The 144,179-nt window shown below is 33.9% G+C and overlaps 2 protein-coding genes across 2 annotated transcripts in view; one reads left to right on the forward strand and one right to left on the reverse strand.

Annotated features, from left to right (window-relative positions):
• Positions 1-22,054: 22,054 nt before the first annotated feature.
• Positions 22,055-82,324, reverse strand: cv-c (RhoGTPase activating protein). The gene is made up of 8 exons (XM_073959054.1): positions 80,930-82,324; positions 52,171-52,242; positions 27,153-27,304; positions 25,447-27,076; positions 24,889-25,375; positions 24,545-24,817; positions 24,298-24,477; positions 22,055-22,392 (listed from the first exon to the last, which is right to left on the reverse strand). The coding sequence occupies exons 1-8, from the start codon at positions 81,057-81,059 to the stop codon at positions 22,278-22,280; spliced, it is 3,039 nt and encodes a 1,012-aa protein (XP_073815155.1). The 5' UTR covers positions 81,060-82,324; the 3' UTR covers positions 22,055-22,277.
• A 60,031-nt stretch (positions 82,325-142,355) lies between these two features.
• The window catches only part of natalisin, a 14,832-nt gene continuing 13,008 nt past the window's right edge, over positions 142,356-144,179 (forward strand). The window contains exon 1 of the mRNA XM_073959055.1: positions 142,356-143,511. Coding sequence (XP_073815156.1) covers positions 142,619-143,511 — 893 coding nt within the window. The 5' untranslated portion in view covers positions 142,356-142,618. The remainder of the gene's footprint in view (positions 143,512-144,179) is intronic.

Here is a 144,179-nt window from a genome sequence, read left to right on the forward strand (position 1 = left end):
ACTATTTACTTGCGAAGTTATCGAACAGGTCTATGATCAAGACATTGTTTTGTTTGTCATTAAATTAGGCTGTCTTAGATCGAATTCCCACTATACCAATTTCATGATTTTTCTCTACTATGGAAGTCGATCTAAAAACGCATAATTTTATGCATTTTTTCAATAAAATCTCTCTGGTGTGGACCGGGACTTAACAATGTTTCTAAAAACTATTTTCAAAGAAAAGTGCAAAAAATTTTATTCTATATCCTGATTTTTTTCTATACCAGGGCAACGACGTTAAAGGCTGATCTAAAGATAGTGCCAAAAATATTAGGTTTTCAATTTTATCAATATAGTCCAGTCAAAATAGACATGCGTATAAGGGGGAAATAGCAAAAATTCCCACAAAGCTGAATTTTGGTGGAGAGCTAGGGTTGGCCATTAGAAGCAACGTCCTAAAAGTCCCCATCGATCCCATGTGTGCAAAACAAGTTATTCGGGGTCAAAGGTCATTTTTTGAGGCATTATTCAGTTTTTTTAATTTTTCTCAAAAACGATAATACTTAGCAAAAGCCCGCTAAAGTAAGAGTTGTAGATTCAATAATTGTCTACAAGACTGGTCCTTATGATTCTTAAAAAAGACTTATCATTTTCGAGATATCTCGATCTAAAGGTCAAATAAAAAATTAGCCGCGTAAGTACATTATGAGGCGAAACGGTTAAAGTAACGACACTATGTGTTAGATACTTCCGTAAGCTTTCAAACAATATCCACTTTGCAGTAATCGGTTCAGTAGAACCGGGTCTAACCCGGTTTTTAAATTTGGCTTTTCGGGTCTAATAACCGGCGAACCGGATCCGCAACCGTTGAAAATTATACATTTCCGTAATCAGCGCAACAAACCCTACCTTCGGACAAAACTTGAAAAAAATCGGAGAGTTTTCGTTGGGGTCGTTCCCGTTGGGCTTTCGATTATACATGTGGGTTAAATGGGCTATTTTTGCATAAAATGACTCTAACATTGAATAACTCTACTAAACAGACTCCGATTTTGTTGGAATTTTTTTAGAAGATAGCTATAATTTCGCTCTTCAAGAAAATATATATATTTTTGGGGGACAGACCCGATTACTTCGCTTATTTTAGCCGGTTCGTCTGAATATGTGCATATTTCCCTTATAAGTGCATAAAAATCATGTGTTTTTTAGAACAGCTATATCTCAAGAATGGTTCCTTCTAAGAAAAAAATTGTTAGGGTCAAACTTGTAGATAATTTTTTTGTCTACAATATTTACTTTAGTCACTTTTTGATTAGATCAACCGTTTTCAAAAAATAAATCCGAAAACCTAAAAACCCCTAAATTTTGACCTTTGACCCCGAATAATTTTGTTTGCACACATGGGATCGATGGGGACTTTTAGGACGTTGCTTCTAATGGCAAACCCTAGCTCTCCACCAAAATTCAGCTTTGTGGGAATTTTTGCTATTTCAATGTCTATTTTGACCGGACTAATAATAAGACCTCTGCATTTTAGTCCAAACACAATACGAGTAACCATATACTTAAAAAATGTGTGTTCTGTGGCAATTAAAAAATACATATAACATGGATCCACGGCAACCCTATAAGCGAGAATAATAATAATAGCAACAATACATTTCGTGAAACAAATAAGTCAGCCAAAATCAATGTTTGGGACGTAATATGCTGTAATCTTTTAAAAAATTACGGCTAAACCTCCATTGTCTTGGAATTGGTCACGGAGTCCTAAATGACTTCTACGCGATAGAAAATATACACTTACATTTCAAAACATCAGAAGGTAAAAGCTTTTCATAGCTATGTAACACATTACAAACCATCGGCTTATTTACGTAATCAAAAATCTAGTTCAAGTTTCGCCTTTTTTTGTACATAAAACCTTAATGCACATAAGAAACAAGGTGAAATGGAGTTAGTTTTGAATATCTAAGCAGGAAAATCATCAAACCACAAAATTTAAGGCCTTTTTCAGTACTCCACCACAAAACGTAAAAATGAGTTATGAGATGCTGTTACCTTATGATTCTTTGGAATGTAAGATTTTATTCATTCTTAAACTCATTTAAGACTTGTAGACTAATTTCAAGAACATTTAGTGTGGTTTGACTGTCATTTATCACAAGTGTCCACTATGTTCCCTCCCACTCATTGAGTTTGGCTGTATTATTGGTTTCATTAAATCTATTATTCCTACATTATCGTGACTTTTACACATGTATTAAACTATATTCGAATACATATTTAAAAATAAGCAAAATTAGATATAACCAATTTTCTCCATTCTAGGATAGCTACCCATGTTATATGCATTTTTTAATTGCCACATGGCCAATTTTTTCAGTACATATGTATTTGTTTTTTGATTATTGAGTATGGGTTTCTAAAATACTGAAGTCTTATTGTTGGTAAAATTGAAAACAGAATATTTTTGACACTCACTGTATACGGGGCAAGCCTGGCTAATACAAGGACAAATTTACCAAAATTACGTTAGGAAGGAACATCATTCTTTCTGTCGGAATCAATGAAAAACTACTGAAAACAATAGGGAACCAATTATTCCACCATTCCAATTACTAAAATGACATAAAAATCTAACATTTTGGTAATTATTAATCGACTATTGTGGTGCATCATTTCAAATGTTATAATATGCCCATTTTTGGTTTTCCAGTAAAATTTTAGTATAAAGGTACTGTAAATGGAAAAAAGAACTACTAAATAGTTTGTCCATTTTGAATTTTTTGGAAGTAAAATCATAAGTCTTACACCCACTTTTATAAGTATTCTTATATTATAATTTGGATTTTTCGGACAGGTTTATATCTTTTGGGTTATCCTAAAGTTAAAAGTTACCTTAAATATGATAGAATGGTGTCCTAATACACTGTGTGTAATTTTTTGAGTCATGTTTTATTAACCATATTCTGACTCCACAGTGTGATCGAACACCAAAAATGAGAAGACACGTGTTTCGCCGTTTTCCCCTATCTCATCAACTTTCGCGGTTATAGACCTCCAAAGGTTTGAGGCTTTGGTACAAATCGTATTCGGGATTAAGTTAAAGCCTACTTCCGTAAAAGTATTTAACCGTAACTAGATGAGGCCGTAACATCGAAAACTCGATCTGACAAAATAAAATCCAAATACGGGGTTTGTCTGTTGGGTCGCTACTTTTATAAAATGATCAACAGAAATTGTTTATACATGATTACGTAAAAATGTTGCACAGTGTATTAAAAAATCATAGGATTTTATGAATCTTGTTCTATTTTACTACGACAACAATTTTTCTTTGATAATATCGAAATAAACAGTAAAACTTAGTAAATTCTTTCAGTACTAAACAGACATATTATTATTCATAGAACAGGGTTACAATATGGACCAAACAAGTATCAGGTGACATTAGAGGTAAACAATGCCCTACATTTATATAATTACTAGCATGTGCCCGCTATTTCGTTAGCGGAAGTGACACAATTATAATGAAAATCTCAACATTAAAACTATTTTTTTAATAGAAATTATGTTTGTTATTTCTGACCGATTCTGAATTTTATACCCTATTTTTGTCTTCAACAGCATCTCATATGTTCAACAAACCAAACATTATTGAAAGAATTTTTGTTTTAATTTGAAATTGAAAATCAAAATTTTTACCAATTCATCGTTTGTAATCTTTTTTTGTCTACTCGTAACTGGATTTTAAAGAAAGAAAATCTTTTGTGCGACACCTGTTATGTGAAAACAAAATTAGTAAAGAGACGTAAATCATTCGTAAATCGGAATGAAGTTTATATCATTATCACCAACTGCGACATCTGATGCAATGGAAAATAACAACCTTCATTGTCTTTCCAATATATATTGGTTTACGATAAAATATAAAAATATAAAATATATAAAAAATAAAATAAACTAAAAAAATTGAAATTGTTTGTGATATTTTACGGTATTAAGAAATTATTGCATTTAATTTGACAAATGTGTTGCCAACTAAGTACATAAGTAAGTAATAACAGTGAATAATAAGGATTTTTTTATTGTTATTTTTTGTGGTTCCAGGACGAATTTTGCAAAACCCGGCCTTATCTCGCACTTTTGCACCAACAGTGACCTACTGGTAAAATTTCAAGCTCCTTTAGCCGTTTTAGCTGGGCGTTGATGATGAGTCAGTCAGTCTGTCACTTATCACCAAACTCAAATATATAATGGATTGATTTTGGTTATTATAATACCCTCCACCATAGTGTGGAGGGTATATTAAGTTTGATTTTCTGTTTGTAACACATCGAACTAATAATTTGCGACAATGTAAAGTATATATGGGGATTTCTGAGTGAAATCGGACACTTTTTCAAGATGAGGTTTTTGATTTCGTTTATTTTTTCTGCGGTGATGCTGCTCATTAGCAAAACATTTTAGTATATTTTAAGATTTTTTTGGACTAACGGTTCCAGAGATACCGCGCCTTGAAAAAGTCAAATTCTGTAAAAACTACGTGCAAAGAAATACTCATAACTTCTTTAATATTGGTCCAATTTGAAAAAAACTTTTTTGTATGTTTCGTTGTTTTATCAGCTGTTAAATAAAAAAATGGAAAAAAATTTACACAGTGGGCTTGGATGCTATTTTCGCGATTTAATATTTAAAATCAATTTTTAAAGATGTTCGACCCCTTCGATTTTCTTTATTTTTTTTATTTTTTTTTTTTTTTTTGAATAAAACTACGTTCAATTACAAACATTTTAAGTCCTATGTGGTAATGGGATTCGGACGATTACTAATTTTTCTGAATTTTTTAAAATTTGTCAGTACAAAATTTCCTTTATACCTTTGTCCAAAATTTGTATTTCCTGTATTTTTGAAGCTAAGAGTACTTATTTATCATTATATATTATATATTTATCATAAAAAAATAGAAAAAAAATGCACAGTGGGCTTTAATGAAATTTTCGCTGATGCATTTTCAAAATCGAAAAATGACGCTGTTTTTAAGATGTCTGAGATAAATTCATAAATATAAAATCAAAACAAATGTTTAAAAATGAAACTTTTAATTTTTTTAATAAATTAATAAATTTTGCACAATGTTATAAAGGAAAAATTGAATTGAAAAATTTTAAAAAATTCAGAAAAAATAGTAATCGTCCGAATCCCATTACCACATATGACTTAAAATTTTTATAATTGAACGTAGTTTAATACAAAAAAATTTAAAGAAAATCGAAGGGGTTGAACGTCTTTAAAAATTGATTTTAAATATTAAATCGCGAAAATAGCATCCAAGCCCACTGTGCAATTTTTTAGCTATTTTTCATTTAACAGCTGATAAAACAACAAAACATAAAAAAAAGATTTTTACAAATTGGACCAATATTAAAGAAGTTATGAGTATTTCTTTGCATGTAGTTTTTACATAATTTGAATTTTTCAAGGCGCGATATCTCTGGAACCGATAGTCCAAAAAAATCTGAAAATATACTAAAATGTTTTGCTAATGAGCAGCATCACCGCAGCAAAAAATAAAGGAAATCAAAAACCTCATCTTGAAAAAGTGTACGATTTCACTCAGAAATCCCCATATATTCTTGATCAGGATAAAATTCAAAGACGATCTAGCCATGTCGGTATGTTGTAGAAAACGCTAAAGCTACGTTTTTGATCGAAATTTGACGCCAAGAAAATTCTACATAGCCCCCATATAACGGTACCACAAGATGTAGAGTATTTTGAGGCTTTTAGTCCTCATATAACGGTACATCCTCATATAACGGTACATCCCGATTTAAAGTATTTTGAGGTACATTTTCTGACCGAATTAGCTGAAACTTTACATTTTATGTTCCCAATGGCCAAACAACTTCTCTACTAAAAATTTCCAAGACTGGTCCACGTTTTGGTATAGCCCCCATATAACGTTACCTCCCGATTTAATGTATTTTGGGGATTTAAGCTAAATTTTTTGATCGGACTAGCTTTAGTTTGAAATTTCATGTTTCGGTGGTCACGAAACTTCTCCACCAAAAATCGTCAATCAAGGTCAATGTTTACATAGGTCTATGTTTTGGTATATATAGAAATATTTAGATAAATTTTTTACCTAATTTAGGCATTTGGTGTATCCGTGGTCGAAAAGTTTTTGCAACTAACAGGAAAATATTCCATTTTAGCATTTATGCTAACGAGGGTATATTCACATTCATACGGGCAAAATGAGCCACATCGAAATAATGGTTTTAGACCCCAAGTATGTTTGGACGAAAACCGTTTCAGACAATTTGGAGATGGTTTATCCATGTCCGTCCGTCTGGCTGGATAACTCTCGAACGGATCAAACGATTCGGTCCAAAGTTTGGCTTTCGTAATATTTTGTCCAAACTTAGTTTTTGTTCGAAGATGAATATCGGTCCACTCCTTCTGATACCTCCTCCACAAAAGTTCGAAAATGATCGGAAAACTTGTGCGTACGATAACTCTGAGGGAGAGTATCCGATGTGGTCCGTGCTTTGAGTATCGTAATATTTCTACGAGACATAGATCAGCCTTGAATAACTTTGATCTTTATTGTAATAACTTGCATTCGCTGCCGCCATTACGACGCACACTGGTCTGACATCCAATTTTTCTGGCCAAAACTATTTGTACGTCCTTTTTGTATTGATATTTTGTTTTATTAATAATTAAAACAATAATTAATATTAATTCAGAATTATTTTTACCCTGAATTTCCAAAAAAAACGTTAAAATATATTAAACAGGGTGACCCCATTGTATGGGGTCTAAACTAAAACTTCGACCTAAGTTTATAATTTTTGTTGCGAAGGGTTCATATCTTCTAAGAAATCAAAAGGCAAAATTACAGCTAAATCGGCTTAAAAATATGGCTAATTATCTTAAATTGGGGGTAACCTTATATGGGGGCTATACCCCAACGTGGACCTATATCGACAATTTTTGGTTGAAATCAAAATCAAATTCTGAATTTCGACCCATCTCAATTCTTAGCTATCTGTCTAAAGTATTTGAAAAAATTGTACACAAGCAAATGTTTGATTACCTCAACAATAACATGCTCTTATCTGATAGACAAACGGGCTTTCGTGCGGATAATAGTTGTGTTAGTGCATTGGTCGAAATCACAGAATCAATCAAGAGCGAGATAGATGATAATATGGTGAGTTTTCTTGTACTTTTAGACCATTCCAAGGCCTTTGATTCGGTTGATCATCTTAATTTGTGTATGAAGCTCAAACGTTTCTTCAATTTCAATCAAACAGCTATAAGATTACTTAAGTCATATCTGAGTAATAGGGTGCAATCTGTATACGTTGGTAATGATAAATCGGAGCCGTTGCCGTTACCAAAGGTGTTCCTCAAGGCTCAATATTAGGACCTCTCCTGTTTTCGCTGTACGCAAATGATCTTCCACATCAATTAGTCAATAGCAAAGCCATTATGTACGCTGATGACGTCCAACTTTATATAAGTTGTCCAGTTAATAAAATCAGTGATTGTGTTACTAAACTTAACGAAGACCTATCCAGAGTCTATAAGTGGGCTACGGCTAATCAAAACTAAATCAAAACTTTTAGTTATCCATAAAAACAAAAATTTTCGCGTAAGAAATGTTGATGTTTTCATAAATAATGAAAAGATCATCATTGTCCCAAATGCAAAAAATCTTGGTGTTATTTTTAACAATACATTGACTTGGTCAAATCACGTAAATATGCTTGCAGGTCAAACAAATGCTAAATTGCGTTCCTTGTGGGTCACACACTCTTTTACCCCATTTAAAATACGATTACTCCTTGCAAAAACTTTCCTGGTTCCAAGTCTCATTTACGGGTGCGAACTTTTTGCAGGTTGTGATTCATCTTGTCGACGTAAATTAAATATAACATTCAATAATATAATTCGATACGTATATGGGCTAAAAAGAATTGATCATGTGTCTCAATATGCAAAATCCCTCTATGGCTATAATTTCGACACTCTCCTTAATATCAGATCCTTAATTTTTCTCCAAAAAATTATAGTGAAAAAGAAACCCAAATATCTGTACGATAAATTAAAATTTAACAGATCTCTAAGAGGCAAACGTTTAGTTCCCGTCAGACAGCAAAGACACGTTTCCGAGCAACACTTTTTCGTTAATACCATACGTCTTTGGAATGCTCTACCAAATGAACTACAAACAATCAGCAATGCGTTCACATTTAAGAAAAAACTTGTTAAACATTACACTGCTCCATTAAATTAAACTTTTTCATTCTGTACCTCCTTAAAAATATTGTCTTATAAAAATTAATTTGTGTTTTTATGCCTTTTACATTCATACTATTGTTCTTATTATTTGTTAAGAAGGATATTTCATAACTTTTATAAACCTGCACTGTAATTATAAGATTTTTATCTTGTTATGTAGCCTTTCACTCAATAAAATAAATAAATAAATATACTCTGGACTTTCAAAATAAAAATAACAAGTTTTCAGGAAAATTGGTTCAAAATTGTGTTTCTTAGAATTAAATTTGTAGTAGCCAGTTCTCATTGTGCTTTTGTTAACATCGGACGTGTGACGGATGAATAGCAATCGCATGTGTTATTGTCGCCTAACAGTTTGGAATTCTAGTTACAAACAACAACACTATACAAACCAGTTTTTTGTTTTCTTCTTATGGCTCCCACTCGTTCGCGAGTATAAGAGAATCTCAGTGGTGTTAACGTTCTCTCATACTTGAACTATGAGTTCGAGTAAGAGAAAATTAAACGGTAAAGCTCCAAGCAGTACTGCGAAACATAACAAACCCAATGTCACTACTGTCAACTATTACAAACCTTTGCAAATTCAAAACGATGAGAATGATGAAATTGAAGATCAGCCAGCTGATAATATGGATGCCTCCATACCTAAAGCAACAAAAAATGTCATACCACCAATAACTATTATTAAATTGGATGGTGAACAAATTAAAGATTTCTGCAAAGAATTAAAAGTCATTAAATACTCGATTCGTAGAATTTCAATCGGGTATAAATTATTTTGTGATCTACAATATGATTACGAAATCATAATTAAATATTTGAAGGAGAAAGAAGTCGAATTTTTTACATACACCTCCAAATCTAACCGCCCATATAAGGTTGTTCTATCTGGACTGGACAAATTGGATCCATCAGCCTTAAAATTGACCTTAATCAAAAAGGGTTTGAAATGCATTGATATTAAGCCCGTATTCAGAAAGGATAAGTTCAATAATGATATTATACTTTATGTAGTATACATTAAAAAGGGCACAGTTACCATGAAAGAATTAAGAGAAAGTTATTCAAAAATTGACTTTGTTAATGTCAAGTGGCACTACCAAATTAAAACTAAAAAAATAACTCAGTGCTACAATTGCCAGATGTTTGGGCATGGCTCCAATAACTGCTGCATAAAAACATTTTGTTCAAATTGTGCCGGTCGTCACAAGACAGCCGACTGTACTGTTGATACCCCTAAATGCGCTAATTGTGGTGACGCGCATAAGTCCACCGATGCTTCTTGTCGCAGTAGACAAGCATATCTTAATCTGAGGAGTCGAAGTGCCAGAAACCCTACAAGAATTTCTCATCCATCATACTCAAATATTAGAAATCCTAATATAAGCTATGCTTCTACTATATCTCCTAATTCTACTGTCATTCCTAATAATGACAATAATGATTTGTTCACTTTTGATCAATTAAAAAATATAACTTTTGAATTAATGTCAAATTTAAAAAATTGTAAAACAAAAGCAGAGCAATTTGAAGTTGTAACTTCAATTGCTTTTAAATTTCTCTCTTAATTATGAGCGAAAGTATTAAAATATTAACTTGGAATGCGAGAGGATTCCGAAACAAACATTTAGAATTTTTTGATTTTTTGTTAAGACAAGATGTAGATGTGGCATTAATTAATGAAACATGGCTTAATGACGATATCGTTATTAAGCATGCTCATTTTTGTTGTTACTTCATAAATAGGCAAAACTCCCGTGGTGGAGGAGTGGCAGTTGTGATTAAAAAGGATATTAATCATGAATATATTCATGCCATAGATACTACCTTAATAGAAAATGTAGGTGTTAGAATCATATTTCCTAATAATAGATCGTTAACTTTATATAGTTGTTATTTCCCTGGAGGTTCAGCTGGACCTTCGGACATTAAAAAAGTACAATTTAAATCTGATTTATTAAAATTTTCCAGAATCAATGGTGACTATATTATTGGAGGTGACTTCAATAGTAGACACCAAAGTTGGGGTTGCGCAAGATTAAACTGTTGGGGTGGTATAGTTCATGATTTAATTACGGTAAACACATTCGCCATGATATTCCCTCCAGATCCAACATTTGTACCAACAAGTAGTACAACAAACCCTTCTACTCTAGATTTTTTTATAACGAATATTCCAGATAGGTTATCTTCAGCAGAAACACTTAACAGGCTGAATTCGGATCACCTTCCTGGCAAATAACTGCTAACTTGGCGTGCAGAAGACAACATTTACTAAAGTACGACTTTAAAAATGCAAATTGGAATATGTTTAGACGATTTATAAACAATAACATTGTATCACTTCTTAGAATGCCAATGTACAATAAAACTGATATAGATACTGTGATTGAAAATTTTTCTAATCTTTTAAATGACGGAGTGGCAGCTAGTGTTCCATTAAAAAATGTTAGTAATTTGTTTGTTAAAAGACTTCCCCAATCAGTACTAGCCTTGATTAGACTTAGAAACGTTGCTAGAAGGAAATGGATTAGACAAAGGCTTCCTCTATACAAATCTCAAATGACTTTCCTTAATAAGGTAATCTCTCAACAGGTTTCTGATATAAGAAACAAAAATTGGAATGATCTTTTAATTAGTTTACCTAAAGGTAATACGAAATTTTGGAATATTTCTAAAATTATTAAAAAGAATTATAAAACTATACCCGTCTTGAAATACAATGGAAGTACTTATGTTACAAATGCTGAGAAAGCAGATTTATTGGCTAACCATTTTCTTGCTAATCACAAGGTCTCTGAGCATTTAAGCGATGACAGCACAAAGGAATTGGTAAAAAATTCTATAGACACCATAAATAGTATCGAACTTCCTATAAATACTTATACAGTCAGTCTCAATCAAGTTCAACAAATTGTGAAAAGTCTTAAGACACGCAAAGCGTCTGGACTTGATGGAATATCGAATAGAACCCTAAAGGAACTACCTATTATGGCATTTAAACTACTTCAATCTATTTACAACCACTGCTTTAAATATTCGTACTTCCCAGTTATATGGAAGCAATCCAAGATAATACCTATACTAAAACCTGGAAAGCGTAACAGTAGTCCGGAGTCATACCGTCCAATAAGCTTGCTCAATACAATGAGCAAAATCTTGGAAAAAATCATCAAAGAGAAAATTGTTCAATTTATAGACGATCGTAATATTTTACCATCCCAACAATTCGGGTTTCGCTCCGAACACAACACCATTCAACCCCTTATCAGAATAAGAAACACTGTTAAACATAACTTTGATTTGGGGAAGTCAACAGCAATGGTTCTGCTTGACATTAAAGCTGCTTTTGACTCAGTCTGGCACGACGCCCTAATTCATAAACTGTTTCTACTTAACTTCGACTTATCAATCATTAAGATTATTAAAAGCTTTCTATCGGATAGAACCTTTAATGTTCACATCGGTAATGCAATTTCTGAACCTTACAGTATTAGCGCAGGATGTCCTCAAGGTTCCTGTCTTTCGCCTATACTCTATAATATCTTTACTCATGATTTTCCTATTGTAGTCGGCTGTAACTCGTCCATTTTTGCGGATGACACAGCCCTCCTATGTTCCGATCTTTTATCAGAAGATATTATAAACACACTAAACGCAGGTGTAGAAACAGTGGTACAATACTTCACCAGGTGGAAAGTTATGATTAATGCAGCAAAAACACAGGCTATTTTCTTCACAAGAAAACGAAAAGAATGTTTCATTCCTCAATCGAATATTATTGTAGCAAACTCTGAAGTACCCTGGGAAGATAAAGTTAAATACCTTGGGGTAATATTAGACAAGAAGTTGATATTCAAAGAACACATTGGTTACATTATTCATAAAGTCAACATAACCACAAAAATATTATATCCGTTAATAAGCAGAAAGTCTAAATTAAGTATAGATAATAAGGTATTGTTATTGAAAACAATCTTCCATGCCATTCTATTCTATGCAGCACCCATGTGGTACACAGCATCAAATTGCCATATTAAAAAACTTCAAGTTTGCCAAAATAAGCTTTTGAAATTACTTTATAATCTGCCATGGTACTACTCGACATCATCTCTACATCATATGTCTAAAATTTTATATGTTTCAGAAAAGTTAGATTTAATGTCACAAAATTTTTCAAACCGCTGTCGCATTTCAAGTTATCCACATATTAATGCTTTATGTAGCTAAAATTTTATTTTCTAACTATGTATATAATTTTTATTTTCTATAAAAAATTTTTTTTTTTTTTTGCTTCATGGGTTTTTCTATTTTCTCCCAAGTTATTATATCTCTTAAACCTTAATAAATGTACATAAACAAATGTAATGCTTAAGTTGAAAAATTGTAATTAATTGATCTCTTAAATATATAACTATTATATTATTGTAAATAAGTATGTTAATATTCCACAATAAAAATACACGAAAAAAAAAAAAAAAAAAAAATTGTAGTAGCCGAATATGAAATATTTCGGAATTTGATGTAGCCTGAAAAAATTGTGCATCATTTATCGCAACGAATCGCACCTTGAAATGATTTTTTTATTAAAGTATACACATCAAAGTATTTTTGATTTTTTTCTAACATCGACCACTAGCGATCAAAATTATTTCGGTCCAGAACAATTTTAACATTGAAACAAAATGTAAGAATTTAAGAGTGTTCCAGAAATATGTTGATAACTTTGTTCTTAGACCGAATTTTTCTTCTGTTCTTTTTGGAAAACGAATCTATTTACATTCGTCATTCTCCTCCACATTTGAGTTTCACCTTTACATTTTTACTTATTGCGGTTTTATAACCCACAAATTATCACAAAATACTGCGCACCCAACTCGATTAATAACACAGTAAAGAAATCTCTTTTTTGACTCCTTCTCGTCTAGCGGCAAATGCAAATTTGGGAAAAACAATCTTTGTTTTTGTTGTTTTGGAGCATTTACTTCCATATAGCGAAGAAAAAACTCAAAAGAAGAATGTCAAAAAATTGACTTTTGGCCAAAGAATTCACATTTGAGACCAATGTGCGACGGTACAACTTTTTTAGTGGCTGAATGAAGCGCACGATAACTCTCTAACGGATCTACCGATTCGGTCCAAAATTTGGCTTACGTAATATTTTTACAAGCATTTTTTAATTTCGAAAAGGGGCACTAAAAAATATTAAAAAAGTCACTAAAAAGCTACGCGCTATATCTGTTGAACGGAGCAACCGTCCAAACTTTGGATCTCCTAATGTTTTGTCCAAATGTAGTTTTACTTCAGAAATGGTCCATATCCACAAAAGTTCAACATTTCTGCTTAAGTACAGTTTAGGATTTCTACGAACATCTTTTGGAAATGTATAGCCGATATTACATTTGATATTGTCAATAAATGGAAGTTCCAATTCACACAGGCTGAAAGTATAAGTCTACCGACTGATATACTGATTTTTATACCCTACACCACTATGTGGGGAGGGTATTATAAGTTGGTTTTGGCCAAAAAGTTTGTAACGCATCGAAATAATGGTCGTAGACCCATACTTATATATATCAAAATGAATGTCTCGACGAGCTGAGTCGATCTGGCTATGTGTGTCCGTCCGTCAGTCCGTCCGTCCGTCCGTCTGTCCGTCTGTCCATCTAAACCTTGTAATCACGCTACAGGCCGCAATTTTGATCGGATCGTCACGAAATTTTGGATGTTGATGGGGGTTCCGGAGGGGAAGAAGCCTATTGATTTTGGTGATGGTCGGATAATATTTAGGGGTCGGAAAGGGCAAAAAACTTAGGTGGATAAAAACACAACGTTTTTTTCCAAAGCCAATATCTCAGCTTCTATATGGGGTATACCAAAAGCAAAACCTGACAATGAAAGCAGAAAATATCATCTTTCTAATGATGTAAAGTAGGTGCTCGTAGGTGATCAAACAACGAAGATATCGCAATAGTAGCAAATAAAACCCCAATTTTCATTTTTGCGATTTTAATTATATTGACAAATATCACAGCTTTGGTTGAAAATTTTCCAAAAGCAAAGCCTGACTGTGAAAGAAGAAGATCCCGTCTTTACAATGATGCAAACTAGGTCGGCGTAGGTAACCAAATAACGGAGATATCACAATAGTCGGTAATACATCCCATTTTTCTATTTTTTTGGAAATCACGCTACAGGTCGCAATATTGATCGGATCGTCTCGAAAATTTCAGGGTTAATGGGGATCTCACAGATGAAGAAGCATATTGATTTTGGTGATGGTCGGATAATATTTAGGGGTCGGAATGGGCAAACACTTATTTGGAGAAAAGTCAACATTTTATTTCAAAGCCAATATCTCTGTTTCTTTAAGAGGTATATCAAAAGCAAAACCTGGAAAGGAAAGTAGAAAATATCACCTTTACAACGGTGTAAATTAGGTTGTCATAGGTAGTCAAATAGCAGAGATATGGCAATAGTCGATAATGCATCCCATTTCCGATTTTTTTGTAATCACGCCACAGGTCGCAATTTTGATCGGATCGTCACGAAAGTTTAGGGGTTAATGGGGATCCCACAGAGGAAGAAGCCTAGTGATTTTAATGATGGTCGGATAATATTCAAGGGTCGGAATGGGCAAAAACTTATTTGGAGAAAAGGTCTACGTTTTATTTCAAAACCAATATCTCAGTTTCTTTAAGAGGTATATCAAAAGCAAAACCTGGAAAGGAAAGTAGAAAATATCACCTTTACAACGGTGTAAATTAGGTTGTCGTAGGTGGTCAAATCGCAAAGATATGGCAATAGCCGATAATGCATCCCATTTTCCGATTTTTTTGTAATCACGCTACAGGTCGCAATTTTGATCGGATGGTCATGAAATTTTGGGGGTTAATGGGGGTCCCAAAAAGAAAGAAGCCTATTGATTTTGATGATGGTCGGATAATATTCAGGGGTCGGAATGGGCAAACACTTATTTGGAGAAAGGTCAAAGTTTTATTTCGAAGCCAATATCTCTGTTTCTTTAAGAGGTATATCAAAAGCAAAATCTGGCAAGGCAAGTAAAAATATATCACCTTTACAACGATGTAAATTAGGTTGTCATAGGTAGTCAAATAGCAGAGATATGGCAATAGTCGATAATGCATCCCATTTCCGATTTTTTTTGTAATCACGCCACAGGTCGCAATTTTGATCGGATCGTCACGAAAGTTTAGGGGTCAATGGGGATCCCACATAGGAAGAAGCCTAGTGATTTTAATGATGGTCGGATAATATTCAAGGGTCGAAATGGGCAAAAACTTATTTGGAGAAAAGGTCTACGTTTTATTTCAAAACCAATATCTCAGTTTCTTTAAGAGGTTTATCAAAAGCAAAACCTGGCAAGGAAAGTAGAAAATATCACCTTTACAACGATGTAAAGTAGGTTGTCGTAGCTGCTCAAACAACAGAGATATCGGAATAGTCGGTAATGCATCCCATTTTCCGATTTGTTTGTAATCACGCTACAGGTCGCAATTTTAATCGGATCGTCACGAATTTTTTTGGGAGTTGATGCGGGTCCCACATAGGAAGAAGCCTATTGAAGGTGGTCAAACAAGGGAGATACCACAACAGTCGGTAATGCATCCAATTCTTCCATTTTTTTTCAATCAAGCTACAGGTCGTAATTTTGATCGGATGGTCACGAAATTTTGGTTGCTTATGGGGGTCCCAGAGACAGAGAGGCATATTATTTTTGGTGGTAGTCGGTTTATATTCCCTAACAGAAATGTTTACCAGTGAAAAGCTTATGTACAGGGGTAGTGGTGTAGGGTATCACATGGTCGGCCCCGTCCCGACTATAGCCTTTGCTCACTTGTTATACTTGTTTATTTGTTGTTCTACTTAGTAATTTTTTATTTATGAAGTATAATTGACCTATAGCAAAATGTTGAGCTTTATTACTCACATCTAAAGCTGGCAAACTATCGATAGTCTGACTATCGTTTTGATCCCTGTCGTAAAGCTTTGTCCATGTCTGACTCCAAAAGAACTATTTTTTAAACAATTCGCGACAAATGACCCATAAAATATGTTTTGGTGCCGACGTAAACTTTGTTTTCCGACAGCAATCAAAACGATAGTCGTACTATCGATAGTTTACCGGCTCAACTTTCATCCCCAAAGGGTCACAGTAATATAATTACTTCAAACAAATTGACTTCTATATTGTCCATGCAACTTTACATTCTTTAGTCGTAGTTTACAGTTATTAAAATATCTTCATTTCGATATTGCGACTGTTATTGCTTTAATGAAGTCTTAAAGTGTTTGATATTATAAGCGAGGATAGGGAAAAATTTAAGTACCTCCGTAAAATAAATGCGGATTCGTGAAATACACAGTTGTGATGGTGTAGGGTACGGTCCCGACTATAGCCTTTGCTTATTCGTTTTTAACATTTGTTGTTGCATTAATATGACCCAACCATGCAATCAGAGCGTATGATATGAATCTTAGCCTTCTACCCAAATTTATTCTTCCGTCATTGTTATGCAGATGTATGGACAGCATATAGACAAGACTACATCGACTGAAGATTACTTAGTATTTTCCCGAAGGCCTTCAATATGTGATTTCATGAATTTCACAAATGCTAAATGCCCTTCAACCCTCAAAATTCTATTCCACTCAATATTTAAGATTATATAATAAAACACACATGGGTGACGTAGGGGATGAATGATACCAAGCAACGGTCTTGACCGGCTTTAACATGGCAAAGCCCAGGATTTATCTTGGTCCCTCTTTCATCTCAAGTGGACACTGACCTCCCCGTGGTGTCACCTGGGGAACTGCTTTTAACACCCGTTAAAGGTAGTGAGCTAACATGTGCCGCGCGTCACCCATAAGAACGTTAAAAACTTGGGTTTGGGCGTCGGGTTAGTAACCCTCCCCTAGAAAAAACATCCTACTATGAAAAAACGAAAGAAAAGAAAAACAAACCCCTCTAAAGTTGACGAACCCCGCGAACGTTTTAAGGACCATGATCTGCGAATCTGCACCTGGAATGTTCGCACTCTTTATAGAGAAGGTGCAGTTTTCGCATTGGCAGACGTACTTGAAAAGTACAAGGCCGATATTACTGCCATACAGGAAATACGATGGATTGGGAAAGGCGTCACAACAACACCTAAAGGTGACGCACTGTATTATAGCTGCCATGACGTAAAGCATGAGTTTGGTTGCGGATTCGTAGTTAGTCGGAGACTAAAACATCTGGTATCCAGCTTCACCCCAGTGAATGAAAGACTTGCTGCAATTCGAATAAAAGCTAAATTCGTCAACATCAGCTTTATTTGCGCTCATCCTCCCACTGAAGAAAAGGACGAACAGACCAAAGATATATTTTACGAGCGCTTAGAAGAAACATATGACCGTTGCCCTGCCCATGACATTAAAATCATTCTAGGCGATTTTAATGCCAAAATTGGAAAGGAGAATATCTTTGGCCCAACAGTCGGGAAATTCAGTCTCCACAGTGAAACATCTGACAATGGTATGAGACTGATAGACTTTGCAGCTGCAAAAAACATGGTAGTTAGCAGTACCAGATTTAATCATCTCGATATTCATAAGGGCACCTGGCTGTCTCCAGATCAAAGAACAAGTAATCAAATTGATCATGTTGTAATAGATGGAAGACATTCATCCAGCGTTTTGGATGTACGATCGTTCCGAGGCGCAAACATTGATTCGGACCACTACCTTGTTGCAGCAAAGGTACGTACCCGTCTAAACGTTGCAAATAAAGCACGAACAGACACAACGCGGAAGTTGGACATCGATAGGCTGCAAACACAACAGATAGCCACAGCATATTCCACTCAACTAGCCCAATTGCTTAACGCGAGCACTCCTTGTCCCGATAACATAACAACACAATGGCAACATATTACCCACTCCATGCAAACAGCCGCAAAATCCATACTTGGATTCCAGAGACCTCCACAAAGGAATTCATGGTATGACCAGGAGTGTCGTGCTGCTACCGAAGAGAAAAATGCGGCATATAGAGCTACTTTACAATCAGTAGCAACGCGTAGCGCACGAGAGAGATATCGGGAGAAAAGGAGAGAAGAGAAACGTCTTTTCCGCAAGAAAAAGAGATAAATGGAAAAGCGGGAGTGTGAAAAAATCGAGATGTACAGGAGCCAGAATGAAGTCCGAAAATTCAACCAAAGAGTGAAACATCAAACAGATGGCTTTGGTACAGGCACATCCTCCTGTAGAGACCATCAAGGTAATCTGGTAACAGATACAGATAGCGTGCTCAGGATATGGAAGGAACATTTCTCCAATCTGCTGGTATCCAATAGTAGCGAAGACGATGATGCCACAGATCCAATCCCAGAAGATGGTATAGAATGTATACCGCCCGGCCAAGATGAGGTAAAAACAGCAATCAACCGGCTGAAGAATAATAAAGCAGCAGGAGCCGATGGCTTACCAGCCGAGCTGTTTAAAACCGGAGGCGACGCGCTGATAAGGTGTATGCATCAGCTAGTTAGCACCATCTGGCAGGAAGAACGCGTACCCGACGATTGGAACCTGAGCATCCTATGTCCCGTCCACAAGAAAGGAGATAAGACTGTATGCTCCAACTATAGGGGCATAAGTCTTCTCGCTATTGCCTATAAGATAGTGTCAGGGATATTGTGCGAACGACTAAAGCCAATGGTCAACGAAATAATTGGACCATACCAATGTGGCTTTAGACCTGGCAAGTCCACCATTGACCAGATATTTACCCTGCGGCAAATCCTAGAGAAGACCCAAGAGATGCAGATCGACACATTTCACCTTTTTGTCGATTATAAAGCAGCATTCGACAGTCCCCTCCGATCAAAGGTATTCCACGCAATGTCTGAATTTGGTATCACCGCAAAGCTCATCCGGCTTTGTAAGATGACTTTAACTGATACTAGGTCCTCAGTTAAAATTGGAAAGAACCTCTCCGAAGAATTTTGTACCAAAAGAGGTTTCAGACAAGGAGACAGCCTTTCGTGTGATCTCTTTAGCATCCTGCTAGAAAAGGTAATACGAGATGCAAATGTCAAAAGAAATGGCACAATTTACACCAATAGCCACATGTTACTTGCCTATGCTGATGACATAGACATCATGGGACGATCAGTAGAGGAAGTAACTGATACCTTTAGGAAGGTCGAAGCAGAATCTGCGAAAGTGGGTCTGGCGGTAAACGGCGAAAAGACCAAATTGATGGTGTCGACGCGCAAAGCGTCCATAGAGCTCGGACCAACTGTGGAAGTTGGTACCTACAATTTTGAGGTAGTTAAAGACTTCGTCTACCTCGGCACTCCCATAAACACAACAAACAACATCAGTTGTTGAATAAGAAGAAGAATTGTATTGGCCAACAGATGCTACTATGGTCTAAGTAAGCAATTTAAAAACAAAGCTACATCCCGTCAAACAAAAATAACACTATACAAAACGCTGATACTACCCGTGCTAATGTATGGCTCCGAAGCATGGGTACTTGCGCAAGCAGATAAGGCAGTGCTTGGTGTGTTTGAGAGGAAAATTCTTCGAAAGATCTACGGGCCGATTTGCGTTGACGGTGAATATCGACGTCGTATGAACCACGAGCTATATAAGCTATACAAAGACATGAATATAGTTAAACGTATCGAGATGCAACGATTGCGTTGGCTAGGCCATATCATGAGAATGAGTGATGATGAACCCGCTAAAAAGGCGTATGAATACATGCCACATGGCGGTGCACGCAGAATCGGCAGGCCTAAGCTTCGATGGAGCATACAAGTGGATGAAGAAATGAAAAGGCGCGGTATTCCAAAAAGTCAAGCGAAAAACAGAGAGGAATGGAGATCTTTTCTTAGTTCGGTCTATGGAACAAATGTTCTGTAATGGGCCAACTAAGTAAGTAAGTAATAATAAAACACATATTTTTGTATATATATTTTTTTGAATATATTTCTTTTTATTTTTGAAACATTGAATCTGTTTTGTTACTGAAACCAATACAAGCTCTTTTGTTGTTTATTACTTATCTTTTTGTCCATTGGAGTTACCCATATTCAATTATAATTATTATGTTTGGTTGTTTCAATATTAGTCTTAACAATTACCCAGGGAAAAAGGGAGGAGGGCGGGATACGGTTAGTATTATATTACATAGTTCAGTGTTAGTTGCTATTTATGTATAATAAGGGGGTCTGTGTGTATGTGTATTTTAATGATTATAGATTTGTTTGCTTTTTTAAACTTAAAAAAAATTTACAAACAAACAAAAAAATTTGACTAGTATTTAATTCCTTTACACAATTTTAGTTGTTGTTTTTCTTCTTCTTATTTTTCTGCTTTTGTTTTCTAATTACTAATTGCTTTACATTTTTTGTTTTTGCTTTCATGTTTCTTTTGGGGGGTCTTAGAATAATTTTGTTTAGAGAATATAAAGATAAATTATATATAAAAAAGAAATAATATGTATATGTTTACTTTTAAGCTTAATTATAAGGCTTTCTTTTTGTTTTGCATGTTAAACGTAGGTTTTTTTTTAATTTTACATAGAAAATAGAAATTAGATAAATTAAGTTTAAATTGTTTGTGATATTTCAGTTACTGAGTATTTTTTTTATTTTTTAAATATTTAATAATAGATGTTTTTAATCTTTTAAATATAATACAGAATTGTTGGTTATTGTTTTCTTTTTGGAAAAATATATAGTTAAGAATACAAATAATAAAGAAGTTAGATTAATGTAATGCACAGTTTTATACATTAAGAGAAAAGAAAGAAAAAATTATTTACAAAAAATATTAAAAAATAAAACAAAATTCATATTATCGTTAATAACATATGGACTGAAACGTGCCGCTAGTAAGATGTGTTTTTCCTATTTTGTTTACCTCAAATTAAAGAAAGATACACCTTTTAAAAGTCAACGTTTTATGGCGTTTTACTGCAGTGAAACAATGCAATGAATGTTCTGTTTAAAAAAATCAAATCCAGTTTGAAATATTTAAAATTCTAATTAAAGGAAGGTTGCACAAGTTAACTGACATTGTACAGATAGTTTTGCCAGTGTGATGCATGGAAATTTTATAGATAACCTATAAAAAATGTATCTAAATATCTGCTTCCTCCATAAAATAAAACATTCTAAGGCGACTATATCACTCCAAAACAATGGAATTTTGAAATTGGAATGATTTTGTTCTGTCACGTAAAATAGACCAGGAGATTTTCAGTCCATGTGTCATGTACGAAAGGACGACATTTCATTGTCATTATAGTAAAAAAGAATAATAATAATATTTGGAAGTTAATTTTTTGGAGGGCTTCCTATAGATTCCCATTTTTTCATGAATTCCTGGACCATCATTATAATTACTTGTTGTTAAGTTTGTTTTTTGTTTCTTTTGTATAACAGTTATTGTATAACATTTAAGGATATAACAATTTGTTTTTGGATGTGTACAATATTTGAACATTTTATAAATGCCTTTTTTGTTGTTGTTGTCAAAAATTATTCCATAAAATTTTGAGACAATTACACTTATATATAAGCTATCTTCCGTGTATACATAGTATGTATATAATAATATTAACTATATATATGTATATTTACTATATACCTATATATAAGTATTGTAATACATAATATAAACTTTTTTTGATAAATCCAAAATAAAATCAGTACTTTTGGTTTACTTCTTGTTTCTTTTTGTTGCACAATTATTCATATATTTATGTATTTTATGTGGAGGCGGGAAGGAGTATTGATTATATTCATTGCTATGATTATAATCTTATGTATTGTATGTTTTTTTCTTTTGTGATGTATACTCCATTGCTTTTTAGGGAGGAGATCCATAGCTGGGAAACCAGTTTGTTTTTTCATCTTATTTTACTATGTCACAGTGTTAATGCTTCTTCCACATTACACTTTACTTTCAGGACCTTCGGCGACATTTTTAAAGGCCAAACGTATTCTAGTTAAGAAATGCGATGCAATATGCCCATAACTTTTATTATACCACTCTGGAGTTTTACCCCTTGGAAGAAAAAGGAAAGAGAAATTAATTAATACAATTTTATTGAGGTTATAAAACAATTCCACTACTGAAGGTAGATTTGAAACAATAAAACATAAAATTACTTCATATCGAGCGGCACCGTTATATATGTGCTATTTAAAAATGTAGTCCTTTAATCAATACATATTTCTTATATTGGCTAGCCTCTGAGAATTGACACATCTCTTCTGTGAGAAAAGCCCTAGATGCCTGAGGAGACCAAGATGTTCTATGAGAAGACCGAATGATATTATATGAGAAGAGAAGATTAAAGAAAACAAAATAGCCCAACCGATCTTCTATGAGAAGTCCAAAAGATCTTCTATGATGACCAAACGCTCTTCCATGAGAAGTCCAAATAGTGTTCTATGAGAAGTCCAAATGGTATTCTATGTGAGAAGTCCAAAAGCCCTTCCTGGATATGACCAAACAGTCTTCCATGAGAAGTCCAAAAGGTCTTCTATGAGAAGACTAAATGGTCTTCTATGAGAAGTCCAAATGGTCCAAGTGACAATACCAACTAGTCTGCTATGAAAATGCCAAATGGTCTTCAATGAGAAGACCAAATGGTTATCTATGAGAAAAATGAGCAAATGGTCTTCTATAGGAAGACTAAATAGTCTTCTATGAGAAAAATGTGGTCTTCTATAAGAATACCAAATGGTATTCTATGAGAAGACCAAATGGTCTTCCATGAGAAAACAAATGAGCAATTGGTCTTCTATGAGAAAACAAATGAGCAAATGGACAAATGGTCTTCTATGAGAAGACCAAATGGTCTTCTATGAGAAGACTAAATGGTCTTCTATGAGAAGACTAAATGGTTTTCTGTGGGAAGTCCAAATGGTCTTCTATAAGAAGACCAAATTGTCTTTTATGAGAAGGACAAATGGTCTTTTATGAGATGGCGAAATGGTCTTCTATGAGAAGACCAAACATTCTTCTATGAAAAGACAAAAGGTCTCTATGAGAAGACCAAATGGTTTTCCATGAACCAAATGGCCTTCTACGAGAAGACAAAATTTTATTCTATGGCAAGACCAAATGGTCTTCTATGAGAAGACAGAGTGGTCTTCTATCAGACGACCAAATGGTCTTATATGAAAAGTCCTAATGTTCTTCTCTGTGCAGTCAAAATGATCTTCTATGGGAAGTCCAAATGGTTTTTTATGAGGAGACCAAATAGTCGACTATGTACCAATTAGATCCAACCTATTCAACTGCAGCCAACGGAAGGAGGTCCTTACAGCAATTTAGAGTGTTTGATCACCACGTTGGGAAATGGAAGCAGGGGAACACCAAATTCTCTTTTATTGCCAGGCGTTTTGATTTCCTTAAAAAATTTTGGCAATTCCCAATTCCATCTGGAACGATGTGTGGAAACAATAACGTTCTATATAACCCGTTAAAGTTACTTAAGCCAATTGACGTATCATATGTACTTCAAAGGGAATGTCTTATGGTATTCCATATGAACATCTAGAAGGTGAGAAAACTCTCTGGTCTTAATTGGAAAGACTTGTCTAAAGCCTTATATAAAATACCTCCTGAAAACCTATATGGTATTCTATGGAAGACTAATAGGGTTTTTTTGGTCATTTAATGTGTAAAAGCTATAATGGTCTTTTGTTAGAATAATTTAATGATATGTCAGTCGCTTCTGCGAAGACCTACAAGAACAACTTCTCCTCAGTTAGATTATGTCTTTCCAGTCTTTTATGGGAAACCGGGAAACCTTTCCATGCTTCTATGAAAAATAACTCATAATTTACATATAATTTTTTTTAGATGGCCTTCTTCTAATATAATTTCAGATTGGAGTTTTTAGATACTATCACACCTGCTTTTCTAATCTAGTTTACATTTAACCCAAATTCGACTTACTTTACATCAACTCTTGCCAAATGCATAACCCTTGAACGACCACTGCCACAGGGTTCAATTAAATATCTCGAGGCCAATACCACACCACGTACTGCATTGAACATTGGTTTGGCTTTTGCATGATCAATTGAGGTTTCAACAATCACACAAGCACCACGCGGTAAATCAGTACGCCAAGATCTGAAAAAGAATCAAAAACAAATATTAAAATTTCCCCCCGATTTTAGCACAAAAACAACAACTTCACCTTAATACACAAAAATCTGTACACTGTTGGCCATCAATAGCATATTGAAATATTTCCGTACAATCATCGAATTTCTTGATGGTTTGACTTTGTAACAAATTTGGATCCCATGAGGCACGTTGTCTTATTATATAATCCAAAACATCTTTGGGTGGTCCTTCAATTTCGGTAATGCAACGCCACAAACGCAGTGGATGGCCATCACCCACTTTCTTATAGGCAATTTCGACATTACTATCCGTTATGGATGTGGTGGTAATCCATCCTCTTGACCTTCAAAAGCGAAAAATTACAATAAAATCATTAGGAAACCTCCAACAATATCTCAAATTACTATAACTTACTTTTCTCTACCCTCCTTAATGGTGGCACTGGTACTTTCATATAAATAACCACGCCAATTGTGAAATTGCATACCCTCACCCAAGGCTTCTAGGGGCAGTGGTTTAGATTCTTCCATATAACCAAATTTACACTTGGCCAACTTCTCTTTGGGTGCTGTAAATATTTGTTTATAATTTTGTATCATAAATGCCAAACACTCGTGTGAAGCTTTCGCCTCGAACAGTTCCTTGGCATCTGGCACACCGGATCCCTTGGCTTTGCGGCGGGGTGAAGCTGTTACGGAATTACTACCCGTTGATGTGCTACTGTGGAATAGAGAGGGCGCCAGGCATACGGCTAGGTTGTTGGCCGTCATTTGATTATATTGAGAATTGGCGGCCACCAATGTAAGGAATTCCAAGAGAGCATAGAGAATTTCACGATTTTCATCGGGCAATAAAAGGACGGCAGATTGTATGGCATCCAAACGTACCTCGTTGGGGAGATCTGCAGGAGATAGGAAAACAAAAACGATTGTTTTATTTCAAATACTTTTTTTATTAGCATTACAAACTTACGTTGAAATATGGCCGCAAATGTCTCGGACATTTTGGTGGTCAATAGCGATTCTGGTAAATCCCGGAAATACTGTTTCAACATATCGGCCACATCGTAGGCCTGCTGAGTATCAAAAACATCCATGCATTCAGCTGTGGTCTCTGAGTATTCAATAAGTTCTTTGAGTTTTAAGATCCTTGATTTGACGCCACTCTTGCGGAACAGACCAATTTGATCCAAGGCATTCAATTGCAGCCAACGGAAGGCAGCCCTCACAGCAATGGGCAGTGTTTGACCACTACGTTGTAAAATAAGAAGCAGGGGAACACCAAACACCCGCTTATCCTTATAATCGGGCATTTTGATTTTCTTAATGAATTTTGGCAATTCCCAATTCCACCCAGAACGATGAGTGGGACAATAGCGTTCCATATAACCCGTTAAGGTAACCAAAGCCAATTTACGTATCATTTGTAATTGACCGGCAGACATGGCAGCAAACGGTATACCATGTTCATTGGAATGAGGATCATTTTTCTGGGCAAAACATTTGCGGAATATCATATGGGGTCTTTCTTCCAATTGGAAGCTGTGCCACCGCACAACGGGAGCACTTTTCTTAATGGGTTCCACCTCAACTTCAGGTTTAGGCTCCTTGCGTGTGGTAGATCGTGAGCGGAAACTGGCTGAACGGAAGCCTTCACGTTTCTTACCATCTCTACCCAAGTTCAGGGAACCACCTCTTGAGAGTTTTTTGGACTTCACCTCTGTTGTATTGGCATTGGCATCCTTGATCAACAATTTCCTACCCTGATGACACTCCGAGTCGGAATGAGCTCCAATATCATCTACTTTTCCCGTTCTCTGCAAAAATCGGCGGGCCTTTGAGGGTGTCTTACGTATGCTCATCTTATTTACTGCCGACGTTGATTCTTGACTGTCACTGTAGTACGATGAAGAATCATCTGATTTTCCCTCCTTAACATAAGGCATGGGACTGGTGAAGAAATGTAAGGGGCTGGTTCTCATGGAGCGTGGTGTGGTTGGTGTCCTCTTGGGACTTGCACGATTTGGACTCAAGAAATTATCACTTTGTGAGGGTACCTTAAGTTCATTGCCAAACAATGGTCCCTTGCTGAAGGTGTGCATGGGACTAACAGCCGAGGGGGATGGTGGTGTGGAATAAACAGCATCAGGTTTACGCATACTTGATCGTTGACCCAATTGTGACAGATCCAATGCTTGGGGACCACTTAAAACAATACCTTGGCGTTTTCTTCTTCTCGATTTGATGGATTCTACTCTACGTAATATTGCCTTAGCACCATCCTTTAATCGTTCACTACCCGTACGCCTCAATGGACTCGAGTTAACATCTGCGCTGTCATTTAGTGCAGGATCGGCGGAATCATCGGTATAGGTACCGGGTAAAACTAAAGACAATGGACCACCGGTAACATCATAAGAATCATCCTCGAATCTATCGGGACTTGATTCTTTTGATGATGATTCGGTTTTCTCGCAGGTTGATAACTTTGTGGCGGGAGGTATTTCAAGACCCATTTCACCAATACGCGACCAGCGACGTATATGGGGTTGGAATGTCCAGTTTTCACTCAAGGCAAAATTTTCATCATCCGAATCTTCTTTCTGTAAAATGAGGGAAGAGCAGCGATTTAATTTAAGTGGATGCTGTTTAGAGTCTTTTGGGATAACAACAACTTACCTGTGGAGTTTGTGCTTTGTGAGATTGATCCACGCGCATATTGGCACAACGATTTAAGATACACAAACGCCTGTATAGAGATTGCAATTGATCATTTTCCAAATTTGTATGATCCTTGGCAACATTGGTTAGGTCAATGGGAAATTGATGATCTGCAAAGAAAGTGAGGAGATTGATTTGGGTTAATATTTGGTTGAAATATTAAATATTAAATCACAAAAATCACAATCAAATGAAAACTTAATGCAATCAGTATTGGAATTCTATAACATATTTTTTAGTTGCCGACAAAAATCGGTAGAATTAAAACGCGAAATTATGCATGAAAATTACCGATAGCAGTCGAGAACACTGTTGCTATCTGCTGGACTTAGCGACAACTTTATTTTGGTCTCAATCTTAACGACATTCGTCGTTAACCAAATAAATGTGAAAGAGAATCCCACTACAGTTACTCTAATCATAATAACACCCACCAATGTCTAAACATTGGAATAACCTAGGACGCCTTCTACATTTGAATTCGTATCTATATATATAAAAATGGTGTAAAAAATGTATAGTAATTCATAAAATGAGAACGGCTAGGTCGATTTCTGTAAAATTTTTTGTCAGTTATTCCTATTTTCGAGGAGAAGGTCTTTACAGAAGAAAATTTCGGAAAATCTCTCTGGAAAAGTCGGAAAATTGGAAAAATCGAAAATTGAGTTTTTGTATGAAATTTTATTTCTTAATAGCGAGACGAAGTTTGCCGGGTCCGCTAGTAGATATAGAGATATAGATATATAGATTCTGGATTCTGTTTAATTGGCGTCAATACTTTTATTTCTAATATGATAAAGAGCTAGGAAATTGTTTTATGAATGTCCCACACAATTAATTCTACAATTCCAATTTAAATATAAGGATAATAGAATTCGCCATCTATAAGTCGTATTTGTAATCAAATCTATTCTTTAGATCATCTGAAGGTCTTGAACGTGTGCGAGAAAGTCACACTATTGATACAAGATGAGAGATCAGAGCTTTGGAATGTTATTTCTTTCAGAAAGGCGGGGACCAAGTCCTCCGCATTATGCAAGAAATGTAGTTTACGGCGCCAATTCAACTCGCCAAGTACGGAAATGATTGTGAACATTTATATCTAAAAATGAAAAAAAAAATGTATCGAAAATGATGGAACGTCGGGTACCGCACTCTGCTCTTGATTCTCATGGAATATAAGCGAGAAATAGCTTTCTTACTTTGAGCTTAGAGCGCCATCTGTACATCATATAATAATTTGCAGACTATTTGTCAAGAGAAAGATAAATTGACGTGTATATTTTTAGGCGGATTACTGAAAAATTTGTATAAACCTGACTACGGGTTTTTGAAAGGTATAGTTAAGAAAATTAAAAAAGGAAAACTATTCAATAGCGAAAATATGGAAGAAGGATTTGCGAATACAAGGTGAAGGCTTCTGATCTATAACTCCGTCCACCAATCTTTCATATTAGGGAGAAGTCTTGTTCTGCTCCTTCAGGAATATTCGTAAAAATAGTGTTCTTTTAGTCTGAAATACAGATTATACTAAAATGCCATCTATAATTCAAAGTTACCATATGTTCGTTAAGTTAGCAGAGGAAGACCAGCTTGGTGAGCATAATTCTAGGAAAGATATTTTAACAGTAACAATGGGTTTTGAAAGCAAAATAAAGATGTGAATAAGTTGAATAATATTTTTGTTGATATTTTTTGCTATTAGGCCTTTGGTATTGAGAGCCTAATAGCTAAAATATCAACAATAATATAAAAGTCAAAATTGGCCAAAAACAACTTTTTTATCTATTATTATTTTTTATATTTACATAATTATTATATTTATTTATTTATTTATTTATATGGTCCTGCTAGACACGTTTAAATATTATTAACAAATTGGGAACACATTCTCTTTAGCGGCTCTTGGCTGAAAAAATACCCTTAAAATAAAGTCCCCGTTGGAGTTTATGACGTTTTCCGAGGGACAGATGCCAAATTTGGCTACAAATTAAGATTTCTTTTGCCTAAAATTTACACACAAAAACTAGAATCTCAAATTGGGTTTAGGACTTTTCCTGAGCTTTAATGGCCAATAACTCGGAAAGTATACATTATCGTGACAAAATTTATATATAGATGGAATCAGAATACAAATATCTGCCTTTAGTAATAAATATGGACTTCCCTCGTAAGATGTCGCTAAAGGATAGAGAAGTCGAAGTATGCAAGAAGAACAGAACAACATGTTTGCATACAAAAGAAGCCACATCTCAGACCTCTTGAGATCAGAGCTTACACTTACGCCATCTACACTTCAAAGTTAACATTCAAACCTTGGGAATTTTCTTGTGAACAGAGATGGGCGCGTGTCACGATCGTGACACTAAACAATTACAAATAAACATATAAACAACTAAGCACTTTAGTGACGACAAAGTACTAAACATTTTAGTTGTTGTTGTTTAGTGTCACGATCGTAAGGCGTGTCCATTTCTACTTGAGAACAAGTCTTTAACTACTAATATAGGCGAAGCTATAACATCGTCTGTTTGGAGATATATCCGAGAGCTATAAGCTATAACATCGTCTGTTTGGAGATATATCCGAGAAAGATGAACATATTTTTAAGAGGAATGTTAAATATAGTTTTTAGATAATAAAAGAGTTTTTAAATAATAAGAATAATTACAGTTTAACGCCCTCTATAATTCAATAGCAACACTTTCAAAGTTATATAATACAATAAGATGGGACATTTTCATTGCTGCTATACATCGGCAGATGTATCTGGGGGTCTAACATAATGTGATGTTACAATATTGTGACATGGAATTATGTTATATTTAACATAGTTCGCATTGGTGTTATGTTATATTTAACATAGTTCACATTGGTGTACGCTTTTGTTTCTGTTAATTGTCTGTTATACATAAACGCTTGAATATTAAAAATTAACTCCATTGTGCATGATGTCCAATCTTTACCATTGTATGACTTTGACACTTTGTCCCTATGGGATGTTGTGGAACAAATATTATATTATATGACTTTGACACTTTTAAGCTTTTGTACTTTTGTCACTGTGATTTTATAATTTTTCATATTTCCTATTGTGATTGATCTTTACATTTTAAGTTTAACTGATAAAATACACCTCGGTAAAATATATTTAATACTACTAATGTAAGGACCTATGAACTACTAAATTAGTCAATCAATACGAGATGCCAATATCGCTTCTCAAAAGTAGAAGCTAAGGAGAACAAAATTCAATAAATTCGTTCATTCCTGTAGAGCAATTTGAACTCTGTACATCAACCTCAGTGCTTCCTTAAGTAGTTGAAACTGGTAGCAGAGCATTATCCGCAATACAGAGAGTGAATCAATCAAACAATCTCGTCATTGTCTTCTTTAACATGATGAAATAAAATTTGGAAATTCAGAGATTTTATAGAAAACTATAATAATATTTGTTCCACAAACATCCCAGGCGGGACAAGGGAGACTCTCACTCACTTTACAGAAAGCTATTAAGATTAAATGTGACATAAGCTACTCGCCAGCCAAGCTATGCAGTATGTTGTGCCAAGCAAGTAGTAAAGTCTCACTATACAAACGGGTGGAAGACGGGGCTTTCGAATATTAATTATGAAACATCGGACAGTAGTTTTTAATATGAGTGAAAAGTCCACCTTTGAGGAATGTTGGTGAGAGATGGTTTAATTTTAGTTTAGAGACACTAATAACACTCTAACGCCATCTATACGTCCAACCCGATTTGCTAGAGATAGATAAATTAATGAGTTTGATTTTAAGCGGAATATTTAAAAATAATGCGGATTTGAAAAATAAGTTTTTTTTTGAAAATTTGAGATATACATATTTTAGGTTTTAATAAAAAAATTGTTATTCCAATTGGACTTCAACGACAGGCAATGCTAACCGGTTATAAATCGAGAACATTTACAAGAAGGTCACACTAATTGAATCAAACACTAAAATGGCGGTCATCAACCTTTTATTTGAAAAGATTTTCTCTGTTTGAGTATTAAAAGTATTGGACGACTGACAGAGATAAACTGAAGAGCATGTTTTAGGCGATATAATGAAGACTGAAATAAGTTGGGATTTTGAAAAAGGTTTTTTTGTTGGAAATAAGCCCGTACATAGTGGGTAAAGCTTAGTAGATCTTTTAATTGTAGATTATGAAGTCATTCTTTGTCGATCTGCTTCCCATACTGCTACCGAATCAAAAATATCAAAATATGAATTTCTCTTCGTTAAAGTTGCAAACGGTTTCAGAGTAGGTAAATAGCCGAACACTTCGTCACTGTATTATATGGAGTTATTGAGACTCTATATATTCTTTTTTATATTAATAACAGTTAACGTTCAGCTTGTTACATTTACATGGAAATCGTTAACTTTTTAGAAATAATATTTATTGTGTTTTTTTTTTTTTTCAATAATTTATTTTCAATTTAATCTTAACTATATTATTCGTAAAACTCTGTTCGAACTTCAAGGTTTTCTGTTATTTTTTTGCTATATATTTTTATATTTCTCGACAAATCCATTAAAAAATCTTCTTAAATTGGTTAAAAATATATGTTTTTATTATTTTTTTGGTATGACCTTTCTTTTGTTAGCCACACACCTTTTGTTTTTAACATCACCACCGACGCCAATGTTGTTGTATTATGAGACCCTTCCAAAAAATACCATAGAAATTTTAAAATTCTACGATAATATAAACGTAATAATAACAACAAGGATCTACGTTTCTTCGTGTTAAAACAGGCGATACGATTAACGAACGCAGATTTGTGCCACGTATTATGAAAATATAATTTTCGTAGGATACTGAGAAATTGATTAAGAAGAAAACGTTTCGATGCCATGTGAGAATCAGAACTGAATGAATGAATGGAAAAAAATCTTATAGATTTGTTTTTCAGCTACGCGATGGACGAGTGTCGATTATTGGAATACTAAAAAGAGGAGGAAAAAAGAAACAAATCAGTACGAAAAAAAAGACTTCTGTCCAAAATATAAAACACACATACACACAGACACAGAGAACTGGAAAACCAGATGAAACCACGCAATAAATGCAAAAATACAATTAATGGTAATCGGGCTATAGTAAAGTGTATTTGCATATCACAGACTATAGATGAACGTATGTATGTATTTATGTATGTCTATTACATATAGATTCAAGAGTATTAAATACGTAAGTCTAGTAAATGTAATGACGATTTTTTGGTGTTTACATATATTTTTATTTAATTAAAATATAATAAAATTAAATTAAAAATTAAGGAAAATAACAAATCTATAAATTTAAAAAATGAGGCAAAGTTGGTGAGATTTTGAGGGTATATAAGAGAGAAAAATGTATATGTGGTTAATACTTAAAAGTTATTTGATTTTTTATTAAAAAGTCGGGGAGTACAGGTATGCCAAGCGAAGGTCTATTGGACTAGTATTATGTTTTGATTTTAACATTATATTTTGCTCTTTCAAAGCTAGGAGATGTAAAATTGACTTTAACTTGGTTATGTCCAGGAGTACGTTTCGTGATACACTATCCACAAATAAGCACATACTGGAGCCGAATGTTAACTGGTGCTTCTATAGACCCTTTTTTCAGAAAGGGTGTTCCTATGAATCCTTTGTGAAAGAAAGGATGCTTCTATGGATCTTTTATGAAAAAAGAGTGCTTCTATGGACTCTTTCTGAAAGAAAGGGTGCTTCTATGGATCTTTTATGAAAAAAGAGTGCTTCTATGGACCCTTTCCGAAAGAAGGGGTGCTTCTATAGATCCTTTCTGAAAGAAAGGCTGTTTCTACTAACCCTTTCTGAAAGAACGGGTGGTTCTATAGACCCTTTCCGAAAGAAAGGGTGTTTCTATAGACCCTTTCTCAAAAGGAAGGGTGCTTCTTTAGACCCTTTCTGAAAGAAAGGGTTCTTCTATAGACACTTTATCAAAGAAAGGGCGCTTCTATAGACACTTTCTGAAAGAAATGTGTTTCTATAGACCCTTTCTGAAAGAAATGTGTTTCTATAGACCTTTTCTGAAAGACAGGGTGCTTCTGGTCTATAGAAAAAAAGTCTGAAAAAATGGTGATTCCATATTTTCTTTTTGAAAAAAGGGTGCTTATATAGACCCTTTCTGCAAGAAAGAGCGCTTCTATAAACCCTTTCTGAAAGAAAGGGTGCTTCTATAGACCTTTTCTCAAAGAGATTGTGCTCAAATTCCTCATTCTATTTACCCTTTCTAAAAAAGGCTGCTTCCATAGACCCTTTCTGCAAGATAGGGAGCTTCTATAGACCCTTTCTAAAAAAAGGTGATTCTATAGATCCTGTTTGAAAAAGGGTACTTCTATAGACCCTGTCTGAAAAAGGGTGCTTCTATAGACCCTTTCTGCAAGAAAGAGTGCGTCTATAGACCCTTTCTGAAAGAAGGGGGTGCTTCTATAGACACTTTCTGAAAGAAATGGTGCTTCTATAGACCTTTTTCAAAGAAATTGTGCTCAATTTCCTTTCTGAAAGAAAGGCTCATTCTATTTACCCTTTCTAAAAAAGGCTGCTTCCATAGACCCTTTCTGAAAGAAAGGGTGCTTCTATAGAGCCTTTCTGAAAGAAAGGGTGGTTTTATAGACCCTTTCTGAAAGAAATGGGTGGTTCTATAGGCCCTTTCTGAAAGAAAGAGTGCTTCTATAGATCCTTTCTGAAAGATAAGGAGTTTCTATTGACCCTTTCTGAAAGATAGGGTGCTTTTTTTAACCCTTTCTGAAATATGGTGTGCTTCTATTGACCCTTTCTGAGAAAAAGCTGATTCTATACACCCTTTCTGAAAGAGAGGGTGCTTCTAGAGAACCTTTCTGAAAAAAGGGTGCTTCTAGAGAACCTTTCTGAAAAAAGGGTGTTTCTATAGACCTTTTCTGAAGATAAGCCTGCTTCTATAGACCCTTTCTGAAAGAGAGGGTACATCTATACACCCTTTCTGCAAGAAAGTGTGCTTCTATAGGCCCTTTTTGAAAGAAAGTGTGCTTCTATTGACACTTTCTGAAAGAAAGGGTGCTTCTATTGACACTTTCTGAAAGAAGGGGTGCTTCTATTGACCCTTTCCGAAAGAAGGGCTGTTTCTATTTACCCTTTCTGAAAGAAAGGCTGCTTCCATAGAATCTTTATGAAAGAAAGGCTGCTTCTATTGACCCTTTCTGAAAGAAAAGCTGTTTCTATTTATCCTTTCTAAAAGAAACGCTGCTTTCATAGATCGTTTCTGAAAGAAAACCTGTTTCTATTGACCCTTTCTCAACGAAAAGGTGCTTCTATAGACCCTTTCTAAAAGAAAGGCTGCTTTCATAGACCGTTTCAGAAAGAAAACCTGTTTCTATTGACCCTTTCTCAACGAAAAGGTGCTTCTATAGAACCTTTCTAAAAAAGGGGTGCTTGTATAGACCCTTTCTAAATCAGGGGTGCTTCCATAGAACCCTTCTGAAAAATGGTGCTTCTATTGACCCTTTCTGAAAGAAAGGGTCCTTCTATTGACACTTTCTGAAATAAATAACATAAAGGGTGTTTTTATAGACTCTTTCTGAAAGCTAGTGTACTTCTATAGACCCTTTCTGAAAGCAAGTGTACTTCTATAGACCCTTTCTGAAAGAAAGGATGCTTCAAAAGACCCTTTTTAAAAGATGGACCAATTGAAAATAGAGAGGCGTGGCAATCTATTTTTAGTTCGGATTATAGGACAAAAGGTTCTGTAAAACCACCTAGTGAGTAAAATAATCAAACTTCTATTGTGAATCCTCTGTAGAGCTATTTTCTTGTACTGAATTGCATTCCCTATATTTGTGTTTCGTAATTAGGTTCTGTAGTGTTTTTGTTTTTTATATGTAGTTTTTTTGTATGTATGAATGTGTGCCTATTTAAATTGCCATTTTCCAAAAGACAAATTATATTGCAATACAATATTATATGTAGGAAATCAAGTTCTGTGGACATATCTACAAATAAATAAATTACTCTAACAATGTCCAGTTGCATACATACATACACATATATAGCTACACATTACGACTCTTAAATAGTCACAAAAAACAATATTCAAAGGAAACTTCAAGGCATTTTCAGAGAAAAATAAATGTAAAATGCCAGATATATATTGCAAAAAAAAGAGCAAAAACAGTGACGCACTTTCCCGAGACTGATTTTCAAAAGCAATTCCAATAGATTTGATGGTAACAGAAATTAGCTTTTGAAATACTTTTTCACCACGTTCCTGGCCAGAATAGTTTTGGATAAACAAAAATAAGGCGTGTGTGGTTGACAAATTAGTATTTGTCTGCAAAAGTCCAACTCCAGGCAAGATATTTGGTGATGATGTTGTCTGACGCCTTATTGTTCGCCTTAAGTTTAAGTTTTTTCTAGTTAGTTTTGAAATTAGATATAAGCACACATTTTCAAATGACAATTGCCTGGCACATTTTATCAATGGAAGCTGCAGCAGGAAGGAGGCCACAAATATAAATCCATCTTAGGAATAACACTTCATTCAAAAATGCTGCACCACCTAACCCAAGGTAGACGAGACAAAATTGCAAAGATTTATCTAAACATATTGTTGTAGTGTCTGTCTATATGTCAACACACACGCATTTTGTGTGAGATTTACAAGTTCTCATGGTGGCTGTAGCTCTGTGGAATAGATTTTTTTGTTCGCTGAACAAAGATTAATGAACTTTTAATTGCAATATTTATTACAAGAAATGGATACTTGTTAAAAGAAAATGATTGGTTTTTAAGTTCAAAATTTCGTATGAGAAATTAACTTCTAAAAATAATATATCATTAAAGGAAAGAACCATAACGCTTATAAGAAGAACCATTGTGTTGAGTGTTTTCAATCAAATTGAAATTTAAAGCCAAATGATGCTTTAAATCAAAATTAAAATACGAGATGGTCTATTTTTGTACACAAATCAGTGGCGTAGTTCACATGTGTTTTTCAAAAGGAGGTACAATTTTCTTGGTTACGCATAAGTAATCCAACTTAATACAATTTTTTGGGTAATTGAAGATTTTTTGCAAGGAAATATCTACGCCTCTGTACATACATATGAAACACTTGATCTGTGTGCCTCATTCATTTGTACAAAACGTGTTTAACATTTTCTTTTGGTTTGATTTGATTTGCTTATTTGTTTGTGTGAAAAAATATGTTTAATTTGTTTCAAATAAACATTGTGTCCAATGCCACACGCAATTTAAATACAATCGCCGAAAAAAACAAGCAAGGTGCCTATTGTAATTAAAACAGATTGATATAATAAATAAACAAACAAACGAACAGTGGCACAATATACGTCACAAATCAGTGAATGGACAGTTTTTGGCTGACGTTATTAGCTTGGTTGATGCTTAAATCATTATATATATATTTTGATAATTTAGTAATAAAAATGCAAAGAAAGAAATTGAATTAAGCCCTTGGCGGAAATGGTTAATGGGAGAGGCAAAGGGGTGCAGATTAAAATTGAATTAGCTCAGAAGATAAAATGCTACCTTACAACCATGAAATGCAACGATTGAATGCTGTATATGAGATTTCAAATGAACGATTCACCGGAAAGAGCAACTGGAGTAGTTCACTTAATGCTGTTTATTTTAGTTCAGTAAAAGATAAAGTGAAACTAATGCGTATGAACATTCCCAAGGGGACAAGAAGAGAGTACAGCATATAGAATGTAGCCAGATCTAAGACTTCTATCTTAGTGTTGAGAACTAACGCTGTGTCGAACATAAAACATAATTTTTTATGGAATTTTTGCTTGGCTGACCATTTCATTGTTTTGGCTCCCTTAGAGCTCAATTGGTAAAATTTGGGGGAAAAACCTCAGGTTATACATTGGATTAATGATACTGTGGTCTGTCTAGTTTTGACATAAGGATGTCTTGTATGGATAGTGTGCAACGTGTTTTATCACCGGCACTATCTAATAGAGGTGTGTTGTTTCGGAACGAACTAGTTCCAAGGAACCATTCCGGACAAGGAACTATTGGAACTATATCCAAATTTTGCACTCCTATAGTTCCTTTAGTTCATATAGTTTTTATTTCAATTTATCCAACAAACTATGAAGAAAAAAACATGAAAGAAAACAAAAAGAACGACGAAAGAGAAAGATTCATTGAACTATACAGGTCTAGTTCTTTTTGAGAAAAGAAACAAGAAAGATCGATCCGCCCCGGGAACAAGATTGCCCAACTCTACTGTCTAAAGCACTACGCAGGCTGGATAACAAACGTTTGACTGTAATAGACATAGCAATATTGAATATATCACAGCCAGAAGTGATGTTTCTAGTTCCTTCTGTCAAAGAAACTAGTTCCTTAATATAGTCTTTTCGTTCCAAATTGTTCCGGATGCCGATATAGTTCAACAAACATAAACGAAAGATCTGCATATAGTTCCCATAGCTCCTTGTCCGAAATAGTTGTTTTGAACTGGTTAGTTCCTGAACTACAGAACTCTACTTCCGTCAGTGATTACCCCTCACCGGTATTCAACTTCAGAAAGTATAAGACCTTAATTCCAACTAGTGACAAAATCCATGGAAGTCAATGTTTGGGCATTTATACATAGGGATCCAAAATGGAAAAGGGCAGAGTACTGCATTTATTTTCGAGAACCTCGGTGTCCGGCAATCATAATATATGAATAATTTACTTATATGATCAGCATCGTTTTCTTTAAAAGCTTCTGGAGTTGATACAGCAAAATTTGAAGTGGTTCTGAGGGACCAGTTGTGGCATTTGTCCACTGTTAGGTGGCATTCTTTGCACATATCATATCCAAAGTTTTAAGCAGGTTTAGAAATTTGCTAGGCTACAGAATGAAACCAGAGGAGGCACATCCATCCTTCAAGTTAAAATGGCAGAAAGACAAAACTCACAGGGAATTTCCATTCAGAACAAACCCCAAAATGTTGAATTTACCATTTGTCTGTTCCAGAACTGAAAGAATCTACTAATTTTTACTAAAAATTGTTATCGTAATAATAAAAATAAAAAATAAAAAGTTGTAGACTCTTGCAGGTTCTGGAAAAAAGCACATATTTTTGTTCGAATGTTTAATTTCAATAAATTATAGATAATAGGATTACTACTAACGCACATGCCCATTTACGTTGTATCCGTCTTTAAATCCCACCTAGATGTCATTATCGGTATATAATGTATACAACCCGTTTACTAACATTTTGCTCCTAAAAGTATGGATATAAATAACAATTTCTGAAAATAACTCACCGTATACCAATATTGAATTATAGATGGCGCTCGTTAAACCTGATACAAATTTTGTTATCCAGTCTTTAAATTTCACTTGGATGCCAGTTTATCAGTTAAACAAAAAAATAAACAGCCCGCTTACTAATATTTTGAGACAAAAAATTTGGATGGCTAAAGTATTATTCATTATTAATTTCTGAAAATAACATCCAATTCACTGTGTATCAATGTTGAATTATAGATGACGATGGTTAAACTAGATACATAATTTAAATATTATGGCTAATTTGTAGGGATTTGATATTCTTTAAGGACCCATCAAAATAGCACGGTGTAATGGCAATGTTTGTAAGAAGATTTTTTATCTTCTATTAAAAGGAATTTTCAAAATTATTGCCGTGGAAAAATACAAAAAATATATATTTAAGAGCACAAAAATTTGTTACAATAGTGCTGGTCCTTCACACATTTAACACATCGACATCCCTATTTCTCAATAACATGCAAAAAATCTCAAATCTGTCACTATACATTTAAATTAAAATACCTTTTGTACTTAGCCAGTCCTTTCATGCATTTGACCGTTTTTTTTTTTCATTTCATGTAATTGATATACCGATCATCATCTTCATCACCTTTTCATACCCATCAAACACAAGCATTGCTGTTAAAATGCAAATTTGAATAAAGAATGACACGAATCTCTTGTATTTTTTTTTTTGCTAATATTTCGAATAAGAGCCAAAGATTAAAGATCTTTTAACAGGACAAGACCAAAGAACCAAATAAAAACAAAGGAGACCAAATCACAACAACTTCTTCAATTTCTAAGAACATTTTAAGAACCAAAATAAGGTGTGGATTTTGTGTGGCATGTGCGCACAAAAAAAGCATTTTAATCTTGGGTATTTTTTTCTGTTCAAAGAGTTTAAAGACCTTTCTTTAGCATCCCATAAGAAATGAAGGGTTCAAAAGGACACTTTATGGGAAGAGAACTTTAATTGTTTGTTAATCACACACGCACACACACAAGGAGACAAAAATATAAAAGAACAACACTTTGACGATTTTTTGGGAAAACATTGTTGTTGTCTGCCTGCTTGTTCAAGGAAGGAGTGTCATTTGACATCATATCGTTGTTTTGCTTCCTTGTATCCTAAAAATAAAATTAAACCATGATCTCTTGCAAAGGCGCACGCTTTATTGATGTGGTTGGCCGGTGATATAACAATACCTAACTCTTTGCCTCATGTCTCAACTGATTTTATGCCTGAAGGGTTTACAGAGTGATTATAAGAATTCACCACCCGACCACACCAACATCATCAGTGAATATCAAACATTAGATTTGGAGTAGGGTTTTTTGCGAGAATTTCACAAAAAAGGTACCACGACCAAAAGTATCTCGCACAACAACCAACAACAATGAATCGGGGTTGTATGTCATGAAATATGGTTTAAATAATTTGTGCGCATGCGTGCCAAAGATAAAAGTTCTTTGACTCGTTCCTCTCCACTTGAAGCTGGTCTTGCTGTGTTGTTTTTCGTGTAGTTTTTTTTTTTCATTTCATGCAGACGACATGAATTATGTTTTAAATAACATTATTAAAAGTGAATCTGTATTTATTGTTTGGCCGAGCTGATCTTCAGGTTTTAAATATTTTGTGGAAGAGGTATCGTTGAGAGTTATTTTTTTGGATTGTGTTGTTGTTTGGTGGCCTTTTAAAGAAATTAAAAGTTCGTTGCATCGGGCATAATACATTAAATAAAGGTAATTTTATTGTATCTTTAAAGCCTGCACCGATCATAAATAAAAATATTCAATGCCTGTGTTTTTTTTTTGTTCTTGAACAAGATGAGCGAGCGTTCGAAATGTGTAGTAATAAAAAATATCGCGTTTTTTTGTAAAATTAGTAATTTCAGTTTTTTTTTGGTTAGAGGTATTTAAGGTTCATGACAAGGCTGGATACAAATAATAATTAAAAAAATATATTTTTTTGTAAAAAATTGGTTATTTGGTCCTTCGATTAGATAAAAATTTTCAATAATTGTGGTAAATAATATTACTTTGAATGTGAGCTTATTTGAGTAACTCAACCCTCTAGCAGTACATATTTCGGTCATTTAACAAAAGTATTTAGGTAATAATATTGAAAAGAGTCCGATGGATATTCAAATGCAAATTAATAGATAGTTCCCCCTTCATTTCCTCAATTTAAAATCTAAAAAGGTTGGATCTTACTTTAGTTTAATCGAGAAAATAATAGAAAATTGTCTTAAATATTCAAATGATAAGAAAGAAAGTCCTATTTTCGGCTCATATTTTAAAATATTTATATTGCTACAGTCTAGATAGATCCTCTTCATCATGCCTTTTTTAAATCCGATCTGGATGTCAGTTTATTAGAATTTCACTCTAGAATTATGAACATTAATATAACTTTCTGAGACAACAATAGATGGCGCTTGTTAAATCAGAAACTATGGCGAAATTTCAAAGATTTGATACGTCTATTAGCAGGATAGGCCCCATTTGCTTCTCAGTGCCAGATAGGTCTAATTATTCCTCCTGAATTTCAATTTATTATTATTTTTTACTCCTAGAATTATGAACATCCATATAATTTTCTGAAATAACTACCAATTCGTCGTGAATCAACGTTGAATTATAGATGGCGCTTGTTAAACCAGAAAAAAACTGAAAATCACAATATCAAGACTTTTGAAATATTTTGCATTTTCTATGATGATTTAATATTACTAATTTCAGGATAAATACCATGTGCTTCGCTCGACTCATATCGATTTTATATTATTACAAGCCATATAGAAGCCTATTTGCTTGGCCCTATGTAAAATCCTACCTGGATGTCAGTTTAATAAAAATTTACTTTTAGAAATAGAACTACCAAATCACTTTAAATCAAAGTTGAATTGTAGATGTCACCAGAAATAAACTGAAAACACAATATTGGGGGTTATTTCCCGTGAATTTTTTCACTGTCTCCCTTAAGTTGCAACGGCGGAAAGACAAAACTCACGGGGAAATTTCATTGATGATAACCCCCATCAAGAATTGGGGAAAAGTTTCAGCCCGTTTGCCAAAATTTTGAGCCTAGAAGTATAGATTTTTCTGAAACAACTAGCAATTCGCTGTATACCAATATTGAGTTATAGATGGACTTCGTTGAATTAACTAAAAAAACTTTAAAATTACAATATCAAAGATTTTGTAAATATTTTATATCTTCTGAGATGAATTTTCAAAATCCCAGCCTTATGCTAAATTGATCAAAAAGATTCAATAATTTATAATTTACAATAAGCAGAAGCGGGGTTGTTTTGACACAGTGAACAGTCCTAATTGGCTTGGCCCATATTAAAATCCCACGCGGATGTCAGTTTATTGGTATTGAAGAATTTGATTTTTGATTTGGATTGAATTTATTACTAAATTGCGCCTAGAAGTATGTGTATAAATATAAATTCTGAAAAATCTGCCGATTTTCGGTGTAGCAATGTCGAATTATAAATGGTGCTAGATAAATCCAAAAAAAAAAAATCGCAAAATTTAAAGTCAGAATATCATCCAAGATAAATTTTCAAAAACCTGCAAAATTCCATCTAACTACCTTAAATTGTTTCGTTAGTTATCAGATATAGATGACAGGTCATTCAGTCTAAAAAATAGTTTTAGTTCCTCTATTGAGATCTAGGGTATTATGTATGCATTTGATATAAGTAAAGTCTACATTCCGTAGGCGACGGGTATCCATAGGATGAAGATATCCATACTTATAGAAAGAAGAAATTCTAAGCTAATCCTTCAAATAAATAGTAGCCATATCTGCATTAGGCCTACGGAAGTCCACATATTTTGCCTTAATTAAACCCTGATGATTCACTTATCTGGATATAAAGACACATTGTTAATTTTGAGGATTAGCTTAGAATTTCTTTCTATGGCTGAAATATATACTGAAACGGATCGTCACCTACGGAAGATATATCAAGACAGTTACCACTGAAAAATATATAAAGATAGGATTTATGGTAAATATAAATGTAGTTTATATAGGCGAGAATCCTATGTACGATTTGTAAATAATTCTAACATAAATTTTTCTCTGTCAAACTCAACAATCATCCTGATTTCCTATCAGCTTCAACATCAAATAACACAATCGATATATGTTTTCTAATATTCTTAATTTGAAATTATAAATTTTTGTATTATCCATCAGTAATTATGATGGTATTTTTTTTGCAAATTCAAGAATCTTTCGAATTTATTATTCATTCTCGTATCAAATTTAAAAACAAATTGAAATTGTCACCCCACCTACTGGAGAAAGGTTACAACAGGAAAGTAGCAAAGACACTCATCACTGCAACAGAAACATGTTTGATAAAAATCTCCAAAGATAGATGGCTGTAAATTCATTCATTACTTATAAATAATTTCTCGTCTGTGTGAAGTGAGATAAGAACCTCTACTGTTACAAATTTTGGACAAATGTTAATAATCACAAAACAAATAAGAATGCTGACAATTGCAAAATAAATTTAAGTGATACTAACTACCAAAAATAGATGGCAGTAATGTGACTCTATTTCGACCAATTAAATTTTGTATGATTCAATAAAAGACTGAGTGATAAAAACTTTTCCATACAATATACTGCATCGTTCACAATATTTAAAAAATAATAATAATAAATAAAAGAAATGTATATGTGAACCAAAGATTTGAAGGACATTTTATTCATTAAGCACGCTACCTACTGGGGAAAAATTACATCAGCAAAGACACTCATCATCGCAAAATAAATTCGAGGACATAAACCTTCGAAGATAGATGACCGTGAAATTAATCTTTATTGGCGAAGTATTTGGCAAATGTGTCCAGCGAATTTACTTTAAATATTTAAAAAAATCTAGTGTTGGATTTTTTTGATCAATGTCAAAAATATTAATAAACGAGTAAAGACTCTCACCACTGCAAAATAATGTTAATAACCAAATATAGATGGCAGTAATGTGATTCTAATTATTTTGTATAAATTGTTTTCTATTTCGACCAATATAAATTTATAAATTCTGCAATTAGAGACTGGTCGAAACGTTGCAGTTGATAAATATTTCCATCACCAGAATTAAAAAAAACAACTGAAAATTGAACTTTGTGGTGATAGTCTAAAGTAGTCCATCACCTTATCTTCTTCTACTTTAACAAGAAAAAAAGCGATCCGTGATTGTAATTTAAATAATATTAACTACAAAATATAGATGTATAATATAAAGACTTGCGAATTTAGTTTTCATTCTAAATTCTGCAATCAAGTACTTATACCTTAAACCTTTTCCACAGCGAAGTCTATACTATTCAGAATTTTGAAACGTTATTCAAAACTAATAGCTGTGTGTAGTGATACCCCAAAGCCGTTCATAGTCTCTCGCCACAGACCTTCATTTAATTTAACAAGAAATACAAATGCGAACCATAGCTACAAGGCAAAATGTAACACCATAACACGGGTAAAGCAGCAGCAACGCCACTTCTTCGTTTTTTTTTTTGTATTTGGGATTGGTCATATTTTCAACTTAGTCATAATGCGATATGAAAGGCTTTTTCATTATTGTTGCAACAATGCACTTGTGGTGTCTGACCTTGAATTGTGTTTGATGTGGATGTGCATGTGTATTAAAAACATAAATTTTCTTTGATTGTAAGACATGCAACAAACAAACCGAAGTAAAACGAACTAAAAGGAAATTTGTATCATCAACAAGACAAAAAAGTAGTTAGTGGTGGTAGGGAGTCAATGGCTGATTGCCTAACCTTTTCTGAATTATGGCTGGTGTGTTTCAAATTTTTCTTTCTGCTCTGCAATGGTCAAATATATCATCTCATGTCCGTTTCTTTAGAATTCTTTTGCAAAAAATAAAAAGGAACTTTTTGTTCATATGCTTGCACTTATAACAATGGTGATTCTTTGTTCAGAATTTAAAATATTCTTCTAAGGGCCCATGCGATTCTGGTTTTCTTTAAGAAAAAAATAGTATAAATTTCAAAAGATTAATGTCGATTTTAATGAGATTCTTGTAGGAATAACTTCTTTGTGGGTATCCTTCTTCTACTTCTTCATTTGAGTTTTGGAATCCTTAGAGTATTTAATTTAAAAACTCAAAAAATGCTTTAGGTGTTTATGTTGTGGCCATGAATCATTGAGGGCTAGCCATGTTTTGTTTTGTTTGTTTCTTGGACTGTTGAAAAAAGGAGTTACAATGAAAATGATCATGTGCTAATTTGTTAAGACTAGATGAGTGGTGGTATGGGATGGACTATTTCAGTGGAAGCATGTGGGCAGGTTTTAATAAATCGTTAACAGAATTTCTAGTAACCCAATAAACACTTTTGAATATAAAATTTAAGAATTTTTCTATTAAACTAAAATTTATTTATATTATTTATTGCAATTATCCGGTAAAAAACTTTATCTATAAAAGAGTAAGGCGATGAGTGACTGATGCCAAATGACCGAAGATGTCAACGAACTATTGTTTTATAATACATGGAACGCAATCTATATTTGACAACATATCATTTTGGGTTATTTTATATATACTTGGATTCTTAGATTCACTTTGGCAGTTTTGTTGAGATGTGTATTATTTTATTGTTGCAAAATAATTCCAGCCAAATCTCGGGTTTTGTTGTTTTTAAATTTTAAAAAACAACAAGTTTTATTTAAAGCGCGATGTGTATTATTTTATTGTTGTAAAATAATTCCAGCATAATCTCCGGTTTTAGTGTTTTTAAATTAAAAAAAACAAGTTTTATTTAAATAATCTTTATCTACGAAGAAATAAGGTGAAGATGGCAAAAAATCTCATATTTATTATGCATTGAAGGCCATCTATATTTGAAAATATATTAGTAGGGTTAACTAACCCCCAGTTTATGTATTCCGAAACGAAAATGTGTGCGCATGAAACACACCCAAACCTTAGTTTTTGAAATATTATTTCCTTTGCTTTGGCTTCAAAACAAAAAACAAATTTGAAAAGCACAATCAAATTTGGTAGTTTTTCTTGCGTATTCATTTTCTTATCGATATACAAAAACAGTCCCTTAGTTAAAGTTATATTTAGCCCTGTTCCTTTAAGTGCAAGAATCTTCTAGTTTTACCACTTTTAACTGGAAAAGCGTTTTTTTACTTCAGACAGCAAACAATTCATATGAGAGCAGTTTACAAATGTTACTATCTTGCCGGTTTTACCATTTTCAAATGTAAAGGAACATACCATTTATTGGTTACATTGTTGAGCATACATTTAGGCGGAATGATCTTTCAATTAAATAAACGGAAGAATAACTTAAAAGACGAAAGCGGCCCACTCCCTATTTTTATAAAATTAAAAACTTCACTTTGCATGTTAACATTTTATATATTATTTTTATAAGTTTAAATGTTGCTTAAGTTTTTGTTTTAAACCAATTATCTTTTTACAAAATAAATAATAAATTACAGCAACAAAACACAGCATACGGAAGTCGCAACTCTTTATGTCAAATGATAAATGAGAGCTCTTAGCGAAAGAATGTTTTCTCATCCGCCAAAAAAAAAGATATATGACCTTTGATTCTGAAGAAAACCACGAAATGTTATGTAACATTATCCTCTGGTGAACCTCGGCTTCTTGACTTTTATCTTTCATGACTAATGACAACAGACAAAATCGCCAAAATAATCTCAGTTTCTTGCAAAGTTATGTGCAAAAAACTGTCATCGCCTTCTTTGTTTTGGTAGACAGAGACATATTTCAGGTAATTATAATACTGGTTAAATCATTAACAAGATGTATGAGAGAAAATATTGCGAATATGGTTGTAAGAAATTAACCAAGAAATAAATTTACGTACGATAAGAATTTATTTTTGTTAAATAAATTAGGAAGTGTTTTAAGATGGAACAACATGGAAATGTGAGAAGAATTTTTTTACGAGAAAAAATATATGTATGTATGGCATGTGAAATATGTATAAAGTATGTGAAACATCATTAAAACCACAAGGGAAGATTACTGTTTAACAGCAATTCCTTTAACATAATATTTACATTCAATGACAATTTAAGACTAAGTGGATCCGTAAAGATATAATCTTAACGGAAAGAAGTCTTTCTTTATTGAGAAAATTTGTAAATGTATAATAGACTTCGTTATATCTCAGTTATATAAATTTATATGCATATATAAACACACCACCTGCCGGACAACGTTTCAAACAGATAACAAGCGAAGACACGCACCTCTGATAGCAACATACATTTTGCTAATATTTAGCCTGGAAGATAGATGGAAGTAATATCCTTGAATTATTGGTTTTATAGGGCCGTTTTATTTAAGGAAACTTTTGAGACTTCTCCAGGAGCGATGTTGATGTAGAAAGGTGATTAATTTAGAACGTCGCGTCGGTGTTAGGTGTAACTGTTAAGGTTGAAGTATAGAGGGCGTTATATTATATACAATAGAATCACAATAAATTTTCTGCGCGATAAATCGAAAGCATCAATAATTCGTATTTTAACTCCGGGTATTAGAAAAACTCGATCATTTGTTAGAGATCAGTCTGGTTTGGATTGTGAGTTTTTGGGAGTCTGTTGTAAATTAAGCTGATATTAAAGCCAAGTAATAAACTAATTCGCACTAACAGGACAAGGGAAGACTTCTCTCATTTCAATGAGTGCAGCCCAATTATATGGGACTTCGATTTTATCGTTGAGCCCGAAGGGCATGGTTAACGACACCACTTGTGGAGAAGTTTTACATGGGTGAAACCCATTGCTCCACGTGTCATTTTGAGGCGGATTTTTATACGACATTCTTTCTAAATCTCCAAATCCCCAACTTATTTCGCGGCCGTAAGCATTGGCCTAAATACTGCAATACGATTTTTATACTTATTTAAATATTGGGTAGAATATTAAAATATAAAACCATAAAAAATCTTTGAGAGTAACTAGCACAAAAAACGCAACAAAAATGTACGTATAGATGGCGTTATGACGTCCATAACAGCATGGTGTATCTTTTTGTAATTTTCGTGACATTGCAAGGAGAACTTTCAAAATTACAGCCTTACCTCGCACCTTCAAGAAAGGAAAAAAATCATAGTTCATCTTCGGTAACAAACAATTGTGCTAAATTTGGATATAGATGGCGTTTTTGCACACACACACACCAATATATAATATCAAGTATCTGTTTGTAATTGTAGTTCCAGTCGAATGAGAACTTTTAGAATATACCTTACTTTCTCGCACGTTCGAACTAATGATAGCCTTATTGAAAAATTAAAAAAAATTCCACTTCAACCCCTGGAACAAAAAAGTTGTACTAAATGTAAAGTATAGATGACGTTATTGCAACATATAACAACACCACAAAAATATTTGCAATTTTCATCTCGATCGAAGACACACTTTTAGAATCCCAGCACTATCTTGCACTTTCGATCTAATCGTGACCTTTCTGATAAACTTCAAGTTCAGCCTCCGAAACAAAAATAATTTTAAATTTGAAGTATTGATGGCGCACATATAAAATCAAGTATCTATTTCGAATTTTCGTGGCTATCAAAGGTGAACTTTTAGAATTAATTTATTATCGCGTAATTTCGAAGCAATTATGACCTTTCTGACAAAATCAAGTTCAGCCTTTGGAAAAAAGTAATTGTAGATTCAGTCGAATGCGAACTTTTAGAATATATCCTCCTTTCCTAGCACGTTCGAACTAATGGTAGCCTTATTGAAAAATTAAAAATTCAATTTCAACGTCTGGAAATTTTTTTTACTAAATTTGAAGTATAGATGGCGTCATTGGAACATATAACAACATCACAAAAATATTTGCAATTTTTTTTTGTTTTTTCAAAATAGTCTGGCTTAATCCCATTGTTGTTGTTTTAATATTTTAAAACAACTATTTTATTAGTGGAAAAGATTTGGCATTGCTCGCCAAGGGGTAAGGCAGGGAATACTATAGTTTCGATCCACGCCACTGGATCTCATCAGTTCCCTTGTTTCTTGTTTGTGGATATTCTCCACCGAAGTTATTTTTCAATAACTTCTTCAACAAGAAACTTTTTATACCCAAACATCAATCGTCAGCTCGAAGTATAAAGGTAAGCAAAGAAAAAAGTTCAATGAGAAGTTTTTCCTTGGCAACCTCATACAACTCCGACGAAAGTGTCTGCGAAAACAATTCAAACCTCTTCCACTTGTATGTGTCGTCGAGTTTCGACAAATGCACACACCAAAATTTGGTTGGTCTGCTTTACAGCAAAAACAACACACGTCGTGCCAGTGTCTTCAATTTGAAGCATTGTGGCGTTTTTTTTTTTATTGGGATAGCGTTTGCAATTTTGTTTTGGTGTGTGCATTTGTCGAAACTCGACGACACATACAAGTGGAAGAGGTTTGAATTGTTTTCGCAGACACTTTCGTCGGAGTTGTATGAGGTTGCCAAGGAAAAACTTCTCATTGGACTTTTTTCTTTGCTTACCTTTATACTTCGAGCTGACGTTTGATGTTTGGGTATAAAAAGTTTCTTGTTGAAGAAGTTATTGAAAAATAACTTCGGTGGAGAATATCCACAAACAAGAAACAAGGGAACTGGTGAGATCCAGTGGCGTGGATCGAAACTATAGTATTCCCTGCCTTACCCCTTGGCGAGCAATGCCAAATCTTTTCCACTAATAAAATAGTTGTTTTAAAATATTAAAACAACAACAATGGGATTAAGCCAGACTATTTTGAAAAAACAAAATTGCAAACGCTATCCCAATAAAAAAAAAAACGCCACAATGCTTCAAATTGAAGACACTGGCACGACGTGTGTTGTTTTTGCTGTAAAGCAGACCAACCAAATTTTGGTGTGTGCATTTGTCGAAACTCGACGACACATACAAGTGGAAGAGGTTTGAATTGTTTTCGCAGACACTTTCGTCGAAGTTGTATGAGGTTGCCAAGGAAAAACTTCTCATTGGACTTTTTTCTTTGCTTACCTTTATACTTCGAGCTGACGTTTGATGTTTGGGTATAAAAAGTTTCTTGTTGAAGAAGTTATTGAAAAATAACTTCGGTGGAGAATATCCACAAACAAGAAACAAGGGAACTGGTGAGATCCAGTGGCGTGGATCGAAACTATAGTATTCCCTGTCTTACCCCTTGGCGAGCAATGCCAAATCTTTTCCACTAATAAAATAGTTGTTTTAAAATATTAAAACAACAACAATGGGATTAAGCCAGACTATTTTGAAAAAACAAAATTGCAAACGCTATCCCAATAAAAAAAAAACGCCACAATGCTTCAAATTTGCAATTTTTGTCTCAGTCGAAGACAAACTTTTAGAATTCCAGCCCTATCTCGCACTTTCGGTCTAATCGTGACTTTTCCGATAAAAATTCAAATTCAGCCTCCGAAACAAAAATAATTCTAAATTTGAAGTATTGATGGCGCGCATATAAAATCAAATATCTATTTCTAATTTTGGTGGCTGTCAAAGGTGAACTTTTAGAATTAATTTATTATCTCGTAATTTCGAAGCAATCGTGACCGTGAAAAAATCAAGTTCAGCCTTTGGAACAAAAAATGCTAAAATTCAAATATAGATGGCGTTTTGTGCCACTTTCGAACCAGTTTGGTTGACCTTATTGAAAAAATTCAAGATGCAATGTTCAGTTCTAAAAACCTATGTATATCAATATATAACAGAGTTAAGCGATCAGTAACTCCCTGATTGATCACTGATGCTTGGTTGAAATATTTGAAATTAGACTGGAAATTGGAATTATGAAAATATAGTTTAGGCAACATTCAGCCCTGTTTATATTCCTCAACTAAATGTTGGCCATATTTATGAGGGTTTCATTAGCAACATAATTCGGATGTCTCCTTCTCTCTTTGAATAAATTATATGCATAAGGAATGTTTGAAATATTTTTGAGAAACTACAAAAGCAGTACGTCATATTTAATAATATACAAATGGCTATATAATATCTATGTCTTATACCACAAAACAACAACTTAATTTATATTTCTATGTAAATAATATAACAACAATTACATTAATTTCCTTGAATTTCATCAGAATTTAATTCCAAACGGTCTGCCATGACCTGTATAGACGACACAACTACGTAAATTAGACCGTGACTTTTTCCAAAAATTTGCCACAGATTGAAATGTCTCAAGTGCCAAAATCAATAATCATTGTTGACGTATGAAATCTTAAAAATCAGATATTTTCTTCCTACACTGTAAAAGTTAAGGAAAGGCAAAAATGGAAATAACTGGAAAAGTGGTATAGAGAAAAAGAAAAGGTAAGTGTATAATTAACACCTAGCTATAGGAATGAAATAGTTTGAATGTGAATGTTACTCATGGCTTTCATATTAGCTACATACAAAATAAAATAATATTTATTGTTTAAATAATGTAATAAATTGGAGTTTAATTATTGCATGTCAATTTTATGGCATGTAAATTTTATGTGGAATACCAAAAATTCCAACATATTTTTTTTTTTGCTTTAACAGCACCTGAAGTGTACTGGAAAATTACTCTTTAACCTCTACAGAATCATCATTCAAACAAAAAATGATTTAGATGACTGAAAGTGAAAGTCCGGCAGCTGTCTTCAAAAGAGTCAATTGTCCGCCGGCTCTGCATCTGTGTCAAATATTGCAAAAGTCATAAGTTGGTCTTTTATGACATTACCTGATGCTAGGCGGCGGTTGTTGGTAGATCAACAAAAAATCTTAGGTTTTTTCTCCTTGTCTTGTACTGGCAAGTTAATATCAAGCCATCACTCTGTCATTCAACTGTTTCCAATAAAAGTTGACCATCAATTAAACACAAAGTGCGTGCGTGCGTTTGTGTCTTGGCCCTTTGGTGGCATATGCCATTTGTGGTTTGTCGACAAATAACCAAAAAATTCGAGTCTACATCACCAAGGAGACCACCTTCCAAAAACGTATTAAAGTACAATACAATAAAGATCTACAGCAGCGTTCACATACATATTCCAAATGCCTGCCCGGGTTGTAAAGGTATTTTTTTTTTCTCAAGAAAACAACCAAAAATGAAAACATTTATAAAATCAGTTGGAGGCTTGACAATCAAAATGAAATCAAAATTGAAATGAAATGATATAAATTTTGTTGCAGTTTATAAATCATTTAATTTCCCCAAGGTGTGTGTATAGCCAACAAGTTCCAATAAATCTCAGATGGCCCGTTGTTTATCTTTAAAATTGTTTACATTTTTTTTGCAAAGGGAGGGGAGGATGTAATAAAATGGAAGAGGGAAGGGTACATGAAGACCAAAAAATATATTGTGGGAATTATGGTGGATGACTTGTATTACAAATCGAACATTTGAGGATACTAAAAGAAAGGTTAAGTTTAAAGATGCACAGACACCAAAACAGTGACCACTTTACTCGAAGATTGTGTTCATCATGGATAGATTTGAAGAGTAATAAAAGTTACTATGTACCACACTTAAATCGGATCTCAGGGACGCTATGGTAGTTTATTTCTTTCTTTTTTAAACCTCTCAAGCTTTAGAGTAACAAGATTAAATTTACACTATAAATTTCATTTTATTTTCGCACTCACCTTCATACATCTGAGCATATTGAGGAAAGCCTGCAGCTCTTAGCCATTTACATGCTTCAACGGCTTCGATTTCTGTAAAATGAATAAAAAGCAATAATTAATGGATTATACAAATAATTAAAAACATAAATTAAAGTTTAATATGCAGATTTCAAATTAATAACATGTAATTAAAAAATCAATAATTATCAATTAAAAAATGCAATGGTATCTGGAGGAAATAAATATCATTTTGAGGAAGTATATTTTTTATGCACACTTGAGATTATGATTGTAAATTTAAAAATTAATTGCAATAATTAAAACAACAGTAAATGCTTGAAGGGTTCATTGGTGGCAATTTTTGTAATGGAATAAACATTATTTAGCATCAATGTATTGGTAGGTTCATGGTTTCCATAAATTAAAATAAAATGCGACAATATTTTAAAGGATTTTATCAATTTATATTGATTTCATTTATTCTAACAGATAGTTCACTTTGTTATGATTAGAAATGAGCCTCAAGGAAATTATGTTTTTAGACCTCATATATATTAAGACTGGAGATGGTCGCGTGCCTAAAAAATTAGACACGAACAGGGATCAGAATGTTTATGAATTTTCACTGACTAACACGAAAAATGAGACAAAATCGATTAATTGTCAATGAGAGCCGAACCTAACATTTTCTGAGCGACATTTTTGCAGAACATTTCGAAGCTGAAAAACGTCATCTTGTGATACTTTTATAACGGTTCTTAAAATAAGGAACGAAAAGGACATAGAAGGAAGGGAGTTAGAAGGTCGATATGCTCTACGAAAATAATCCTCATTCGATTTGACTGCAGACATGTCATCTCATAAATAAGCTAAAAAACCTTAAAAAATATATAACGCTACTTTCAGATGGCTTACAGGGTCTTCAGCAGAAACTTCATCACGCCATTACTCGGAAGTTCAACTCACGGCGGATCAGCTCTTCGGGATTCTTAATCTACGCACCAAGGGCTTTCATCGCCAAAAGTGTAACCAGAGAGATATTGAAAATGAAAAATCCAAGAATACTGCACGAGTACTCACAGCCCAAACATTTTTCGGTAGACGTGACCCAAAACTCTGGGTTTTCTGAGTAATCGATTTGGTCCAAACATTGTATATCGTAATTTTTGATTAAGAGCATATTAAGAGGTATTCGGGTAACGCTTTGGAATTTATACTTGTTCCACAAACATCCCAGAAGGGACAAGGGAGACTTCTCTCATATCAGTGAGTGCACCCCGATTCATATTAGCTCAATGATATATGGGGCCTACAGTTTATCGCCGAGTCCGAACGGCGTGTCCTAAGACACCACTTGTAGAGGAGAGAAAATTATGATTATAGGACATTTAAATCCACCACTCCTACTATTTTAGTTTTGTCATCAGTCAAAGGCTGAGAGTGTTGAGTTTTTGACAACACCCAACAGATTTTTTTTTCTTTCTTTTATTTTCTTACCCCCAGTTTATGTATTTCGAAACGAAAATGTGTGCGCATGAAAGACACCCAAACTTTAGTTTTTGAAATATTATTTCATTTGCTTTTGCTTCAAAACAAAAAACAAATTTGAAATACACACTCAAATTTGGTAGTTTTTCTTCCGCATTCGTTTTCTTATCGACATACATAAACAGGTCCTTAAACTTGTATCGCTAAGAACCCAGCAAAATGTTCGATGCCAAAGATGCCATTCAATCATGGGTGCAAGTGATCTGGCATGTCATCTTTTTAGCATCTTCATCGATGAATTTTATATGAGCGTGTACTCCAAAAGATGCTATTCTTTTTTGGATCCAAAACATCTCATTAACACCAATGCTTTGACATGTCATTTTCAACAATGCTTTGGCAAGTCATTTCCACCAATGCTTTGCATGTCATTTTCACCAATCCATTGCAATGACATTATCTTTACGACGAGAGTTTTAACAACGTTGGTTGTGATTTCGAGTCTCCGACAACATCAAGACTATTATAAATAATTAATTTTATACATTTAGAAAAATGTGTATAAATAAAAACACAAAATTCATCTCTATTGGATCGATTGAATGGGTTCAAATGTTGATGAAAGATCGAATCTTTCACGACATCGTTTGAACCAATGCAAAAGATTCCATGAAATCACGTCATCGCATGGAACCCCTTCCTTCAAATTTTGCTGGGAATAAATATCGTTAAATTTCAATACATTTGATAGACGTTTACCCTAAAATGATGCCCATCAATTTCAATTTCTCAGACTGTCTTTATAAAAATTACACTTTTGAAATATGGATGACCTGACACACCTGAAAATTCACGACGGAAGCCACTTCATCTTTAGTTGGTTTTTCTGTACCGTCATAGGTTCAGAGTATTTAGTTGTCGGCAAAGCCAACTGATTGTTTTTTACTTGTCAATTTTGAGTCGATAAGAAACAACGGCCTTAAATGTATTCAATTTTAATATATTCCAATCAAATTCAATTTCTATGACAGTCTCATTTATAATAAAGAAAAATCTTGAAAAACAGATGGCGTTATAGCTGATACTTACCCCACAAAACACAGACATTTACGCCGTAAAATAACTTATTTTGTCGCCTACGAAAATTTTATTAATGTAAATTTATAATTATTATTAATAAAATTTTCGTAGACGACAAACGAAGTTTTTGTACGGAGTAAATTTTGAAATATAAATAGATTTTTGTACACTCATATGTTGAGAAACAACACCACGTAATTTTTAATAAATTTAATTTGATTTAAATATATTCCTCCTAAAAGTATGCCCATCAATTTTAATATTTCAGACAGTACCTCTGATTTATGTATCGGCTAAAAGAGCCATCGTAGCCTCAGAGAGAATTTTCCTTTCCTCTCAACTCACACAATTAATACAACAATGGGCTCACACAATAACAGCTCCTTAAAGTATGCTAAAGAAAATATGGTACCGATATCTGCTCTAATAATAAAGCAAATTTTGAAATACAGATGGCGATATAGCTTAAGTAAAAGATTGAGTACATATATATTTTCATTAAAGTTCACATTATCAAATTACTTTCCGTCCGCGAGGTGGCATATCAATGATAGTAGACTGGTTCTGTCTTCAGCGTAATACTATATGACCTTTAGCCAAAATAAATGCTGCTACATTTGTAAAGCATTAAAATATGATTTTGCCTGGATTTGAATTCGTTCTGCGCCACAGTGATACACAATGGAGTAACACTCAGTTTTACATAATTTTACAAACTGTTTGCTATTTCATATTGTTTAATTTAACATTTCTCTGCAACACACAACCTTCAAGCAACAATAAGCTTAAATAAAAAAGTAAATAAATAAAAATAAAATTGCCTTATCATTTCGTTTTCATCTATTTTCCACTTCTCCTGTCACTCATAATATTTCTTTTGATATTCCTTAAAGTGTATCTTAAGTCTATAAAAAGTTTCTTATCATATACCTTCCTTTATCCTGACGACATCATTCATTCATTTGCCCATTATTCTATTATTTAATAAAATGTTAAGGTTTTCCTATCCTTCATCATTGTAGATTTTTTGCCAGCCTTGCCTTCTAACAACTAAGGTTATTTATTTTGTCTGTTCAACTATTTCCATGGTTACAACAACAACAGGAACAACAACAAAATCTATAAAAAAATGTTATTGGCATTTAATTTCCTCCCTTTTAAAAGTGGACCAGAAAAAAATATGCAGGGCGGTAGTAGAAATATGTTGCCTACTTTTCAGCAAACACATGAAAGTGATAAAATGCTATGGCCACTTGGGAATGGAACTAAATACACTTAGAACTACAACATATTCGATATTTTTAACTTAATATTGTTATTTTCTTCGGACTTTAATCCAAGATTTTCTTTTTTTGAAATAATTAATTGAGACTCAAATTAGTGGAGACGTAGAGTAGTTCTAATCAAACGGACTTTAATTAAACAAATTGTGTTTTCAAACAATAAATTAGTGGAGGCGTACATTGGTTTTGAAGGATTTGTTGTTGAGCGGACGGATAATTAAACGGACTTTAACTAAATTGTTTGTTAAATAATAAATTAGTGAAGACGTAGTAATAGTTCTGAAGATATTTATAATTGGTTTGAGCTGAATTATGTTATAATAAAATGAATATTTATTACCTGATAGATTTTATTTTACCAGACCCCTTCGGGAATCTGTCTTTACTACTAATCTGTTGTGATCGTTGTAGCAGCATATAATGCTAGGTTGGCAGCCACTGGTCGAGACACTTTTGGTTTTGGGTCAATCCAGTACGAAAGCACCCGCTGGCTGGTGGGATTGACTACTAATCTGTGATTAATATCCCTGCATTGTTCGCTTTTAGACACAAGTAAAATCTATTTTTTTAAATTATAGGGCCTAATTTCTCCAAAATATGAAATACAGATGCCGCCAAAGCATATTTATCATATCGAGGATTCCTTTGGCATTTATAATATGAAATTAATTTTATTCGTTATATAGCCACATCCTAAGATCAAATCTCTATTCCTATGAACTCAAATCGTGTATTTTGTACCATAGTGAATGCCAGCAAAAATCCCACTAGTTTATGACTAGTACCATACATACACTTGCCACTTTCATGCAAGAAAAGTGAGAGTATTATCGATTCTAACATACATTTACATCAATTTATGATTTGATTTGAAATATCAATTTAGTTTGGATTTAACGGAAGATTGTAAGCGGATTATTTTGTTAACGAATTGTAAAAGATTTACATATTTATTCACAGTGATGTTTGTAAAAACACATTGAAAACATATAGTATGTGTGTATGTAGATATATTGCCACTAGACAAACAAATATTGAGAATATAACTAGATCAAAATTCAATAAAGAAAAATAAATATTAAATGGTAAAAATAAATATTAAATAATTAAATTGAGAACATGATGTTTTTTATATTATTACTGAGGTAGGGGACGTTTCAAATAATAAAAGCTAACGAACAATGTAGTGAAACCTTAAACGCCTTACAAAAAACTAGGAGAAACCAATGAAACTAAAAAGTTGGCTAACAAAAATATAAATTTAATAGAAGCACACTCTTGAATTTTGTCAATTTCCAAAAATCTTTAAATTTTAATGTACAGGGTAACATGGGGCAGTATTGTCACTTGTGGTTCAGAAAGCGAACGCCGCACTGTGGTTCAGAAATCGATTTTCATGACCAAAACCTCAATGTTTTGTCGTCACCTATTGTTAAATTCTATATGGGATTTGATAGTAAACATATTGAAACTAATAACCTGTTTCACTAAAATGGTTCGAATTGAAATTCGTTGAAATTACTACCAAACTCCAGTTGTTGTAGAATATTTTTCTTTGATTGAAAACAAAAATGAATCAAATATTTTTCTAAAATCAGAAGTTTGGTAGTAGCTCGAACGTATTTGAATTCGAATCGTCTTAGTGAAACAGGCTATAAGAAAACCAAAAAATTAGGTCAAATTGTTAGAAGGTGAGGGAGCAGTGTTTTTACGTCCAACGTAGCCTAAATACCAAATTTCAGCCATTTCGGTGGGTTGTTGGGCCACGAACTTCAAAATACCGAAACGCGGGAGGTACCGTTCTATGGGGGCGTGAACCTGTACCGAAAATTTTTTGTGGGAATTTTTTTACCCCCAATTAAGACTTAATACTAAATTCCAAAACCTGCAAAATACCGAAAATCGGAAGTTACCGTTCATAGGGGGCTATATGAAGGCGTGGATCTATACCGACAAATTTATAGTGGAAAGTTGAATACCCCAACGAGGAATAAATACAAAATTTCAGCCATTTCGGTGGAATATTGTGGTCATAACGTTCAAGACACCGAAAATCGGGAGGTACCGCTCTATGGGAGCTATATCAAGGCGTGGACCTGTACCGACAAATTTCTGGAGGAAAGTTTAATATCCCAAACGAAGACTAAATGCCAAATTTAAGCCATTTCGGAGGAATATTGAGGCCACAGCCTTCAAAATACCGAAAACCGGGAGGTACCGTTCTATTGGGGCTATATTAAGGCGTGGACCAGTACCGACAAATTTCTGGTGGAAGGTTCTATACCCCTTACGAAGACTAAATGCCAAATTTCAGCCATTTCGAAGGAATATTGAGGCCACAACCTTTAAAATACTGAAAATTGGAATGTACCGTTCTATGGGGACTATATGAAGGCGTTGATCTATACCGACAAATTTAGAGTGGAAAGTTGAATACCCCCCAACGAAGACAAAATACCAAATTTCAGCCATTTCGAAGGAATATTGAGGCCACAACCTTCAAAATACTGTAAATCTGGAGGTACCGTTCTATGCGGGCTATACCAAGGCGTGGACCTGTACAGACAAATTTCTGGGGGAAAGTTTTGTACTCCTAATAAAGATTAGATACCAAAATTTCAGCCATTTCGGTGGAACATTGAGGCCACAACCTTCAAAATACCGAAAATCGGGAGGTACCGTTCTATTAGGGCTATATTAAGGCGTGGACCTGTACCGACAAATTTCTGAGATAAAGTTTTATACCCCTAACGAAGACTAAATATCAAATTTAAGCCATTTCGGAGGAATATTGAGGCCAAAACCTTCAAAATATTGAAATTCGGGAGGTACCGTTCTGTGGGGGCTATGTTATGGCTTGGACCTGTACAGACAAATTTCTAGTGGAAGGTTTTATACCCCCAACGAAGACTAAATGCCAAATTTCAGCCATTTCGAAGGAATATTGAGGCCACAACCTTTAAAATACTGAAAACTGGAATGTACCGTTCTATGGGGACTATATGAAGGCGTTGATCTATACCAAATTTCAGCCATTTCGGTGGAATATTGTGGCCATAACCTTCAAGATACCGAAAATCGGGAGGTACTGCTCTATGGCAGCTATATCAAGGCGTGGACCTGTACCGACAAATTTCTGGTGGAAGGTTTATACCCCCAACGAAGACAAAATACCAAATTTCAGCCATTTCGAAGGAATATTGAGGCCACAACCTTCAAAATACTGTAAATCGGGAGGTACCGTTCTATGGGGGCTATATGAAGGCGTGGACCTGTACAGACAAATTTCTGGGGGAAAGTTTTGTACTCCTAATAAAGACTACGAGTAAATACCAAAATTTCAGCCATTTCGGTGGAACATTGAGGCCACAACCTTCAAAATAGCGAAAATCGGGAGGTACCGTTCTATTAGGGCTATATTAAGGCGTGGACCTGTACCGACAAATTTCTGGGGGAAAGTTTTATACCCCCAACGAAGACTAAATACCAAATTTAAGCCATTTCAGAGGAATATTGAGGCCACAACCATTAAAATACCAAAAATTGGGATGAACCGTTCTATGGTGGCTATATGAAGGCGTGAACATGCACCGACAAAATTCTGGGGGAATGTTTTATATCCCCAACAAAGACAATGTACTAAATTTCAGCCACTTCGGTGTGATAATAAAGCTAAAACCTTCAAAATACCGAAAATCGTTCTATGAGGGCTATATAAAAACGTGGACCGATATAGCCCATTTGCAATACCAAATATCCTAGGAGCAATAGAAACTTCTATACCAAATTACAAAGCTCTATCTTAAAAATTGCGAGATGTATCTTGATTTCAACAGACGGGCATGGTTATATCGTCTTAGAATTCTACTCTGATCAAGAATATATATACTTTATAGGGTCTCCGATGAATATTTCCATGTGTTACAAACGGAATGACAAATTTAATTCTACCTTCCGTATTATGGAGGAGGGTATAAAAAACGATTCTGAACCACTGTGCGCCGATTTTACATAAAGATTGTCCCATGTTACTCTACCTTAGTAAATATATGCAAAATCTATAATAATTAAATATAAATGTAAACGGAAGTAGCCTAGTATCGCTAACTTTGGTTTATGTAGGTATCTACTTAACGAAGAAGACAACATACTTCCCAACTGAGAATCCCTAAGGGCTTCTTTTTTCAGTGAGTCATTACACGTGTATTTTGTGCACATATTAATTACATTTGTATCCATGTCAAAGAAGCTGAATGAAAATACACACACCGAGGGTAGATTTCAATCTTTCAAAATGCTATACAACCACCTGTATCCCGACTGGATACCCATATATGTACATGTGTCAACGAAGTCTATAAAAAATACATTTTATTCTCAATTGATTAATTTTTTCTGTAATTATGTAATCACTTCTCCTCCCTTACCCTCACACATATTTTTAATGCTGGAGGCTATTTAAAACCCATTTGAAAAAATAAGGGAAAATCAAAGAATTTCCTAGAGGAAAAGAACACAATCGCAACACAAAAAATAAAGAGGGACGGTGGGAATGCTCACTTATAGGCGCGTGTCTATACAAATTTATTTAGGTCTAATAGCACCTTAATACCATAAACTTCAATCGATGATGATGATCATCATCATCAACGTCATTAGCATCAATAGATAAATAATGGTTGGTAGGTGGTCATGGACCATAGACAAACATATAATACGAAAACACACTCTTACACACACTTTTAACATATACATACACATTTATATAGATAGATACTGTAGCTGTTTTGTGCGGTATGTTAGCCACAACTCATCTTCATTCACCTAGCCACTTCACTTAACATTGCCCTGGGTCTTATTTAGAATGTTTAGAATTATGCAGAGGGAATAACAAAAACACAAAACCACTCTTCGCTGCTGCTGCATAGCGTAAAAAAGCGGTATGTTTCCCACCTTTTTGCTATTATAGCTTAAATCGATTTAATAGATTCACTCATCTATAAAGGAAAATATGAACAAGTTGTGTGTCGGTGAGTGTGGATGGTCATCGAATGGGTTCAAAGGGTTACAAGCAAGAAGGGAAGAGAAAAAGATGATGAAGATACTTTGAATGTGTGTGAAGTGTTGTATTCTATGGCCTATTTTTGTGGCACGCGAATGATGTTCTTGATGCAGCAGGGAGAGATTCACAATCTAGTAGCCTATATACCACAATGCCACACTTTCATTTACAGTTGACCTCTTTAACAGGGTGAAGAGAAAATAAAATGCCAACAAAGAAGAACAAATAACAGTACATCAATGTATTTCCACGTTAGAAAGGGGCAGCAAGTTGTAAAACATTGTTGTTATTGCTGTTTTTAAAGGCCCATCTAACTAAAAGTATTACATTGTTTGGTATGATTTGTTTCGTTTACACTTTCTTGACATGTTCTTGCTTCTCAAAATTAGTATAGCCATAAACTGAATGATTTAAATGTCCCCTTCCGGGTGAAATTAATTTTTAATTAAAAAAACAGCAACAAATGGCTGGCTGATGAAATGTAATTAAGCTTTTTAATAGGCGAAAGAAGAATTAAGTAAACTTGATACAGTTTACACAATAAACCTTACACAATAAACCTGATTAAAGAACTTGGTGCAGAATATTTAATTTTGCTTAAAGGGAAAAATGTTTCAAAGGAAATGAATTATTTAAATATTACATAATTGAATAAAGAGCTTTTGTAAAGTGGAATAAGAGGCATGAGCCACTTAAATCTCCTTTCTGTTTGTGTGGTAAGTGCTTGATATCCGTTTAAATATATTAATAAACATGACCTTTGTCTCCTTTGCATCATCGTCGTAATATGAAATTCCCAGGAGAGATTGCCATTTTAACTAATGATTTAGATATATATGTATAATGTCACACACACACTAATGCACCTAATTTATGATGATGATAATGACACAGTGTTAACAGTCCTTAAATTACATACGTATAGTTTTGTATGACAATGACATCAGAGATGTCAAGAAATGTCATGGCAATGCATGTAAGCTGAACTCACTACAATAGGGTGGGCAATGAAAAAAGAAATATGAATAACAAATGCGTTGTATATATTTTCTCATGAAAAGGATGTTTTAAAAGTATGGACATTAAGGACGCCCTAAAGTATGCTACAAAGAAACACTTAACGCAGAATATTAAGATAGCGTCTCACACATAGATTGCGTTCGTTAAATAACATGCTAATTTTACACGTTTCATGCTTTTCTAGACAAATGTTCGAGAACTTCCTCTATATTAGGAGGAAAGGAGTATAGAAATGAATATGTTGCCAAAAATTTCGAGTCGATCGGACAATTCCATAACGCCGCTATCTACAGCTACAAAAACACAAGTTTGCAAGTTTTCTTAGTGAGGGAAAGGAGCAATTGAGCAGCCTAAGTTTCTTGTCTGTGGAAACTGTAGAGCCATGACGGCCAAGACATTGCTGCTTACTCAATTAGCAGCAGAACACAAAACAACCACCATTAGTTTTACACACGAACTGTAACCACAAAAGTTGCGCAAGCGCAAGCAACACAAATGCCTATGCACGCGAGCACAGGATTTAATGTTGCTTTTTGTTTATGTTTCTTTTCTCTGCTGGCCACCAATAGTAGAGTGTGAGCTGTGGTTTGGATTTAATATTGTCGTACATTGGAATATCAACAAGGAGATCCTATGCGATCACATCGAAGATTTTAAATTTTATGTTTTAAACTTTGAATTTTAAATTTAATTTTTTAAATTTTAATTGTTTAATTTTAAATTTTTATTATACATTTTAAAATTTAGGTTTTAAATTTTAAAATTTAAATTTTCTATTATAAAATTTTAATTTTAAATTGTTATTGTTTTATTTTTATTTTTAAAATATATATTTTATATTTAAAATTTAAAAATTTTAAATATAAAATATTAATTTTTATTTATATTCTTTAATTTTAAATTATAAATTTTAAATTATAAATTTTAGATTTTAAAAGTAAGATTTCAAATTTTAGATTTTAACTTTTGTATTATAAATTTTAAATTTTTATTTCTAAATTTTATTTTTATTTTTTTTTAATTTAAGATTATTATTATTTTATTTTAAATTTAATTTAATTAATATTTTATATTTTAATTTTTATTTTTTCATTTTATATTTTAAATTTTTAGTTTAAAATTTTATATTATACATTTAAAATTCTAAATTTTATTTTTTTAATTTTAAATTATTATTTTGTTATCTTTAATTTTAAAATGTAAATTTTATATTTAAAATTTTAGGTTTCAAATATTAAATTTTTTGTTTCAAATTTTAAATTTTTATTTTTTTTTCACTTTTTCAAATTTTTAAGTTTATAATTTAAATTTTTAATTGTAAATTTAAAATTTTAAATATTAAATTTTTATGTATATTGTTAAATTTGTAATATCCTTTTCAAAATAGTCAGGCTTAATCCCATTTGAAAAGCAAAATAGAAGTCGTCATCCCAAATAAAAAAACGCCAACCGTCTTAAATTTTTAAATTTAAATGTTAGATTTTATATTTTATTTTTAAATTTTTATTTTTAAATTTTAATTTATTATTCTTTTATTTTTAATTTTAAAATATATTTAAAATTTAAAAATTTGAAATATTAGATTTTAATTTTTATTTCTATTCTTTAATTTTAAATTTTATTTTATAAATCTTAAATTCTAAGTTTTAGATTTTAAATTTTATATTAAAAATTTTTATTTTTTAATTTTAAATTATTATTTTTTATTTTTAATTGTAAAATATATATTTTATTTTTTAAATTTAAAAAAATAAATATTAAGTTTTTATTTTTATTTTTTAAATTTTTTATTAAGAATTTTTTATTATAAATTTAAAATTTTAAATTTTATATGATGTATAAATTTAAAGTTTTTATTTCTATATTTTATTTTTCATTTTTTTAATTTTATATTATAATTTTTTTATTTTTAATTGTCTGATATACATGTATATTTTAAATTTTAATTTTTATTTTTTAACTTTTTAATTATATATTTAAAATTTTTAGTTTAAAATTTTATATTATTAATTTAAAATTCTAAACTTTAGATTTCAAATTTTGTGTTATAAATTTTTATTTCTAAATTTTATTTATTTTTTTTTAATTTTATATTTTTAATTTTATGATATATATTTATTATACTTTAATTTTAATTTTTTATTATATATTTTAAATTTTATACTGTTAATTTAAAATTCTAAATTTTAGATTATAAATTTTAAATTTTTATTTCTAAATGTTTTCTTTTAATTATAAATTATTATTTTGTTATTTTCAATTTTAAAATATATATATATTTAATATTTTAAATTTTTGGTTTTAAATATTAAATTTTATGTTTCAATTTGTAATTTTTTTTTATTTTTTAATTTTTATTTTTTAATTTTAAATTTTAAATTTTTAATTTCATAATTTAAATTTTAAATTAAATATTTTAAATTTAATTTTAAATATTGCATTTACAGTTGCTTATAAAACCTTATATACACTTATAACGTCCTAGGAGCACTTATAATGTCTTATAAACACTTATAAAACCACTTATGAAGCCGCAGAAGCACATATAATAACTTATAAGTGCTTATACAGCATTTAAAGTGCTTATAAGGCCTTACAAGTGCTTACTTGTATATGCGTAGTAAGCCTTTAAGGTACTCCTAAGCACTTATATGCCTTTATAAACACTTATAAGACCTTAAAACCTCTTATATATGCTTATAAGTGCTCATAACCACATAACAGCTCTTATAAGCACATATAAGACCATAAAAGTGCCTATAAGACATTTAAAGTGCTTACAAGACCTAATACTTATTATCGCTTATAGGACTTTACAAGTGCTTATATAGCCTAAAGGCCTGGGTACATAAGCTGCTTTGCCTGGTTGCCTTGCTTTTCTGCTTCATTTTTTACATAATAAAAATAAAAGAATAAAGGAGGCCGAGCAAATTTCGAACTGGGTTGCCCTTTTCTTTTTTATTCTTTTATCAGAAGCAAGCAAGGCCTTAAGGCACGTAAATAAGAACTTAGTAGCTCATAAAAGGCCTTATTAGTGCTCATAACACCATATAAGCACTTACAAGGCCTTGCCCTGCCTTACATTGATCTAAATAAGGTTATTGGAATTTTATTGTAATTGGTAATTTTGGGATACCTCAGATTCATAATTCTCAATATAATTTCCTATGACTTTGCAAAAAATCAATTTTAATCTAATTAAAATAAATCAAAGGCCACCTAGAATACCCTTAACAAATTCATACACTTAGTCTACCCTTATAGGTACATACAAAGCCCATTTCATTTACAAATTAATAGATATGTATGCATTGTGTAACGTCTGTCCGTGTGACTACTAAATGATTCTCAACAACAAATGAAAACTTTAAATTGAATTGAATAAAGTTAAACCATAGAAATAAAATAAAACTTTTTTTGCATTTAACTCTATTGTAGGTGACACTTTGTATTTTCTTTGAATGAGTAAAACCAGTTATCTCCAGAGTATATAAATATCTTTACAACTAGGTGTTCTGTTCCTATTGTGTGTGGACATACATATGCACATTTGTTGGTGACAGTATTGAATGTATTATTCCTTTTATATATTTTCTATTGTTTTCGTCTTTTGAGGTTATATTTAATAATTGACTTTAAATTTCTAACCAAGTTTAAAGAATTTATATTTAAATTACAGCACATGTATGTATGCACTTACCTAAGATAATAACCCCAAAGTATTTGCTTTTGTAATATCTGAATTAAACGGAAGTATGCCGACAAGCATACTTTAATTTATTAAATTAGATTAAATTTAATTAATATAAAACATGTACTGTAATTCAATTAAAATATTTTGCACTCTCTCGTTCCCTCTATTTTATTGGTTGCTATTCTCCATAAAGGGTAAATGTTTAATCCACATAAAAAGGTACTTGAGTGTTTTGTACAACATGGAAAGGTGGGAATTTAAATGTCGAAATCGAGTGTTGAGGATGGAGATGACGTGTATTTATGTCAGTCACAGCCCATAGCTAGGTATTTTATAATAATAGATTTATTCATTTTGATATAAAGATAACTAACATCTATGTTCATATCTATTACATGTGTTGGAAGGCCATCACAGTTTCACCTACCACGGCGATGTGGTTGGTGGTGAAGGAGTCATGGATGTTGATAATACTCTTCTGGTGTTGATGACAATCCTGACAATATTGTTATTTATTTGTTTGAACAGTAAAGGTTTATGGGTGTTATGTATATTTGCATTTCTGTGCCTGTCACCACGGACACCCTTTCGTTGAGTGGAAATTTTCCATTTAACCTGTTCGAGTTTGCAAACATTTCACCAAAGTGATATTCATTCAAGCGTAATTTGTGCAGTGCAATGCTCTATACACAAGGTCCTTTTTGCCTTTATATGGTTGATGTAATGAAAAGTCCTTTGTATTGTGCCTATCAATGTTTATGGAAGCGTATGGCTAACGCCCTCAGTGGTTGGCGGGAACAAAAAGAGCTACTATCATGGGCGGAAGTGTACAACGCGAATTCCATTCTATATAGATATGTGTGGATGTATGAACACACACTCGCATATTGCTAAAGGATATGAGTGAAAGTGTAACCACTAATTTTGGCCTTTTAATAAAACCGATACAGTGGTTGGTTGACTGTAATGAACTAGCCGCCTTTGCAGTTAATCAATGTATACATGTGTGCGTGGGACTCACGAAAAACTTTTAAATTTTATAATAATGTTATATGCAAATTCTTTGTCAATTAAATTTTAACACAATTAAGGATGGTGTGACTTTTTTGTAGGCTTTTGCTTTTTGTGATTCGGAATTGGATATAAAGTTTGCGTGGGTTTTTAAACTCGCGCATAGCAACTCTACGACATACTTATATTAAAATGACACGCATATATAGCAAAAATAAACGACAAAACATCCTTTTTCATGTATGTATATTTACAGCCTGTTCATGTATGTCGACCGAAAGGTTTCTTGCGCTTCGGAAGTGGGAAAAAATCATTTTCTGTTCATGTAAACACCTTCGAAACGAAAAACTATGCGACCGACAAGCCCTACGAAATAACACGTAAACGTACACTTTTCCATTAAATTTGGGTTTATGTATTTCGAAAGGACTGTCTCTTATAGAAAGAGAATGTCAAAATCACTCACTTGCTTTGTAGCTGCCGAGTAGAATATAAACTCGCGAATAACACCGAAAATCTTAAAACAAATTGATGCAACACAATCTTGAAACAAAATAAAAATTTTTTAGACACGTTTTAATGGGGGTTTCATTGACTATTTTGAAGAAATCAATAAAATAAAATAATTCAAAATACCGACACATTTTATTTTTCAAACAAAACAAATCACACATATTCCAATATTTGTATGTATATGTGGATTTTGTTTTCATTTCTCATTTGGCTCTCATTTATGGAACATAGTTGTACAAATGTACATTCAAATTAGTAGTATTTCGGATAGGATACGTTACGGCAGTCGCACGATAGTTTGCGAAATACATGAACGCATTTTTAGACGGAAGCGAGTGACTGCTTTCCTTTCGTACGGATTTCCGTGCGACATACATGAACAGGCGGTTAATTAAAATGAACTTTAACAGATACAAATGAAGTTCATTACAATTTAATATGGAATGAAATTTGACAATATATTTGAAAAAAAAAAAAATCCTTCGAGATTTTCGAAGCTTCTGGTTTTAAGTGATGTAAATGTGAAAATATCATTTTGTATAATATTTCCATAGGCTGGATTTTGTTCGATGAATATTTTAAATGATTATTTCTTTATAAATCTTTCTAATGTAAAATTTTCGTAGAACAAAATTTGAGCCCTTGGACTTTAAAATCTGCATATGTATTCCTTATATTGACATTTTTATTTCTTATTTTGCCAGACGTATGACTACTGTCTGTAGAGAAAAACACTTATACGCAACATAATAAATTACAAAAATATGTGTGCTTATTTGAATTAGTTTTTTTTAAATAAAGATTTTATAGCACATGACACACATATAGGCAAAAAGAGCAGGAAAAAAAAATCATTTTCCATGTTTTCATATTTAATTAAAATGGACTTTAACAGATACTATGCAGCAATTAAATATGGAATGAAATTTGACTATGTATTAAAAAAAAAAAAAACCTTCAAGTTTTTCGAAGTTTCTGGTTTTAAGAGATGTAAATGAGAAATTATTATTTTGTTTACTGTTTCCAGAGGCTGGATTTAGTTCTATGAATTTTTTTAAATTAAATTTTCTTTATAATTATTTTTTATTTAAAATTTTCGTAGAAGAAAATTTGAGCACTTGGAGTTTAAATTCTGCATATGTATTCTTTGTTTTGTCATTTTTTTATCTTAGGAAGCTAGGCGTATGACTACTTTCTCTAGAAAAAAAACACTTATACGCAACATATGAATATTTAATAACACTTATACGCCACATAATAAATTACAAAAATATGTGTGCATATTTGAATTATTATACGCACCATAATAAATACGCAACATAAAAAATTACGAAAATATATTTGCTTATTTCTTTTATCAAATAAATATTTCGTACCTTAAAGTTTCCATTTATATAAGAAATTCCTATGTGAAATCAGATTGAAAAAAAAAAAATTAATATAACAAAATGTACTATTTTTGTTTAAATACATTTCAATATATTGAAATCTTCATACATATGTATGTATATCTTCTTTCAATATCAATTTTCATTTCTTATACAGTCATACGCATGACTGCTGTCTATAAAGAAGAAAATACTTATACGCTACATATGAATGGTTAAAAACATGTATACGCCCCATAATAAATGTTATTAATTTTTTTTAACAATTTATGTCAACTACTATTTATGGAATTTATGGAAAGATGGAATAAATAGTCTTATTTTTCATTGATCAATAATAGACCTTATAGCCCAAGAAGACAAAGTCTGATACACACTAATAAATAATTGAAAGGTCGATAAAACATAATATAAAATACTATTTATTTACATTATTATATAGAATTTTTAAATAAATACTTTATAGCCAAAATTTCCATTATTATGAGAATTATCTTTTGTAAAATAAATTAGACAAAAAATTAAAGGTAATTTTTGCCGGCTTAAAGTAATATGAGAAAAAACTTTTTGGAAAAAATGTAATGTCAATATTCTAATATTTCTAAGAGATTAAAATCTCCATATGTCATCTTTAAATTTTCCTTTCTTATACAACTATGCGTATGACCTCTATTTCTAAGAATGAATACTTATACGCCCCATAATAAATTTTGAAAACATAATTATTTAAATTATTTTCTTTTTTTGTAAAAACGTAGAAACAATTAAAATATTCTTCGATTGTAAAAATAAAATTAAAATAAATAAAATTAAAAATTCCACTTTCTGTGAGGATTATCCTTTGTGAAATAAGTTTGAGAAAAAAATGAAATTAAAACAAAATTTCCATTAAACATGCAAATAAATAAAAGATTATTCATATACAAACACACGTTTTCGTCGTGGGAAATTATTAGAGTTGCGTCGTTCATGAACGAACCGGCTCAAAGGAACGATTCCGTGAAAAGAACGAACGGATCCGTATCCAGCCCATTCTTTTATATCGTTCATTTAGATCCCCGATGGACGAGTCATTGCTGTTTACAAAATTAGCAGCATTGGTTTTGCTGTCAAACTCTAAACAAACGCTGCGTTAGCACAAGCAGCACAACTTTCCACACAAAACAAACAATGATTCAGAGAGCTACTCTCGCTCAGTAACTCACCTCATTCAGTAGAACATCTCCGTCATATCTTTCTTTTGCATCATTCGTTCATCTGATTCTTTCATATCAAACCACCACCACTACGTTCAGAAACAAAACCACCCCCATTACCACACAATGTGTCATTCGTGAACGAACATTTTCAAAAGAACGATTCGGTGAAAAGAACGACAGAGTCATATGCAGCATAGATCGAACGACTGCAAAAGAAAATAATACAGTCAAATGTATTGTTGAACGAAAAAGAGCCAACGAACGAAGTAAACGACCCGGATCTTTTTGGTGAACGGAATGAAAAAGATCGATCAGCTCAATGAACGAGATTGCCCAACACTAGAAATTATACGGTAAACCAAAAAAGTTGTGTGATGGAAAAATGATTGAAGTGAAGTTCATTGACGTCAGTAGGTATTTGATGGGAGAGGGGGAATTTCTACCCTTAAGAATATATAAGGCACATCGATTTCACAGTAATAAATCACTTTAAATCCAAAACTTCATGTAGAAGAACATAAGGAGAGTAATTTTAATCAACTCAATATGGCAAATTGGCTGCATATTGTTCCGTCTATGGAGTTTGGAGAAATTTTATTATTAATTATACATGGATATAGAATTATATTTTTGTATGTATGTATGTGGGTGGGTTCCTTATAGCCACATGAATTGCGATAAGATAAAAGGCTGTCCCGTAGAAAAATCTAATCTTGGGGTTAGAAAAAATATAATTCGTCCTATTATTCACAAATGAAACCAATGAATGTTTTCGCTAATGAATATCCAAGAGAATAGAACTTTCGTCTTCAATGCAGAGTACTTTTTTGAGGGCGGAAGACCCTCAATTTTTTAGCTTTATGTCGAAAAACTTAACAATTTGAATCAACACAAAATACATTATATACTCATGACTTTTTCAAGAAAACTTCCAATCTTGTTTAAATAATCGTTTCTTCATTTGAAAGTACTCTTCTTGAAGACATTTTTTTAAAAAAGCTTTTTGCGGTGCCTTCTCTTGCTCTTAAGCGAATTTACCTATCATCATATATTTTTGTGGGTTTGTTTTTTTCTGTCGACTTGACCAACATATTCTATGCTACTTATACTACAAAATAAGCCAAAGAGAAAATAATTTTATATTTTTTGAAAGTGACAATTAGGAGCGTGCTCTTTATATATATACTGGAAAATATTTTAACATTAAACTAAAATATATATTCAGGAAGATGACAAGAAAACTATATTAAATAATTTAAATTAAAAATATTTCATTACTGCCATAACGTGGCGTATTAGCTCCATCACTACTCATACGCAACAGAGGACGAATTAATAACACTAATACGGGGCCATAAACAATATTAAAAAATATTCTTGTTTCGATGGTTAACTAAAGTTAAATCTTAATATTTTTAATGTGTTTCTATGTGCAGGGATAATAAATAAGGAAGATTAACTAAAAGGGCATTATAAAAAAGAAAATTCTTTAAGTCACGAAAATCGAATTGCTAATATTGTTCTCAGTAATAATGCTGAAGATACTATATACTTTAAATGGAAGGTTTGCAAGGAACCTTAGCTCGAATATTTCCAGAATAGCAGAAACTTCGACCCTACAATAGGTTTCCAAGGTTCTTCAAAATACCTTTCGAATTAAAGGCTATGCGTTATAAACTTTGTTGATTTGTTAGTAAATATTAATGAAAATGTATTTTTCATGCATTTTATTTTTTGACTGGAAAATATTTTAAAATTAAAATTTTTGACTGGAAAATATTTTAACATTAAACTAAAATATTGAGTGAAGAAAATTTTATTAAATATAAATTGAAAATGTTTCATTACTGCAGTCAATTAATAATGTGGCGTATGACTACTGTACCTACTCATACGCAACAAAGGACGAATTTATATATATATATGTATTTTTTTCGTTCGGTCCCACGCCGCTCTTTCCCGCCCCATCCGACCGAGGGGGCCACCTCCCTATATCGTAGGGAACGCGTACACCCCATAAATCAGCCGGCATACAGTAAAAGTAAACAAGTATATATACACTAAAACTAATTATAATAAGGTTAGATGAAGAAGTACTAAAACACATACAATTTTAAAAATATTCGTGTTTCGATGATTATTTGGATTTATTTTAACAAGCATGTTATAATATTTTTAATGCTTTTGTATTTGCTGAAACTGAATGAAATATTTCCCAGAAACAGGGGGATTTTAGTAATTCAAAATTATTTTCATACACAACAAAGGACGAAATTATAACACTTATTTTTACGCCCCCATACACAATTAAAAGAAAAAATATTGTTGTTTCGATGATTATTTAAAGTTATTTCAACTAACATTTATAATGTTTTCTATGTCTTGGGGATAATAAATAAGGAGATTATCTAAAAAGCCACGATAAAAATTGTTCAAATGTGGACATTTTACGAATCCTCAGGTATCAAGTCAACAAAATCGAAATCCTCATATTGTTGTCAGTAATATTTCTGAAGATAATATATACTTAAAATTGAGGTATTCTAAGGAATCATAGCTGGAATATTTTCCAAATTGTAGAAATTTAAAAATTTCCTTCGATTTTAATTAAAAGCTATGCGTTATACACCTTGCTAATCTGTTAATTAATTTTAATCAAAATATATACATATTTTTATGAGCTAATATGAATCGGGGTGCACTCATTGATATGAGAGAAGTCTCCCTTGTCCCGTATGGGATGTTTGTGGAACAATTAAGAGATATTTTTATGAAATTTTAAGCATAATGATTTTTTGTTGTTTGAAGAGATGAAAAATATTTGTTGATATGCGTTTAATTTATTTAAAGATCAGAAGAAAATTATATTAAATAATTTGAACTGAAAATCTTTCATTATTGCAACCAATTATTAAAGTGGCGTATGACTACTGTCCCTACTCATACGCAACAAAGGACGAATTTATATACATATACAATTTTAAAAATATTCATGTTTCGATGATTGTTTAGATTTATTTCAACAAACATTTTTTAATATTTTTAATGCTTTTGTATATGGTGAAACTGAATGAAATATTTCCCAGAAACAGGGGGATTTTACTAATTCAAAATTATTTTCAAATCGTTTAAGAGAAAATCTTCAAGAAATTACCATTTCTATACTAATAGCTAAAACTAAACTGAAAATTGTAATATAAATACCGCTACAATTTGCCAAAAAGTAGGACAATTTTCATCTTAAGTACAAAAATCACGCAGATCGTTCAATATCGCCATACAGATGACCCACTTCCCACAATGTTACACACAATTTACAAAGGCCAAGAAATTTGTGTCTATGGGACACATTATATACATACAAAAAATATATTTAAATATTTGCATGTGAATGCATATGAAATAATTGTATATTTATAGAGTAGGGGAAAACAGTTAATGAAATTGTATCATTAATATGAATTTAATTTCTTCCTAGTAAATAAATATCAACAACAGCCACTTTATAAGCAAGTTTTGTATTGTTTCAGTTCATTCAATCGAAAAAAACGAAAATATTTTCCTGTTTATATATATGACGCGTGTTGTTTATTTATTAAAAAAATATATACAATTTATTTGTGGTTTAATATGTCAACATATGTGAAAATTAATACATAAGTATTTTACAAACAAAATGTGAATGAAAATTCTGTGTGAAGAAGGAAAGAATAATAACAAACACAAGGAACTTTTATGGCCACTTTTTGCGTCACCGCTTACTCATTTTTCATGTAAGTATGAGAAGGTTTTCTTTAGTAGGTCTAGATCTTTGTTAAGTAAAACTTCAACAGACAAATGAAATGTTTTTTTTTTTCAAAACTAAAATCTCATAAGTTATAATGAATAGAAAGGATCTACTATCCGTCACAATGTAATATCTTCCAAAAATGTATTTTTCCAAATTAAAAATACAAAAACGTCTCAAAATGACAAACTACAGCGCCAGTATCTGTATCAATATCTTAATCTCATTCCCAAAATGGTTTAAATAAATTCCAAAATCATAAAATGTAATCGTTGTTTATTACAAATTGGGTAAAAAACATATTTTTATGTGATTTTTTTTTAAATATATGTGTATGTTTTATTTTCAAAATGTTCCTTTATTTTGTTGATGCTTGCTTGATCTGCGCGATAATAACAAAAATGGTGATATGCATTCGCATTGCGAAAACACACACAAAATGTGCGAAATAAAAACATTTCCGGAATGTTGTAGGAGTCCGTCTGTCTGCCATTGAACAAAAAAAAAAAAATGCTGTCACAATTTAAGTGTTTCTCGTATTTTTATTTCTCACGCATTTCACAGCCATAAGCGTCATCATATCTGTCCGCCAAATGTCTGATTATTTTCCATTTGTTTGATATAATTTTTGTTGCGTGTTTTTATTTTTACAGTTTTGATTTAATTGCCATTGTTGTTATAATTTTCTGTTTTTATGACAATTTCATTGGGGTGTGAATTTTTCGATTTTTGAAAAAAATACAGACAATTTACTAATTAAAACTTAAAAATCAAAATAAAATCGTTAATCCAAAGAATCTTTATTTTGCTCGCAAATAATTCAACATAAAATATCGTATGATAAAATGCAATAAAGCGGAAAAACTGTTGTATTTAATAAGAAAATTTGTCACCACCACAGTAGAGGATGGATGAGGTTATTGCGTGCGTGTGCTGCTGAACGTTTCTTGTTTAATTTTATTTCTTGTGAAGGCTATGCGTTGTACACCTTGTTAATCTGTTAGTAAAGATTAATCAAAATGTATTTACTGTATTTTTAAGAAAATAATGAGTTTGCAGAAATTTTCGTTCAACGAATAGATGATAAATATTTGTTGACATGAATGTGAATTTATTCACCGGAAAATATTTTAACATAAAATTAAAATATGCAGGAAGTTGGAATGAAAATGATTGAAATGATTGTATAGTGAAAATTTTTCATTACCGCAACTAATTAATAAGGTGACGTATGACTACCGTCCCTACTCATACGCAACAAAGGACAAATTAATGACACGTATACGCCCTCATATAAGTTTTTATTTAATACAGTGTCGGACAGCGATTATCCGTAATGGTCGGGACGGGAGGAATTAGGGTTAATCGATTTTCCCGGACAATGGAGTTACAATGTTTCTCATATATTTTTAATCAAAACAATATGAGTTCTTGCAAATATTTATAAATAATTTAAAAATAAGCTTAACACTTTAAAACTGTTCTAAAATAATTTTTTTTCGCATTATCCTTTGAAATGTGGTCGAATCATAAAGATTTTCACAGTTAATCGAGTAAAATGAACAAAAGATTCTGTGCTATGCCTTCTCGGATGATGGAGTTTTACGGATAATCGATTATTTACCGAAAAATAGTTTAAAATGAAACTTAAATTAGACAGAAAGATGGGAAAAATTAAAATAAATACTTTAATTTGAAAACGTCTCAAATTAATAAAGTAGCGTATGATTAATGTCCCTACTCATACGCAACAATGGACGAATTAATAACACTAATACGCCTTCATATATTTTTTTTTAAATATTATTGTTTCCATGATTATTTCAATACACACATATTATATTATTAGAATATATAGGCTGCTTTTGTATACCTCCCATACTCCAACCAATGACATATATACAATACGATGGAATATTTTATTGTTACTGCAGGGGTGACATTAATAATTAATTATTATTGACTTAATACAGATGTTCCAATTACTATGATATCCGAGAAATTTCTATTTTTACCTTTGAGAAGTTAATTAATTACAAATGCAATTTATATTAATAGATCTTAACATATGTACATTAATAAATCTGCTTTTGACAAATCTTATTGCCATAGCAACTCTGAGAAACGAGTAACATATGTGCTCTTGAAAATGCTTACAAAACAAACGCGGGTTTCTAGCATACCCAAAAAAAGCAGCAATTCACCTCAGAAGAAGGAAGCAAATGTATTCATAATAAAAACAAGATTTGTTATTATTTTTGTTTTTGTTATCATTATTATTGTCATGACTCCGGCTAACTTCCTTGTCCCTTTCTGTTTAGGTTATTTTCTTTATTTGCAATAATTAAAACAAAGAAAACACAATTACCTTTAAAAAAGAAATAAATCACTTTTCTTAGGCCTGATTTTATTGTTTATGAACGATATTCGTTCATTTATTATACATTTTTTCCTCCTCAAGTTTTTGTTTTCATTTATGCGCGTATGTGTGCCTGCCTGCCTGTGTTTTTGTTTACTTTTCAATTCACTATAATTTATATTGGCCCGAAGAGCACGCACACGTATTGCCATAATTCCCTGTTCAATGACCAAACAAAAACAACATCTTTAGTTTTGTTGATAAATAATAATATTCAATCTCTCTCGACGACGCCGTCGCCGCCGCATATTTGAATCTATATTGGTTACGAATGATGATATGCAGAGCAGAAAAGAAGAAAAATACCTAAGAAAAAGAAGAACAAACATTTAACTTGTCTTCAGATCATAGAATTTAATTGGTAGCAAGGTAGAAGTGTTGAAATACAGGATACGATCAATGTTTGTTAATGAAAACAACCATTTTTATACCCTCCACCATAGGATGGGGGTATATTAAGTTTGTCATTCCGTTTGTAACTACTCGAAACAATAATTTTAGACACTACAAACTATATATATTCTTGATCAGCGTGCAATTCTACATCGATGTCCGTCCGTCTGTGTAAATCACTCTAGCGTCCGAACGGATTGACGTAGGTGGATTCAATTTTTGGAAAATCTATTATATGTATGTATGACTTTTGGTATTAAAAGCGGGCTATGTAGGTCCACGCTTTCGTATAGCCCCCATACAAAATGACGCGTGACGCGTCGACGTTTTAAGGAATTTTAAGATATTTTTCCCATTTTACCACCGAATTGGTTATAATTTGGTGTTTTGTGTCTCCAGAGGCCAAGAAACATTCCTACCAAAGTTGGTTTATATAGGTTCACGTTTTGGTATAGCCCCCATATAACGCCCCACATAAAGTACGCGTCATTTTAATATATTTTGAATGTATTAGTCCCATTTGACAACAGAATCTTTTGTAACTTTGTATTTTGTGTGTCCAGGGGCTAAGAAACATTTCTGCCATAAAATGTTTATATAGGTCCACGTTTTGATATAGCCCCCATAGGACGGTGTCTCCCGATTTTCGGTATTTTGAAGGTTTTGTCCTCATTATCACACCGAGATGGATGACATTTGGTATTAAGTCTTCGTTGGGGGTATAAAACTTTCCCCCAGAAATTTGTAGGTATAGTTCCACGCCATCATATAGCCCCCATACAACGGTACCTTCTGATTTTCGGTATTTTGAAGGTTGTGGCCACATTAATTCACCGAAATGGCTGACATTTGTGGTGGAGGGTATAAAAATTTCGGCCCGGCCGAACTTAACGCTATTCCTACTTTTTTTAAATAAGTGGCACATGTATACAGCCAAAGAAAAATGTTAGCAAATAAAAGTGAAAGTGAAATATTAAGATCAACAATTTTATATATTATATTTTAAAATAGGAGCAACAACCTGTTTTTTCGTCGGATATTACACAGCATTAAGTATTTGTTTATTAATGGACAGTAAAGTAGTAGGAGTAGTTTGAGTAAGCACATAAAATATTCCATGGACACCAGTTATCCTAGACTAGAGCCAATATAAAGGTTCACGTCCGAGCATCGACTGGAGCGACATCTAACAATATGTTAAAGAATACTTTTAATAGGTTTATGTATCAGCTGCTCTAAACACCTCCTACTGAAACCACCAAGCTAAAATGTTTTATGATTAGCTCTGTTCCTTTAGTTTTTTTAGTGGTAAAAGAGAAAACTGTCAAAATTGCACTCTCATGACCACTTTTACCACAAAAGTAAAGGAACGGAAAAATGGTAAAATGGTATGTCAGCGTTCGCTTTTTTTCTTTTGTTTTTGTTATTTTTTCGTCATTGCCAGCCAAATGATCCTCAAAATAATGTCGAAAAATCAGTTCTATCAGTTTTTACCCGAAGAAATTTGTGTGTTAGCCTGTGGTAAAAGAGAACGCAATTGTTCTTCTCTATCTCTACCTCTCTCTCTCTCTCTTAAAAATTACTACCAGTTTTACCACTTTTAGGGGTTAAGGAACGCTTTGCAGGTTAAAAATGGAAAGAAATTGTAAGAATTGTATCCTCATGCAAGTAAATGAACACAACTATTATAGTGTTCAATAGGTTTCAGAAATTATTTTAATGGGTCCTTATGTCCTCTCTCCAATTTCTACTTAAACCTCCATATAATTTATAGGCTCAGAGTGGATGGAGAAATAAAAATCGATGAAAATCTAATTTGAAGAAAAGAAGAATTATTGAGGAGGAAAGTGCGCTAGATGTCTCTAACGTCGATATCGAAGACACTCACCTTAAAAAGGTAAAGGTATTCAAATTACCCTAGGTAGAAGCGTTGAGGAGTTTGATTATAAACGTTGGTTACCGCTGTTGACGATAATAATGCTCGCCTACACAAGGTTCGTGTACCAAAAATTGGCCAGAGCGATCTCTTACAACATTTTTGTTTTTAATAGACTCCTTCAAACAATTTATACTAAAAGCGGCATGCCAAAATTTGCTATAATTAAAACAATTATTTTAAAAGGTTCTTTTGCCCGTTCTTAATCTTCTCCTACTAAAACATCCAAGAAATTTATAGACTCCGAGTGTTTGGAGAATTTCTTAACAAACATCTGTACATCAGAATTTCCATAATTCCAACAGAATCTGAGTCCTTTATTTATCGAGTTTAGAACAAGAATAAAACGCCAAAGCAAGAATGAAACATTAAGGGGTAGTAAGCTAAAGGTCGTCAGGTATCAGCTACCGAAGACGCCAACCTCCTCTCCATACGTACATTCAACAACAACAAACCTTAAACTGGCTGTTGGCAAAGATATCATAATCATCTTTAGAGGAAGAATACTTCGGTACAGAGCATTTAGCGAAGTCACCTCTAATCATAATTTCAATTTTATATTTAGTTGATTGGTGTCTTCGCAATATTAAACTACCCCTACACAAAATGGCATGGCAACAGTGTTGCCGAATTTGACGATTTATCGTCATTTTGTCGATTTTTGGGCGCTGCCTGGCAAGCATTTACCAATAGTCCAATCCCTTTAATGTGGAATGTTGTCACGTACTTGATCGCAAAATAAAAACGAAATGGGATACTGCGATCTACTATTTGTTACCAGACATTTCAGTGGTTCATCTATCAGTATGTTGTTCTTTTAGTTCATAGGATGCGTGCTTTTTTAATCATTCCAAGCACATACGTATTTCATCAGTTCAAGTTTAATGTATGTATGTTTCTGTAGTCCATATGTCCTTTAGCTCTTGTTGTAGCAGCATATAAACCTACGTAGAAGCATTGGTTTGATGCTGGGTTGGTCATTAGTGTCATTGTCCACCGTTTGTACTAAGCTCAATCTGTCATTTTCATTCTAATTTTAGTACAAACATTCTACATTTCAGTACACCCCAGACGGTTTAAGGTTCCAAAATTCGCTATTTTAGTCATTATTTCATTAAAGCATAACCGATCATATGGTTCTTGTACTAGCTATGTATCCCAGTTCATTTAGTTTATTCATTCACCTTTTATGTATTGCCTAATCGTTCCTTCATTCTATGAACTAAGACTGGTGTTAAAAGAACCACGTTGAAATAGTAATTTCGGTTAAAGTGTATTCTCATTGGTTGGGAAACTTGCCAATTACGATCCACTTTTTTGGTGTAGCCTTAGCCCTCTCCATAATAATGTCGCCTAGTTTTTGGTATAAGCCGTATAAAATATTTAAAAATGCAGTTTCTTTAAAATTTCATATGAAAATTTTAACTTCGTTAAAAATAGGAGGTTTGGCGTTTTTTATTTGGGATGACGACTTATATTTTGCTTTTCAAAATAGTCAGGTTTAATCCCATAGTCGTTGTTTTAATACCAAGGGGTAAGGCAGGGAAGACTATAGTTTCAGATCTCGCCACAGATCTTCCACAGTTCAACAAGAAACCGTTCTCAACAAGAAACAAGGGAACTGATGAAGATCTGTGGCGAGATCTGGAACTGTAGTCTTTCCTGCCATACGCCTTGGTAAACATAGCCAATTTTTTCCCAATCATAAATTAAAGTTATTTTAACAAAATATTAAAACAACGACTATTTGTTAAAAATATTCATCAGCATATTTTCAAACGAAAATGAACCCCACCATTCTGAGGTGGGGAGCCTATATTGCCTGATAATTGACAATTCATTTGTTTAACAATAGAATGAATATTCATTAATTTATTTGTTTGCTTTCACCACATAAAAACTAATTATAAAAATCTTTTATATTCTAATTCAATTAATTTCCCATAAAAATCAAAATCAAGACAATATTTTATTTCCAAAAATAGAAAAATTAAATTCCCAAAAAAATCCACTTGTTAACAATTGTAAGAAAAATTGCAGCTAATTGAATAGAAAAAACGAATTTTGGAGCAAACATCTTGACCACCGGCTATTTTGCTCGAGGAGATAAACAAATACCACACACCGAGTAGAGAAAGTATACAACCACCACGGTCTGTCTGTCCGTCCGTTACCACCCGTGCACTACCCTCACCTAGTAGCAAAGCATGCAAATGTTTCAAATCTTTCAGAAACGAATTTAATAATAAGAAACAAAAATCATTTTCATAATTGGGGATAGTGTTAAGAGCCCATCTAATGATATCAATTAGAATCGCCACAGAAATATAAATAATTTTCGGCCAATTAAGTAAACAAACCATAATCAAAGAATGAATACAAATAAAAAAAGATTATTTCAAACACACATATTGGTTGGAAACCCAAGCAATATACATATAATATTTATACAATTTTGAGAAATTTTGATTTTGAAAATTCTTATAACAATTTGTAATATTCACCTGCAATTTTCCGCTCACGCATTTTACGCCATATTGCTTCCGCCTTGCGTTTCGGCCAATTTTCAAATTTTTGTGAAAAACTGCGAAAGAATTTATATTCTCTTATGGTTATTGACATGCGACGTTGCATTTTGACAGCTGTATGATATTGATGATATCGAAAGAAAAGCTAACGCAAAAAAGAAAAGCAAAAACAATTGTTTTTGCTTGCCGCCACCGCCCTCTGTGACAATTTAAACGATAATTGTTTGATGGCTAAAAAGACACAAGACAGACTAGGGCTGCTGCGTTTGCGTTCCGGGTTTCTTTCCGTTAAAAAGCTTTTCACTCAATTATTTTGACAGCCGTTTTGACATGTGACAAATGGCCAAGGGATTGTTGTGAAATTTCGTTTGTTTTTTGCTATTTTCACTTTACATTGAAAACAAAAATAAAATTGATGTTGTAAACGAAGGAAATGCGAGAGAGACAGACGAACGCGAATTTAAGTTTTGAATTATGAGACTTTTATTTAATTTTTTTATTTAAATAAAATTTCACATATTTTTTAAAGTTCTTTGTTGGCCGTTAAAAAATTCACACTGCTAGGAAAATAATATTGCCGCCGCAACATGCGCTATCCGGCCAATCACTTGAAATGATGCACTGCACTCAACACTTGCAGTGTTGTAAGACACCAACACCACAGCAATTTGTTTTCATTTGTGCGTATTTTTCGCCTTAAATGTTCCACTGCATTCTAGCGCCAAGTCACAACTATTAGCACTCGCAATGTTTTGTTTTGCTTTGCTGGTTTTTTAGAGAACAGGAAATTGTTGTTGTGTTTTTGCCACTTGTTTTATATCCTCTTTTGGTCAAGACACAAAAAAGAAAAAACACTGTGGAAGAAATGAATGAATTGGGGATGTCACGCGACCAAAATGATTAGCAAATGTTTGACAATGTAAACATTACGTTTTTCTGCCAAAGCAAGACCGATACCGAGAGAGCGCACAAAAAAAAAACTATATACACACCACTACCACAGATAACATTATTTCTCATGAATGAAATTTTACGTCTGTTATCTACGAAGCCTGTGGCACTACTAATGAATTTGCCACAATGTTTAAGGCAAAAACGCCGTGCAAAATATGTTCACGCATAATGCTGTCTCTTCATCATCATCAACATCATCGGCATCGACATCATTGTGATTAACTACGAAACGAATGAAAGGAAGAAAGTAAACGCGACACGACAATGTCGTGGTTCCTTTGGGCGTATGATGAATATTTTGTTGTCGAAACGAACGAACGTGCGTACGTACGTATGAGTAACGGAAAATTTCGTTTTAAAAACCGAATATTTCTCCGAAATACCGTAACTTTCTCCAATGAAATATACGGCCGTACTGAAAGAGTCTTCTAAATGTAACAAATAGAGTAGCCAGCCAGCAACAGCATCAGAATATATGGTAAAATAATTGCCTGCCAACCAGCCAGCCAGCCATCCAGCCAACACTGGTTGCTGTGCTTCGTTCTCTTGCTTGTCTATATGGTTCGATATGCAAAGTGTTTATGTCTGTCGGCCAACAAACACACCACCAACACCAAAACAAGTCAATAACAATAAAACAGGAGATGCTAGGTAGGTAAAGGGTGTACAAAAGGGAACTAAACAATTTTGGGGCGAATGGTAATGACTCTGGAATGAAAAACGATTTTTGGGAGATATGGAAGTATAATTTATTAGAGCTTTTGGATCATTATGTTGGAAAAAGTGGACTCGCCCACAAAAAATATATGTCGCTTTAATCAGAATTAGAAAGACTACATTTGATGGAATGATTAGTTTAAGGACTGATCGAGGCCTAAAACTAAATATAAGCGAAAATTTTGAACTTTTTTGAAGGAGGTATCGAAAGAAGTTGTCAAATATAGCCCATTTTCGAACTTGATTTGAGTTATTCCTTTCGATATTTGACGTGACAACCAGCCACTTTTGTTGGTCACAGTAGGGGTTTTTAGAGTCTGGAAGCATGAACTTGTGCGCAAAAAATATTATAACGCTGTACCGTCGGTAAAAAATTTAAAAAGGATCCTAGAACTACCAGCCATTTTATTTGGTCACCGTAGGATTTTTTAATGTCTGGAAGAATTCATTTCTGCACGAAGAATATTATGTCGCTGTAACTTCGATAAAAATTTCAAAACTATCCTAGAACAAGGCCGAAGCTGACGCCAACCCCGGTTAAAAAGAGAAGAGAGATTTGTTGCGAGCAACTGAGGTGAATTGACTATTCGACAATTCACCTAGGGACGAGCGACATATATATTATGTAGTGATTTCCTACTATAAAAGAGATTAGAGGTGTAAAGCGTTGCCGTAGTTTATTCCACAGTTCACCTCTGTGACGAGTGACATATATCGAGTAGTGACATCTTACCCTTAAAGAGATTTTCTAACAACTGGGTGTCAGGCGACCACGTGCCTATCGGTGTTTGTAAATGTTTGCAGTGGGGTACGGTGCGGTGTATTTGAACGGTGCCTCATTGATACCTGGGCGCCTCAAGGAGTATTAGGCTTGGTTGCTGCGGTCTACCTCATTCCGTCCACAAATCAGTCGTTCAGAGATATACGAACATTCTCTGCAGAAAACCTAAAAAAACCGAAAATAAACCTTGTAGGTGTGGATGCCCTGGCACCATCAGTCTTTACTTCTACAAGTATGTCAACCTCACTATCCCTGACCATCGCACATAAGGGTACTGACAGCGGACCCCTCACTACTGTCGCCAGCAGCTCAAGCTGTGGTGTAATAGAGAAGCGGAATGCAGCCTAGGGCGGGGACGACGGACTTGGTCATATTAGCGAAAGTTGAAATATACAGGGCAGAGCACTCTTCAATCTTATTGAGAAAAATGCCCTCCTAACACTCGGAGAGAGGGGAATTTTCGCAACAGCTCAAGCTCTGGTGTAACAATTAAGAGGACTGTAGCCTAGGGCGGGGACGACATTCCGGAACTTGGCCACATTAACGACAGTTTAAATAGACAGAGCAGGGCACTCCTCAATCTTATTGACGAGAATGTCCCCCTAACCCTCGAAGAGGAGAGTATTTATCAATAAAAGAAGATGATGAAGCCATTGACACGACAGTGATCCATGTTTCCAACTGCAGTCACCCTAATCCATCGGAAAGGTTGTTGAACTGACCTGTCCTACTGGGCCGGATGTTTTAGCGTTGGACAAATTCGACAAACCTTTAGTTTTCAGTCAAAAAACAGTGGAGGAGAAAATCCTGCACACAATCTGTTGGAAAGGTTGGTGAACCGACCTGTTCCGCTGGACCGAACGTTTTGCCGTCGCACAGTGGTTCAGAATCGTTTTTCTGTAACTTTTGAACGGATAGAGATATTTTCACAATTCTTTTTTTGTTAGACAGATAACGCAATCAGCTTTCCGGTGAATTATAAGCGGTCAAATTCTGGTCTGGTAGTTGCAGAGGAATTCAATGTCAAAGTTAAACTTTTGAATTTATTTGCTATTTTTTATCAAAATATCAGTGCTTTTGTGTTTTTATATCTTCTTATATATTAAATATGGTCAAACACCAATAAATAAACTATAAAAATGTCAAAAAAAAATTTTTCGAAAAAAAAAATTAAAAAATTTTTTTTCACATATTTTTCACATTAAAAAATGCAAAAAATTTAAATTTTTTCAAAAATTAAAATAAAATGCTCTTTGGGTGTACATAAAACTTATATAACTCATATGAAAACTAATATACTCCAAAAATTTTTAATTTGTGTAAAAAAGCTTTAATTCATATGGGAATTGGTATGGAAAACACACATTTTTACCCATGTAATTTCAATAAATTTAAAAAAGTGTTAAACGGACGGAACGGGACGGGAACAAAAGTATATATGGGCTAAAAGAGGAGACTTCCGGGCATATTTCTGTGGAAATATACCATTGTTCCATGTTGTTCCAAAAAAGTTCTAGTCCACTAAATTTGGAATTTAATAAAATTTAGTACCTGAGCAAAAATAAAATAGCTCATGTTGTGTAAACGCCACGGTAATTTGTTTAATTTATTTTTAAAGGCCACAATCCTACCTACCTAACAAAAAAACAGCGAACGCAATTTTTGTTATAGTTTCCGAGAAAAAGCTATTTCGTTCTCCAGAAGTTTTCAAAAATTACGTATTTCTCAAAAATTGGAAAAATTTTCGTCTTTAGGGGCACCCCACGACCGCACCTTCCAATATTTTGACCTAATTTTTTGGTTTCCTTAGTTTCAATATGTTTACTATCGAATCCCATATAGAAATTAAATATCTGTTACAAAACAAAATTTTGATTTTTGGCCAGGAAAATCGATTCCTGAACCATTGTGCGTCGGACAAATTCTACAAGCCTTTGCTTTTCAAGCAAAAAGCACTGTAAGAGGAAAGTGGCAAGGGAGAAATATCCATCAATAAAATGGATGATTCGCTGATACCGCAGACCACTACACTCTATCAGCATTAAAGAGTTTTAGTTGATAAGATCTAACCTCAAGTTTAAGAGAAAGTTCGAGAGGAACTTTCCTCATGCAACTAAGAGGGAACTTGTTAGCGAAATTTCTAACTCTAGAACAGGTGGAATCCCCTTTCGAGACCCCTTAGGATGTGACGACAGAGAAAACCTCTTGTTCAAATAAGGATACTTCTTCGTTTAAGGTGGCTAAGTCACAGCCTTCAAGATAGAAGCCAATAAAGGCAATGGGGGCATCCATATCCTCTGGGACGGTTTCACCTGGCTCCTCATTTGCCTCGGCTCCAAAATCCCGCAAAGAGAAGCCACCAGACTCAGTTGCAAACGCGAGCAGGCGGAGTATCGTTAACTGCTTCAAAGGTCCCTGGTCCACAGTCGACCAATCCAAAATCAGAACCAGCGATTGTGAAAAGGTTGAGGTGGTTCCATTATCTTAAGGAGGCACCGATGACAACTTGCTGTAAATTCAAAACGATACGAAATACATCCTTCAACGGCACTTTATCAAAAAATTTGGAAATTTTGTGTGGAAAGCACACAAAGGATTAGACATATTCGATACTGACCTATGTCTGGAAGCACTTGATCTAAGTTTGGACTAAATATTATGTGCCGCAAATCGGTTGATCCGTTCGATAGTTATTGTGTGCTCCAGCCGGCCAGACGGACATAGAGATGAACATTTTTGAAATCTTGTGGGGGAAGCACCCGAAGGAGTGGTCCATATTCGATCGATACTGATCTATGTATGTCTGGAAGAACTTGATCTTTGAACTTGATCTAAGTACAGACAAAATCTATTCATCCATTCGAGAGTTATCATGCACACCAGCCAGACAGACAAACGGACGGACAGGGTTTAATCGACTCTAAAATGTCTGAAACGGATTTCGTCCTAACACATTAGGGGTCTAAAACCATAATTTCGATGTGGGACGGTATTGATCGTATAAAAACGTATATATCCTTGTTCGCCTAAAGGCTGAAGGTATAAAAAGGAGGTTGTGAACATGAACAGGGAAAACTAATATTATGTATGTAGATCTCCTATAAATGATGCGAAAGACACACCGTTCGGACTCGCCTCTAAAGAATAGATCCCACATCATTAAGCTAATATGAATCGCAATGCACTCATTACTATGAGATAATTCCCTTCCCTTCCCTTATCCCTTCGGTATTGTTTATGGTAATAATACTCATTGAAAAATTGGTACTTCTCTAGTCTACGCGCTTTGCACGGATACCTATTACTACATAGATTGGGGTTCATACAGAGGGGAGAGACCAAGCCTACCAAGAAATGCTCAAGTTAAGTAGATTAAATAGCATGAGTTTAGAAGTCTATTACAATTACAAAGACCTTCTGTTATGCCTACCTAAAAAACAGTAATCAAATTTCCAAAATATATGTATATGTATATTCTTTCTCCAATAACCCTTTAGGTCATAGAAAATGTTATTGGTGTTAAGCTGTTTTGTTTTGTAAACAAAAAATAAAAAATACAAAACCACAAGGAATCATAGCATTTCGCCATACCACAACAACAAAACAATTTACATTGGCCTTTTTCTATTCTCACACACAATAACGATAATAATCATTATAGTGTGGCGAATCATCGGTATCATCATTATCATTGAGATGAACAATAGGAAATTTCATTATCATAAAAAAATACTAAAAATATTCTACTCATCCTCATTAAACCACAAAATTGATTATGGCCTTTCCCAGCACAACTTCTAGTCATCATCATTATTAGCATCACCACCATCATTATCATCTAATATCTACAAACACCAACATCATTATGAACATTTAAAAATCGATTCACAAACACTCTATGCAATAAGTGGTCGTAGTTCGTTCAAATGGTTTTCGTGTTTAGTCGTCGTGTACCAGTTGAGTTTATTATATGTTTGTCGTTGTTATATTCGAATTTTCGAAGTTGTTTAACTCGTTCGTTCTTTTTGTGTTGTGTGTGTTGTCGTGCAAAGTGAATGATAACAATGTTGTTGTTATTGCTGTTGTATATAAACAAAAGCAAGTTGTCGTAGTCACACAATGGCTAGATAGATGGATGGATGCATGGTTAGCTGGATGGATGGATGAATGAATGGAGGATGTATGGGTTTATGGTTAGATGGCTACCTCACAACAGACACTGGTGAGGTGGTACACTTAAACGTATACGTAACACAAATAGGACATATAGATATTGGTGTGATAGATAGCTGTTAAGTATACGCGATATATTTTTATAGCTGGAAACAAGGGAGGGAATGAGGAGTTTTTTAAAGGTTTTAATAACAGTTGTTCTTTCACTTTGGTTTCAGGAAGGGGACGGGGTTTGTTAGTCGTCACTTTCATTTGACTAATACTGATTGGCTGGCCTGGTTTGGACATAACGATAATGTCCTTACCTGGTTGTGTCTTTTTGTGATTTCTATATGTCAAAGACAAAACTTGTTGTGTGTATGTGTTTGATGATGATATGTTAGCTTAGCTATTGTTTTGTAGGCATTAAGGTGGAATTGATTTTGTTGTTGTTGCTGCTGCTATTATAAAATACAACAATATATTGTTTATAAATAGATTATATCTATATGTAAATCTGTCCTTATTGAAAAATGTATATTTTTATAAATAACTGTTCATTTCATTCTATGAAGTGAGCGGTGTTTTATGTTTTGTTTTCGAAGAGGGGTTGTTGTTACTAAATTAAAACATGTTATTATTATGACAACTTTAAGGGTGGACTTTAAAATGTTCTATTTTAATTTACAACGTAGCAGTTTTGAAAAAATGGATTTCGTTAAATTAGTTTTAAAATTACGGATTTATATAAACATTCATTACAAAATTTCGATTTTTTTTTAAAAACTCGTTTTCGGCCACAAATGCGATGCTCGCTTAGAGATTGATGTATGTGACTTCGCTAATATAATTTTTTTCAATGGGATCTCCTTATGTCATATTGTTCGATTAATTAAATTACAGTCGAACTGCTCTATAATGAACTTCCCTATAACGAATTTTTCTCTATAACGACTAAAAATTGAAAACACAACTCTCTCCCACCCATTTTCACATATTTTAACCCCGCTATAGCGAACTTCTCTATAACGAATAGTTCTCTATAACGAAGTTTTTTTAATGCACAAGTGGAAATTCTCACACGAATTTAAAAAAAAAGATTATTAATTTTAGTTCACACAGTACATGTGAAACAAAAAACATTCATCAACCCTCTTTCTTATTGAAGTTAACCCTAAAAAGGAGAAGCAAAACCCATTTATCAACGCTTTTGGAATAAAAATTGATTAAAAATAGCTTCAATTTCCAATGACAACTATGCATATTTTTATTTCATTGCTTCAAAATGACCGATTTGCCATTTCTCTATATCGAATTTTCTCTATAACGTAGTAATTCGTCGGTCCCCAACTGCTACGTAATAGAGACGTTTGACTGTAATTAAAAAAATTTCTCGTTTAAAGAGGCTATAGTCTTTAAACGACCACGAAAAAATATGCACAATTGGTGTCGTATGTAAAAAGGAGGTCCCGTTTCAATGTGCGAAATATGAATCGAACGTATAATCGTCTGCTTTACAAGTACAATTGTTTTCGAGACGTGGTAGCATAGGATGGAAATAGGTTGCCAGTCCTAATCCCACAGAATAGTGAAACATCAATAATAAAAACGGTTATTTTTACGAAAGGTTAGCCTACATTGAGAGCAGCAATCTCTATCTGGATGAGAAAAGTAGATCAAGTCAGACCAAGTTTCAGGTAATTTCCAAGTTCCGCCCCCTTTCAATGAGCCTACTTAACATTTTGGGAACTGATGATACCTTTATTATCTCTTGTATCCATTACTGCTCACATTCGAATCTACAATAATAAACCTTGCACGGCACTATAGCGGTTCGAAGATCTTATTTTCTACTTCAAATGTTGAGATATTTTAATCTTGCAAAGCTATATGGCCTCTGAAGAGCAGCAGTCTTAACCAGGATAATAAATATAGACCAAGGCAGACCAAACCGCTCGCTATCTTAGAGAGGTAATTTCCAAGTTCCGCCCCCTGACTTATGATACCTTTGTTAGCTTGTGTAACCATTGCTATTCACATTCGAATATCCAATAAGATGATGAAATTATCACAATTATCACAAGCTGTTTCCATGCCTAAACCCAGCACGATGTCCCGATTCCGATCACTATCTACCCCAACATATTAGGTAACGTTCTACAGAAAGTATAAGTCGTCCCCCAAGCCACAGCTATTTGCGACACGAGTAGGAACAATGTTCTCAAGTCGCTAACCCCGCAGAACTTAGTGTGCTGACAAAGAAACCTTGCCGATCTGTGCTAAGCTATGCGGCGAATGCCACCATCCGAATGAATGCCATAAGATCCGAACGATGCAACCGGCTCAACTCATTTTGGTTCCGAATTTATGGCACGATACCCAACACATGCCCTCCATATGGATTCTTCTGCACGACATCCTGCATTTGTTAAGCTGTCCAGCTAATCCCACTCACCTGATTTCGGATTCTTTATGGACACAGCCACTCTATGTTGCTGCATTTTCGAATCTGTGTAGAGAGGAACCAGAACCAGATGACTGAAAAAGATATACTAATGAACGTATTTGCACTGCTACAGCAACAAAAACATCTGATGAGCTCCATAGCCAAGGTGGAAACTGCGCACATTGCAAAATGTCCCTTCATGTTCCCAGAATTTCTATATCGGACAACACTTTCTTCGTGTACCCCCTCACAAAAGCTTGAAATTTTCGCTTAACTGCAGTTTAAGGGCTGTTCGAGGATCGTTTTGAATTTTTTACCACAGGTAGTCCTGGTGATTCTGATTACAACGATGTAATTCCATGCTTCCTGACATAATGGTCCAAAGGCTCTAAAAACCCTACGATGCCCAACTACAATGGCTGATGGAAATAATAACTTATTGGATGAAGTGACTGGTATTGGTTCAAGCCTTGCACATAGTGAAATTGTTTTCAAACATACACCAAGAAGGTCTGTATGAGACAATACCTTCGGGTACCTACCTCACAAAAGCTCAAAAATTTCGCTTAAGTGCAGATTAAAAGGCTGTTCGAGGATTGTTTTGAAATTTTAATCGAAGGTAGACCATGTGATTCTGATTACAACGATATACTTGTTTACGTCGGCAAGTCCATGCTTCCTGACGTAATAGTCCAAAAGCTCTAAATAAGCCTACGGTGACCAACTTAAATCGCTGGTGGTCACGATAATCGAAATGAGTGACTGACATTGGTCCAACTTTTGCACGTCGGAAAATTTAATCTAAACCTTGATCTAGGCTACAAGAAAGCCTATATAGGAAAACATTTCCACATACCTCCCTCACAAAAGCCTAAAATGTCCACCCAAGGCCTGTTCAAGGATTTATTTGAAATATTCATCGAAGGCAGTTCGTGTGATTCTGACAACTATATAATTTTTTCCGTGGACATGTCCATAATGACTCCACAGTTGTAAAAAATCCTGTGTTTATCCACTAGGATGGCTGGTAGGCTAGCACAATAAAGACTGACTCCCACAATCAGATCTAGTTCCAAGATAGATTATGTCGGCTCATTCATTTAGTTATTCAATCCGTAAAAGTTCAACATTTTTCCGCTTTAATCCAGTTAAATTCAGCTGTCGACGAACCAAACGGATAGTTTTTCTCACTGAGAGTAAGTTATTCTTTTTACAGAAAGTCTTCTTATGGAAAACCATGGAGAAGTGCGCGTGTCGCGATCGTGACACTAAACAACAACAACTAAAGAGTTTAGTTTTAATTAATTTCTCGTTGGTGCGAGTTTAATGACCGAAGATATTTTGCAAATGAACAAGGAAAGCCGAAGATTCGAACCCACAAAACCACCATTATGTGACCTGGTTTCGCTGTTGGTAGCAGCTCATCAGAAATTCCAAAATGTCAGTGCAATAGGTGTTTTTATAGAATACCAAAAGTTGTTCTTAAAGAAGACCAAAAAACCCCAAAAAGACATTTAAAAATTACTCAGATATTTTACATCATTTGATGCCTGCATTTTCTTTAACTATTTTTAAAATTTAATTAGTTTAATTTCCATGCCACTTTTCTTTTTGTCTTTGATATTCATTACATAGACAGGCAATGAACTGGAAACCATTGAGCCTGTTAGAATTGGAAACTTGTTCATTGTCTCGTACAATGACAAACAATTGAAATTTTAAACAATCATTTGTTGAGCTATTTTTTTGGTATTTTCTTTTCATTTGGAATTTTGGGGAGATACCCCGGGGAGGGGGTGTGTTGAAAAGTTTTCAGAAACACGTGCTATGAATTTTATTTGGCAAGTAATTATGTGTTAAATAGTTGTTTGCACCAAGTGAACATGTGTAAAAACATTAACCACAGAAGAGAAGGTTATTGGGAACTAAATTTAATTCAAAGGTGTATTCTTTTGTAGCAAATCAACTGCAAGCATGTTAGGTATGATATTGAAGCTGTCTTCTGTCTGACTACCAGAAATTAAAAAAAAATACTAAAATGTGTACTTGTTCCAGACTTTCCAAGGAAAGAGTTGATGACAAAACCAATCTCATCAATTCAAAGGGAATTTTAGATTATCAAATTCAGTATGCCGTTACATTTCAATATTTTTTTTATTTTTTTTTTTTTAAATTTTTAAATTTACTTTTCATTGTTATATCATATTTTTATACCAATTTTTCGCCATTGTAAACAAACTTCCAATTTCTTTTTATTTTTGGTTAAATTATTTCCCGAAATGTCTGTCCTTCTTGCGTCAGTTGCTATTTTTTACAAATCTATAAATAAATTTGCAAGCCCACAGACAGGGCCTGCTTTGCATAATTAACACGTAATGGATTAAAGTTACATATTTACATATGTATGTGTATGTATGTATGTATATAGGAAATGCCGCATAAATAATTATTAATATAAACAAATTACAGTCAATTATATGACTGCTAAGAAAGACAACGAGTCATTCATCCATCCATTGGTTGTGGGGTTTTGAGGCGGCAGCCCATTAGCTTTTCTTTCATGTATTTAATTTCTGGGAAAATTCTGTCAACTTAAAAAAATTTGTTGGACGAGTAATAAATTTCAATTCAATTTTCCCCTGAGTTTGCAAGCTCAATGATTAATTTCACAAAAATTGCCTGTGATTAATACATTTATTGACAGGTTATTGTTTCAACGATTTCAATTTCAATTGCAATTGTTTTGGAAGGCAGATGAGAATGTGTGTATGTACGTACTATGTATGCATGTGACAGACAAAGGACTTGATCAATTCATTGTTATGCAAATAGCATGAACACATACACACACATGAATTGAACCAGTGCATATTTTTTGTTTATTTCAAGCATTCGGAGTGCCGCCGCTACAAACAATAGGTCTGGTTTATTTTCATTTGCATTTGACAAAAATTCAATTTCTATAACAGATAAAGAACAACTCAATCAATATATTGATGGTATAGAGAAAAAAGAACAACAAAAACAACGAACGGGGAGAAAGTATAAAACCCCAGGATGGTCTTTTATAAATTGTTTTCAACATTTCTGCTCCCTCTCCTTTCCACTTGATAATTATGTGGCTAGTATGTTTTCATCAACTGCCTCGAGAAGTTTCTGTCAATCTTCTTGTCACCAGGCTCAATGAATTGACGTCTATATATCTAACGGACAATTCATCCTTGTCCAATCTCGTTGTCCACACAACATATATTGGCCATCTTGTTTTACCCCGTGTTGGCTGTTGGTTTTTTGTTCTATTTGGTTCACATCCCCTGCCACATGAGTAAAACAAATTAAATTGCCAACAGACCAGAGTTGTATGTCCTTCATAAGAGGATTTACTCATGCTCTCAAGTTCTTGTTGGTTGTTGTCGTTTTTTTTCCACAGCAACAACATTGTTGATAATAATAATGATGATGATGTTCTTCAATATGTGGTGATATGTAGTTACCAACAGTTAACGAGCATTGTTTTCCTTGAGATTTTTATAATCACCACCACCAACGTGAAACTTTGCACTACAACAACGACACCAACAACTACTGCTACAGAAATGTATAAGACAATCACTTAAGTATGTTTGTAAAGGTATTAAAGTCAAATGAACAATCTGGTTAAAGGTCGGAGATCCACATATTTTGAAAGTGTAGAAATATTTGGAGAGACAGGTGAAAAGGTCAATAGGTCTTAGCACAAAGACCAAAAAGTTTTCACAGAGAAAATTAATAAGAATTCTTATGGAAAACTAATTGGAATCCCTATTCGGATAGAAGATCAATATGTTTTCATACCCAAGACCAATGGGCCTTCGTATCGAGGACCAAAGAGTCTTCGTATAAAAACCAATATGTCGTCGTATAAAAGGCCAAAATGTATCCGTACAGAAGACCAAAAATATCTACGTATAAAAAATCAAAAAATCTCCGTAAAGAAGATAAAAAAATCTTCAAATAGAAGACCAAAAGTTCTTCGTATAGAATACCAAAAGGTCTTCGAATAGAAGACCGAAATGTTTTCGTATAGTAGGCCGAAAGGTTTTCTTATAAAAGACCAAGAGGTCTTCGTATAGAAGACCAAGAGGTCTTCGTATAGAAGACCAATAGGTCTTCGTATAGAAGACCAAGAGGTCTTCGTATAGAAGACCAAGAGGTCTTCGTATAGAAGACCAAGAGGTCTTCGTATAGAAGACCAAGAGGTCTTCGTATAGAAGACCAAGAGGTCTTCGTATAGAAGACCAATAGGCCTTCGTATCGAAGCCAACAATGTCGTCGTACAGAAGACCAAAAGAAGATAAAAAATCTTCAAATAGAAGACCAAAAGTTCTTCGTATAGTAGACCAAAAGGTCTTCGTACAGAAGATACAAAGGTCTTCGTATAGAATACCATAAGGTCCTCGTACAGAACATCGAAAGGTCTTCGTATAGATGACCAAAAAGTCTTCGCATAGAAGACCAAAAAGGATTTGAATAGAAGACTAAAGGTCTTTGTACAGAAGACTAAAAGTTCTTTGTATAGAACACCAAAGGGTCTTCGTATGGAAGATCAAGAGGTATTCCTGCAGAATACAAAAATATCTTCGTATAAAATACCAAATATCTCCGTAAGAAGATCATTAATCTTCGAATAGAAGACCAAAAGATCTTTGCACAGAAGACCGAAAGGTTTTCTTACCAACAGATCTTCTTATAGAAGACCAAGTGGTCTTCTTTTAGAATACCAAGAGGTCTTCGTATAGAAGACCAAGAGGTCTTCATATAGAAGACCAAGACTTCTGCTTATAGAAGGCCAAGAGGTCTTCGAATAGAAGACCAAGAGGTCTTCGAATAGAAGACCAAGATGTCTTCGTATAGAAGACCAAGAGGTCTTCGTGTAGAATACAAAGAGGTCTTCGTATAGAAGACCAAAAAGTCTTCGTATAGAAGACCAAAAGGTTTTCGTATAGAAGACCAAAAGGTTTTCGTATAGAATACCAAAAGGTCTTCGTATATAAGTATAGAAGACCAAGAGTTCTTCTTATAGAAGACCAAGACGTCTTCGTATCGAAGACCAAGAGGTCTTCGTAGAGAAGAAGAAGAGGTCTTCGTATAGAAGACCAAAAGGTCTTCGTATAGAAGACCAAAAGGCCTTCGTATAGAAACCAAAAGGCCTTCGTATTGAAGACCATAGACCAAAAGGTCTTCGTATTGAAGACCATAGACAAAAAGGTTTTCGTATGGAAGACCATAGACAAAAAGGTCTCCGATAGAAGATCAAAAGGTCTTCGTATAGAAGACCGAAATATCGTCGTATAGAAAACCAAAATGTTTTCGTATAAATGACAAAAAGTTCTTCGCATAGAAGAAGATAAAGTCTTCGCACAGAAGAAGAATATATCTTCGTATAGAATACCAAAAGGTCTTCGAACAGAAGACCAAAAGGTCCAAAAATCTTCTCAGAAAATACCTTTAGGTCTTCTCTATTGAGACCAGTGGATCTTCTTGTAGATGACCATTGGGTCTTCCCATAAAATATCAAAAGGTCTTCTCATAAAAGGTCAATATTTTTCTCATTGAAGACTCATAAGCCTTCTCATGGAAGATCAGTAAGTATTCTTATAGAAGGACAAAATATCTTCTTATAGAAGGCCAGTAGGTCTTCTTATAAAAAATCAATAAGTTCGAATAGAATCCATTCTCTCTTTTATATATGTATGAAAGTTATTTTTTATCTTTTTTCTCCTACAACTGTAACTTTGCAATTCTCTTCACGCCTATTTCAACACCCTTGTAGAAAAATTCCCTTTCATACCCACTATACATTGATTGATTTTTAATTCGCTTTAAGCGGTTCGGTTTATACCATTCAAATATTTGTAGCACTTCTTTTCAACCTTTCGTTTTCATTACAGCGATGATAAGAACTACTCGCCGTATGACGTCAGTAGAGAGGAAACACAACCATGATGATGAAGGGTTATGCGAACATAAACAAGATGTATACATATCCAATCATGAATAAAAATTCCGCGCGGAATTTGTTCCCTTTCCCCAATTTCACAATATTTTATTTTCGTATTTATGCCCAAAAAGGCAATATTTATGTCGATTAGGCGAGAATATTCCACAACTAGGTGATTCTAATAGTTGTGTAAGTTTTAAAATATAGATTTTTAAAGAATTTCATATTTTTAAATTATTTTCCGTGCGGAAAAATTCCGCGGGGAATATTCATGATTGCCCTGATAATGACGATGTTATATTATTACAATATAATTGATCAATATTAAGATAATTAAAAAAATTGTTAAGTTTAAGAATTAAACTGAATAAATAATACAAAACTTTTTAAAACAATCGATTTTTTTTATTTTAAATTACTTGCCTTTTACAAAGAGATGCAAAGCTCTCATCCACATTACATGTTAAGGCCATGGTAGATAATTACAAAATCTAAAGCATACTTCTAGGCATTCACTATGTTTTGGCTAGATATTATTTTAGACAAAGAAAATGGGTTGCTGGTAGGAAGAATAAATGAAAAATAAATAAATCTATCATTTATTCGACTTCCAGCCCCCCGAAGTCTTTGGGGGAAAGGAGTAATATAATTAATTATTTATTAAAATGATAAAATATGTAAAGGAAGTCTATTGAAATAGATAATTGTAGTTATTTGACATTTATCTGACATATCAATTTAAAACGATCTGTTTGTAATTGATATTATTGATTTTTATCATATAACAAACTTAAATAAAAGTAAAATGTTTAAAGAATCTCTGTTAAATCACTTCCACATGCAAACTATTCTAAGTCTTTTAACAAATAAAATAACCCCAAGCGAAGTGAAAAGATCATTGAGACAAAATATCAAACTACTTTACTTTGCATAACATAATTGAATATGTTTTTCAATTAAAAATTCTCAAATCTATTAATCTTGTTGGGCTAGTTATAAAAAAGCCAACAACAACAAAAATCAAGTGACACTCATCAATGTTTCCAAGGCGAAACTGTTGATGGCTGAGCCAGCGAAAAAAAAATAAAACTAATCAAAAGAACTTCTTTCTTTGTAAAAAAACCATCATAACTTGATGTCAAAGTCTATTAAAATCTCACCACAGCAACTGAATGGAGATTACCTACATCAAACTTTAAATAAGTTTGCAAAAAAAAAAAAAAAAATAAATAAAACGTGAATGCCAGCAAGCAGAGATCACTTGACAGACCATGGCAACAATAACAACCATTGAAAAATGATTAAATAATTAATCACTGCATGGCCAGTCCACCCAGAGTGAGAGCAACACTGAGGAGTGTGGCTAATGAACAAGCCAAAATGCAAACTCGCAAGCACACAGGCACACACACTCTCAAGGAGTAGGACCTCCAAGGAAGAACTGTTGTCATGCATTTCTTGTTGCATTGCCGATGCAAACTGTATGCATAGAGGCTTATTAACATTTCATTATGAAAATCACAAAAAATGGTAGACTAGGATTTAGACGCCACCAAGGAGGAATCTTGTCAAGACTCATAACGACATCAACTCCTTGGAAGGTAGTAGACAATAAGAAAACTTCATAAAATTATAAATATACAAAGGCCAGTTTATGGTGATGGTACTCACCTGCTAAATAGCGATCACTTTGAGAACGTGAATAGCGCAAGGTCTAGAAAAAAAAAAAACAAAAAAATAAAACAAATTTAATAGTCACAAAGCAGAAAAAGCACAACTCCTCCAAGAACTTGAGTCAATCCTTATAATCAGCCATAGGTATTTAATTTTGTAAAAAAGGATAGATTCAAGTTCTCGTGTTCTTGTTGTTTTGCGTTTTTTTGGAGAAGGCACACACAGATACAACTCACCACATTTTGGTTGGCAAAATCGTCAAGACGTTTTTCTTGTTTCAATAACAAAGGCGCCGAATTGGATTTCGTTGAGAGCTCTTGGGTATCTAGTATCTCATGACCACTATGCAGCGATGCACTGCTGGGCGATGGCAGCTCATGGAAATGTGTGGGCGCCAGCAATGACTGAAATGGTTCTTGCCGCAATGCCAACGACAGTTGATTGCGATCCTTTTGACGATCTCTCAAATGTTGCAGTTTACGTGCCAATTGGGCATGATGGGCCGAATGGCCATGATGACCAGCATGCCCATGATGATGCTGCTGCTGATGCAGATGCTGGTGGTGCTGGTGATGATGTGCCGGCTGATGATATGAATTTGGCAGTGATGAGGTATCCAATGAATGGCTACGACATTTTTGTGGCACCATAATGGGGGAAGCGGCATATTTGCGACGCATTACAACGCCACCGGTGGTTGAATCACTTAATGAACCATTATTAATGGAACTATTGGTACGTGTACCTGAACTACCGGCACTGGCGCTACTTGCCTCACCATCTTCGGTGCAATCGCAATCACAGTAGGGCGTCACTTCAAATTCATCATGACCCTCATCTTCTTCAACATCAACCATATCATAATCATCCATATCTTCGTCTTCTTCTGCATTGGCGTTTGATTTAAGTGAGCTATTATGGGTTCCTCCCACAACTTCCACATCTTCGTCGTCATCAACTTCTACTTCAACATCATCGGGATTGGGAGTTTCATCGCATAAACTTAACACCTCCAATAGATCAGGATCATCAGAACTGGTAACCGAACTACCTTTTTGAAATTTCATTTTACGCAAAACATCCAGACTGGTTATCGATTCATTATCCTGTTGATTATCACGATGATGATGGTGGTGATGATGATGACGATGATGATGATGGTGTGGCATACTCTTCCAATAGGACATATCTTTGGGTGGTGTGGCTGTGCCAATACCGCTTTCATTATTATCATTTTCTACGCCAGAGCTATCTAGTGAAATGCCCGATTTACCGGAACTTAAGACACCAGATGCTTCTTCACATGCCGAGGATGAGGTTGAGCTGTAAAGAAAAGAAGAAATTAATATTTTTCATAACAAAAATTATGAAATATTTCCAGATGTTTACATGCTTAGATATTTAAGAGAGTAATTGTCCTTTTCTTCATCCTCCTTGCCTTAACATTATTTTAAAAGTATTTAAGATAAGGGTATCCATTATTATTTTTTTTTTATTAATATTGAAAATGATTTGCGTTTCAAACTATTCAATGACAGATATTATACTAAGTTTTTGTATTCTTCATTCACATCAGAAACAATAAAAAACACCAAGTTTTATTTATAAGATCAGAATAAATGTTAACCGCACTTGAATTAAGATAACATCGAATACATCTTAACTAAAATAGAACAAGTTAAAGGTCTTTAAGTTCAGCCGGGCCGAACATTTTATACCCTCCACCATAAAGTGTTCTTAATTCAAATGGAATAATTAGTTTTCTTTCCTGTCCAAAATTTTAGGTGCAACAATTTTTCGACCACGGATACCCCAAATGCCTATATTATCTAATGTAGTCTAAAAAATGTGTTCAACCAGGTGAAAGGTACCACCTACGGGGTGGAGGAAAAGTTTTGTAACTGCAAATTACGGGTAGTTCCGTCAAATAATGTACCTAAGACCCTCAAATACTGAAAATCGGGAGGTACCGTTATATGGGGGCTACATCTGAAAATGGAATTATGTTGACAATTTTTGGTAAGGATGTGCTGTGACCCCTTAGAACCTCAAACGTCGAATTACAGTTAGTTCTGATAAAAAATTGTAGCTAAAACTCTCAAAATACTGAAAATCGGGACGTACCATTATATGGGGGCCATACCAAAAATGGACCGATATAGCCCATCTTCAAACTTCACCTGCCAGTGGAAAAAAGATAACCAGGTGCAAAAATCTAGCACCTTAAGCTCGATTTTTGTGGAAGCTAGAGTGATTACAACAGACGGACATGGCTATATCGACTCAGAATTTTATCCTGATCAGGAATATGCGTTGATTATTTCAATGTGTTACTAATGGAAAAACAAACTTAATATACCCTCCGTACTATGGTGGAGAGTATAAAAAAGTGGGCCCCTTAAAATCAGACTATCTCCATATACAACCAGGGCAATCATGAATTTTCCGCACGGAAAATAATTTTAAAAAGTGAAATTCTTTTAAAATCAATATTTGTAAAACGTTGAAAACTACTAGATTCGTTTAATTATGGCGTGTTCTAGTCGAATCGACAAATTATTCCCTTTTTGGGCATAAATATAGAAATAAAAAATTGTGAAATTGGGGAAAGGAAATAAATTCCGCACGGAATTTTTATTCGTGATTGGACTGAACATAAATAGCTAAGACTTCAAACTTACCCATAAAATTGTACTTTTCATCATTAATCGGAACAGAAAATATTGAATCGGTGGGAATCAGTGGCGCCACACTAATACGTGGACTTATGTCCACATATAGTAAATACATACATCTTTCATATCTATGAGTGCACCCTTATTCATATTGGCTCAATGATATGGGACCTACTTTTTATCGCCGAGTGCAATCGGCTTGTCTTACGACACCACTTTGTATACAGTGGGTGGAGAGGTACCTAAAGGAGTGGACCGATATGGCTCATCTTCGAACTTAAACTAAGTTCGGACCAAATATAATTCGATGGTCAAATGTTGGTCCTAATCTGCAGATCCGTTCGAGAGTTATCGTGCGCTCCAACCACTACACTTGGTGCCATAGAGTTTTTTCGGGCTATTTTCTCAGGATGTATTGCCTTGCCCCTGTACTGCCGCAATGGGGGCAGCAAATACAAGTTCCTACAACAAAAATAAAAACGATTCAAGAGCAGGTGCTAAACTGAACTTTTCCGGAATTTTGTGTGAACCTCATCTATTTATTGTCTGGTAGAAATTTCACGATGTGTAGAGTATGGACCAAATCGGTTACTACCTTTAAGAGTTATCGTTCGCATAATTGTCGAACTTTTGTGGGGGAGGTACCTGAAGGTGTGGACCGATATGACCCATCTTCGAACTTAAACTAAGTTTGGACAAAATATTACGAAGGCCAAATTTTGGAACGAATCGGCAGATCCGTTCGAGTGTTATCGTGAGCACCAGCCAGCCAGACAGACAGGCGGATAGACGGACGGACATTGCTAAATCGACTCCAAATTGACTGAAACCGATTTCGTCCAAACATACTTGGGGTCTAAAACCATTATTTCGATGAGGCACATTTTGCCCGTATGAAAGTGTATATACTAGGGCGGGGCGATTTGTATGGAAGGAAAAGAACCTAAACGGGCGCGGCCCGATTCTGTTTCCTGCGATTGTACTGAGCAAAAAAGTCCACTGGACCATATGTCTACGGTGAAAATCGAGCCTCCCGATTTTGACTTGAAGTTTTATATCCACGTTTTTTTTTTGCATATTTTGACATATAAAATCCAAATCATTGAGATTTTCGATCCAACACTAAGACAAAAATGGTAGCCAAGACAATAATTAATAACTCTCTGGTACATCGCTAAAGCATTGAAAAGCTCCTTCGGGCAGTTTTGGCCTGCAGAAGGTGCACATTTTTCCGGAAAATATCGATAAATTTATTCTAGCAAGCACTTGCAACTCTTCTTCTTCCTGCAAACAATAAATCAGCTGTTTTTAATTATTCGGTGATTTGTGCAAATTGAAAACTATTTTTTGTGGAAATATCAAGCCTAATGGACTGTTTCACTAAGACGATTCGAATACAAATTCGTTCGAACTATTACCAAACTTCTGTTTTTTTGAACAATATTTGAATCGTTATAGTTTGAATCAAACAAACATTTCCTACAAAAACAGGAGTTTGGTAGTAATTGGAACGAATTTTGATTCGAATCGTCTAAGAGAAACAGGCCGAATTTGTTTTGTCGTTTGGAGAACAAAGTTGCAAAATGAAAAAATCCTTTTCTTTTGTTTCTCTTTTTATTTTTAATAAAATTGAACATTTTTTTTTTTTTGCTTTGGTTACTTTAATGGCCGACAAATTGCTGTGTTTTGGCAAGTCAGCTGATTGCTTGCAAGTTTTTACTTTATATATTCTTCTAGCAAAAGAGAATAAAAACTCCTTACTCTCCGAGAAAGTTATTGCTGGACAATTCTTGCTGGGAAAGTAACCAGACAGACCTATAGTTACTTTGTACCCAGGAATCAGAATCGCGACGCGCCCTTTATGGTTCTCAAATCGTATGGAAAAAGTGCCAAAAATAGTTCTAGTCGAGCTACCGCCTCCAAATTTTAAACGTAGATTTATAACAAGCCAAAAAGATAGAAAACCATTTTTAGTGGATGTAGGTCCATATTTGGGTATAGCTCCCATAGAAGGGTATCGCCCCATTTTCGGTATTTTGACGATTTTGTCCAAATTTACCAACCGATTTGCATGTTATTTTGCATTTTGAGTTCTGAGTGAATAAACTAACTCCTTGCAAAAAATATTCAATATAGGTCTACGTTTAGGTATAGCCCCCATATAAATGTATCCTAAGATTTTCGGTATTTTGACAATTTTAGCGAAATTTTCCAACTGATTTGGCTGTAATTTGGCATTTTGAGTTCTGGGTGTACCAAATACCTCCGTGCAAAAAATGGTCAATATCGGTCTACGATTAGGTATAGCCCCCATATAAACGTACCTCCCGATTTTCGAAATTTTGACGATTTTACCTACATTTTCCAACCGATTTGGCTGTAATTTTGCATTTTGAGTTCTGAGTGAGCAACATACCTCCTTGCAAAAAATGTTCAGTATAGGTCCAAGTTTAGGTATAGCTCCCATATAAACGTACCTCCCGATTTTCGGAATTTTGACGAGTTTACAGGGGAGGTATAAGAGGAATAACTTTGCGGGTGGGAGATGGGGGCAGCTGGAATTTCTTTAATCGTAAACTAGACACTTTCCCCTGCATTAAAAAAAATCGAGACTCACAAATGCTCACAACATTAGTTAAACTCAACATAAATTAACAGTAATTATATTAAAAATAGCAGAAAAAGTCATTTATAAAGAACTTATTTTTAATGAAGTTAGAAAACGAATTATGAATTTGGTTTTTCATAAAAACATTGTCAATGACATCATTTCATTTTGAAAATTACACATTTACCTCTCCAATTTTTTATAATCTTACTCATAACCTACGAATGCTTTGCGGATGTATTTTTCGTTTTTAAGGCCTCACATACAAATCACAGTTTCTTCGACTTAACTTGGAGTATAACCGATGTAAATTTCCATAAATAATGCTGGATGTTAAAAATTTGATATGTTTAGAGAATATTTATTTCAATCGCAATCAGATTTGTCGCCATCAATTTTTCGATTTTTGTCCACGGGCGGAACACCACTGTGCGGCCTAGTATATACCCTCGTTAGCATAAATGCTTAGGGTACAAAAACTGTGAATCTATTCGGAAACTTAACGGCCACCTAAGAAAAACGAGTCAGAACGAGAAATAAAAACCCGAAGAACATATAGGAACAAGAAAATACGGCGAAGAATATGAAATATTATACTTCAGATGTGAATAAATCAACGGACCAAAGAGAGAACTAAAAACTAATAATGTTTCCGCATTCCACTGAAAACATTCTCCATTTATTCATAACAATTGTTCTAGCTCTTCTTCTAATGACCCCCAAGATTGATGCTTGGTAGTTTTTTTTCGCAGTCAATTGTCATTTTATGAAATTCTCCTAGGAAGTGATTAACCAAAATAAGAAATGGCAATTGAAGCGAATCTATGTGCCACACAGGCGGAGAATAGAGACAAAAGATTTTTTAATCGGTTAACTCCCCTAAGAGGCCACACATAGGCATCGAAAACAATCTAAAGCCATAGTAATATTTTTCTTTGATTCTTTGCAATTTTTTGTGAGTTTTTTTCATAGACTGTGGCGGTTGGCACACTCCATACACTGAACTATCCATTCATTCACTCACAATGGAATTGGCAATTCTAGGTAATTATGTCTCAATGGATTAGAGACAAAGAAAAAAGATTTTGACGCATTATGGATTTTGCAAAAGGAAATAGTCATAGAAGAAGTATTGTTTTTTTTTCTACTTACTTATTGTCTTCATCGACGGCGCCAACACTCCTTAAAATCGATTCCTCAGATGTCCAGATTGTAGAGGTTGAACCTTTTTTGGTAACATCATTGCCATGTTGTAATAGATAACTTGTCGTTGTTGTTGCTGTTGATGCTGCATTTGACGTTGATTGCTGTTGCTGGTGTTGTATTGGCCTGGACCCCGCCGTCATGCCATTACTACAGGTCATTATGCTGTTGTTGCTGCTGGATGATGATGTTGTCGATGTCGCCGTGCTAGAAGCCTTTTTCGGCATTGCACATGATGAGCTTGTCATAAGAGTTTTATGTTTATTAGCATTACTACTACTGTTGTTGTTGTTGCTGCTGCCGGCAACATGACTAGCACCGCCGCCGCCGCCATTGCAATAGTGATTTTGTTGCATTAGCGCCGACAATTGTTGGCTTTGATCTATGGATGTATTGCGCAGATTATCCATTTCCATGTTCAATTGACGTAAACGTTTCTGATGTAAAGATTCTACATCTATTGCCGGTAGTTCAGTGGACCCCATAGAGTTGCTATTGGCCACTTTGCCTGCTGATGTCTCTTCAATTTTTAGAATGGTTATTGGATTCGCTTTGGCTGTGGATGACATCGTTGACTTAATGTCACCATTGCTCATATTTGCTGCTGTTGCCGCGACGGCATCATTGCTTTGGAAATTTGTCAGATTCGAATTGTGATGATGATCGAATGCAGCAGTATTAAATAAACTACCTCCTGCTAAACTGTTACGTTGGGCCATGTGTCTGGGATGACCGCTTAACTTGTTGCTGGCGATACTGCTGCTGTTGTTCTCTTGATTTTGATTATGAAGTAGTGCTTGGTAAATTGTATGTGAAGGTGATGGTGTCGGAGCCGATAATGTTCTCAAGTAGGCAATATTCGTTTTAGTCACATTGCCACCTGAGGCTGTGCCTGCACCACCACCACTGGCATTATCTAAACGTCCGCAATCAAGGTTAAATGATTGTAATGGTATGGTGGCCTAAAAAGGAAGAGACAAAGAAAAGGAGAAAAATTAAAATGATAATCAGGTAGGTAGTAGGAGAAACGTGTTTTTGCTGTTGCTGTTAAGAAATAGGGTATCTACAAAATTTTTACTATTTGTGTTTTGAATATTTCCTATGAAACCAAAACCAACCAAGGTCTCTCACAAGCCAGGCTTACCAGCCATGAGCCTTGCTTGTTTCAACCAAGTTCGCCATATGGTGGTAAGGAAGCTAAACCTGGCATGTCATTTTAACTATTTATGAAAGCGACGACATGTTCCATAATGTCATGAATCGTAAATGCGCGTGATTGAACAACAATACCTGACTCAACAGCCGGCCGCCAGCTAACATCTCATCTTTGCCAACAATCTTGAGCTTGGAGGCTCTTTCTTAAGTTCTCCTCGTAAAAACAAAAGCATAGCCCAACCAGAAATAACAAAAATTTTTGCTGAATACTTTACAAAAGATTTCCGTTTCAATTTTTTGCGTTTGGTTTTTTAAGGACCTTGAATGCGTAATGAGTCTGGTGGCACAGCATCTAGCCGAATCAGCAACAGCAGCCACCAGCACGAGTCGGCTTTACAAGTTGTTGATCTTTTTTCCAAGATCGCTTGATTTTTTTTTTAAGTTTTAGCTTTGCCTCGTTGTTGCTTCAAAGAAGAGCTATGATTATTTGTAATATTCCACAGTGGTTTTTATGAAGGAAATGAAAAGGATGAAAAAGATCGCCTAACAAACAAAACGAGGACAGCGGAGCCGCTCCACATCCGATATGGCTGAAGAGCCTTTACCGAAGGCGAAACATGCATGTCACATAGTGGTGGCTGTGTGGGTTCGAATCGTCGGCTTATCTTTTTCAGATGCATTATTGATCATAAAAAGCTCGATTCTTCGCCTGAAAAGGCAAAATTTTGAAAATAAATAAAATCAGCTGACTCAGGCTGGGGTTTGAACCCACGTCCTTGAATAACACAGGAAAAAACGTGATGTCACTGCGTGTTAGCGTTCAGTGCTAAACTCTTTACTTTCAAAGGCAGCGTTAAGCGTTTGTCATGGGAAAATCCCCATTGTTGTTGTAAAAAACAAAACAAAATGCAAAGAAGAAAAGTTCGAGGACAGCGAAGCCGCTCCATATCCGATATTTCTGAAGGGCCTTTACCGAAGGCGAAACATACATGTCACATAGTGGTGGGTGTGTGGGTTCGAATCGTCGGCTTTCCTTTTTCTGATGCATTATTAATCATAAAAAGCTCGATTCCAACAAGAAATTAATTAAAAATTAATACTAAAAATTATCTTGGCCTGAAAAGGCAAAATTTTCAAAATAAATAACAAATTATCGGCAAATTGAGGAGCTCTTTTTTCTCGAAAAATGTGTGAAGACTTTCCATAGACCTAGAAGACCTCATAAAGGTCTTCATGTATTATAGACCTCATAAAGCTCTTCTATGCATAGAAGACACTGAAAAGCTCTTCTATGTATAAGATACCTTATAAAGCTCTTCTATGTATAGAAGACCTCATAACGATCTTCAATGTATAAAAGACCTCATAAAGATCTTTTGTGTATAGAAGACCTCATAAAGCTATGTGTAGAAGGCCGTATAAAGCTCTTCTATGTATAGAAGAAATAATAAAGCTCTCCTATGTATGAAAGACCTTTAAAAGCTCTTCGAGATTTAGAAGACCACTTAAAGCTCTACAATGTAAAGAAGTCTTACTAAAACCTTATAAAGCTCTTCTATGTATAGACGATCTTATAAAGGTCTTCAATGTATGAAAGACCTCATAAAGCTTTTCTATGTATAGAAGGCATAATAAAGCTCTTCTATGTATAGAAGACATAAGAAAGCTCTTCTATGTATGGAAGATCTCATTAAACACTTTTATATATAGAAGAGCTAATAAAGCTCTTCTATGTATAGAAGAGCTTATAGAGTTCTTCAAGGTATATAAGGCTTCATAAAGCTCTCCTAGAAGACCAGTTAAAGCTCTACAATGTACAGAAGTCCCCATAAAGCTCTTCTATGTATAGCAGACCTCATAAAGCTCTCTTATGTATAGAAGAGCTCACAAAGATCGGCTTTGTATAGAAGATTTCAGAAAGCTCTTCTATATATAGAAGACATCATAAATATATATGTATAACAGACATCATAAAGCTCTTCTAGGTATATAAGGCCTCTTAAAGCTCTTCTAGATTTAGAAGACCACTTAAAGCTCTTCTGTGTATAGCAGACCTCATAAAGCTCTTTTATGTATTGCAGACCACATAAAATTCTTCTTTGTATAGAATATTTCATAAAGCTCTTCTATGTATAGAAGATCTCATAAAGGTCTTCTATGTTTAAAAAACCTCATAAAGGTATTGCGTCAATAGAAGACCACTTAAAACTCTTCTATGTATAGAAGACCTCATAAAGCTCTTCTTTGTATAGAATACTTCAAAAAGCTCTTCTATGTATAGAAGATCTCATAAAGGTCTTCTATGTTTAAAAAACCTCATAAAGGTCTTGTGTGAATAGAAGACCACTTAAAACTCTTCTATGTATAGAAGACCACTTAAAACTCTTCTATGTATAGAAGACCTCATAAAGCTCTTCTATGTATAGAAGACCTCATAAAGATCTTTTGTGTATAGAAGACCTCATAAAGCTTTTCTGTGTATAGAAGAACTCATAAAGCCTTTCTAATTATATAACTGCGTAGATGACTTTTTAAAGCTATTTTATAGAAATTTTGAGTTTTCTATGTTAAAAGCTCCCAAAAAGCTCTTACATGCAAGCGTAAAACTCGTTTATATACGGAATACCACATAAACTGAATTCATAGTATAGAAGACCTCATAAAGTTCTTATATCTAAAAGCTCTTATAATCTCTACTATGTAAATGATTCCTTCTAAAGCTCTACTAGGTAATGAAGTGCCTATAACGCTTTTCTATATAAAAAAAACTTATAAAACACATTTTGTGTACCTTGCCATTGTTCCACAATATTTGCTCCACTGATCCACTGTGCCTTGTATTTTCTTGTATTAAACATACATACCTACAATAAGCTGCTATTGAATTTTTATGTAAATTTTATTTCATTTTTTGTGTTTTTTTTTTTTGCAAAATCTTCGATTTGTTGCTCTTCGGCTTCTTGAATCATTGCTTACTACTCAGAAGGAGATGATGTTGAAGAGGCAACGACGATGACAACAATGATGAGGCAACTGACAACAACGACTTAAAGGCAAAATAACGTCTTTGACTATAAGCGTCAAAGCATATCATTTTGCTTACATTTTGAATAGGCTAAACATAGCCAATTCACTACACTGTCGTCGTCGATCAGGACATTTGACAATTTCTGCTATTCTACGACTTATGTATGTGTGTGTAATGTTGGAAGACAAAGCAAAAAAATAGTTTGTCTGCAAAGAAGCTTTTGTTTCGTCTTCTAGCTTATTTAGAATGACAACAACGCGAAAGATCATAATGATGCCGAACATTGTCATTACAATAAGAATAATGATCGGAAGGGTGATCGAACAGGGTGGTAGAATTTATTTTTGGATTTTATTTTAGAAGTATTCGATGGCTAAACAAAACTATGCTCCAAAGAGTGATATCTAATCTTTTATGAGATTTATAAGAGAAACCTCATAGCATTCAGTTTTTTTTTTTACTAAATCGGGTTGCGCAAATAGCTTAAAGAAGACAGGGGTCTTGTTATGTGTTATGTGATGGCCTTATCCCTGCTTTGTCTACGGCTCTGCCTCTGACAACTTTGCCAAGAAACATTCATATGTGTCCCGTACACATATTATTGATATGACCGACCAAGAATACCACCACCATATTTGGTCATAAATGTGTGTTTGTTTGCGCTTTGAGCACCCCGTTTTTGTTGAATGTTTCAGCCCAGTTCAACATCAAGGTTGTATTCAAATTTATGAGACATTAAAATGACAAGAGCTTTGTATTTTGTTTTTGTTTACTAACGATTTTCTTGTTCGACATTATTGACATTACTGGTGGAAATGATATTCAGCATTGTTTTCAATATTGCAATTTTTTCCTACCATTGTGTCTGTGCTGCGATGAATGATTTTCGTTTTGAGGTTTGACTGTTCGTACCGAAAAGTTCATGGCCATGTGCATGAAGATCAATAAGAATAATGGATTTCGTTGGTGTTTCATAAAATGCCAAAGAAAAAGTAAAAACAAAGCATAACCTTGGCATAGAGAATACCGAAGAGAAACGCCCAAAAGAGAGTGAAGAGCAACAAGTTCAGGGTCGAGTAAAATTTAAAAACTAAAAAAAAATTATCAAAGCATTGGACTTTGCAAAAAAGAAAATAGTTGAATTTCTAAACCCCTAAAATTATGCTAAGATTTATTGGGCTATGATCATGTAAACCAACCTTGTGCTGGTATCGTGCCATTGTTCAACGTAACACCAGACACATTTGCACGGTATTTTCTACAAAATTCTTGGTTAGACATTATTAAACCTCTCCTAAGGAATTTTCCATGAATGAATGGAACTTTATCTCAAGGTAGACACATCTTCCAGACCATAAACATTCAACAGGCCAATAGACGACAATTGTCTGGGGAATTTGACATTGTTTTCCTTTTCAAAAACACCAGACATCATAGTGAGACAGATTCTTATTGTGTTTGGAATATTTTTTCTCAATCAAATTGGATTGTGTTGTGCATTCGAAATTATATAAGCCAACACCATGTTGTCTAGGGAACGCAGAGGAAATCAAAGAAATTTTCAATAATTCATAAACTGAAACACGGGACAATGAAATAATATGTGTACGACGCATCTTAATATTTTTTTTTTACAAAAGAAGAGTTAAAAAATCAACAATTAATTAATGCAACTTGTTACAGCGTTGTATTGGTTAATGTATGTTACATGTAACAAGCTGCCACATTTCAGAGAGAAGAACATATTACGCATCCTGGATTTCAAAGACACCAGACAGACAAATGCTTGGAAAAAGTTTTGTTTTATTTGTAATTAAATTGAATAAAACAAACAGCCATACAACTGAAACAACAAATGATGTACCAAAGTCCAAAACGACGGCCAACTGGCGACATAAACCATATATGGTCAGGAAGCTAAGCAAAAAAAAAAAAAAAATACGATTGCAGCAGACAGCCATAATGTTGCAGAGGAGAGAAAATTAAAAAAAAAACTCGAAGAAATATTTACAATGGTGCGCATGCCTACAATAGGCCTAGAAATAACAAAAAAAAACTCGAAATACCTCAACCTCTGCAATGGAATGGACATTGGTGACAACATGCACGTAGTATATGTTGGACAAGATTGTAATTGCAAAAGACAGTTTTAAAATTTCGAACAAAAACAAAGACAAAAGAAGTTTTGCAATACTAGACACAAAGAAGAGGCATCACAAATAAACAGTGCCAAAAAAACTCAACCATGGATCGACCAGCTGCTTAGTTCCACCACTTGATCATTGACATGAACCTTAACAAAAATTTCTGTAATTCACCAAGGACTTTTTTCGCAATCAAAACCGAAACAAACAAAAAACTTCAAAAAACCCTTTAAAACAATTGAAAATTAAAGATACATAGTAGTTTACTGCCTGTGGTGTTACTCTGTGTGGCTGGTTGGCTGGCTGTTGAATCTTCTCAATATGGCCAATAAATCATTTAAATCAATTTCCGTTTGATGCTCGATTCCTGATATTGCACACACAGGGACTGCGTGAATGGGATGCTTTTTGTCTTACTCCTTGCTTTACTTGCGCAATTGTTGTTATTTTTTTTCTTTCCAGTTGTCCATAACATGTTCGGTGTTTTTTCCTTTGGTTTCTCTTGTCTCAACAGCACTCAACTTGACCATGATTTCTGATGTTACTGCTGCTGCTGTCACTGCATCACAGTAATGGACCAAAATGAAATTCGTGCAGTTCGGAGATTTTTTGCGTAGTCCATATTAACTGTCAATTGCGGCTCAGTGTAAAATCGACATGAAGCGACAGGAGCAGCAGCACAAAAAAGACTCGATGCAATTGTCATTTTAACGAACTTACAATTTACAACAACCACGCAATTCTAGCAAAACGAGGAAAAAAACACAACTGCCCATGATATTGCCCGCCATACCAAATTCGTAGAGGTAATATTACCCAATCGTAAGCTAAGGAACATGTAGGGGATTTTAGAAAAAATGGGATATTGGAGCTAAATGATCATCTGAAGTATAATTTTTCCTAAAAAAGGACCCAATTTAAATTTCTTTTCCTTTAGGTGCAAGGATTTTCACTTTTACTAGAAAAGCGTTCCATTGCTTTAAAAGCATACAATTGGCATGAGGACAATTCAACACATTTACTACTTTTGCCATATGCTGACATCAAGGTCTCACATTCTTTTGAAATTTGTATCACGTTTTGACGAGGAAGTCCCAGGCATTGTGAAAAATTCCTACCACATCTTTAGATCTTAAAAAAAATTATTTAAATGAAAATTGGATTTGCCTAGTCGAGTTTTGCAACCTATCCATGGGAGAAAGTTCTAACTCCCCGGGTAAAGTCCTGGAGTTTTCAATGAAATTCACATAGGTTCGAGCCTTAATCGTAAAATTAACTTACTTCGGTTTTTTTTATCTTTTTCTATAAAGAAAACAGAAAATATAAACGAAATACATAGTACCAGAATAAGTAGTGACTGTACAGAAACGTCCAGTGATAGAAGTAACCAACACAATTGAGACTAAAATAGCAAATACAACAACAGAAGAACTTTCTAGGAATTAAACTTTTCATCCACACCTTGCAGTGTTGATTTTTTTAATTTTTTAAGATGACGGAAAATATGAGCTCGCAAACGAATTGAAATATATTCACTCCGAAATTAAATAGCGAATACAACATCCGTATAAACGCCACACGAATTTTTGAATCTAGCAAGTGCAAGAACCCAATGAGTGAACGAGCGGTACAGAAACTTGAGAAGCCCAGAACTAATTCGGAATTACCAAGCAATATTGGTCTTTATAGAAATGGCCTGGCACCGAATCAATCCTCGGAAATTTGTTACAAATCAATATGTATCACTGAGGATTCCTGAAACATAAAGACGAAAATATCAAATGAATTAAAATAGCATATCCATGAACCACATAACGGATTGATAGAGTGTGTGAAATTACTGGGGACTGTTTTGCTGAACTATGAGAGCTAACAACGGAGTTCTTCAATTAAAATAGAAAGGTTCAACAATTATTGAAAAAATCCTATCGACCGATTGAGCTTTACCGGCTATTTAAATGTTTGAGCTTAAACGAAGTATCGTTCGCAGCAACCTCAAGAACTTAATTAAACAAAGTACTGCACAATATTGACACAAGTTTCAATAATTATGAAATTTGTACAAATTGTTACTGGATGTTGTTCGTTTACTCTACAGTACAATGCAAAAGACCTTAGCAGATTACAAGAAGTTAATGAACTTGTACAAATTTGCACAAATTGTTGAGTAAACGAACACGCCTATAGTTATAAAATATCATGCATCCTATATTAACCAAATTAACGATTGAACTGTACAGAAATGTGGAACAATGGAACGAAAGAGGCATAACGGAGTACTGTACAACATTGATACCTGACCGACTAGATTGTGAACTAATTATTATTGTCCTAAGAGAGCTAATGAAGGAACTACTAAGAGACTGATTGATAATCAAATGAATTGTAGAACCGAAAACTAATTTCCATACCATAATCAAGGACTGTACTTTATTGAAACGGGGAACAATAGAACGAAAACACATTGTCTGTTCCTTTACTTTTGAAAATGGTAAAAACGGCAAAAGTAGCAAAAGTTATATTCTGCTTCCATATGAATTGTATTGTGTCTGAAGTAAAGGAAAGCTTTTCGAGTAAAAAGTTGTAAAACTTGAAGATTCTTGCACGTAAAGGAACAGAGCTACATAAAGATCATACTACTGTACAAAATTGATATTTGACTAACTGAACTAATGACTACGGTACTAAAGAGAAAGCAGGTGAACTAGTGAGAAAAGAAAGAATGAATGTTACTCACTCGATTTAAGTAAAAGATCAAGTAAACTTTAGTAAAAATAATACGTCTTCGAACTTTATTAATTACCGAACACAGCAACTACAAGAACCTGATGAGAAACTCTAAACAAGCTTTATAAAAAATTAACATCTCCGATGGAAGACTTCTCTCATATCGATTAGTACAATTCGATTGAATTTCGATTCAATTGCCGTTCAGTTCAATTTAAATGGACGTTTTTACTTAGCATAGGATTTTTTTGTCAGGGATAAAATCCCTCACCTTATGTGTGCAAGACGGGCACGTTAATTATTAAACCACGGTGGCACCGAAGCTTTACAGACGATAAAACTAAAGACCGAGTAAGATTTGATTGACATTATTACGGAGGCGGACAGAGCATCATATTATGTACAACGCCATCTATACTTCAACTATAATACTCTTCTTTGTACAATGGTGGTTGTCTGAGAAAAACACATTGATGTGCATAAGCTAAGGAATATATAAATTTTAATAAATAATAGATTACTGGGTTTTAGCAAACTAACTGAAACCAAACCCCACTGTTATTGGCGTAAAGCGATAAAATGAGGCAGGTGTATATTCTAAATACAGCAGCGGGTATAAAGAATATGTTAGAAAACAAATTGGGTTATTCAAATAGGACTTAAAGGACAGAGTTGAATTACCTGTGCAATATAAATGAAAAGCTTTTAAGCTTTTAAGACTACATGATTGAGAGTTTCATTAAAACAATATTCGTTGAAATATTTTTAGGCTGAAAAAGATTTTCGCTCGAGTTGAGAATTTACAATAAAAGTTTTATTTGAAAAGCGATGGAAGTGGGTGGCACCAAGACCACTTAAAAATGAAGACATATTTAAATCCTTTAACATGTTACTGGCTACAAAGAAAATGTTCCTGGAAGAAGAATACACCAAGTCGCCTATTACCAACCGCAATACAAAAATGTAGAAATTTAGCTTCCGAATAAAAAACTTCTCGCTAAAAACACCATCTTCATGTGTGGTAACAACACACTGATAACATGCTGGCTGGCTAGGGCCAAAGATGCCATATGTTGTACAACTTGGTTGTAACTCTTTAAGTATTCCATGATATTTTTTCTCTCTCGTTTGTTTCATCAGTGAATTGCACAGCAAAATGTTTAAATTCATACCTTTATCCAAGAAACCTACAAAAGTACACAAAAAGTAGTTGTTTTACAAAACGTAAAGTTACACATCCACCAACGATTTTTTTTACATTTGTTGTAAACTACAACAGAATGTTTGAGGTTGTCCTTACAAAATAAACTGAGAAAAAAATTGAATTAATGTATGGATGTTTTGTTGGTTGCTTGCTTGGAATATATGAATGATGAAACATCATTGAAACAACAATGCAATGGATTTTCAATAAAGTGAATGCAATGTGTGGCTGCTGCTGCTCGCTGTTTGGCTCAATGCCATCGTGGTATGGCAAGGATGTACAATTTTAATTCATTGCATTAATTTAAGATAGATATCTTAGGGTGTTTTCCTGGATTTTTTGTGTTTTGATTAATATAACAATGGTAGGTAGGAAGGTTGTAACTTTAATTCTCTTAGGATTAAAAGGTAGCCTTGGTGGTTTAAAAAAAGGAAATAAATTAATAAAAGGGAAAAGATTGATTGATTAATGGTTGGTTAGGCGAGAGTATAAGGTGATTCAGCGAAAGTTGTTGAGAGTCTTTAATGACGGTGAACGAGATCTATTTGAACTATTTCAAGGAAATAAATTTCTGTGAAATGTAATATGTAGACACAATTTAAACTTCAATTCAGTTTTCAGTCAGTATTTTATAGGACTATCAGTAGTAGGATTCTCCAACACATTTTGTGAGTTACCGAAAAAAATCGGAAAATTAAAATTCTTATAATTTCGGTAATTAACGATGTTTTTGGATAAGTTAGCGACAAATAAACAGTAGTCGTAAAGTTCTATTGAAAGCAAGAGTACTATCAACTGTTATTAGAACTTTTCATTCATAATTTTGCGTTTTCATTTTAACGACTTTTATTGGTAACTCAAAAAATGAGTTAACGACAAATATCGGTAAAATTAAAACGCAAAATAATGAATGAAAACTTCAAATTAAAAGTTGACAACACTGTTGCTTTCACTGTTACTACTACTTTTTTTGTGGTCGCTATCTTACCGAAAAATATCGTTAATTACCGAATTTATGGGCGTTTTAATTTTACCGATTTTCGTCGGTAACTCTAAACATGTGTTACAGAATTCCACTACAGAAGTGAGTCTATTAATGTATAGGGCTAAAATTTTTATTACTATTTTAAATATTATGTTACTGCCCAAAAGTATGTTTATAAAAATAAATTCCGTAGGCAATCTAGCTTTCGCTAATTAAAAATAAACAATGAAGCACAGGTGGCGCTAGTACATGCAAAGAAGTTTGTTTTTAAGTTAGCTCCATAATTAAAGGGCCGATCAACCTTATCCGAAATCTTCTCTTAAATGGAGATTGGCATTCATAAAAAATCTGAATATATTATCACTTACTTGCGAAAAGCCTGGAGTCTGCTTCCTATTGGTATTTCAAATATTATTTCGGCGCCTTAAAGTATGTACATCAATTTATGTAAACATTTTAGATATCGAAGAACAGATGGCGTTCGTTTTAAAATAAATAACTCATTTCCAAAAATTTTTCGCATATTGTTTTTTTTTTTTTTTTAACGATGCGCTTTATAACTAATATTCGGCCCAACTGTGACAGCCATACAAAATCTTAACATATTTTCTTCGTTATTTTTTCACCTAGGCGTTGAAGATCATCTAGTTGGATAAGTACCTCTTTATGTTTATATATAATGACTTTATGTTCCAATTTCCTAAGTCCTGTTATGTTAGACATTTTATTTGCCTTTAAAATGTCAACGACGCTTTAAAACACAATAGATTCTTTCTAACAACTCAATTAAATCGACAAGAAAACATAAAACTCATAAAATTCCAATTGAAATAAAGTGATACAAATTTTCGAATTATAAAGTGATCGGTTTCTTGTTCTCTTAGATAAAGACTGTCACATTTTCTCAACAAACATCATTAATTGTTTTGTTTTTGTGGTGAAACATTTAAAAAGCCGTAAAATGTCAAACACAAACATCAAAAATATAAACATACCACACAAAATTACCAATGAAAGAAAGGTCAAATGGAAGGGACTGTCGAATTATACTACCACAGTAAACTAACAATTTTAATGATTACAATACTTTTTTCTTATTGAAAAAAAAAACGAAACTGAAAACAAATCTTTAAAAAACACATACTTTTTATAAATTATGTGAAAATACATTCAATAAAAAGACATGAATGTATGTATGGATTTCAAATTGGGTTACTCATGTTCTTTAGAACTTTTTTATGGCAATTTCACTGGAATCGAAGAGTCGCTAATAATCATCATGCTAATGATGGTGATGATGACGTTTGCGACCCATTTCTTTCATAAAAATTATTTTATATTTCAAAATAAGACTGTGTGTCTCAGACGAAAAAAAGAAACATAGGAACTCTTGTTTCCCCATAAAAAAAGAAGAACATTTCTACGTCTTTCACTGAAGGCTACAACATTCTTAACATGCTACACCACATCTTAAGGGCATGAAAGTAAAAATAAATAAACCGAACACAGCATGAATGTAAACAACAAGCTTCATTTTTTTGTCAGACGTCGCTTAAACCTGTATCAGAAAATCACTTAGCAGACCTGGTTAACCTGGTACGTTTGCTGTGCGAATCAAGAGCACACAAAATATGCGACACTTCAGCAAAACGTTTTGACCCAAAGCAACAACGAAAACAAAAACTATTAAGAATATCAGCGGTTTGAAACAGTTAAGAGAAAAGGAACGGCAAAAAAGTGAAAGAACGTAGTTAAGAACTCTTCTTTTTTAGTGAAGTATAAGGAGGGCCATAGTAGCTATGTACAGAAGAGGTGAAGGTCTTCCATTAGGGTAGATCTGTATGTGTTCATAGAGAATACGTAGAGGTCTTCCCTATGAAGGCCTGCAGGACTTCTCTTCTCGACCTTACATAAAAACCTACAAGTCTTCCAAGAGAAGACCCAGAAGGCCTTCAAAGAGAAGACATGTAGGTCTTTTTAGAGTAGGCCTGTAGGCCTTCATATAGAAGACTTGTAGGTCTTCTTAGAAAAGACCTGTACGTCTTTATAGAAAAGACATGTGGGTCTTCATAGAGAAGAACTGTGGGTCTTCATACCGAAGACCTGTCGGTCTTTTTCCCTTTGTAGAGAAGACCCTTAGGTATTCATAGAGAAGACCCGTAGGTTTCACAGAGAAGATCTGTAGGTCTTCAAAGAAAAGACCTTTTGGTCTTCATAGATAAGACCTGTAGGTCCTAATACAGAAGACCTGTAGGTCTTCATAGATCATTATACGGAAGACATGTGGGTCTTTATAGGGAACACCTATGGATAATCATAAGAAAGACTTCACGGAGAACATGTCCTCCTAAAAATACCTGTAGGTCTTTATAGAGAAAACCCGTAGATCCTCATAGAGAATAAAAAATAATTTTTTGACTTCAAAGAGAAGACCTGAAAATTAAAAGGCTTTCTTGTAAGGGAGCAATATACCTTTTTAAAGAACACCTATTCTTCTTCGAAGAGAATACCTGTAGGTCATTATAAGGAAGACATGTGGATCTTTACAGGGAAGACCTGTGGATACTCATAAGGAATTCTTTATAGAGAACACCAAGAACGTCTTAAGAAGACCTCCTAAAAAGACCTGTAAAACCCGTAGGTGTTCATAGAGAATAGAAAATAACTTTTTTTTGAGAAGACCTAAAGATCCAAAGGCTTTCTTATAGGGGACCAATGTAACTTTTTTAGATAACACCATTAGTCTCCCTCTTCATGGCCGAACGGTCCAACAATTGTCTTCTTATATAGCAATTGAGAATCTTCGTCCATCTCTATGAAGATCCCTCGATCTTCTCTATGAAGATCCTTCGATATTCTCTATGAAGATCCCTAGATCTTTTCTATGAAGATCTCTCGATTTTCTCTATGATGATCTGTCGATATCCTCTATGAAGATCCCTCGATATTCTCTATGAAGATCCATAGATCTTTTCTATGATGATCTGCCGATCTTCTCTATGGGGATCACCCGATCGCCTTTATGAAGATCACCCGATCTTCTTTATTAAGATCCCTCGATCTTCTCTATAGAGATCCTTCGATGTTCTCTATGAAGATCCATCAATCTTCTCTAGGAACATCTCTCGATCTTCTCTATGAAGGTCAATTAATCTTCTCTATGAAGATTACTCGATCTTCTTTATTAAGATCACCAGATCTTCTTTATTAAGATCCCTCGATCTTACCTATGGGGATCACTCGATCGCCTTTATGAAGATCACTCGATCTTTTCTATGAAGATCACTCAATTTTCTCTATGAAAATCACTCAATCTTTTCTATGAAGATCATTCAATCTTCTCTATAAAGATTACTCGATCTTCTCTATGAAGATCACTAGAACTTTCCCATGATGATCTGCCGATCTTCCCTATGGGGATCACTCGATCGCCTTTATGAAGATCACTCTTCCCTATGAAGATCCCTCGATCTTCTTTATAAAGATCCTTTGATCTTCTCTATGAAGATCCCTCGATCTTCTCTATGAAGATCCCTCGATCTTCTCTATGAAGATCCCTCAATCCGCTCTATGAACATCTCTCGTTCTTCTCTATGGGGATCACTCGATCGCCTTTATGAAGATCACTCGGTCTTTTCCATGAAGATCTATCATTCTTCCCTATGAAGATCTCTCGATCTTATCTATGGGGATCATTCGATCTTCTCCATGAAGATTTCTCGATCTTCCCTATGCAGATATCTCGATCATCCATATGAAGATCCCTCGATGTTCTCTAAGAAGATCTGTGATCTTCTTTATGAAGGTCACTCGATCTTCTTTTATGCAAGATCACAAGATCTTCTCTTCTTTTCGATCGATCTTTCTGAAGATGTCTTGATCTTCTTTATAAAGTCTTACCGGTCTTCTTTGTGTAGATCTTTTTTTTGATCTCTCTCTTCCCCAACAAAGAATCTCCAATTTGTCTACTTTGCTTTTGTTCCATTCCATCCTTTGACATTATTATCCTCATTTGTCCTTTCAACCTTTGTACAAAAACAACAACAAAATAAGCCATCATGAAACATCTGTTCCCATTTTGCCGAATGCAAATGGGGTCCCAGTAAAACAGACTTAAATGTTCGACACAGCATGATGTGATCAAAATGCAGTTGACACAGACTTCCAAAAAAAAAAAAAAAACACACACACACACATTTTGACAAGAACAACAAAAAAAAATTCAAAATTAGGTCATTATATTACAATGCGTAGCGCGTGCAGTAAACCGGCATAAATCAAGAACAAGAAAAAAAGAATAAAAAAGACTCGAGCGTAATACTAACCCTTATTCTGAACGATCGAAACTGAAATTCAATGAAGCTACAAGAACGACACCGGCAGACAATGTAAAGATGATTACCACGGGGCCATCTCTTGTTCCCTTTTTTGCCCTAAGAATCATTTGACAAAAATCGGTAGGTAGGTACATCAATATTCTGGCAAATTCTTGGTATCACTGCAGGCTGGCTCGATTGGATTATGATCATCATTAACATCATTGTGGGCATGGTCTTGTCATGTTCTCGATTCTGTTAAACAAATGATCTTCGTTCACAACATTAAGCGAATGTGTTGATTGTTGTGTGTCCACCAGACATTCGAACATATTTTATAAGAAAGTGAACTGATTTTAAGTATGTTTATTATGATTTCGCATTGGAATCCACCACCTAGCCTGGCCAGTGAGCCAGCCAGCCATTCAGGCATATCCACCTTTACTTTAATTCGCTTTCTTTCAAATTATTCCATGTGTTGATGGGTTTTCATGGTTTTTTGTTTTGTGTATTCCCGCCAGCTGCTTCTGGTTAGCAGCAACAATTGATGTATTGCCTTGGCTTTGAAAGAAAAAATAAAGCTCGTGTTTTATGCGTGTTGTATAGTTTTACATGTTCACGTTTAAGCATCACTTGCTTTGCCGTTACAGCAATTTGATTTTTTTGATGGTATTGTTTTTTCCCTTCTTATGAAGCGTAACTAGGTTGTTGGTGTATTGGATTTTAAACATTCAAACAGAAGTAGCTGATATACAAAAGTGACATTTAGAACTCAATTATATTAATATTTTAAGTGGAATAATCTCTTGTGAAGATGAACTACAAATTCATCCATGACCATTGTTATAGCAGAGTTTTGATCTTAGGCCATACTGCCCCCAATATGAAAAAAGAAAACTGACAAATAAAACATCATTAAAATGAATTTAAGACAACTTGGCACAGAACTTTTCGTCACATGTTCTCCCAAGGCAAAAAATTAGCCCTCCTTTTTCAATAAACGAATAATTTTTGGCCTGTTGCAAACAGCATTTCAGCAAGTAAATATCTTAAACTTTCTTCTTTATCATTAAAATGCAATAAACGAAGAAGAACATCATCAGAAAACATCCTCTAAAATGTAGTCCATACTATATCGAAAACCAATAAAGCCAAAACAACAAACCCATCAATGGGGGCATATTTCTTTGACGATAAAAAAAAACTAAAACAGAACATTTACTCGTTGTTAGTTAACGCAACAGTAACCTATATTTACACAAAAACAACAAAACTAAGAAAAAACAAAAAAAATCAACCAAAACTCAAGGTCCGTCTGCCGGTTATAGGCATATTTTATGTTGCAACCAGACAAAAAAAGATGATAAGTTGTTCCCTGTTTATTTTTTTTTTTACTTTTTCTCTGTCTGTTATCCTTGAGGCCATAAAATGCCGCTGCCGTCTTCTTTTGTTTTTGTTTACATGAACGCATTCCCTCTGGAATGGTGGAGTCGTCCCAACAATTCTTATTTTAAACGGTGGGCTTACCGACAGTTTAAGTGTTTTGATTTGATAATTATTATCAGTGACGGACGCATGCGTGATCAACCACAGTTTGCGCTTGTAGAATATGTTCTGTAACTGAACAGAAAAGTTTTTTTTTGGAGTAAACTGTTGCTCAACCAGTAAAGGGTTCCAAGCATTTTTTGTTGTTAAAGAGAAGAATTCAATTGCATTTTTTGACACTCATATGAAAAAAATTGTCAAGTTTTATTTTTGGGCAACTTCAAGTGAGAGTAACAATGGAGAGATAAAAGGTGACGTTGGAGCAAAGGTATTTGGAGCTTGAAATTAATGGTAACATAAAAAGACTCTGTAATAAAGGATTTATTTTGTTGGAGGGTAGATTGAACTTCATAAAGACGATTGTGAATTATTTATAGGGGAGATCGTGTAATATTCATATAATAGATCAAGTGATGTTTATAAAGAAGATCGACTGATCTTCATAGAGCAGATCAAGTGGTCCCCATATAGATGATCGAGTAATCTTCATAGAGAATATTACTCGAGAAATCTTCATAGAGAAGATTATAAAGAAGATCGACTGATCTTCATAGAGTAGATCGAATGGTTCCCATAGAGATGATCGTGTAATCTTCATAGAGAACATCGAGTGAAAAGATCATGAGATATTCATGGAGAAGATCATGAGATCTTCATGGAGAAGATCAAGAGATCTTCATAAAGAAGATCGAAGGATCTTCATAAAGAAATCGAATGATCTTTACGGAGAATATCTAGTGATCTTCACAGAGAAGATCGCTTGATCTTCATGAAGTAGATCCATAAATCTTCCTAGAGAAGATCGAGTGATCTTCATAGAGAAGACCAACAGATCTTCATATAGAAGACTGATTGATCAGCATATCTTTCTTCATAGAGAAGATCGAGTGATCTTCAAAGAGATCGATAAATCTTCTTCATAAATAAGATCGACTGATCAGCATATCTTCAAAGAGAAGATCGATTGACTCTCATAGATAAAATCGACTGATCTTTATAGAGAACATCGATTGGTCTTCATAGAGATGATCGATTGATGTTCATAGTCAAGATCGAAGGATCTTCATAGAGTAGATTGAAATATTCATAGAGATGTTTGAGGGATCTTCATAAAAAATCGATTGATCTTCATAAAGAAGATCGAAGGATCTTCATAAAGAAATCGAATGATCTTTATTGAGAATATCTAGTGATCTTCACAGAGAAGATAGCTTGATCTTCATGAAGTAGATCGATAAGTCTTCTTCATAAATAAGATGGATTGATCAGCATATCTTCAAAGAGAAGAATGATTGATTCTCATAGAGAAAATCGACTGATCTTTATAGAGAACATCGATTGGTCTTCATAGAGATTATCAAGTGATTATCATAGAGAAGATCAAGTGTGGTTCGCAGATCAGATCTACAGATCTTCATAGAAAAGATCAAGTGATCTTTGTAGATAAGATCGAATAATCTTCAAAGTGAAGATCGAGAGATCTTCATAGAAAATATCGATGGATCTTCATGGAGAAGATCGAGTGATCTTCATAGGAAAGATCGAGAAATATTCATAGAGATGATTGAGGGATCTTCATAAAAAATCGATTGATCTTCATAAAGAAATCGAATGATCTTTATAGAGAATATCTAGTGATCTTCACAGAGAAGATAGCTTGATCTCCATGAAGTAGATTCATAAATATTCCTAGAGAAAATCGACTGATCCTCATAGAGAACATTGATTGGTCCTCATAGAGATGATCGATTGATCTTCATAGTCAAGATCGAGGGATCTTCATAGAGAAGATCGAGGGATCTTTAAAGAGAAGATCGACTGATCTTCAGGGAAAGATCGACAGATCTTCATGGAGAAGACCGAGGGATCTTCACAGAGAAGATCGCTTGATCTTCATGAAGTAGATCGATAAATCTTCTTTATAAAGAAGATCGATTGATCAGCATATCTTCAAAGAAAAGATCGATTGATTCTTATAGAGAAAAGCGACTAATCTTTATAGAGAACATCGATTGGTCTTCATAGAGATGATCGATTGATCTTCATAATAAAGATCGATCGATCATAGAAAATATAAAGTGATCTTCACAGAAAAGATCAAGTGATATCATAGGGAAGATCAAGTGATGTTCGCAGAGCAGATCGACAGGTCTTCATAGAAAAGATCGAGTGATCTTTGTAGATAAGATCGTAATCTTCAAAGAAAAGATCAAGAGATCTTCATCGAGTTATCTTCAGGGAAGGGAAGATTAAGCAATATTTTTAGAGATGATTGAGGGATTTTCATAATAAATCGATTGATCTTCATAGAAAAAAATTGAGTGATCTTCATTGAGAAAATCGATTGATAGATCGATTGATTTCCCTAGAGAAGGTCAATTGATCTTCCTAGAGAAGATCGATAGCTCTTTATAAAGATCGATATGTTCATAGAGAAGGCCGATTAATCTTCGCAGAGAAGATCGATATATCTTCATAGGATAGATCGACATAGAGAAGATCGACTGGTCTAAGGCGGTCCATGTTATAACATAGTAAATATATATTTTTTCTTCTAATTTTCACATCATCTCTATTATCCCATCTTTTCATAACTAGAAAATAAACTTACAGCATAAGAAAAAAGAGGCCACTAAAAATAAATGTTGATCTTATTCAAATGTTTTGTGTGTATGCTTAACATACATAACGAGAAAAGTAATAACTGCAACGGTTATACAAATTCCAACCCCTTCCATATTTCTATCCCCAAGAAAAAATAAAGTACAACTGCATCAAGATAAGCGGAGTTGCAGCTCCCAAAATGCTCCAATTTTATATGTTGTTGCTGTCTTCTCAATTCATATGTTTGTTGTGTTGTGTGTGGTGGGGTATCATATCTAAACTAAACAATATAAACGGAGAAAAACTATTTATGCTACTGGTAAATACGATTGTGGCGATGCTGGTAATATGAGTGCTAGCTAGCTTGCTTGTCTGCCGGGTTTAAACAATTTTTTTCAGTTTTGTCTGTCCCTCTATCTATATGTACTTAGTTTGTACGTCTGTATGTCTAGGCAGGCAACATGTAAATGATGTGTTGACAGCATGCATTGTTTGTTCAACTCTTTACGTTGTTAGATATTACCACAATGAAGCAACTGCAACAACAACAGCAACAACAGAAATAACAAAAAAGTGTTCCCCATTCACCAGAAACAAAACCAAAACTAAATAAGATAAACTGTTTATTGAGGAATAGTTAAATAAATTAAACATATTTGTTTGTAAGTATTTTTATCTCATTTAAATGTGATCTGTGTTACACTTTCATATAGGGGAACAAAAAAATCAAACATCAAATTTGCCTTTCAAAAGCAACATAATGGTAAGCATTTGTGTGGTGGACCCAACCGACTAACTAAGGCAACCAACCACTAGACTTTGAGGTTTTTCAGATATTTTTTTCTTCATTTGGTTTTGGGTTCCCTCCAGAAAACTTTTTGTTGATTTTTTTGGGAATTGTTGTATGCAGTTTATTTTATGTTTATGATATTAAACTTTTGACCTGATATACATACAATATAAATACATATGTATGTGTTTATGTAAGTTTCTCCCTTGTTGTTGCCTTAATTAAATTTAATATACATGGCTGAAATTGTTGTTAGATTTTTGCATATCTCCAAAAAACAAGTAACAGAAAAAACTGTCAGAGGAAAAAGTAAATAGTGAATCTAAATTTCATTTAGTTTAGCTACAATTTTAGCCATTCAAAACTGGGTAATATTTATCATTCGTAATCTAAACCCAATTAACATTAATTAAACATCATATGTGAGGATGAATGAGTGAACGACTAGTAGACATTATCATCATTGTTTGTGATTTTTAAAAGAAAAATAGAAAATTTTGCCTGCTGAAGTCACTGTGATGCAATGGTAAGCATGTGCTTGCCCCCGTGTGTAAAAGTTCATTAATTACACTCACATTTTCCAGCGTTGTTTATATTCTTTGGCAAAATGTTAATCCCATTAAATGAGTACTCTGCAATAGTCGTTCAATTGTAACAGCGCGTCTTGCTGGAACAATATTCTCTATGAAAAGAAAAATAGAAAATTTTGCCTGCTGAAGTCACTGTGATGCAATGGTAAGCATGTGCTTGCCCCCGTGTGTAAAAGTTCATTAATTACACTCACATTTTCCAGCGTTGTTTATATTCTTTGGCAAAATGTTAATCCCATTAAATGAGTACTCTGCAATAGTCGTTCAATTGTAACAGCGCGTCTTGCTGGAACAATATTCTCTACGAAGATCACTCCGTCTTCTCAATTAAGAACTGTCGATATTCTCAATGAAGATCACTCGATCTTCAATACAAATACCACTCTATTTTCACAACGAAAAGCAGTTGTTCAGCTGCGCTTCTCTACGAAAATCACTTTATCTTTCCTATGAAGATCTTTTGATCTTCTCTGTGAAGATCACTTGATCTTCTCTATGAAGATCACTTGATCTTCTCTATGAAAATCACTCTATATTCTCTATGGAAATCACTCGATCTTTTCTATGAAGATCACTTGATTTTCTCTAAGAAGATATCAAAGATCAGTTGAGCTTCTCTAAGAAAATCACTCGATGTTCTCTGTGAAGATCACCAGATCTTCTCTATGAAAATCACTTGATCTTTCCTATGAAGGTCTTTTCATCTTCTCTATAAAGATCACTTGATCTTCTCTATGAAGATCTCTTGATCTTCTCTTTGAAAATCACTCGATATTCTCTATTTAAATCACTCGATCTTCTCTATGATGATCACTTGATCTTCTCTATGAAGATCAGTCGATCTGTTCTATGAAAATCACTTGATCCCCTCTATGAAGATTATTCGATCTTCTCTATGAAGAACACTCGATTTCTTCCATGAAGATTACTTGATCGTGTCGATGAAGATCACTCGATCTTCTCTTTGAATATCACTTGTCTTCTCCTTGAATAACCTTTGATCCTCTCTATGAATATCACTTGTTTTATCTATGAAGATCGCTTGATCTTCTCTATGAAGATCACATGATGTTCTCCACAAAGATCTTCTTAAAAAATATAGCTCGATCTTCTCAATGAATAAGACTCGATCTTCCGGATCTTTTTTATGAAGATCAGTCGATCTGTTCTATGAAAATCACTTGATCCCCTCTTTGAAGATTATTCGATCTTCTCTATAAAGAACACTCGATTTCTTCCATGAAGATTACTTGATCGTGTCGATGAAGATCACTCGATCTTGAATGTCACTTGTCTTCTCTATGAAGATGAGTTGATCTTCTTTATGAAAATCTCTCGATCTTCACTATGATGTTTTCTATGAATATAACTTCTCCATGAAGATCAGTTGATCTTCTCTATGAAGATTCCTCGATATTCTCTATAAAGATCACTTAATCCTATATATGAAGATCTCTTGATCTTCTCTATGAAGATTACATAAACTTCTCTATGAAGATAGCATGATCTCTATGAAGATCACTTGATTGATATTGTCTATTAAGGTCACTGGATGTTTTCTTTGATGATAATTTGATCTTCTCTATGAAGATCACTTGATCTTCTCCATGGAGGTCACTTGATCTGCTTCATGTAGATCACTTGGTCTTCTTTATGAAGATCACTCGATCGTTACAGTGAAGATAACTCTACCTCTACTATGAAGATCACTCTATACTTCTCTATGAATATCACTTGATTTTCTTTATGACCATCACTTGATCTTCTTTTTCTATGTGATTAATCGATTTTCTATATCAAGATCTATTCATGTTCTCTATTTAAATCCTACCGATCTCAAAGTGTTGCAATTGTAACAGCCGGTCTTGCTAGCCGAAGGTAGAACCTTCGGCAAGAAATCATATTTTTCATGTTGGTCAAACGTCACAACAAAATTCTATCCCCATTTTTTTTTGAGTTTTCCAGATCTGATTGATCTTCTTAAAGAAAGAAAGTTGCATCTTGATAAAGAGGAACAACGAACGAACTTCAATGTGTAGATCGGTTGATTTTCATAGAGAAGATCGATAAGTATTTATGGAGAAGATGTTGATCTTCATGGAAAATATAGACAGATCTTCAAAAAAAAAAAAAAAAAAAAAATCAGTAGATCTTCATGAAGAACCTCGATAGATTTTTGTAAAGAATTATCGACCTTCTTTATAAAAGTTTATCGAGATTCTTCATCTTTATAAAGGGGACCAATAAATTCTTCATGGAAAATATCGATAGATTTTCAAAAATAAGATCGATAAATCTTTATAGAAATGAAAGATAAATCTTTATAAAAAATATCGATAAATTATCGATCTATCTTCCGAAAAAGATCCGTTAATTTCCATAAAGCGGGGTACACACTATCAGTTTTGACTGACAGCTTTGCTCAAATAACCGGTTGCTTGCCAGTGTGGCCGTTCATTTTTGTCAGTCATCAGGCAACCACAAAATATTTTGTGATTGCTGGACAGTTTGACATTTATCGATATTTCCGAAAATTCGATAGTCAAAACTGATCGTGTGTACCCCGCTTAAGGATAGAAGACCGATAGATTTTAATCAAGAATATACATATATAGTTATTCATAGATCTTAATAGAGAAGATCGATTTTTTGTCTAGACAGTTTTTACGAATTGTTGCGGCTCAAATAAGAAGAAAATAGTTTTCAATGTGGATTGACATTTGTTTATATAACAATGGAAGTTGTAAGTGTAGGAGAAAATATTCAAACTAATTGTCTGATTTGGTAACGTAAAAAGCCGAGGCGCTTCGATGTCTATTTACTTTAAACCTTCTGGTTGTGCCACCTAAGATAAGAGGTTCAGTTGGAAAATTTTACTTTTTATTTTGAAAATTTTCTATGCACTTGGTTTGAATAAGAAAATATCATCGAAGAAATTGCAATACACCTTTAGCCCATTTTCTTCCAATCTCACATAACATATTCTACTTCTCTTTATTTATGTGGCAGATTGTATTGCCCGATTTGTTGTTGGTTTCTGTTGTACATGTGGTGACAAAATCGTTATTTCTTTTTTAGTTTGCAGATTGCATAAAGGTTTCTTATTACATTGCCGTGGATGCATACAGTCAGGATACAGGGGAAAGACCAAGCAAACGCTACATGGCGGGTTGGCTGACAAAGGTTTACTGTTCAATATTGCCAGCAACAAACATCGATTGCAGAGCAGAATCACTTGCATTGTCACATATATTTGGAAGACACAACACATGGTAACACATCCCCACCACTCTGACATATATAAACCTTTTTGAACAATATATTTTGCATATCAATTTATGAAATTGTTCATGAAATAACCATAAATTCTTAATTTTTCAAAGTGGCCTACAACATCGTGGACGTCGATTGGAAAGCAATCTTGGCGGCACTAAAGACATACATAGGTCTCAATATGTTGGGCTCTATTAACAACGTTTAGAGATTTTGTTTTTTTGCTTCATTGTGACAAAGAAAGACCTACATCCAGCCATAGTAACTAAAGAGATCAGTATACAGAGGGGGGTTTCAAGTTTTCTATTTATTGGTTTTGTTGTTCATAAGTTTGTTTCTCATCATGAGGTCGCATTAAAGGTTACATGCTAACGTGTTGTTTTCTATGGCCAAATAAAAATCCCTGACTGCCTAGTAAACAAAACTCGGCTAGAGTTGGCTGGCTGGCTTAGCTTAGCCAGCCAAGTGATCATGCATGTCCTTTTGGTGGCAAACGTGAGATCAAACATATGTTAATACACGTCTATATGTGTATTGTTTTTCAGCCATTCTTGACATAATCTTGCTTGGGTTTTTTTCTTAGTTTGGTTTGTTCCCATTTTCCTAGCATGATTTTGAAACTAGGTGGGGAATTGATCGTTTTTTGGGTGACTGATTTTTATTGCTGCTGTAAAGGTGACCACAACCACCGCCTAACTGTGATATTATCGCTTAGACTTTAATATATTATGAAATTACTTTATTAGGAAGGTAGTGTTTGGTTATTAAGCAATGACTCTATGAGCTTTAATGGTGCAAATAAAAGTAAATAATTTTTAGAGAGAGATTTAATGAATGTTTTTTGTCACAGCATGAGGTCACATAAGGAGTAAAATAGGAGTTAATTAGAAAAGATTGGTCTTTTGGAAAAGTTTTCAAAAATCAATTACATTTAAGAAATTAATTATATGTTAAGAAAACTATAACTGAAACTATAAACTATTATTCTTGGGATTTTGAATTGCTTTAATATGTGTTCTATATAAGAAATCTGTAATTTAGCGTAGCTGAATTGGCACTAAGTTACGAAAATATAAATTCTGTGCTGGTAAATATCATTTATTTGGGGAATAGTGTAATTCAGCCGAGCTGAATTACTGCAATTTCTTCCAAACAACACATGTGCATAGAATAGTTTCACCAAAACGACAATTCAGCAAAGACAAATAAATTTTTCATCTTTAAATTTTGAACGGATTTTTTAATGGCTGAATTGATTTTTTGTGGATTTGTAATGGCAGAACTTGTGTTTTATATAAGAAATCTATAATTCAGATAAGCTGAATTGGGACCAATTAAGGGAAATATAATTTCTGAGTTCGTAAATATAATTTGTGTTGGGAATAGTGTAATTCAGCTAACCTGAATTGCGGAAATTTCTACAAAAAGTACATGTGTATAGAATATTTTCACTAAAACGACAATTCAGCTAAGCTGAATTAATTTTTTCACCATTAAATTTTGAATTTCTGTACTCGTTAATATAATTTATGTTGTGAATAGTGCAAATCACCCAAGCTGAATTGCTGAAATTTCCACAAAACAGCACATGCATATAGAATATTTTCACCAAAACTACTATTCAGCTAAGCTGAATAATTTTTTCCCCAACAAATTTTGAATTTGAGGATTTTTAATGGTTTATTTTTATAAAAATCTGTAATTCAGATTAGCTGAAATTTATTCAGCTTAGCTGAATTGCGATTTCGCCTAAAATGTTGTAATGCAGTGTAATTTTAAACCACTATTGATCAGATTTACAGATAATTTTATTTCCCAAAATTATGTCCATAAATGAGTTTGTAGGTCTTGCTCGATTGAACAACCTGATGAAACCATGACTCAACTTTTACACAATATGTGTAATGTGGACCTGTTTTTAGCGCTCACATTAAAGCGTTGGTGGTTTTCTTAAATTTCATTTTGAGGACAATCTGTAATGCCGATTCGTTGAATTTCATTGGACGCCTGCAATAATTTACCAAAGTATCCCAGAGTAGTGCCGTCGACATGGGACTCCAACGCATAGTGTGTGGTGCGTTTCCCAACATAAGTATTTGTCTATCCAACGTCTGTCTGTCTCTCCGACTTATATGAACGACATTTATTGGTTTGTAGAGCATTAATGCCAAATGTAGTCTTAAAACGAAACATATTGCCTTGCTTGGCCATCATTTTTCGTTTTTGCTGGGGGAGACAAAAGACTTATTTTAATCATATCCTTTGTATTGTTAAAGCTCAAGCATACAATGATGACAATGTTCGGGTTCACAGTGATGGTGGTGTGAATTCACTGTCTGCTATCACCAAGTCTGTTGGATCTTCGTGGTGGCAATGAGTTTCAAGCCAGCCAAACATATTGTCTACATATGTGTTACTGGTCCAACAATGTCTGCATAGCTGGCTGGCTGGTTGACTGGCTAGCTGCTTACCATTGTCTGAGCATTAAATTATTTTTTTAAGATTAGATCAACTTGTTGCTTGCTGAGCAAGCGCTAAAGCAAATGCGACAGTCAGCCAACCACCACCACCGCGACCAAGTAAAATACAGATTTATGCTTTTAATCCATGCTGCTGCTTGGCAAAAATACATATCAACATATGATGTTGCTTGCATTCACACATGTTGCTTCCTCCATTCCAGTCCACTCACTGCAGCCGCCTTTAATGTTGTCTGCTGCTGATATTCTTCTTTACATGTAAGAGTATGGATGGAACCTATGTAAAGCGGCGACAATGTCATGACAAAGTGTTGTTAAAGTGTTATAATTATTTACAAAAAACATAGCAAAAAAGTCTACAATTGCATTGTTTGTTGACTTCTTTTGTTCTTTGTTTGTTTCGCATTCACAATCCAAAGTAAATATAATGGGGTTACAACAATAAATATTTATTTATTTTTAATCATGATTTAAAACGAATTTTTGCAGGGTATTTTTCATAATACATGGGAAAATTTTGAAATTTGTGACTTTTTAATGGCTGCAATGGTGCTTTACCTAAGAAAAATGTAATTCAGCTAAGCTGAACTGAGATTAAATTAGCGAAATATAAATTTTACATTGGTAAATATAATTTTTTCAAGGAATAGTGGAATTCAGCTGAGCTGAATTGCTGGAACTTCAAGGAGCCTTAAAGAAAACACGGGTATATTGACTATTTTTCACGCAAACGGCAATTCAGCTTAGCTGAATATATATTTTTGAACAAAAATTTCATTTTTTTAATGATTTTGGGTAATTTTTGAATTAGTAAAGTCTAAAATTAAGACTCTAAATTCAAAAGTGTTTTTACTATGTTTTGCAAGGGATTATTAATAATTCAAGGGAAAATGTTGAAATTTGAAGATTTTTAATTGCTGAATTGGTGTTTTCGTGGATTTTGAATGGCTAAATTGGTGTTCTATATAAGAAAACTATGATTCAGCTAAGCTGAACTGGGACTAGTAATGTTTGCGCTCGTAAATTTTGTGAATTTGTTTTGGGAATGGTGTATTTCAGCCAAGCTGAATTGCTGAAATTTCCACAAAACAGCACATGCATATATAGAATAGTTTCACCAAAACGATAATTCAGCTAAGCTGAAAAAAATTTTTACAATAAAATTTTCAATTTGAATCTTTATAATGACTGATTTGATGTGTTTGTCGATTTTTAATATCTGAATTGGAGTTTTAATAAGAAATCTATAATTCAGCAAAGCTGAATTGGGGCTAATTTAAGGAAGTATAATTTCTGGTGCCACCATGGTGCAATGGTATGCACGCCCGCCTTGCACGCAGAAGGTCGGTTGTTCGATTCCCCGGCCAGGCAACACCAAACATTTTTCAACGGTGGCAAAATACCCCTCAGTAATGTTGGCGACATTTCCTGAGTATTTCAGACTTGAAAAACTTCTCTACAAGTGGTGTCTTAGGACACGCCGTTCGGACTCGGCGACAAACAGTAGGTCCCATATCATTGAGCTAGATATGAATCGGGGTGCACTCATTGATATGAGAGAAGTCTCCCTTGTCCCGTAAGGGATGTTGTGGAACAATGTTTTTTATAATTTCTGCACTCGTAAATATAATACATTTTGGGTATAGTGTAATTCAGCTAAGCTGAATTGAGACTAATCTATGGAAATACAATTTCTGAGCTCGTACATAGAATTTGTTCAGGGAATGGTGTAATTCAGCTGAGCTGAAATGCGGGAACTTCAAGGAATCTTCAAAACTGCACCGGTATTTTGAGTATATTTCAGAAAAACTACAATTCAGCTATGCCGAATGATCTAAATACTTAAATTTTTTACTAAAGTAGGATATTTTTGAATTCGTATATGAAAAGTTGTATTACTAAATTACAATTACTACTTTAATACTGCAATTCAGTTAAGCTGCATTAAACCTTTTTCTTTCAGAAAGGCTCTGTAGAGGCGCCCTTTCTTTCAGAAAGTGTCTATAGGAGCAGCCATTCTTTCAGAAAGGGTCTTCAGAAGCAGACTTTTTTCAGAAAGGGTCTATAGAAGCAGTCTTTCCTTCAGAAAGGGTCTACAGAAGCACCCTTTCTTTCAGGAAGGGTCTATAGAAGCCCGCTGTCTTACAGAAAGGGTCTATAGAAGCCCGCTTTCTTTCTGAAAGGGTCTATAGAAGCTCGATTTCTTTCAAGAAGGGTCTATTGAAGCACCGCTCTCTTTTAGGAAGGGTCTATAGAAGTCCGCTTTCTTTCAGAAAGAGTCTATACAAGCCCGCTTTCCTTCATAAAAGGTCTATAGAAGCCTGCTTTCTTTCAGAAAGTGTCTATAGAAGCCTGCTTTCTTCCAGAAAGGGTCTATAGAAGCCCGTTTTCTTTCAGGAAGGGTCTATAGAAGCCCGCTGTCTTACAGAAAGGGTCTATAGAAGCCCGCTTTCTTTCGGAAAGGGTCTATAGAAGTCCGCTTTCTTTCAGAAAGGGTCTATAGAAGGCCGATTTCTCTCAGATTGGTCTATAGAAGCACATAAAAGTACCCCTTCTTTCAGAAAGGTCTATAAAAGCACCCCTTTATTCAGATAGAGTCTATAAAAGCACACCCTTCTTTCAGATAGGTTCTATAGAAGCGCCCTTTTTCAGAAAGGGATATACAGAAGCACTATGTCATTCAGAAAGGGGTCTACAGAAGCACAATTTCATTCATTCTTTAGAACCACCCTGTCTTTCAGGAAGGATCTATAGTAATACCCTTTCGTTTATATAGGGTCTATAGAAGCACCCTCTCGTTCTAAAGAGTCTATAGAAGCGCACTATAAAATATAAGCTTCAATATTAAATTCAAACATTATTAGAGCACAATTCATTTTAGTGACATAATAGCCAAACATGAGTTTTAAAAATGAACAACAAAAAAAAGAGGAAATGTCACCTCAAAGGTCCAACACAGATCAAGATGTTAAAACAATGACTCTATTCCGGCAATAGATTAACTTATTAACTTTAGCCACATGGACGATGGGTATTTAAACAATTCATAGGTAAATTCATAATGCTTTCACTGCATTTGTATACGAGCCGAACCCCATCTAGGTTTGTCAGCCCAAACCCATGGTGATGCATACAACTTAAAGGTAAAGGAACCAAAATGCAAAAACAAAAAAAAAAAAAGGAATGAAGTACAATATTTACTTACATGCTTTTCTGGTCGCAAAACTATGCCATTTGCTGCTGCCGATGATGATGACGATGATGGTGATGTTGTTGTGGCTGGTTGATGATGCTGTTCAAAGCCACCAGCACCAGCATTGGCCATAACATAACGATCATGGGCACCCTTGCCATAACGACTTTGGATGACGGCTGTGGCAGCGGCGGACAATAGCATTGGTGATGTTGGCCCTGGCGATATGGAGGCTCTTGTCGGAGTCAATGATGATGACGATGGTGATGATGCTGCTGGGACGATTGTGGCAGCTGTTGCTGCTGCTGATGAAGATGTCGTTGTTGTTTTATCAGATGCCATTAAGTTGTCCAAATCTCGCAAGAATTTGTTTGCCCACATATTTACATCATCGGTGGCAACTTCTGCTGGCGATTTGCTTTGCAATTGTTTGCGCAGGCGCTTAAGTGTTGACGAAGATGGACCGGCTGACAAAGGTGATGGAGATACGTTGGGTGCCGATGATGAGTATGGTAATGATGATTCTTGTTGTGCTTGTTTACCTTGTTGTTCTGGACCAACAGCCATCGATGAGGTTGGGATTAAGGCACCTTTTGGCGGTTTACCTTTTATCGTCATGCCTTTGCCTAGAGGCAATTCATTTTTACCAACATTTTCCATCACTCGTGTGTCATTTGAGTTTTTGTTGTCATTTTCCATGCAGCTTGTAGTTGTCACTTTGGCTCTAGAAGGTAATTTGTTGCTGCCACTACTGCCAGGCGTTGTCGTTGTTGTTAGATTTGCCGACGTTGCCTTGCCACGCCAGCCACCGCCAGTGGCACTATCAAAGCCGCTATCAGATTCTGTTGAGCGAGACAATTCATCATTTGAGACAGCCGCTTTTAATGTGTCTATTATTTGATTTTCTACGTTGCTGTTGTTTTTCATGCAGGCGATTGCCGTCGTATTTGTATCACTTTCAAAAGTGGCTTGATGTTGTTCGCCTTCTTCCTGATCCTCTGGTTGTTGTTCTTGTTGGAATTTTTGACGGGCCTTATGTAATTCAAAAACTTCATTGATTTCGTGCTGTAATGAGAAGAAACGTAAGAAGATAATATGAGTTTCTAGCAAAAGAACGGTGGTGGCTTAAACTTATGTTAACATTTTTTCCTATGTACTGCACATAAACTGCAGCTAGCCATCCTGCTAAGGAATTGTCAATAAATTAGCTCTCACATGACATTGGACAAATGATGTTTATTTTTTTCCTACTACCACAATATAGCCTGATCTTTCTAGACCTATCCTCTCTTTTTTAATACAAAAAAGTCTATATCATTCGGGTTCCTAAGATTGTTGTTGTTGTTAGTATAGCTTGCGACTGCATTAATTTAATCACCAGCATACAACCAACCATACAATGTTGCTTTGTAAGTTAACTCTTGAAAAAGATTGAACATCATGTGTGTTGCCAGTGAAAGACTTTAACGCATTACCCCTGTAGAGTTTCAAGTTAAGAGATCCTGGTACATCCATCAAAAGATAATGCCGCTTATTGCTGCACCATGATCTTCCTTCCATTTGGTTTTTGCATGAAGTTTGTATATTAAGCGCCTTCGATTATTTCAAATAATGTTTTTTTTTGTTGTTTTATTTTTGAGCTAGAGATCAAAGGAACTCTATGGGGAACCTGTAGGAGGAAGTGTTAAAGCTTAAGCTTCTTATTACATAATTATAATGGACTTTGATAAATGAATTGTTCACCGTATTCAAAGATGATGTAATTTGAACTAAAAGTTTCCTATAATGGATGATTATGAGGTGTAGGAGAAAAAATAGATAATTCAAGGGAAAACCCGACACACATAGCATAGAGAGTTAGGGGTATTTAGAAGAGGCGTCATATTGTGAGCCTAAAGGTAGGCTAGAAAAATCTCCTAAAAATTGTGAAATTATCACACAAATTCTTCTCAAACCTGGATCCACGTTAAGAAAGGATATTTAAGCTTTAGTAAATATATAATATAATGACAGAAAACAGATAAATGTAATTTATCCGCAGAATATTTTGAGTCCGCTGAACTACGATTTTGAGCCGTAGCTCGGAGTAGAATATTATTTAACAATCTTGTAAAATTGCGTAGCTAAATTAAAAAAAAAAAAACACTCTTTCTTTCAGAAAGGGTCTATGGAAGCACCTTTTCTTTTAGAAAAGGTCTATAGTGGAGCCTTTCAGAAAGGGTCTATAGAAGCGTCTTTTCTTTGAGAAGGGGTCTATAGTATAGCCTTTTCTTTCAGAACAGCCTATAGAATCACTTATTCTTTCAGAAAGGATCTATAGAAGCAACCTTTTCTTTCAGAACGGGTATATAGAAGCACCCTTTCTTTCAGAACGGGTCTATAGAAGCATCCTTTCTTTCAGAACGGGACTATAGAAGAACCCTTTCTAAACGTAACGAGTCTACAGAAGCACCCTTTCTTTCATAACGGGTATTTCAGAAAGTATCTATAGAAGCAGCCTTTCTTTCAAAAGTGTTCTATAGGTCTTGAATACAGTAGTTCAGCAGGCTGAATTAAATTTCTCTTTGAAAATTCACCTTTTTAAGATCGATAGCCTTTTTTTCTATATACAAATATTTATTGAATTGATCTTAAGCTTGTAATACTATAATTCAGGCCATATAAATTGGTTATTCTTAAAAAAAAAATACATTATACAGGAGCTGAATTGAAAGTTATGCCGAAAACGTAGATATTCGTTCTGCTAAATTTAAAATTTTACTTGAATATTGGAATTCAGCTCAGCTGAATTAGAAGTTATACTAAAATCGTAGAAATTTGTGTTGCTGAATTTAAAATTTTACTTAAATAGTACAATTCAGAGAAGTCTCCCTTGTTCCTTATGGGATGTTTGTGGAACAATTATTATATATAGTACAATTCAGCTCAGCTGAATTAATCTTTACTTTACAAAATCAGTACTTTTATATGAAAAATCACTAAATTTTTGTGTTTTAGTTGATCTTATGCAAACAAAGTGTAGCTGAATAGAGTGCAATCTATACAACTTCGAAATTTGTATTGCTATGTTGAAGATTTTATTTGAACATGGCAATTCAGCTTAGCCGAATTAAGCTTTACTTAAAAAATTATAATTTTAATATGAAAAACATTACATCTATTTTTTGAAATTATTTTATGCCAATATAGTGTAGCTGAATAGAGTGTAATCTAAAGAACTTGGAAATTTGTATTGCAATTATCAAGATTTTGCTTATAGTCTGCAAATCAGCTCAGCTGAATTAATATTTTTTTTTTTTTTTGAAATTTTGCCTTTTTAGGGCGAAGATAATTTTTTAATGATTTTTTGTTAATTTTCTCGTTTAGAGTTAAGCTTGATGATCTGAAATTATTTGCAAGTGAAAAAGGAAAGCCAAGGACTCGAACCCACTTAGTCACCAAATAATTTCAGATCATCAAGCTTAACTCTAAACGAGTGAATTAATATTTTCTTTAGAAAAATACAATTTTTATATGAAAAACATTGAATTTGTATTTTTAATTCATTTTATACGAATAAAGTGTAGTTGAATAGAGTGTAATCTTAAAAAAAAAAACTTGGAAATTTGTATTGTTCTGAATTAATTTCAGCTTCAGAAAACTGTAAATTTGATATAGAAAACAATAATTTTTTTATTGAATTGATTTTGTGCCAGTAAAATGTTGCTGTATGGAGTGTAATCTGAAAAACTTGTAAATTTTTATTGTAATACTGAATATTTTACTTGATTACTATAATTCGGCTCATCTGAATTTATATATTCTTTAGAAAATCAGCACTTTTATATGAAAAAAACATAAAATTAACTTTTTAAATTTTGAATATGAATACGATTTAGGTCAGCTGAATTGATTGTTCTTCAGTGATATACAAATCAGGCTAAAAGATTGTCCATGCCTAAACATAGGCAATAGTGTGCGAATGATGCACCTAATAATATGCACCAGATTTAAAAATTAAAAACGTCGGCATGCTGCATTATTTCCACCATTATGTATATTGCAAATAAGAAATATTACACCCTGTTTCCACTTATTCTGAATCATACACCCAAAATATAATATTGTCAGAAGAGTATGATTGATGAGGTATGTTTGTACTAAATAAGAAATTGTGAGACGAACCAATTCATACAATGAAAAAAAACACAACGATTGTAAAAATTCACTTCTAACTGCTGGGATGAAACAATTTAACTTTGGTCAACCATCATAAAACACTGCCAAATTAAACGATTATTAAAGTTCAAGGTAATGCTTTCTTTGAACAAATGACAAATAAGGGATTCTAACTCTTTGAACATAGTTCATTAATTCATATTAGATTATTCGCCTAAAAGTATGCACAATATTTAAGAAACAAAAAAAGCGGCCAAAATATAGCTGATTCTCAAGTCGGGCATAATATGACAATTTTCAAGGAATTTTCTCGAGGTAATTTTTATACCCTCCACCATAGGATGGGGGTATATTAAGTTTGTCATTCCGTTTGAAACTACTCGAAATAATCATAGTAGACCCCACAAACTATATATATTCTTGATCAGCGTGCAATTCTACATCGATATAGCCATGTCCGTCCGCCTGTCCGTCTGCGGAAATCACTCTAGCGTCCGAACGGATTGACGTAGGTGGATGAAATTTTGGGAAAATCTATTATATGTACGTAGGACTTTTGGTATTGAAAGCGGGCTATGTAGGTCCACGCTTTCGTATAGCCTCCATGCAAAATGACGGGTGACGCGTCGTCGTTTTAAGGAATTTTTAAGATATTTGTCTGATTTTACCACCGAATTGGTTGTAATTTGGTATTTTGTGTTTCCAGAGGCCACGTTTTGGTATAGCCCCCATATAACGCCTCATATAAAGTACGCGTCATTTTAATATATTTTGAATGTATTAGTCCCATTTGACAACAGAATCGGTTGTAACTTTGTATTTTGTGCTTCCAGAGGCTAAGAAACATTTCTACTATAAAATGTTTATACAGGTCCACGTTTTGATATAGCCCCCATAGGACGATATCTCCCAATTTTCGGTATTTTGTAGGTTTTAGCCTCATTATCACACCGAGATGGCTGAAATTTGGTATTTAGTCTTCGTTGGGGGTATCATATAGCCCTCATAGAACGGTACCTTCCGATTACATTTTAAATTTTGACACCCACCATTAGGAATATGGCAAACTATGGCTACAAAGAATTCATGTAATATTACTCGCCTAAAAGTAGACTCTACATTTAAGAAAAAAATGTCATAGTCTAAGCCATATGTTTTTTATATAAAAATGGTTCTCATTCATAGAATTTAGTTTTTATCGCATTTATACATATTGCAATGGTCGCCTAAATGTAGGCACAACAATAAAAAAGTTAAAATAAAATTGCTGCTTACATTGTCATATAGCGAGCTTCAAATACATAGAAACATGGCTAAGTTACGAAATGACAGCCACCACGAGGAATATGACAAACTGGGCGATTAATAATTTAAATAACATTCTTCGCCTAAAAACAGGCAACATGTTTGAGTTTCTACTGTTCCTTCAGGCAATGTTCGTTGGAAATAGTTTTTATCACATTCCTCATCTCCATTAAGAGGAAAACCTTTCAAACCATTCCAACTCAGGCATCTATTATTTTAAATTAAATACCACACCTAAAAGTAGGCTCCATATTTTAGAATAATGGTAGAAATAATGTATTTTCTTAATTAAAAATTTGGCAAAAATTGGGCTTATAATTCCTTGAAGGTAGTTTTTAAAGCATCAATGCATATTGCCTTGGTTGTCTAAAAGTAGGCACAATATGAAAAAAGTTAAAATAAAACTGATTCTTAAATTGTCACCAAGAGGTGTTTCAATTCAGGAAAACCATGCCAATCTATCACTTCAGGGATTTTCGAAGAAAATAGTTTATAGTTTAAATGACATTCCTTGAGCGATAAAAGGGGTCTTCATATTTCATACAAAATACACTAGCGGTCATCTGAATAGGTTTGAATTTTTTTCCTTTTATATGTTAAGTTATCTTCTGATGTGTTCGCATTGCAGATCCATACTATTTAGTTTTTGAGAGTCCTATACTATGCCAACATTCCCAAGAAAAAACTTGACGGTGTTGCCATATTTTCGGAAAATATCCCAATTATAATAAAAAATATACAAAAAAGTGACCAATTTTTGCGATCATCAGAATAGGTTTGAATCAAATAAAATTGAAAAATTGTACTATTCAAGCAAATATTGCGCAGTTTTTTGATTTAGTTTAGTAAAATGGAACATTCTGATAAATCCTACAAAAAATTTGACCCGCTTTAGTTGGAACGTGGGTTCAATTCTCAACATTGAAAAGTTACCAAGAACTTTCAGATAAAATCAAGAAATATTCAAACCAAAACGTTTTATAAAGTTGCTTTAAATGACTTTTTGAATTCGTTAGATCTCTTCTGAGCTTCGAAAATTGTCAGAAAGCAAATACCAAGTGTAGCCATATTATTAAGATCGATAAAATAGAAAGGTCATTGAAAATAGTTGGTATTTTAGTTCAAGTTTCATTTTTTAACTATCCTTGCAGTACAAATGTATGTGTTATGATGCTCACAAATCCACCATAGTTGACCACATGTATCATAAATGTTCGAAAATTGGTCTGGAAGAATGTTTCATCGACGACAATAAAGTAGAAAATTGAAATTCAAATTTAAGTCAAAGGGGCATGATATCACCGACTGTTATAGTGCTGTAATACCTATATAGTCAGGTCAAAAAGTTTTTATCTGTTCACAAGTCATAAAACAAACACGAATAAGTACAAAAGAATGAACTACTGAGGTTATACAGCACTATAAAAGTCGGCGATATCACGCCCCTTTAAGTTAAATTTGAATTACAATTTTCTACTTTATTGTCGTCGAAGAAACATTCTTCCAGACCAATTTTCGAACATTTATGATACATGTGGTCAACTATGGTGGATTTGTGAGCATCATAACACATAAATTTGTACTGCAAGGATAGTTAAAAAATGAAACTTGAACTAAAATACCAACTATTTTCAATGACCTTTCTATTTTATCGATCCTAATAATATGGCTACACTTGGTATTTGCTTTCTGACAATTTTCGAAGCCTAGAAGAGATCTAACGAAATCAAAAATTCATTTAAAGCAACTTTATAAAACGTTTTGGTTTGAATATTTCTTGATTTTATCTGAAAATTCATGGTAACTTTTCAATGTTGAGAATTGAACCCACGTTCCAAATAAAGCGGGTCAAATTTGTTGTAGGATTTATCAGAATGTTTCATTTTACTAAACTAAACCAAAAAACTGCGCAATATTTGCTTGGATAGTACAATTTTTCAATTTTATTTGATTCAAACCTATTCTGATGATCGCAAAAATTGGTCACTATTTTGTACATTTTTTATTATAATTGGGATATTTTCCGAAAATGTGGCAACACCGTCAAGTTTTTTCTTGGGAATGTTGGCATAGTATGGGACTCTCAAAAACTAAATAGTATGGATCTGCAATGCGAACACATCAGAAGATACCTTAAAATATAAAAAGAAAAAAATTCAAACCTATTCAGATGACCGCTAGTGTAGATTATATGACAATTTTCAATAAACCCACTTAAGACACAGTATTTTTCTCTCCGTGCAGTACTCAGCAAAATATGGCTAATACAAAATGTATTCATCTAATCAATCTAGTAATGTGGTCAACAGAGATTTTAGTTAGCATTCGGAAAACACTATAACAACCACAAATACAACCATTTAATTTCATGCATCGTCAAGAAATGTAAACATATGGAGTAAACAAATAACTTGAAGCAACATGTGGCAGAAAAATATGTTACAATGCAATGCAACAATGATGATGACGATGACCACGACCAACCAACAAAACGAAAGTGATCCCCCAAGGAATCATGAGAATATCGCCCATTCAAAAAAAGCTTCTATGACTCCCATGAACCTTAAAGGAACACATAGAAGAAAAAAATATAACCTACTGGGTGGCCAGTTTTTTGCTCATTTTCTTTGTCTTAGAAAAAGGAGTAGGAGAGCAATGAACAAAAAAATATGAAAAATTACTATAAAAGCGACATAAATTTCCCAAAGAACTTTCAGTTTCGTCGAGAAAAGGCAACAACGAACGTGAACGTAAGTCTAAACTGACCCGCGGCTTGGTCTTTGCCTAAATGACTGGTCAAAGGATGTGAAGAAGTGTGTGAAAAGTAGTAAAAACAACCAAAGCAAAATTTTAGCAAAGATCTGTTAAAGTAGATCTCCACTCTGTGCTCTTTTCCAAGCTAGCAGAACAAAGAAGATAATTCGTTTTTCAAAGGCTTTGTATTTGTGTGGAGGACGGACCACAAAAAGCCAGCCAATATGAAAATCACGCTTGCTGTGTTATTTTTGGCGGGGCTAACAATTTATTGCAAATGTAAGACGGTATTATCTTTACCACCATCGCTTATCGCCGAGGCGGCATCCTTGCAGGAGACACCAACTCCACAGACATTGGATCACCAACAGGCAACTGCAGCAGTAGTAGAAGCAGCAGCACTTACCAACAACAACAATGATGAAGGTCGTGGCGAAGGTGAAACTGAAAATGCGGGTACCATGGCATTGTATAAAGATTTCAAGAACCTATGGCCCAAGAATTTTCCTTTCGAAAAACGTGAGCACAAAACCTTTGAAGATGATATCGCCGCTTTTGTTCCAACTCTGCAACAACAAGAAGAACAAAGATTGGTACGGCAGAGCTCCATGGCAGCAATTAAGAATAAGCAAAATGCCCTAGAGCAGAGACAGCAACAACAACAGCAATATGACAAAGGTAATAATAACTTGGTGAAAATGGAATCAAGCGCCACCAATTTCAAACACCTTAACGTGAGAGACTTTGGCATAGAGGATTATGGAGATGATGGCGATGATGATGCTGATTCAGACCAAAGTGAGGACGAAGAAAACGATCCAGGGCATTTTGCTAGCCTTGTAATACCAGCTGATGAAGATTATGAGACGGCTGCAGAATATGATTCCAATGAATGGTTGGCCCCCAGCACTGAAATGACGGAAGATATTGCTGTCTCACCACCACTACTTGGCACAATTGGAAAATCAAAGCCTAGCAAGGCACTTATGCTCGCTAAAAAACCTAACTTTTCAAATAAATTTCTGGGACCTTTAAAATATCCAATGCCATGCCATGGAGAAATGGAAAACAATTGCCCGCCAGAGGATTATTATCACAATGCCCTCAATAAAGACAGGTGAGTTGAAAACTAAAAACAGAAATATTTAAAATGAAAAGCGAAATCAAATTCGAAAAGAAACAAAACAAAACAACTGCAACAGTGTTAAAAATGAGTTACCAGATTTGAACTAAACACACACCAAAGCAAGTTAAATAAAACACTGTAAAAACTGTCTGAAGAATGCCACAAAATATTGGTTAATTGGTTGTTGTTTCACACAAATACCCACAAAATTGTGGCTTGGATTTGTTGAACGTGTTGTTGAAAAAAGCCTTAAGGATTTTTATTAAAATTATTGTCTGTGAGTGAGCACACATATCTTAACACCACTTCTCTTTGATTGCTGCAGACACAAGTGAGGCAGAGAATTGAAAATCAAAAGTGAAGATGAATAACAGAGCCCCAAAACCAAAAATCCCCCGTAAAGACAACCAAGCCTACAATCTTTTGGCGGCCTTCATTTCTTCACAGCTTCTTTTTATGAATTAAGCTCAACAAACGGCCCCAATTTCTTGGCATTTCTTCGCCTCTTCTTCTTGTTGTTGTTTGTTTTATTGCAGTGTCTTTCGTTGCAGACTGGCCAACTTTTTTTTTTGAATTTCGTTTTCTGCATTGCTTTACGTCAAGGTTACAGTGAAAGTGTTTTGTGGTCACCGGCCGCCGCACGGTGCGGTGATGATGCA

This window comes from Musca autumnalis, unplaced genomic scaffold (assembly GCF_047663935.1).
Source record: "Musca autumnalis isolate F117 unplaced genomic scaffold, ASM4766393v1 scaffold_1, whole genome shotgun sequence".
Lineage (NCBI taxonomy): Eukaryota > Metazoa > Arthropoda > Insecta > Diptera > Muscidae > Musca > Musca autumnalis.

Coding starts and splice junctions, on each gene's coding strand:
- cv-c (XM_073959054.1), bottom strand. CDS start 81,059: ATGCAACGTCGCATGTCAATAACCATAAGAGAATATAAATTCTTTCGC. Junction 25,376..25,446: donor ATTTGCGGCCATATTTCAAC/GTAAGTTTGTAA, acceptor TATCTCCTGCAG/ATCTCCCCAACGAGGTACGT. Junction 24,818..24,888: donor ATTAAGGAGGGTAGAGAAAA/GTAAGTTATAGT, acceptor TCGCTTTTGAAG/GTCAAGAGGATGGATTACCA.